The sequence below is a fragment of the Manacus candei genome, unplaced genomic scaffold (assembly GCF_025592945.1).
Source record: "Manacus candei isolate 608988 ecotype Guabito, Panama unplaced genomic scaffold, ASM2559294v1 h1tg000011l, whole genome shotgun sequence".
In the NCBI taxonomy this organism is placed as follows: Eukaryota; Metazoa; Chordata; class Aves; order Passeriformes; family Pipridae; genus Manacus; species Manacus candei.
The window spans coordinates 22,845,527-22,962,278 of record NW_026138059.1 but is presented as its reverse complement, the minus strand read 5'-3'; the positions used below and the strand labels follow the sequence as shown (position 1 = coordinate 22,962,278).

Below are 116,752 nucleotides of genomic sequence, written 5' to 3'. Positions count from 1 at the left end.
GCCAAGAGGCAATTAGTAGTAGTCAAACTTGATGTTGAAAGATCGAGTTCAATTCCTTTTTTATTCAATTGTGAAAGTTTAATCTTTAATAAAATTCATATGTGCAGAAACTAGCAGTGTGCTAATGCTCCAGAGCTTGTTGCAAGAACACTCATCAGTGATGAAGTGAGAATGTATATGACAGTCTAACTATAAAATAATCTTTACATTATTTTACCATTCAAAAGGTAGATACTTAATTCTTCAACAGTAAAAGTTTGAGTGTCTAAAAGACTTCTCAGTGTGCCCAACACTGCCTGTTCCAGCTAGCTCATGATCCACAAATCTTCTGCTTGTCTTGCTTGTGCACCCTATTCATGATCATTTTCAGAGCATGCTTACAAAACTAGGTCCTAACCGAAGTGGGGTTGTGCAGTTTTAATCTACTTTGGTGTGCAGGAGGATCCAACTTCAGTTCTATTTATTTCAGGGAAGAGAAATCAGTATTTTTTACCTCAGAAGAGACTGAGCTAGCCACCTGGGTAAATATCCTCGAAGGAGGGTTCTTCTTAGCCTCTGTTAAACAAGCTGCTCCACTCCAAATGAGAAAACTACTCATTAGTTGATCTAGAATGATCGCAATCTTTTAATGTTGTGGTAGGGCCTCACCTGGGAAAAGGGAGTCATATGTGCCAGTCTCCATCTTATATTAGTATTAGGCTAAAAGCAAGGAAACAAACAAAAAACATAACCAGCATCATGTATATACAAGGATCATTTGTGGTCTAGTCACCCTTCTTGTCTGTGGTACTATAAACCCTGTAAAATCAAGAGATTGTTTCAATTATCAGCAGTCATCTTACATAATTTGAATCTCAATTAGTACACAATGCCTACCTGGCACACCAAAACCCTTCTACAGTTTACTGGGCAAACTGAAAAATATAAAGGAATCCTTTAAAGGCACCAAGTAGATGCTATAGAGGAATACAAAATATTGAGAAATCTGGATCAGCAGACCAGTATTTTCTCAGAAGACTGAACAATAAATGGAGATTGGAATCTCGGTGATGTGTATTTCATGGATGACTGACAAATCACATATGCTACACAAAGTAGGCACTGTCAGCCAAATGGCTCAATGCTAACAGCACTAAATCTTTACTGTAAGTGCAAATATTGGTACTACTTGCACTACATCGTTGCTATTTTAGGGAAAGCAGATACTTCAACTGCATAAAAATACTTTATAGCTTAAACTAAATCAAACAACACTAGGAAGAAACACTCAGGAAAAAATAAGGATTGCCTTAAAGCCTGCAACATAGCACGGCTGCATTGGATCAGATTAATGATCTTTTACAATTATGCATATGTACTGTCACTGGCTGTTCTTACCTATAGAAGTATCAGTTCTTCCGAAGACTGCTAAAATCCCTCCTATTGAGATTTCTGAGGCAAAAGTAAAGCCAGGATGGCTATATTTTATTATATGGAAAACCAGTTTTTAATTTGAAATCTTTCGAGTGTTTCAGTTCCTGAACTATGCTCTAGAGTTTATAAAAGATCCTGCTTTATCTTCTCTGAAATAGAGAAATTTTGTATGCCCTAATTAAGCATTACACTCCATACACTGTGTTCCTTTTGCTTGGTCTTGAATCCTCTTCCCAGAGTATTTTTTTCTTGATCCTAGCTATTTTCCTCCTGAACTCTAATTTCCTTCTGAACTCTAATTTTTTGGAGATGAGGTGAAAGACTTAATGCAGCACTACAGCAGATGATGTGTTATTGTTTTCTTCATTGGCTTCATATTAGAGTTCTAGGAAAAAAATTACCATAATCTCATGTTGAATACATAATAAATAGAATGCTCTTTTAAAAAGATTTACTAATGGCTATCAAATAGAGCTTTTTTTTCCCCCTTTTTCCTTATGTTGTTTTAGAAGCCCATAAGGAGCATGATTGACTCATATTATTTCTTCAATAGATTATTTTGAATGTAATGTCATGAAATTTTACCTACCTGATCGTCTCTTCTCTGGGCAGAACTCTCTGATATTTCTTATGGTCTCCTCTACTTTTATCTAAATTGCATTGCACATTAGCAAGCTTATCACATTGTATCTCTGATAACAGTATGACAGAATCTCACAAGTTATTACATAGATGTAAATCTTTACTAGTCTACTGTATTAACTTCAAGGAAAATTCCAAGTCTATACCAAAGCTACTGATAGCCAGCACCATTTTGAAAAATCAGGCAAATAACCCCTCATCTGTATTTTAAAAAGGTGCATTTCTAACAGGTTACTAATGTAACTGGAAAAAATCAAATCCAAACCCCTAATCGGAAATGGCCCTCAAACTTGGTTAAACAGAAATCTAAATTTTCATTTAGAGAAATGGAAATAGAGTCACTGAGAAATAGAGAGAAAGAGAGAAATAGAGTCACTGAAGGACACTATTAAATTGTGTCTTAATAAGCTTTAAAATTTACAATATAAATAAAATTTGTCACTTAAGACTTAAAATAAGTCTTTTAAACTCAGAATGCTAATATAAAACTAGAGAAACAAATGAACGATACACCTTATTTTGAGAATCTTCTGCTCAACAAAAATTGCCTTAGCATATTGGAATACCTTACTACACAGTGTAGTAATAGCACACATTTTCAATTTTTTTGTAGAAGTAATAATCTAAGGAAATAATTGTCAACATACAAAGCAACATAGCTCCTATTTTCATTATGGAGTAGTTGTCCTCTAAGATATACCATATATATTAATTTTTTGAAAGCTTCACTTAAAAAACACCCCACATAATCCTTAGGATACTCAGAAAACTTTGGAGACATCAAACAGACGTGAAAATGAACGTGGCAAGTATCCAAGATTCTCTGTGAAGAAAAGTCCAATAGCAAACAATCAAGTACAGCAGTTTAATAATTTTCTCAATATCCTCTGGTTAATTAGGGAATATATTCAGCATAGAAAGTTGTACTGTCAAACTGATCCAGGAAACTTAATTGAAAGTTGTTTACAAAATACAGGAGCAAAAATAAAATTGCTTTAAAACAAAAAAACCCCAAACAAAATCCCCACCATAAACCAGTAGAATTCCTCTATTCAGTAGGAATTACGCAGGCCTTATTCTTAGTTTCTCTTTGTAAGGAAGGTTTTTTTGTACTCAAAGATATAACAGTGAAACCGAAAGAACGTCACGGCTGGTGCAATTCATGTTTATTTGGGTAACAACATACTAAAGAGGTTTTTATGGTCATTGGATGAACTTCAACCAGGCTCATTTACTGCTCAAAATACAAATGACATATAGAGCTACTTTCAGAAGCTCGATAGTAGATTTTCAGTTTATTATTTGTTTTTATACAAAAATTTGGCTTCATAAGTGACTTGATTTTACTTTACACTTCTAGCTGCACAGGAGGAGAACACCTAGAAAATGTTTGTCAGAGGTTAACCTGTTTGTGTGCTTTTGTAAAATGTTAATTTGTCTGTCCCGATGGTGGCTTGGGTAGTACAAATGCCTAATTCTATGCTACTCATCACCACTGGGGAGAAGCAAGCAAAAGCAGGAGTAACAGCAAACATTTTCAGAAGAAGTGCAGTGGGAAGACATCCACATTCTATGGTAACAAGTGCATTGAAAAGGGAAATAAAGGTAAAAAATAGAAGCATAAAGTTCCCTATTTAATACACAGCAGCTAAGGATGCTGTAAGGAACTTTGCAGTAGAAAGTTCAGGTAGGTTACCAATGCAGGGTGCAGAAAGGATGGATTCTTGGCATGAAGCATGAACTAGTGAGTATTTAAATGATTTTTTATGTGAAGATACTTAGTTAAGATGTAAGTTATTGTTTGAAACTGCAGAAGGAATTCACTCCTAGTAGTATTGTATTTTGGCACGTTCGATTCTTTCTGCATGAAGTTAACATACACAATAATAATAAAAAAAGTTGGCTGGCCTCGGAGGCACCATCACTCACTTCTTGCCCTTGTAAGGGTAATGGCTGGTTTCAAGAGTAAAAATCAACAGTCAAGCAAGGCAAGCAGCTGGTGGTGATGATTCTCATTTGAGGTGAAAAAAACTCACCAAAAAAACCCCTGACCAACTACTCAACCAAACATCCAAACCCGAGGAAAGCTTAGTCACTGCTTTATGTTGCTCTCAACCACCCCCTGCCAATATCATGCTTCAAATATTTAGCTACATTGTTCAGCTTGACAATTTACAAACCCTAAATACTTTTCTTTGTCTCCAAAGAAAAGGAGAAGAGCAAATTTCACAAGAAACAGAAAGGCTTCTCATGTCAAGAACTGCCACCACTAGGTTTTAAGTAATGCACTTTTTGGGCATAAGCTATTATACCATACTGATATAAAAGTGCTTGGGTAAAATATATCAGTAAAAGAAAAAAGAAAAATTTGAAAACTAGCAACATGAAGAAAAACCAAGAAGAAACCAATGATACTCCATTCTTTTCTGTCAAAAGTAACCAGTAATTCAAGAGAATTCTAATATATCTGTATTTGGATACCCAGAAGGCTTATAGTGCTTTTTTGGGGGGAATAGGATAGAAGAAAAAAAAAAAAAGGCCAGATAATTTAGGGGGGAAAAAATACCCCAAAACAACCTTTGGGATCAGTCCATAATAATAAAGTTGATGTGTAAAATTTACAATAACAGCAAAATCTATTAAACTTTATTATTGCTTTTTTGTAAAATTAATTTTGTGAAGATGTGTGAATATTCAAACTTGAAAGTCACAAAATAAAATGACATAACATTTGCAAAAAGAGTATGTAAAGCTATCCGACGTTAAAACAGCAAAATTACTAGATTAAAATAATCTGAGATTTTCTTTTTAACTCTAACAATCATTATAGATGAGAAAGGAAAATAATTCCATTACTACTTTTTCCTTTTTATTTTTTTAATGCAGACCTTTCAGAGCAGAAATCTCTCTTAAAAACATTCAGTCTCACTGACAAAACAGGACTGATGTATTTTATTTAAGAGTAATGTAGGGTGACAATATCACATGAAAGGGATTATTTGAAAGCCAAACAATAAAGATAGTAAAAATTCACAGATTATATTTTTCTTCACTGACGTACATAACAAAAAAATCCTCAATTTAACTGCAACAGGAAAAAAAACCTTCAAAAATAACTCTGAAAAATTAATGGAATATTTGTTAGTGCTGTAGGAATTCTTAAGACTCATTCATCCCTCACCAAACAATAACAATTCTGCATTTTCTCTTGTGGCCTGTGCAACTCTCATGTTATGCCACAAATAAACACCCCCCACGCCCCCCCACCGGTCAGATTTCATATGTAAAAATAAATGGAATTTATGTTTGTGTATTAAATATTATTTGTAGTACTGCAGTGCTCAGGCTCAAGTCAGGGACTAGGATTCCATTTTGCTTGGTGGTCTACAAAAATTAAATAAAAGACACAATCCTTATTTTATTGTCAAAACACCAAGAACTTTTGGATTCTGTGGGCTGTATTTTAAACTGCATTAGGAAAAGTTACGAGTTGCCAAAAGAACAAGGAAGCTCAATACATCCAGGATAGTTTTCCTCCACTTTCAGACTCCTTAACTGTTAAAATTTCTCTAGTCCTTGGTTTACAGATTTAGTAATGTCATACATAAGTATTCTTTCTTTTGTGTAAACATCAAGGGAAATTAAAATGTTAATCACATTATTCATTTAGCCCTTTGTTGTGAGAACCACAGATGAGAGATATTGCAATGCATATTTTACATCGCTAAGAAGACTCAAGTCACTTTATTTTTAAAATCTTTATTAGATGTTAAATATGATTTCATTGCCACTTCAGTTATTTAAAGTGGGGATTTAAAACGAGGCTGAAACACAGAGTGGTTATTGTTACAAAAACTGGGAAAAGGGAGATACATGTAAATTTTTAAATATAAAGTGCTTATAGCTACAGATACAGTGATCAAATCTAGTATGCACAGTTTGGCTTTTTTTTTTTTTTTAAAAATCTATCCTGCAAAATTAATTTACCCTAATGATAACCAAACCGCATGCTAGATTAGGATTTTAATAATTTTCTAGGACATGTGATAATCATATGCCAAAAATACACAACATCTAGGCATCTCCTATATACATCTAATTTTTATAATAAGACTTAATGGACATATGTGACATTTTAGCATCCTTTCTCTACCCTTTCACGGTTATGTTTGTTCAATAAAGCAGAAGGGTTGTTGCAGCAAAGCTTTCTCACCGTGCCAAGCACAAAGCTCAAGCTCGTACACTGAGCTCGCCGGCCTTGGAAACATACGTGTTAAAATGCTCAACTCAGCTTACCCTCAGTTGCACAGAAATGTAGTTTAAATTTCATTTTGTTGAAAGTTAGATAGCTGAGAATTTCAGGGGCTTTATGCACGCAAAAAATATTTCTTTGTCTAGTTTCTATATAATTTCCAATATACTTTTGTCTTTGCTTCACAAGTTACATTAGTTAAAAACTACGACTAAAGGAATAGTAACAAATGACAGCTTTCCCTTTTTAACACTGATCCCTGCTAATTTAATTCTTATTGTCCACAAACACATTTGATCTTGCAAGGCCCCAGCTCTACCTGAAAAAGCACAGGCACATTGCAAACCATAAAGACAAGCAATTATGCTCCTTTAAATCCCATCCTCATCAGATATGGATTTTTTTTTTAAAGCTAATTATCAGCGGACATCTGCTTTGTTTTTATTCTCTTTTTGACTGTAGTCAGCAAATAAACAGTTACAGCACAAATCAGAACGTTTATTCGGTATCCTCAAGCTACCAAACATTAAATAAACAAATAATTTAACAGCTAACCACGCTCCATGCAATGTTGCAGCCTTTCAGGAACCTTCGGTAGGTTATTGATCCGCTCGTGAATTACCTCCAGCTCAGCCATAGGTTGCAGGCATCACCATCCCTTGCTCGTCCTCGCGGTGACAACACTCCTCCCCTTGCCCATCGCTCCAGGAAGGCAGAAGATTCGTCAGTCCCGGTTGTCCGCTGTGGTTGGCGGCAAGAGCAAAGAATAAAATCGTTATCAGCTGTTGGGGTTTGTTTGGGGGGTTTTTTTGTTTGTTTTTAAAGGGAAGTTCTCAAACGAGCACTCCGCGAGCTCTTCACCCCAGGCGGAGTCGCATGGGTAGCTCTGACGAACAACGGAGAAAAGCGCCTTTCTGGCTCTTTGGGGCTAGATGGGGTTCCCCCCCTTCGCTGCAAACTCGCTGCAAGAACGCAGGCCGGGTGTTGCAAGAATAAGAACTAACACCACGGAGTAAGAACCAACGACGCGTGACTCTGTGGAACTTACGCGCAGATGCCAAAGCCCCCGGCTGCGCCTCGAGGTCGCTGGCAGGCTCCGAGGGACCGCGCTGGGCTACGGGGGAGCCGCGGCGAGCGCAGCGCGGGTGGGAGGGCCAGGCCTCCCCAGTGGGGCCGCGCTCCCCGGGGGCATTTTGGCTTTGCTGGCTTCCCATTCCTGCGACGCTGGAACTCGGGAACTTCCAGCGCCGCCGCCGCGAGCCGCCGCTTTCCCCGCCGCAGCCCCGCCTCCTGCCCGTGCGTCGTATCCCTCCGCGCGCCGGCACCTCGCACAGAAAGCGCCTTTCAGCCGCCCGCCTGCCGCCACCGCCTTCCCGCCCACCCCGCCGACATCTTCTGCCACAGCCCGCCCGCCTTTCCGATAATAAACGCGTACCGCTCGCCCCTTCTCCCCTCCAGCGCCGGGCAGCGCCAGGGGCCGCCGAGGCGGTGGGGCGGGAGCGGGGGCAGAAGAGCGCGGCTCCCCCCTTCCTTGCCCGCTTGGCCACCCCCTCCGGGCAGCGCCGGGAACTGAGGGGGGCGCGGGGGGAAGGGGCGGCGCGCGGGGCCGAGGGGGCTGAGGAGGGGGCGCGCAGGAGGAGGAGGGGACTCTTTCTCCGGGCGGAAGGATCGCGCTCGCTCGCGCTGGCTGTCGGCGGCGGCGTTGGCGGCGGGCGGCGGGCGGCTGCGAGTTGTTGTTTCCTCCTCCTCCTCCTCCTGCTGCTGCCCGTGGGTTGAATGGTGGAGCCGAGACTCTCCCCGGTGAACGAGCAGTGACAGCGACCGGGCGGGTGCCTTTCGCTGGGACCCGACGCTGCCGCGGGAGCGCGGCCCGAGCACCCCCCCTTCCCCCCCTTTCCCCCCCTCCCCTCCCCGGTTTTCGCTTCGCCATGTCCGGGGACGGCGGCAGCCGGCACACGGCGGAGCTGCGAGCGGGTGAGTGGTGGCCAGGGGAGCCGAAGAGGGTCGGCGGGCAGGGGGGAGAAAGGGGAGCCCGCGGGGAAGGGGCGAGCGCCAGCCCTGACGGCCTCTCCTCTCCCCGCAGAGCTCTACTTCCTCATCGCTCGCTTTTTGGAGGACGGACCCTGCCAGCAAGCGGCTCAGGTAGGGGATGGATGGATGGAGGGATGGATGGAGGGATGGATGGATGGCGCCGCCGGGCCTGGCGGGGAGGGGGCGGCCGGGTAGGGCGGCTGATCGGGCGGCGCGCTCGCCGCCTCGTCCTCCTTCTCCTTTTTTCTCTCTTTTTAAAACCTTGTCTCACACCCCGCTTTTGTTGTTACTGCAGGTCCTGATCCGAGAAGTGGCGGAGAAAGAGGTAAGAGCGGCGCCGCGCACCCGGCGCTCGCCCCGCCTGCGGCCTCCCTCCCCCTTCCCTCGCTCTCCCGCTTCCCCCGCCCCATCCCGGGCGCAGCCGGGGGGCTCCTCGGGGGAGGGGGAGCCGCTCACGGGGCGCCCTCTTTTCTCTCCGTCAGCTGCTGCCCAAGCGCACGGACTGGACGGGCAAGGAGCATCCTCGGAGCTACGAGAACCTGGTAAGAGGAGCGGGCGCTGGTGAGAGGAGAGAGCGCTGCGACGGGCAAAGTTGTTTTTTCCCCCTCCCTCACTCTCCCTGAGCAGCCCGGCAAAAAAATTGAATTTCCCGCAAAAAAAAAAAAAAAAAGAAAGGCAACTTAAAAAAAAAGAACCAAACCCAACAACTTTGGAATTTATTTATTTTTTTTTTTAATTTTTATAACGACCTCTGCCCGGCCCTCGATCCCCGCTCGGTGTCCCGGGAGGACGCGGGCGGGGGTCCGGCCTGTGCCCACCCGCCCGAGCGGGGTCAATAACGACGCGCGCGCCGGGCCCGGCCGCGCTCGCTCCGCGACGTCACGGCCGCGGTGCGGGCGGGCGCCACAGCCGCGCGCGCGGCGCCGCGCAGGGCGGGGCGGGGCCAGCGGCGGCGGGTGCCGGTGCACGCGCGGCCGGGCGGGGGCGCTCGCGGCCGCCCGCGCGCACACAATGGGCCGGGCCGGCTGCCCCCGCCGCGCGCCCGCCGCGCGCTGCCCGACCCCGGGATCTGCCGCGGGAGGGGCCCCTCCGGGTGCACCCCCGGCCTGGCCGCTGGTCCGGTGCGTCTTTGTGTGCCGTGGAGCTAGTGCGTGGGAATAACCGGGCTCGTCATGGTCACATCGCGAATTTGACTGGTGGAGTTTCGATTTGTTGTTGTTTTTTTTTTTTTTTTTTTTTAAATTCCCTGATGCGTGCTTTTCATCTCGGGTGTAGATAAAACTAAGTGTTAGTTGTAGTGATGCAGCTCCTGCTAGCAAAGAGGGGCCTGAATATTTTTTTTCCCCTGTAATATGTTGTGAACTACAGTAGTTAGGAAAACAGCAATTAAGGTGTCTGAATTGTGGCTGTTAGCTACTTGTTGCTAGTATTGTTTTCATTGCATATGCACTGTTGTATAATTTAGTCTCTGAATTTCTGAATACAGTTTAAGAGGAAGACTGAGCCCTGCTTGTGATGTTCATCAAAGACAGATTTCCCTTCGGGCTTGCTGGTTGCTTATAGTAGTTCTGAACTCCAGTACTTCTGAGACACAGACATGTGGAGAACTTTTGAGCTGACATAAAAGGAGGCAGAACAGTTTCCATCTGTAATGCATCTGATAAAGACTGTTGGCATATACGTTATTTTAGTTATATAACAAATGTTACAGTATGAATCGTAGATATTTACTGTAGCTGGAACAGGTTTACTTACAGCGTTGGATTTTTTCAGTAGCAAGAGGTGTATTGGCACAGGCATTTTCATGCATGTGGTGTCGAAGAATTGATAGTGATTAACTTGTTGAATACATATAGATACAGACCAATACTTTTGAATTTTCCTGAAATCAAGTATCATCAAGAAATTCAACTGGGAATTTCAAAGTGCATATTATGCCATTCTTATTTACTTATTTATTTGTAAGACTGGGAGGCCATGTTACTCATTTCGAATGATGGTCAGAAGTTGATTGGTAAAACTTATCATGAATCTTCCTCTTTTATCCTATAGATTATAAAGAATTGGAAGTGCAGTCTTAGTGTAGTATGGATTTGGGGTTTTTGTATATATTCAGGATATAAAGGGATGTGAAGAAGGAGATAGTGAGGAAAAAGATATTTTAAGGGTTGAAGTAAGAACACTTGGTGAGAGACAAGTTCATTCACGCCCTTTCTGAGAAACTTCTTTTGTTTGCGGAATGCAGGTAAATACCAACTTATTTAGAATACGTATCTAGTGACATAAGATGTACTTCCTCAAAACTTGGACTTGATGCTGGATACTTATATTTGAAGAGATGATGCTGACCAGGTCATTTTTCTTTTCCTAGTCTTCTGTTCATAACAAAGTTTTCTTAGACTTCCTAATAAATGTTTGTATGGCCTTTTCTACCTTGTCCCTACCTAGATGTTGGGATGTGTGTGTGTGAAATAGATTACTTTGGTTTTGATGCTTCTCTCCATTCTTTGTATTTGTTCTTGCTTCAATTGTCAAAAATATGTGAACTTTGTGTGACTTGACACTTTAGGCTTGTGAAAGCTGGCCCAGAAGTGTGTTTGCAGTGTGACAGTTACATTTTGTACAAAAGCAGTGTTTTTCACTGTCTTGTTCATTAAACAAAAACTTATTTATCTCAAACCAAAGGATTTTAGCTTTAAGATAGAGGCTGATGATGAGCTAGCGTTCTGTTTCTTCATATTTTTTTTTCATTTAAAATTTTTCCAGCTTTAAGATGGTGACTCTTTCTGAAGACAGCATATTTAGTCATGTTTGGGTACCACTTCTCAGAAATGAATGTCATGAGCTTTCACTAAACTTCGTAGAAAGGTCTGAGGGGAGAAAAGCTAGGAAATAAAATTACCAGTAAATGTAGTGTTAGATGTCTCACTTTTACTCTAGGAGGGAATAAGGGCTCTGTGTAACACAGGTGGATTTAATCCCGGGCTCTTTTGTTGTGCATGAAATCATGCCTTTTATTATACGTATATATACAATAAATCATTCCTTTAATATATGTGTGGATATCTTTTCAAGAGACTATGATGTTCCTGATTTTGTCCTTATTTTAAAAACATTTATTTAAGAATTCTTATTAGAGTTAATCTTCCGTTCTTAGACTGAAATTCACAGCCTTAGATGTTTCATTTCTTTAACCTAATTTGTGTTAAATTTGATCCAATTTCCATCTTGTATGTTACTTGTACATTTTTCTGTTTGGCCAGTGAAAGTAAATGTTTCATTTTCTTCTATAAGCTAATACCATGCTGTGCATCCTTGTAATGCTACAGGAAAATACATGAGTTCAGAAATACTATTTTACTTATTTTATATTCTTAAGTGATTTTTCTTCAGTTTAAATATTTGTATATTATATTTTCCTGCAGTCACACTGCGTGGTATAAATTACTTGATCTGGTTTTGATAGTATAGGCTCTTATTTCAGAGTGTCAATCTTGTTCTAATATTGCCAGTATTAAGATTTCTGTTTGTGCTATAACTTAAAACCTTTTGAGAATTGAGTCCCTGGCAGGCCACTTTCAGTGTAGGTGTATTGAGGATGATGGGACTCCTCAGTAACAGATCTCAGGATGCTTTGTGTTCTCTCGCATTTGTTGTGAAAACTTATTAATTATAAGCCAGCTATTTTTCCCTCCTTTTTTTTTCTAAAAAAAGGAGTGAGGATTTCTCATTTTGGGGGGCAGACTTTGAGGAGTTTTGTCTAAGTGTTGTATTGCACTTTTAGGCTTCAAAACACCTTTTTAGGGCCTTTGTTAGGACACATGAGCAAGCTTTGGTGCATCATTTCACTCCAGGGTAATTGTTTTTTTTCACGTTGTAGTTTCCCTGCGGGTGTAGCTGCTCTAATTGTGTGCTGTGGATGAAAGCTGTGCATTTCTGTTGCATCCTTTGTGTAGGCACGAGTGCTCATCCAGATGTGTGGTTAGTCGGATAAGGGAGCTGAACTATCGGAAAAATGAACAGTACAAGAATAACTTTCAGATGGTTCAGCTCTCTTTTGGTGTGCAGCAACACGGAGCTTACCACCATCATGAGATGATAGGAGTGGGTGTGCAGGGCTTGGACAATGTGGTGGGGTGGCTTCCTTTGGGATCAGAGTAGACTTCTGCTGGATGAAGCCAACTGTTAAAATTCACTGCAACAACTTAGAGCTACCATAGGGAGTGGTTGGGGTTTTGTTGGTCTTTTTTTTTTTTTTTTTCTGAGAGAGAGGTCTTCTATGGTACAAGCATTGTGGTGTATATGATCAGAACTACTGTGTAAACTTTCTTGTCCAGAATATTCTTGTAATTGTCATTTTCTCTGTTGAATTAGAATTATATTCACGATGGTGGTGGTTGAAGAGGGAGAAGACAGGGACTTCATGTCAAATAGGAGGATGGTGCAGTGGGTTCAGTAGGCAGTATGCCTGTTGGGTGACTATTTTGCTAACATTTGTCCCTTTTGCTTCCCTGGCCCACAGTTATTAAATGTGATTTCAAGTGAAAATTACAAAATGTTCTTTTCATGCCATTCTACTTTCCTTTCAAGTTGTGCAAACCTACACGAAGTTACAAATCGTATCTGTGGGACTGGGACACTACGTACATTGATACTGTGTTTCTTTGTTCATGTAATACCCAAGGCTTCTAGTCAGCATTGTGGTTACTGTTTAGAAATTCTGTTTCTTAATAAGTAACCAGATAATAAGTGGTTTGTTTCTTCAGGAAATGTTGTACTCTAAAGGTATTCGAAGAAATAAGGAGCAAAATTAAAGCTGATGTTGAATCAGAGAGCTGCATCATCACCTAGTTTTTATTAACAGTTTTTGGGGGAAAGTCTTTATGGTATTTTGGAAGGTGTTCTGAAAGACTTGGCACTGGGGCTAAGAAAACCTGTGAAATGATTGTGATCCCTAGCCAGATTTTTGGTCTCATTATCAGTGCTTTTGTTGGACGTGTATCAACTTAAATGCTTTTCTCTTAGTTCTAAAAGACAAGCATTTCTGTTTTACAGACTGTTCCCATAATTGAGAATTTAGGTGATGTTTAAAGCTCTCTGTTTAAACGATTATATTTTGATGAGAGGAACTCTTGTTCATTGTGAGAAGTACCACACATTTGTTTCTTCCACAGATAATCAGGAGGTTTGGCCAAATCAACTGTTCTGTGTAGTTCTTTCAAACTGAGACTGAGAAATACAGATGAGAGATGGGCTAAAGGGGAATATCAAGTTTCTAAGATGTACCTTTTATGAAAAAAAAAAAAAAAAAAACAGACCAATGAAACCCACAAAACATTGAGTGAATTTAAGAAAGGCAAACAGATGCAGATAATCTAACAGTAACAGGTATAGTTGAACCTCTTAGCCCATAAAGCTGAAAATGCTGCTTTCTGTTTGTACCTTCTCATGTGGTAAGCTTACAGCAGTCTGTTTATACTAAGGTTTGAGTTTATCTACTCTGACCTCACACCTATTAAAAGCATTAAAAAGTTGGAAAAATAATATGTTCTTGAGGTGGTTGGTTTCATGTGGATCTATTTATTTAGAGAAAAAGTAATCTCACAGTAAAATAGCAGGCATTCTGATAAGACATAGTGGCTAACTATCTATATAGTTTTAGCCCAAGCATAATTAAAAAGTACATGAGAAATAAATATGTTTTGGGGAAAATGTTTAGTTCTCCAATTCTCCCCTCCCTGTACTTTTTTGCCCCTGCCCCATCCGCCCCAAAAAGAAAAACGGGAATGAGAATTCTTCAGAGACAAGTACTTGCATTTCATCGTAATTCCTAATTTTACAGTGATAAGGCAGTGGCTGGTGGTACCCAGTGCTCTGTTAGATTGATGATCTGATATAGTATAGCAATTACTGTAATTCAATTTGGAGCTTGTTTTGGGCAATATCTTACATAGCAGAATAGTTAAAGCTGGGACAGCTGCTGGTGTTAGTAAGATTGAGCTCTCTCATCTTGAAATATAGCTAGCTGACTGACTAGATTTTTTTTGTTAAATGTCCTTGTGTGGAAATGTGTTTTTCTTAAAGATATTTACAGTCAACCTTGTAGTTAAGCCTGTCAACTGTTAGCATGGTGGTGGTGGGAACCAACAATTCTGCAGGGAACGTTTCGGTGTGCAGAGCGTTTGGAACAATAGAATAAGGTTGTATTTTGCTTGATGTCTAAAACACGCATAGTGAGTAACTGCATCATGTACTGCAAATCTAAGTGAAGAGTCTAGGTCAAATCATGATTCTTTTGATGCATTTGTTGTGATTCTGATGCTGAATTATTCTGCAGTCGTGCAGAATGAAAATATAAGCACTTAGGTCTATTTCAAAGGTAATAAAGATTTGAATGTTAGTCCAGATAGCTGTGAAGCTGCGTTTTGTGTATTCCCATGCTGCTTGTTTGGAATAAGTGAAGTTGGCAGTAGTAGGTAAAGGGTGAGGTGGAGGGCAATACTGCTTCTTGTTTTCTAGAAAATATTGTTTGTACCGAAGATCTGAAAAATTTGTACTTGCTAACAGAGTTTTAATTTTTGTTATGGTAATGTTTAGGAAGTGTTATTAACTTTAGTAAAAAGACTATGAGAACAAAAAGAGAGTTTATTATTTTATTTTAAAAGCACGTTTTCTGTGCATTTCTTTTGGAAGAACAGAGCAGAATGAGATATTGCAGAAAACCTAATAGGGTGAGGAAGGAAAACAGCTAGAATTTCAGCTAGGTGGGATGGCAGAGGAGGAAAAAAAACGCTGTGCTTTTTATATGCTGTTTGACATCACAGTTTTGGCATAAAATTTTGAAATTCCTGTTTGTAGAGTCCAGTTTTCACTTTCATTTAAGGCTGTATGAATTTTAAATGAGTGTACATCTGTTATTTTTTTCCTTTAGCTTTACTTTCTTCTCTTGGAATCAGAGAATGATATCAAAACAAATTTCTGTAATTCTATTGAGTTGTCATGAGCTTTTCAATTTCTGACAAAGCTTGTAAAGTTACTATTAAAACAAAAATTTATTTATCTCTTTTTGGTCACAGAAATCTGACTTGAAAGTACTCTGACAGTAGTTTTGGGTTTTTTTGGTGTTATCTGTTTTTTGGTGGGTTTTTTATTATTTATTTTAGGAGGAGGACATAGGTTATAGGTATATTTTTGTTGGTTCTATCTCCTTTTTACAATTTGTCAATGCAAGAATTGTCTCCTGGTAGTCTGCACTGCAGAACAATCTGATTGTAGTTTTCTTTGTCATTTAATGTATTAAATAAACTTACCTTGTCCTGTCTTGAGTTGTTGCTACCATGTTGTGGTTATCTTTTCTGCATTTTTTTTTTCCTTTTTCAGAAAGAAGGAATTGGGACTAAGGTGAATTTCTGTTATACACTTTTTAACATTTGTGGCTTCTGCTGTAGTGCCAATAGTCACACATACAAATCCGCACTGGAACAGGCTTCCTAGAGAGGCGGTTGCAGCCCCAAGCCTGTTGGTGTTTGAGACATTTGGATAATGCCCTTAACACTGTGCTTTAAGTTTTGGTCAGCCCTGCAGTGGTCAGGCAGTTGGACTAAATGATGATTGTAGGTTCCTTTTAATTGGAACTATTGTATTAGTACTGTTAAAACAATTTTTATGAAAAGAAATTATTTCATCTGGAGAAAACTTAATAGCTTGTTTTTAATAGGCTATTTAAGTTTCATCTTTTACTTGTTTATAGAAGTAGAAAAAGGGAAAGAAAGCTGTTGAAATAAAACCTGTAATGAATTAAGAGTTTTCTTTCCCTATGAGATTTTACGGGGAAATGAAACCTACTTTTTTATTTAATTTTCTTGTGTGCATTTTAGTCTTATATAGGAATGGTTCATGAAATAGCTCTATAAACTTTCTGGAACTCGGAAGTGTTTAAATGGGCAGTGCCACTGTTTTTTTGTAAAGCATACAGCTCACTTAGCATTGTTGAATCAGTTTGTAAATGAACTGGTTGGGAATGCTGCTAAGTAGTGAACTATGATTATTCAGAAAAATACTGTGGAGAAACATCACAAAACTACTGTGGAACTTGGCATAAATAGCTCTTTTCACATAAATGGACTTAAATGAGAAGAGGCTGTAGTGTGGGTGTAAGGTATATATTAAGATCTTTAATACAGATGAACAAGAATAATACAAATAGATCCCTCTTTTCAAAACATTTGCTTTAAAAAGTGCAAGAGGAATTGACTGTATCCAGTTTCTGCTAAAATAAAAAGTGAACACATGGCTTATGACAAACCCTGAGAAGTATGACTCAAGATGTCAGCTTGCTGTAGTTTCGGAATGTGTCAAAGCCGATTTGCTTTATTTACTTCAGATTTTGTGCATTTGTGAGGATGTGTAAAACTGTGGAGTTTTGAGCGTATTGCATATTTAGCTGTATTATTTGTGGATAAACAAAAAAAATTACTCTTTGAGAGGCAAGTTCGGATTTTGCAGACGTAAATTCTGCTTTCAGATGGAATTATATGAAGAGCAGTGTTTCTTAAGTTTTTGTGCTCCTTTTGATAGGAACAGAGGAGAACAAAAGCTGAGGAAATGTATCGGGGCTGTTGCTGGCAAAAGCTGTACTTAGCTTCTTTACTTGTTGTGGGTGGCTATTTGGGTATTTCAGAGCTCTCAAGCATGTGTTTTGACTGTGATTCTCCTTTACGCAGAAAAAAAAGCATGTTTGATTTGCTATTCTGGTTCATTTTTCTTATCAGTAATATGCAAATTCTGAATTCTGGCTTACTTTTTGCCACTCTTCTAACAGGGTGCCTGTCTGACGTTGAATTTAGCGATTTTAAATTAACTGATCTGTACGATCAACTGCAACTTGATTGAAGTAAAATATAATTTTTAATGTTTTTTAAAGAAAAACCTTTTTTTTTTTTTAACTTTTGTAAATTTTGTAAGTCATTTAACTTTTAGGCAGTCAAATTTAGACATCTTGCAAGGCCTACTACAAATGTGATATAATCCACAGAAGGAAAGCCCTGCTTTACAGGTAGCAGCTAAACGTTTACCCACCAATGGGAAGGAGTGAATGAATTCTTATTTTGCTTTGCCATGCAGCTTTTGCTGTATCTATTAAACTGTATTTATCTCAAACCACAAGTTTTTACTCTTTTACCCACCTGATTTTCTCCCCCATTTCACTGTGGTGGGAATGAGCAAGTGGCTTCGTGGGGCTGAGCTGTGGGTTAGACCACAACAGGAGAGAGAAAACTTTCCCTCCTTCACCATAAGGTTGTGGTGGTGCTGGTGGTGGGAATTACTAGTGTAAGCAAGGCTTTTCCAGAGCCTCAGTTTCAGAGATCAGCACTCTTTATATTAACAAACTGCTAGAATACTCGAGACCGTTGTGGTGTGTCAGGAAGATAGGAGCACATTTGAGGAAGAATGAGGTATATACCTGGGAATTCAGTGTAATACAGAAGCATCGTTTTGCCCAAATGTCTGTCACACCCTCTTCTAGTTGCAGGATAACGAAACATCATAAGCTTTTACTGCAGTGCTTGTTTTTTTTTTTTTTTCTGTGAAGTAAAGCTGTGAAGATGTATTTCAGGCTGTGTGAAGGACAAAACTATTGCATGCCAGATCTTGCACAAGAACTGAAGAAAACTGTATTCTCCCTCTTAATTTATTATTTAAAATTTTTTTTTGTTATAGTCTGAGCTGACAATAGCTATGCATTTAAAAAATGCTATTTCTTCAGCAAAAGCCTTATGTTAGTAGAATTTTATTGTTGTCACATAAAATTCAAAACTTTTTTCCCCTTGTTATATAAGACAGTTTTCTGATTTAGAATTCTAGTAGTTCAAAAGAATGGACTGGTTTTGTCTGGAAGGTCATCAATACTGGTTATAATCAAGTACTGAGAAGTTCTGTTGCTGATAATAGGAACTTGTTTTGGTACTTTGCAGTTTAAAATTATGAACTGTTACAAAAGTTCGTAATCTTTGTAGTATAGTAGGGACCACATAAAGAATTTTAGAGTTGAATTACTTAAGCCAACATTTTTGTTAAAAAGTTTTAGATGTAAAATAAATAAAATAAATAATTAAATCCAGTTGTGGAGCTTCAACAAGATGTTGTAACTTAGGTGAATTGAGGCAGGGTGGTTTTGCATTTTCTTCTACAAAGCTCTGTTATTTATTTGGTATTTGTGAATCTTGTAAGAATTCTGTAAATGTTACTGTTTTTACAATCTTTGTCCCATCTTTATCTTACAGTAATTTAAATTGAACAGACCACTGCTTAAATATAATATTGCATATATACTCTTTTTGTGATTATATGGGAGCTTATTCGTGTATGAGCAACTGTGATTTAAAGTCAGAAAGTAGTAAATACCAACAGTTCTCTGTACAAAGTGACATGTGCTGAATAGAAGTATTAATTAGGACCAGCTGGAATGAATTATTATACTTAAAGGTCATAATTTGTTTTTATCCCTAATATCCTATAATTTTCTTACAAATTTGTGTAACAGTTTGGGGAAAAAAGATTAAACTAGTAATGCATCAAAAATATTGTTTTGTTTATCAAATGTTTTGTTTGCTCTTTGATACAATAGGTGAAATATTACAGACACTTGGCACCTGATCACTTGCTTCAAATATGCCATCGACTTGGACCACTTCTAGAGCAAGAAATTCCACAAAGTGTCCCTGGAGTGCAGACGTTATTAGGAGCTGGCAGACAGTCTTTGCTTCGTACAAACAAAAGTATGAAATTTTTATGGGAACTTTGAGAGTTCTTGGTACTTCATGGGTTTCCTGTGGTTTTCTTTAAAAAAAAAAAAAAAAGGCATTTACCTAAATCTTTTTTTGTTGCAAACAGGTTGCAAACATGTTGTATGGAAGGGATCTGCTCTTGCTGCTCTACATTGTGGAAGGCCTCCAGAGTCCCCTGTAAATTATGGCAGTCCACCTAGTATAGGTAAGTTCACTTTTATTCTGGCATTGCCATTATAATACCTAACTCCCAGGGTGATTGAGGATTGTGATGATGAGAGCCAAGTAATAGTTCTGTCCTTATTTGTGTCACATACTTTACTTTTAGTGTTTTTATTGTGTTGCCATATTTATTGTAAATTCATATACTAGTTCTGCTCTAAAGCTAATTTTTTCTTTGAAGTATAAAATTGAATAAAATACATTCAAACAGTGAATACATAAAAATAAAACTCTCTTTCTTAAAGATGTAATAAAGCTGCCAGTAGATAAATAATTAGTACTGTAGGACAGCAAGGCCTCCCATTGTTAGGAAGAGAAAGTCATGTCAACTGGTTTCCTTTGAGTCTTGCAGAAGTTATTCTTTTTGTTCTCTGGTCCATTCAGTAATTTTGTAGCTGTGCTTCAGTTTGCTTTGCTGTGCTGTATGGTGAAGTGTGCGTGTGCTGTCTGTACTGTTGAAAAACTGAAAGCTGAAGGTCAGTGGTATTATGGTTATTTTTAAGCTCTCATATGGTCCCTAAAACATGTTTGTTAGCTTTTAACCTTTTAAGAACCAAGATACATGTTTGTTTAGTTGCTAGAAGGATCAAGACTTGTGATATTTTAGGAGATTTAAAGACCACCCCATTTCTCTTAATCATGAATAGAAAAGTGTGCAAAATCACTTGTCTTTTCATCTTTCTCTGTTGATGTCCAGGGAAGGGAGAAAATCTGATTAAGACCAAATTGTTAGTGTGGATTACACCAAAACGGGAGTGTTTTTTACCAAAATGGCAGTTGCAGATAGATGTGCAGTGGTGGATGAAAGTGGACAGAGAATATCCAATTGATTCGCTTTGGATGAGGTGCAGCAGCTTCTGCAAAGACAAAGGTTTCTGTCTTGGCAAAAAAGATAAGACTCTGGTTATAATGGGGAACTACTATATAACTATGTAACAATGCATACAAGGTGTATATATACTATATAGTAACAAGGTATAAATAGATAGCCAAGTGCTATGAGGAGCAGAGACATTTTTAATGTGGTAACTTGCCATTACAATTTTTCAATCTCTAAACTCCTTTTGGAGGCTGTTGGTATAAGTTTTTAATGAATTTAGATAGATATATAAAACATAAAATATCTAATTGAGGGAGCTTACTTTGTGCTATTTATATTTTTTTCTAATGTTGAAGGAACTCAAAATGAAATCTCAAAATACTCACCATTACACTTTATTCAGAGAATTATAGTTCTGTCCTAACAGCTGAAGCAGAACCGTGCTACAGCTACGCTCTTAAGTTGAGCACAGCCAATTTTGCTTTGGTCAGATGGCAGAGTATTTAGTGTCCTAGTAGTATTGCCATTTTAAAGCACAAGTTGTGTGCTTTCCATGATATTTTGTAGATGCTTGGAATATAGGAAGAGAACCATGGTTTTGCTTGGTCTTTAGAGCTGAGTTTTCAGAACCTCTTCACCTGGTACATACATTGGTCAGAAGTGGTTCCCTCTAATGTAGTTCAATGTGGTTTTGTTTAGAGCTGCTATTTTGGTATTCATGTAGAGAGCTTTTTCTGCGTTGTGCTCTAGATGTGTGGGAGAAAATGCTTGTTGCCGAATTGAATAATCCCCCTCTTGAGTGGTTGTGCAATGGCATGATGATTGTAAACTTGAAAAATCTTGAACTGAAATAGCAGCTATTTCTGCAAGATGACTGTAGGACTGAGCTTTCTCATAGCTAAGATTCCTTTAGTGGTTGTTTAGCTTTTCTTTTACTTGCAAATACATTTTAAAATATGTTGTAGGAATCAGAATTGATAAGGACTGTTTTGCATTTTACTGTAACTTGCAGTATGTAGCAGCTGGTGTGTACTTTTTAAAGGGAAAAAGACCAGTGTATGAGGTCCATGGTAGCTGGAGTTCAAAAAAAGGTAGAGTTGCTGTGGTAGTGAAATTAAATGTTAAGAAAAATAACTTTCAGACTGTTTTTTGAGAAGAACAAGTCAGGCTTTTAAAATAAGTGTTATTTTTATTGAATCCTTTGCAGAGCACTGAATATTTGCAAAATTACAGTTATTTCAACATACCACTTTTTTCATGACCAGTAATTTCCTTTTCCAAACATTGAGATAAGTGCTGGTAACTGAATGTTTTCAACTGAAGTGTATTTGGATTTTTGGGATATTTGGTTCAGAGCTGCGTGTTAAAGCATTTGAGTTTGATTTGTCGTATTCTACTCTGATCTGTCAATGAAATGAGGAACTAGAATGGCACTTCTTCTATAAATTAAATTAGACATTTTTTCTGTTTCTTTAAATAACTTCCAGTGTTCCCATAGTGTGGGCAATATGATGGGAAGTCTGTTCTTTATGTATTTGCTCAACAGAAAGAAAAAAAATAATTGGAACATATTATTTTTCAGGCTGTATGTATTTCAGGTGGATAACCTACTAATGTTTGAGGAGCAGAAAAGACACTGAAATCCTTTTACGTTGTGCAGGAAAACTTAATGCACATTTCAGTCAACATACAGAAATATTCATTTAGTTTTGTCTTCTTGGATGCAGAAAGGGAAAAAGAACTCTTTTTCCCTTTAATTTTCCCAGTAATTTTCCCAGTAATCTTCAGGAACTGCTGAAAAAGAAAAGAACCTAAGCATAAACCCTGAAGAGCTTTGAGCTCAGAACTCAGTTGTCAAGTGCGAGGACCTGAATGAGACTGGCTTTTTGCCACAGACAGTGAAGAATATTTTTCCTGACCAGTGAAAATATCTGCCTTTCAAAAACAGTATTTCATGGTTTTGCAGAGTAATCCACCTCAAGAAAGGTTCTGAGGCATTTTACACTTTTTTCTGTTTTTTTTAAATGACGCTACTGTTTTGACTGTAAAGAGAATGCAAGGTTCTGAAAGCAGTGTGGATGTCTATTTTTACAAAAATAGTAAATACTTTAGACCTAAAAGCTAATCTAAGAGTACTTTGTGTAACTGTATTATTCTGTTAACTACGGTAAAAAAAATTAAGGAAAAGACTGCCTTTATGTTAAAAGATCTGTGTAAGAGTAACATCTTGTTATATATGTTTATTCAAGTCTAAAGTCAATTATACTTAAATAGATGGCATGTTGTTATGCAAGAAAAAATGAGCTGTAGAAGGCTTATGGAACTTTGAGTAAAATACCAATGGAATAAATATATAGTAAAAGCAAGTGGAATTTCATTGAAGTCTGGGAAGTTTAGAAATGCTTGAGACTGTATTGCTTTAATTTGTTTTTGCCTTCTGCCTTTTGAAATATCTTAACTCTTACCATTCTGAATTAGTAAGGGTTGGCAGTTACTTTCATCAAGCAAATTAATATTATATATGAAGTTTGAGATGTATATAGGATTTTTTGTATTTTCAGAAATACTCTGTTTTCGAGTCTGTATACTTTTACCTTCATGATATGCCCAGGGACAAGTTCTGGCTTGATGGAATAACTAGCTTAACTACATTACTTGGTTGACAGTCATCTATAAGCCGAGAGGCTTAGAGTGCTGCATAGAGTTCAGAAGCTAAACAGAGGAATGGGAGGAAGGTAAAGTCAATTCAAACTGATTTTTTTTGGGTCTTGGACATCTTTGAAGAAGGGGAGGAAAAAAAACTTCTCAACAGCCCAGAACTGAATGCTTGATATGTTCAGTCTTACTATCTTGGAGAGTGAAAGGAGTTGTCTAGCAGTCTCTTCTTTACTATTATTTTTAACAGCTCTAAATCCCTCAGTATTCTCTAGCCTCTTAAGTTAATGAAACTTGATTCAATAAGGGTAAGAGTTGTAAGTGAGGTATATTTTTTGGGTGTCCTTCCAGGATTCTTCTGAATCTTGTTCTATATTAGTGTGAATGAAAGGAGAATGGAAGTGGACTCTGGTCTTCAGAACAGAACCTCCATTATTTAATACAACTCAAGAAAGGAAGAAAATGAAAGACTGTGTATGCTTTTTAAAAATGTAACTTATACTTGGCACAAACTGACTAGTGGATAAGGAAGATTACTATCCTCCATCTTTAAGGCATTTCACATTCAAGGATAAGACCATGTAAATAAAGTGATAGAATCAGTCACTTTAGTAAAATTAAAATAAGAAAACCAAGGGGAAAAAATAAGCATGGATAATACTGCCATATCTTTCAGACCCCCAAATTCATTTTCCTTTTAACAGATTGCTGTTTTTCTTTGAGCTGCTTGTTCTATTTTGGGTGGGGAGTGAGTTAGAGACTGTTTTGAAGAAACTTTGAAGGCATTCAGTTGGTGCCTGTTGCATGCCTTTTGAGTGGGAGAAAATCTACAGTCTTTTGTAAGTTCCACTGAAAACTCCCACTGCTTCACTTTTGAGTTTTACATTCTTCCTAGAGGTGAGTTTTACATTCTTCCTAGAGAAGCCAAACAAATAAGCTGCTTTTAACTCTTTGACATGTGGTTTTCAGATTAAGGTTGGCAGCAGTGAATTGTGACAGTAGAAGAAAGATTTTAAAAAACAGAGTACTGTTTTATTAAGTTTTAAGAGCCAAGCTCTTCATTCACAGTTTGGGTCCCTGAGTTGCCTTTATAAAAAAAAGAATCTACGCTCTTAGCTTTAGAGCTTAAGGTTAGAGCCTTTGGGTCAAGAATGACATGTTTCTTACTCTACCCCACTTACTTTTTTTTTTTTTTTTAACTCTAGTAAAAGATCCTGAGCAATTTTTATTTGACCTGTCTTTCAAAGAAGGGTTAGACTAGATTTTCAGAGGTCCCTTCCAACTTCAAGCATTCTGTGTTTCTGCAGTAACAGAAGTTGGAGTTCTTCTGGCTTTAAATCTGGTGAGTGGGTGTGAAGAGGGTTTTTACAGGTCTTTCAGCAGTAGAAGGAGCAGTAGGTCCTGCTGCAGAATGGGGCAGGAGACCTGAAGTGGGACAAGAAGGAATCTCTGTGGAACTAAAGGTAGATCCTCCTCATCTCAGTCCTTGGGCAAGTGATGAAGCAAATATTCCTGGAAGCCAAAGTACAAAAAAAAAAAAAAGAAAAAAAAAGTAAACCAGTACACATTTAAGAGTTGTTGGCATTGATCTGTGGAGAAGTCATGCTTGACTAGCCCAATATCCTTTTAAATGAGATCAGTGGCTTGGAGGATGAGGGGACATTAATGAATGTTATTTATCCTGACTTCAACAAGGCTTTCTGAACCGACTCCCATAACATTCTCACTGACAAACTGAAAAGATCCGGGCAGAAGTGCTAGGATCAAAGGGCTGTGATCAGCAGGATGAATTCCAGCAACCGACATGAGAGCCAGTCACTCCAGAGGTTGGTACTAGAGCCAGTATTGTTCAGCAGCTTCATTGGATGATGAAACACTGAGTTTTGCTAACAATGCAAAACTAGGAGGAGTGACTGATTGAGGAGGACCTTGACAGGGTGGAGAAATGGGTCAACAGGAATCTGATGAAGTTTTACAAAGGGAAGAGCAAAGGTTCTGCCCTTATAGAGGAATAACCTCATGCACCAGTGAACACTGGGGGTTGACCGACTGGAAAGCAGCTTTGTAGAGAACTGTCTGGCTGTCCTGGTGTTGAACATGTCAGACACCATGTGCCCTTGCACAAAACTCAAGCAGCATCCTGGGCTGCTGGAGGCAGTACATTGCCATTAGGTCTGGGATGTTCCTTCCCCTCTACTCATTTGATCACACCTGGAATGTGGGGTCCAGCTCCTCAGGAAAAGACAGATGTGGGCAGACTGTAGCTAGTCTAGCAAAGGACCAGGAAGATGATGAAGGGGGATTGAGGTATCTGTCATACAGGGAGAAGCCAAAGACCTGGGATTGTTTAGCCTTGAGAAGAGAAAGCGTGTTGGGGGCGGGGTGGCGGTGGGTCTTATCAATGGTTATAAATACTTGAAAGGGAGCATGTGATGAAGGTGGAGCCAGACTCTTCTCATTGGTGCATCCTGACAGGACAGAGGTCATGAACCAAAGCTGAAATAGAGGAACTTCAATTTAAACATAAGAAAACAGGTTTTGGGGGTGATCAGAGCTCTGATACAGGCTTCCCAGAGAGAAGTGTCCATCCTTGGAGGTATTCAAAACTGGACTGGACACAGCACTGCTCTCACTGACCCTAATCTTAGAAAAAATGATCTCTATAGCCTCCTTCCCTCCTCAGCCATTCAGTGCTTTGGTGATAGTAGACAATTTCAGTCTTTGAGACTGGTCATGTTGTATGAAGATGAGCCCAAAACGAGAAGCCACTACGTTTTATTTGGAACCAGTTGGTAAAAAATTGATAGCATCTTAAAATAATATAACTTGTGGCAAAGTTTTCTTTATATGTTCAAAATGTCAACAAATTTGCATCTTTCTCAGACATTGGTTTTTACTGATAAGTTACCTTCATTATTAAATATGAAGAATCCTGATTTTGAAACCAAAATATCATTTGGAAGTAAGTGGTGGTTTATTGTACTGTGTTGTGCAACAACCACTTAATAACATCAGCTTTTTTGTTTGTTTTCAATTTTATGTATTTATTTTTAAAGCAGAGTCATGGGTAAGCAGTAGGTGGGCATGTAAAACTAGGTTAATATTAATTTCCTTGGTCAGCCAGGCCTTGGATAGGAATTTTTTCAATGCAGTGTCCACTCCTCAATACCTTTCCAACAAGGAGCAAGCGATTTCTGTTCTGTTATTTTCTTCATTCTCCAGCACTTCCCTTTTTGTTGGTTGACTCACTGTAAGGCCCAACCAGCATTCTCTAACCCCTCCTGGGATCAAGTATCATTTTCCTTCTCTCCCTGATGTATAGTTTGTGGCAACTATTTAACTGCTTATACCTTTTCACTCTTCCTGTGATTAACACTGTGTTCATACTCATTTGTGCGAGGCCAAGTAAAGACAGAAAAGTGTTAATATGGCTAAAACAAGAGAGATATATTAGATTTCCTGTCACAGAGGCTTCTGAATTTACTTATTGTCCAAATGCAGTTAAAATCAAGCTAAATAGATTGGAGACTGTGTAAGACCTGATAAACATTGATGCTAGATATGTGTAACAATTGTTATACAACCAAGGCCTGTAGTTTGTACAAAGGCGTTATTAACAGTTAATAACCTTTCTCATCTTAGCTTGCACCAGAAAAATCAATTTTATTGTTTGGCTGCAGGAAATTTTGACACAGCTATTTTTAATTTTTACCTGTACTCTGGAGGAAAAAAAAGCTTATTCTGTTTGTTTATGTGTATTTGGGTTTTTTTGGAGGAATGTGTTTTGGATTTTGTTTGTTGGTTTTGGTTTGTTGGTGTTTGGTTTGTTGTTTTGTTTTTTGTTTTGTTTTTTTTTTTTTGAGGGGGGGTGTTTCTTATTTGGTTTTGTGTTTTTTGGTGGTTTTTTTTTTTTTAAACTGTTGAGTGATTTGTCACATTCCAAAACTGAATTTATCTTGTGCCTGAACTAATTTTGGTTTCCTGCTGTTCTGAAGTAGACTGTTGTCAAGGAAAAACTGTCATAAACCAAATGCAATTGCATCTTTTCCTAGTATGAGGGGAAGGTGAAGATGTAATAGAGCCTTAAGATGTAGTGTGTCATTGACTAAAAGTGCTTTGCTCTACAACTAATGATTCCACTCCTTCACATAGCTTCTTGAACTAGGAAAACTTCCTTAAATCCTTGGGCTACGCTGGCAGTTAACTGAAATGCTTCAGGGATGTTCTTTTGACCTGAGGCTAATGGATTTGACACTTGGCCATACCACAAGAAGCTTTTGGTTCTTATAGAGTAGCTACAATCCAGCTATAAAAATTTGCATATTTCATGTAGTTTCATCTGTGCTGGTTCATGAACCACTGCTGTGTTGATCTGGGCCAAACCTAGGTGATGCAGGAGGTTCGTAGCTGTTTCGCAGTTGATACTAGGGAGCAAGTTGTCCATGAGCCAGCAGTGTGCCCTTGTGACCAAGAAGGCCAGTGGTATCCTAGGGTACATTAGGAAGAGCATTGCCAGCAGGTTGAGGGAGATGATCCTGCCCCTCTACTCAGCCAGAGTGAGGTCTCGTCTTGAGTGCTGTGTCTGTTTTTGGGCTCCTCAGTACAAGAGAGACATGGAGCTCCTGGAGCTGGTCCAGCAGAGGGCTATGAAGATGGTTTTTAAGGATCTAGAGCATCTCTCTTATGAGGAAAGGCTGAGAGAGTCGGGCCTGTTCATCCTTAAGAAGAGACAACTGAGAGGGGGACCTTATCAATGTATATGAGTATCTGAAGGGAGGGTGTAAAGAGGATGGAGCCAGGCTCTTCTTGGTGATGCCAAGGAATAAGATATGAAGCAATGGGCAGAAGCTGATGTACAGAAAGTTCCACCTGAACACGAGGAAGGACTTCTTTACTGTGTGAGTGACTGCACACTGGAACAGCTTGCCTAGAGAGGTTGTAGTGTCTCCCTCACTGGAGCTATTGAAGAACCATCATGATGCAATCCTGTGCCATGTGCTCTAGGATGACCATGCTTGAGCAGGGAGGTTGGACTGGATGACCCACTGTGATCTCTTCCACTCTTGCTTCCAACCTTCCAACACCATTCTTGTGTTTGAATGTTATATTACCTGCCTTGTCGTAGTTCTGTAGAGTATAACAGGTATTACCATTGCCATTCTTTGATCAAATGACGATATGGGGTGTGACTAATGTCTAGGTATCCATGCACAGAAGTATTATACTTTGTTCCTTTATCATTGCATGAGTAACAGTTTAAAATTATTTACACTGAACTTTATTTTTTTCGCTGAATTTCTTGATGGAAGATTTTCATTTATTTAAAGTGAGTTCTTGTTCCTGGACCTTGTTAACTTTTAAACTTGAAAAAAATCCCAAGCTCTTTGAACAAGGTTTTGTTACTCAAAATCAGAAATTTCTGTAAGATTTGATATATTCATATGTAAATTTTTGTTTGGGTATTGTTTTGTGTATGTGTGTTTGTTTAGCTGTAGTGGGTAGCAGGATTCTTAAAAAAATCTACTGATTGTCTTAAAAGTGGTGGATAAATGATTGAGTAGATCTCAATAAGAAGGTCGCCTTGGAGAAGATTTGAATTTGTGCTGACCTTCAGTTAATAGCTACATGTAAGCTTTTATGCTTGTTACATTTGAGGTAGGTTACTCCTTCATGGAAGCTGCCTCAGTCCTTCTAAATTTCTTAACATGAGGTATAGAGTGAGAAGCATATGTTTTGGGCACTTGAAAGTTGTACTGCATCTTTACACTCTGCCTTGCAGTTTGGTACTTTTGTCATGTCTGTGTCATAGGCTACTTTGGTATGTATTTTTCTCTTAACTAGGGCAAAAGGAGAGAATTACTATAGTAAGCTGTTCATATGGCAAGTGGTCCAATGTTGAAATAAACTTTCCATCCTGTTCAAATATTTTAGTTTATGAGCGCAATATAAATGCTGTCTCTTTTTTCTTTACCCATTTGGTAGTGGATACCCTGTTTTCAAGAAAACTAAATGGAAAATACAGACTTGAACGCCTTGTGCCAACTGCAGTCTATCAGCATATGAAGATGCACAAACGAATCTTAGGACACTTATCTTCTGTATACTGTGTAACTTTTGATCGGACTGGCAGGCGAATATTTACTGTGAGTACAAAATCTTTATTTTGTAAATTTTTTTTAAGTGCACATAGTATGTCACCTAATTGTTTCCAAAAAATGAATATAGTATAGATACTGATTATGTATGAAGAGCAGATAAATGGTTTACTACTATTGCTCTCATTCTTGCTTTTTAGTAAACATACTGGTTTGCATGCATTTTAACCATTTTATTGGTTAAAATAGTTTTGACATAGGTTTCTTAAGACTAGATGTGATTGTGATTGCTGATCTGTGTAGTTCAGTGGGAAAACTGTTCTTTTTCAGTGGAAAGAATTTATCCTATGTAACTTCTTTTTTCTGGACTCATTTTCTCTATCAAAAACATAAACAAAACAATGGATCACCATCACAATTTGATTAGGAAGTCAGAACAATCAGTCTGTAAATACCGATTATTTTGACTCCTTTCTATAACTTTGTTAAATTTAAAGCATGGCTATTATGTTTACAGTCTGGTGATACACTTGCATTTGGTACAGCATGTTGAAGAAAACTAGAAAGCTGAAAATTCAGCTGAAAATTCACTGGTATATTGTAAAAACGTTGGTTCACAAACAAATTGTCTTTATGAGATCCTAGGATTTTTTTAAAAATACTAGTATTTTTAGTATTTTTAACTATTTACCTTTTTTTGTTGTTGTTCTTAAGACGTAAATATTAGACAGATGTCTGAAATCAGTACTGAATTGTGGGTTTCCCAAGGAATGGGGTTTATAAAACCAGACAGGTGTTAGTATAATTTGGATTTCTTGGTAAGTAGTCAATTTCACTAGAGACAAAGATATCATAAACACACACTTCATGCCAGTTGGTGATGCTTTGGCTGCATTTTTTGCCTTTCCACAAACATTGGATGTAATTGATACCTGTGTGGATTCAGGAGCTTAATTGTGTCCCTTTTAACGACTTGGCAGATAACTGAACAATGCAGGTAAAACTACAGTTCAGGTTTCCTGTGTCATGTATTGCAGTCCTAACTTCTACAATTCTTTCAAGGTGGTTGTAAATATAATTTGCCCTTTTACCCACATACATTTTGCTTTATTGCATGGAGGGTTGTGTGGTTGCAGGGACGGACACTTGAAGCGTTTTAAACAGGCCTGTTTATTTGTTCATTTGTTACTCGAGGCATAGCAGAGACTCTTTTTCATATTTCTTTAGCTTTCATTGGCAAGCTAAGTCATAGGCATTAAAATCTTATGTCCTGTAGTTTATGCATGGTTAACCTGTCAGGAAAAGGACTCTCTGTTGTGGGTTTATTTTTTATGTGACATGGTAGAATGCGTTGAAGATTTTATGTGTACCAGGTATAAAAAACGCACATGCTGACACTATTCACCTTAAAATAAAACCTTCTCTTTGTGCTTCCCAGATGAAGTGAATAAAACTCCTTCTTAAGGTCTTCTAATTCTTAATTTTTCTGCAACTTTCCCATGTTCCTAAAATCATTATTTCCAGAGATATACAAAACTTGTGTTTGTGTATGGTGATCATTCCTTGTTGCACATTCCCTTGCTTTTTGCAGTCTGATTTAAAAGTGGCTAAAGAGAGAGAATTCTCTTGACTGTAATAGCAGTTTGTTTCCAAGAGAGAAGTAGAAGAACCTGAAATGAAAAAGGGGAGGGAGGAGGGGTAGTGCAGGGGGCAGGGCTCAACCTCAGAGCTTTGCTGGCAGTCCTTTGCTGACTGGTGTCCTTGAAAAAAAGTTCCCAGTTTAGATCATGATTACTTCAATCTGGTGTTAAACAAAGTCACTATAGAAATGAATTTTGGCTGCTGAATTTTTCATTTTGGAGGGCTTGGGACAGAACCTCTGCATTTTTAGGTAAATCTTTTTTGTGTAGATGTTTAAGTGGTTGTTGGCAAATGGAAAACCAATGGATTGTATTCCACATTTCGGTAACATCCGAGTTGCTGTATCTGGCCTGTTGTAGTTGGTAGATGGATAAACAGTCATGAAACTGTTGTGTTGTAATTGCATCTATATAATGAAATGGTGCCAATTCTTTTCAATTTATACCACTATGACTTCTAAAGTCTCTAGTGTAGCATGTAAATTTGCAGGCATCAGTAGGGAATTCTTCCTGCCTTCCTGCAACCTTCAGTGTGATGTTAGCTAGATAAGTTGTTTTAGATTTATAATTGTTTCTAGAAGATGCATCATAATTGTTTCCTGTTCTACCTGACCTCTGAGGGATTGAAAGCCTCTAAATTCAAGCTTTGTTCATGTTCTGTTTCAAATTAAAAGGAAAGAAAGTGATCTCAGCACATTTTTGAGTCATGCTCATCTGGGAGATGTTTTCTTTGCTAGAAAAATGATGCTTTTATTTTGCCTAAAGACAGTGGAAACAGGACATTATGCATTTTCCCTACTAGCTTAGTAGATCTTTATTGTGTTCGCTTAGTAAGGATTTGGTAGCAGAGGAGCTGCAGTGGTGGCTTCTGTGAGAAGTTACCAGAAACTTCCCCCATGTTCAACAGAGTAAATGCCAGCCAGCTCCAAGATGGACCCACTGCTGGCCAGGGCCAAGCCCATCAGTGATGGTGGTAGTGCCTCTGGGATAATGTATTTAAGAAGGAGGAAAAAAATCCCAGGGCAACTGCATTCTGGAGAGAGGAGTGAAATTATGTGAGAGAAACAGCCCTGCAGACTCGAATGTGAGTGGAGGAGGAGGAGGTGCTTCAGTCTCTGGAGCAGAGATTCCCCTGCAGACTGTGGGGAAGACCTTGGTGAGGCAGGCTGTGCCCCTGCAGCCCATGGAGGTAGACACTTTATATTTCAGGTCTCTTGAAAAGTATGACTTGCAGAACCCCTGCAGGGTAATAGAAACAAGCATTGTCTTCTCTAGTTCCTGCACTACTTAACTTTCTGACTCCAAAGAGGGATGGCTGTCTCCTTTTTTCCCTACCTTTATCTTCCTGTCTCCTCTGAGATTACTCTTTCTAGGGAATAATAAAGATTGTGTAATAGTCTGTGTAAGATTTCCAACTCAAGATTAATTTGTGTGTTTCTTGGCAGTTTCACTTCAGCCCACAAGTGTGTGTAATGGTAGGAAAATGAACCGACTTTACTCCATACCTTGGCAATGCGGTCACCAATTCTCTCTTGGTGTTGAACTTGTTCTAGGATTCACTTTTGACAGATGCTTTTTAATAGGCACATAATTCCTAGCAGTTGTAGATATAACCTTGGAAACGTGAGCTATGGTGTAAGCCAGTGCTCTTACTAGTAGAACTGCAACAGTATTTTAAGAGTTGTGGATTGTTCCGCTCAGTTCAGATGTAATCACATGAATTTATTTGAACTCCAATATTGTTATCTTGCCAAGATGCTGCAGAATTTACAATTTTGCCTTGTTTTTTTAATTTTTTTTTTCACTTTTCCTTCTCTCTCTTCCTCCTCCTCTCCCCCTCCCCTTTTTTTCTTGTTGAGATTTGGCTGACAGTCATTTTTCTCTGCAATAGAGATGTATAACACATACCTCTATAGCCAGCTGGAAGGGAGCAGGCTTGTTTTATGCTGATCTTCTTTTCTTGGTTTGCTGTTATTAAATAGACCTCTGGGGACCCTCCAGGTGTCATTAGATCCCAGAAATTTATTTTTTCTTGCTGATCATTTTACATCTTTACATTGTCAGTGAGTGATTTCCACCTTTTAAAGTATTTTGGCAGTTTTGGTTTCACCATTCCCTACTACTTTCAGGTCTCTCTTTTGAGCAGTGAGACTGTTATTTGCAGTGTTACACACATGCAAGCATGTGTAGGCTTTTGTCTCTGCTTGTTGGGTTTCTTGATGTTGACTGCATTTTCGAGAAGAATATACAACCTTCTTCATACTCTAAAGTCTTACATCATGATAACAGAACAACAGGAGCTGATACTATCATTCAGATAATTATTTCATCAAGTAGGTGGACAGTTTGAAGCTTTAGATATAGAAGTGCTAATTTGAATAGAAACAGGAACATTTATGGAAACTTATTAGTTGAGGAGCATGGGGGGGGAAACCAAATCTAAGTGCTTTATAGGTGCTTGTATTTTTGTTTTAAGGGAGCAAAGGGGTGAAAACTGAATCTGCTTAGAGCTTTATAAGGAGAATTTAGAGAAAAAAGGGGCCCTTTTTCCTGTAAACTGCTTTTAAAGCTCTGTGCAGCACGTTTGCTAGTTCTGTTATAAATCCTATCTAAGATGGTACTTTGGTAGTCATTTTACCACAGAAATGAAAGTATATCATAATACAATTATTTGGCGTGAACCTCAAAAGTCACAGATTACAGAATGATTGGCTTTGGAAGGGACCTCTAGAGATCACCTAGTCCAATCCCACACTGCTAAAGCAGGTAAAGCCAAAAGACTCACTCAATGAACCCACTCCTTGTCATCCTGGCCTGCCCCTGTATCCATCCACAGCAGCAACTACCTGAAAGGAGATGGGTGTCAGTCTCTTCTCCCAGGCAACTAGCAGTAGGACTTAAGTAGGTCTTAAGCTCTGCCAGGGGAGGTTTAGTTTGGATATTAGGAAAAAAGTTTTTACAGACAGAGTAATCAGACACTGGAATGGGCTGCCCAGGGAGGTGGTGGATTCACTGTCCCTGAAAGTTTTTAGGATGAGACTGGATGTGGCACTTAGTGCCACGGTCTAGTGACCACGGCAGTGTCGGACCTAGGGTTGGATTTGGTCTCAGAGGTCTTTTCCAACCCATAGTTGATTCTATGATTCTAAGAGAAATTACAGAATTTATGTTGTTCTTACTCCTAGGCGGCTCTATTTTTTTTTTTTATTTTTTTCTTAGATAATGTCCTAAGTATATTGGAAAAATTGAAGATTAGGTCTTTGGCACTGTCCAAAACTTTGGAAAACTATGCCTATTAGTAAGGTGCTCTAGCATGCTTGAGGTGTAGAACTCAAATGTAAAAGCAATGGGGTGGTTTGATTATTGTGCAGTTTTGTCTATGGGATATTTTTTTCTTTGGATCCTATTATAACTGCATTAACAGAGTAACTTATCGTTAGAACAAAAATCAAGGGCTTTGGTGATTTCTAATTTGTGGAAGTGCTGCAGATGTGCAGGGGAGAGAAAGCTTTTTGTTTGGATACTGAAGGATGTGAAATGGTGCATAAGAGGCAAATATGGGGCAAAAACATTGTTTTCAGCAGAATGGCCAATCTGTTGATGAGAGGAAACTGTTAGAATACGAAAGATGTGGGAGGGAGGCAACAAACCACAGTCACATGAGCATGTGATAGACCAGGTGGGTAAGCAAAGAATGTGAGGTGATGTAGACAGGAGAAACCTGGAAAACAACAAAACTGAAGAGGGCCCACCCCAAGTATGCACACAGATCAAGAAACAAATTATGGAGAAAGCTTTCATGCTTGGAGAAATCATCCTGACTACGCACTTACCTGAATTGCCTGTACATTAGTGCATGCACTCTGGAGAAATGTAGGAGGATTTGGAATTACATATGTAGTTGCTGGGCTACGATCTCTTCAGGACCAAAGAGCTGGAGTGGAGTTGGGTAGCTCACAGAACTGGGTTGCTGCTGTGGATGGATACAGGCTCTTCAGAAGGGGCAGGCCAGGATGACAACAAGTGGGAGTTTTCATGGAGCTTTGCCTGGGGACAGGTGATGAGTCAGCTGAGAGGTCGTGGATGAGGGTTAAAGACAGACCAGTGTGGGTGACATTGGGGTATGTATCTGCTACAGGCTACTTGATCAGGAAGAAGTAGATGAGGCTGCAAATGTTACTCCTGTTTTCAGGAAGGGCAAGAAGGTTGTTCCAGGCAACTACAGACCATTGATATTTGTCTTTATCACCTGAGAAAGTAATGAAGCAAATCCTTCTGAAAGCCACTTCCAAACATATCAACAATAAGAAGGTGATCAGTGTAGATCTATGAAGCAGAAATTATTCCTGTCCAACTTGATAACCTTATATGATGAAAGAACTAAGTTGGAAGGGGAACAGAGTGGATCTTGTTTTTCCTGACTGAAGCAAGGCTTTCAATGCTGTCTCCCATAACATCCTTACCAACAAACTAATGAGGTACAGGCTTGATGTACACTTGACAGTGAGACTGGAAATTCCCTGAACTGCCAGGTTCAAAGGGTTGTGATTAGTGGTACGAGGTCCAGCTGGAGGGCAGTCAATATGGGTGTACCACAGGGTTTGGTACTGAGACCAGTACTCTTTTAATATTTCCCTTAAAGACCTGGGTGATGGAACAAGAGGGTGCCTACAGTAAATTTGCAGAAGATACACATGAGTGGTGGATACATCATCCTGGGCAGCTGCTCTAACTGACCCTACTTGAACAGGGATTTTGGACTAGACCAAAGTATCTTCCCACCTCAGTGATATTATGGTTCTACTTGTCCATTACTGTTAACTCTACAGACTGTAGTTTTGTTTCCTGGGCTGGCGCCATAGCAGTCAGATGAGGGAAATGTGTTCTGCAGAGTCTGCGTATGGAAGTTTTATGCATAGATGGAGCTAGTATAGGCTGTACCATTGCTCTCCTTACCCAAAAGGCAGAAAATTTAATTATAAACAAGCTTCCCTTACTATCTCCTTTGTCTAGGAGACCTGGCCCTTTTTTATAAAAGGTGAATGATAGTATTGCCCTGCCTTCTGGCTTCTGTAAAGTATAAATGCTAGATAAACTTTTTCAGAGGCACTGTAAGTAGATGCAATAGGAAAAACTTGGGTGAAATTTTATAATGATGGTGTCACATTGTAGCTTGCTCTAGCACCTGCATGTGTCCAGTTGCAGATCAGTGCTCCAGATGTTAAAACCCAGGTTTGTATTGCTTCTGAATTTGACTAAATGTATTAAATGTTTACAGTAAATTTCGTCTGTCAGTGTGTCTGTGCAGTGTTCAAATATCATTGTATTAAGGTGCAAAGATACTTAGACTTTCAGGAAGGCATGAAAATGCGAAGATAAATGGAGGAATGAATTCTTAATTTTTTTTCCTGGGCTCTGAATTCATTGTATACAGGCAAGCAGCTGTTAGAATTGTGGGAAGACCAGCAAAACTTGAGTTTCAAATATGAATATGTAGATGAAGCCTCTGAAGTTTGTTGAGAAAGTGGTCATTTCAGTGTTTGTTTATGTGAATATCAAAGGAGATTTATATTATTTAGACTTAATAATGGAATAGCTGTTCACACACACTCTTTACCTCTGTTACTGTGGTAAGTATACTACTAATGCTGGTAGGGCATGATGATCAAACTAGGAAGATAAGGAACATAAGTGGGTGTAATACTGAATGACAAACGCTGAACCAATTCCTAATTCACTGTCACGTTTAATGTAAATTTTTATTTTAATGTATTGCAACAACTTCTTCAGTTTGTGCTGGATTTTTGGAAAAAGTGTCTTACTGAAGCATAAACCAATTTGCTGTGGGATTTGTGATCTATATTATATATGCATCATGCTTTGCATATACTCTTGAGAATCAATGTAAACTTGTGTTTTGAATGCGGTATGGAAAACTGTGGGGAATATCTGTATGTCATTAGTTTTGTCTTTCACTTCATTGTGTTAGTTAACTCTAACATCAAAACAGCCAATGGTATGGTTGAAATTATTTCTACCTTACTTTTAGGGATCAGATGATTGCCTTGTAAAAATCTGGGCAACTGATGATGGAAGGTTGTTGGCTACCCTGAGAGGGCATGCAGCTGAAATATCTGATATGGCAGTAAACTATGAAAACACCATGATAGCTGCTGGAAGCTGTGATAAAATGATCAGAGTTTGGTGCCTTCGAACTTGTGCACCCCTAGCAGTTCTGCAGGGCCACAGTGCATCTATAACATCATTGCAGGTAGGTTTTTGCTGTGCAAAAATACGTCATTTGATTGAGAAAAGAACCACCTGAGAATGTGCAGTGTAATAAAATTGCGTGCCTGGTAACTAAGCCCTGAAGTAAGAAGGAATTTTCATGGTATGCATTGTGAAATAACACATTTACTGTCAAAATACCTGACCTTGAAGAACACCAGACATAATCCTTGTTCAAAAAAAATGCATGACGCATGTGGGCAGTTCTGTTTTGAAGTATCATTCCTTTGCAGGCTTGTGATTCTGGGCACAGGTGCATTGAGTAAGAACTGCAGTCACTGCAGTACTTTGGTTTGCTTTTGTTTAGAGTTGCATGCTGTTGTGCAACTTGGATGGTGGGGAGGGAGGGAGAACCCAGAGTGCTTTGGCAAGTAACCCAGAAGGTTGTTCTGAAGGAATAGCGACTCTGGACAGCACTGTGTTATTCTGGTGTTCATTGCAATTTGTTTTCCTTAAGTATGGTTTGGTATTTGATTTTGTTTAAATTTTTTTTTTGGTGAGAAGTCAATGACTTACAGAACTTCTTAGCACATCTGGAACAGATTAACAGGAGAACTTTTCTTTTTTTCTTCTCCCTTCCCCCAGTTCTCTCCACTGTGCAGTGGCTCAAAGAGATACTTATCTTCAACCGGGGCTGATGGAACAATATGCTTTTGGCTGTGGGATGCTGGCACCCTTAAGATAAAGTTAGTTGCTATTTTATTTGTTACTATTTCTTTTTATGTAATTAAAAATGATGTAGAAATGCTGGAGAAAAATTTGACTAAAACAAAACTTGTCATTGGCTGGTTCAGTGTGTGATTGTTGGGTATGATATATTTCTGATGTAGCTATAGTGTGGGGTGATGCAGTATATCTGATAATTTAGAAAAAAATGTCTACTGTTGGGGTTTTTTTGTGTAATATAATGTCAAAGTTGACGCTTTTTTGCTCTGTTGTCATCTCTTAATTTCAAGTGAAATGAAAATTAGATTGATTATATGACTGCAATTTAGACTTCAAAATCTATTTTCTAAGGAGACAATAATGTCCTAGTATAAATTAGGATGGGATACTTTTGATGTTTATTCTTTCCTTGTCTATATTACTTTTTCACAATTTGCTTTACTGTAGCATGGCAGAAGGCAGAATTCTTGGGCAGCTGTGTATTGGTGGCTGAAGTTGAGCCTTAAGTTTCTGCCTTCAAAAATAGTAAAAATATTGTCAGGACTTTCAAATAGAGATAGTTTTTTAAAATCAGTTTGTTCAGTAGCTTTCAAATGCTTTTTGCTCTTTCTTTTCCTTTATCATAAAACACCTGTAGCTTAAAATTGGAAGTGTTTTTTTAGTAATCATTAGTGATTTAGCTTTGAGGATGGCATGTGTTCTTCTGGATGTATACTCCTGGCAGGTAGGTTCCATTTTCTTGTAGTTTTGGTAATCGCTGTACAATGTTTTTCTTGCATTGTGTGATGAGGTTATGCAGAGCTTGCAGGCACATTTGCTTAGGTCCTTTTCTAGTTGCCTGGACCCTAACTATTTTCATGTTCTCTGGATGTTTTGTCTCTTTTTTTGGTACTATAACAACCTGAGACGTGACTTCATTTAATCCACTACTGCCTAGTGCAGACTGTTATCAAAGTAAGACTCACTCCCTTACTGAGGAGTGTGAAGGAGGAGTTGCTACCTTGCCACCATTTTATTTTTCTTAAGGTTTCCTAAGTCTGAGCTCTTGTTGACAAGATATCTTGATCATTTACAAATAATTGCAAACCTTTTGAGCCCACATTTCTTTCTTTTACCTTTTTTCTTTTGTTCTTTTTTTCCTCCTTTTCCTAAGTAAAGTTTGAGTCTACTGAAATAAATTTTGAAACAAATTCTGTCTTTAGAGAGTAGTGGAATCCTTGAGAGTTAAGTAGGTTATACTATATGAACTGGCAGATGAATGCTTAGAAATTATCAATGGTTGGTTGAATCATGGAGTTGGATGGGATTTATCTTGAGGTAAAACTTAGGGAGGGAGAAAACTGGCACTAGTTATGATAGGAGATTCTCAAGGGATTCCTTTCCATGGGGATATGTAATTGTAGAATGAAAATTTTCAGTGAGATGTGCTCAGCAAATATTAAAAGAAGATATTTGAGTAATGCTTTCATGTGTAAGTAGTCAGCAGATTTGATTAGACAGTGACATAGAGAAAACAGATTAGTTCAGCTGTCTCATGCGGCACAGCAAGGAAGTGGTCTAGTAACCCATGTCACACCAATGATTCATGTTTCTTAACAACAGAGTGCAGATTAAATTCTGTGACCGGATTTTTTCTTCCCTTTTTACCTTCTGTTCTGCAAGTATTTTTATATGTGGTGTTTGAGAAGAGAGAGGAAGCCATTAGGCTGTATTTCTTCAGTCTGAAAAAAAGCAAATGGATGAAGATGAGTCATGTACAGTCATGAGTGTGTTGAGGAGGGCATGTAATGAATAATTGCTTGTTGGCCCTTGTGATTCTAGAGGATATCAAGTGAAGGTAGCAAGTTCCAAATTGCAAGGAGGTGGTTCTTTACAAAACATGAAACTACGTTACGAAACTCCTTGCCACAGGGTATTATGCATTATATGAGGATATTAAAAGGCATAACTCTGTGCTTTTTCTTTTTATAGGTCTTTGTTTGAACTTAGTAGAGCTGTTATGTATTTGAAATAATTGATGCTTTTTGATCCAAGGTAAAACTTGATAAAAATGTGGTAAAGTCTAAATAAGACACATATATGTCTTTTGGGACTGGAACATAACTGTATGTCCCTTATAATATCAAATAATTGGGCACCTCAAAAATCTTAATTTCCTGAACTGAACTAGTTCAGGGAAACTCGTTAGTTACAGGAAGGTTTTTCTAACTGTGATCATTATGCTTATTCCAGTAAACCAAAATAAAGGATACTGGAAAACTAGGAGTCCAGTGTGATTCCCCCCCGAGACTGCATTGCATGGCCAGCACATCTCAGTAATAAGTTTGTTGTTGTAACAGTTTTCAGCGAGGTGATTGCCCTTCCTTACATGTTTAGATCTGGTTCGGCTTCCAGAACTGTGGAAACATGGCTGGTTCCCTCCCCATCCATTCAGTAATATGCTGGGGGAAAAAAAGTACTAGCAATATAAGAGCATCAAAGGAAAGAAAGAGGCCTGTTAATTTTCTCATAAGGCCCTTAGGGAGGTTACTTTTTAAAAACATGATGTGTAGGCCATCTGGAAGAGAGAATCACTGGTGAAGTGGGAAGTTTGTCCTGTAAAAAATACAGACATGCTTCTGTTGAGTATCTCTAAAGAGGAGGAAAGCTGGCAAACAAGATCTGTTACCACAGTTATTCAGGCTCTGAGCTTGCTGCCCCGTATCTTGGTTCCAACACCACTCCCACCCCAGGAAGGAGAAACTGGAGCTTTCAAGCAAGACCAAGAGTTTGAGTAGTACAGGTGAAGGGTGCTGTAACAGTCTTAAGTCAGAACTTGATTTCATGCTCCTTCTGAGCTTGACTGCAGTCTGTCCTTCAAGAATGCAATTGCTATCAGTGATGTGTGTTACTAAATTATCCAATACTTCAAATGGTGACTGATGGTGAAGCTGAAATTTTAGCTACTTAAAAAAAAAAGTGCAGATATCCCACCCCCCACTTTTTGTGCTGAGCACTGCTTGAATCATATGGCAGTGGGGTAAGAGTATGAGATGTTGGGGAGCCTCATGATGATCATGTAGTTGATTGAAGTTTCAAGATGATTGACAGTGCCAACAGTACTTTGCTGAATTTTTTTGTGAAATACTGGAAAGGCAGAGTTGAGGTACGCTATTGTGTTCAGTGTGCTCTTGAATTAAAAATAATCAGTTTTGTTTTTAACTGCACTGAGAAGTGTTTCAGTGGAACCTGGCTTGGATGTTTTGGTCTACTGTATCAATTCCCTGTCTTTAACTGGAAATTGCACTTAGTTTCTCCTGGGAAGAACTCTCTGAAGGGAATCTTTGTAGCTTCTTCAGGAGATGAGGAAATTCAAAATTGTTCCTATTTCCCCACTTATTTTATAAGATCAAATATTATGGAGCAATTATTTCTCTCTAGAGATGATGAAAAATTGGAAAGCTCACTACCTTGAAAACTGTAGTATTTGCCATTAAAATAGATTTTGACATTGCTTAAGCCTTCTAATGCCTAGTGCCTTACTCCAGTTGTGTTTTCCTTTTTTTTTTTTTTTAATCTCTGCAAATGTTTGTTTCATTCTTAGATTGCAAAAATTCTTGTAATTCAGCTTTGCCAGCAACTCTGCTGCAGTTAATTAATTAACACTATCTCTGAAATTAGAGTCTTCCCATCTTGGTCTCTCAATTTTTTTTATAACCTTATTAATTGAGGCATGTTCAGTATTTGGGTCAGGCTTATAGCCCAGTCAGGGGATGTTTGGTGACAGAGCTCTGTTTTAATGAACTGCAAAAGGACACATTACAGTAGATTTGGTGTCATAGGATGAAACACAGACATTGGCACAGTTGACCACAAAATTCTCACATTGTTCAAAGGAGAGTGAGCAACTTTGTTCACATGCTTCTGTGACCAGTGTGAATGCATGTTCTTCAGTATTATAGAACCTTCTGTGTGCTGCTTTTCTTACATTGAAAAGATTTCTGACCAGGCAGTTACCATGTATGCCTAAAAGCAGTAACATTCCAAGTAGATCAATTCAGTTTCCAAAAAGAAGGATGATAAGATTGGTTGTTGCTTCAGGCAAAGAATTCAAAGGATGTGACCCAAACAAGATGGTAAAACAGTTGAAAATTTAGGCAATGGAGACTTTTCCTGGATTCAATCTTCTGTTACTATTCTGGGTGGATAGAAAACACATTAGTTAGATCCTGTGTCAGTTGACAGTAGGGAGGAAAGAAAAAAATCTGCCTTGGGTCATCAGAAATTGAAAAATAACGTGCTTCAAATTGAAGGGAGAATTATTACAACTGGTCAGTGCATCAAAATTAAATTAGTTGCAGTGCAAAATATTTGCATATGTATCTTCTCTGAGACAAGAGAGTTATTGTTCTGCTTCTGCCACCTGTTTGGATCACAAGTTTCCAGTGTTAGCCTGTTACTGACAGACCATATGAACAAGGCAGTATAACTGTCTCACAGATTTGGATAGAAGAGCTTACTGTACTGCTTTTATTCTCTTCTATATTTTTTCTCCCCTCATTTTAAAAAGAGGAAAAAAAAAACTCATGAAAAATGTGTACTGATGATTTTTGACATTCCTGTTTTTGGACAACACATTGATTTCTCAATTGTCCTCAGTGTGATGTGATACTTTCTATCTGCTTTCTTATGCAGAAGATACTTGATGTTAAAGGGGCTGGTCATACATCAGAATTCAGATATGCTGAACCTTTTTCATTAATCTATGAACGAAGTCCTAATTTGGAGATGTTATATACACATCTGTTTTCTGTGAAGAAGTCTTTCTTAAGCTACTACATGACCACAATTAGGTTAGTCTGCAGGGCTTAGATGAATGAACTAATAAAACACTTAATAAGTGCATTGAGAATATTTGTAAAGTGATACGTTACTGGGCTGCAACGAGGACAAACAATTAGCTTGGTTTCCCTGTGTTGCAAGAAATTTTACTTTTGTCCTCTTTCCTTGCTTTCCAAAAATACTGATTGCCCAACTCATTTTGAAAGACCACAGTACTGCTCTGTTGTAGAAGAATGACATAATCCTTTGTCTTCTAATGCCTAAACATGAGAGAGACATAAGTTGAACAATTTAAATTGGTTCTCCAAACTAGAATGTAAGTGCATACTTGCTCTATTTTGCAACTGCCTTAACTCCAAAGGCAGAGTTCGCAAACAACAGTGGAATAAAACAGTAGCCTATTTATCTATTTACACTTATTATGTGTTCCAAATTATGTAAGCTGCATATTGAATTGTCTGATAGTTCTTTTTATATTAGTATCTCAGTTAAGGAGGATTTCAGCTGTTTTGTAAAATAGATCATTGTCTTGTTTAGTCTGTCTTGCTGTGAAGTTTGCTTTCACAAATCTGCAGGGAGTTACCTTAAAACTCCTAAAGGAAAGGTCAAAGAAACAACCTATGCTGAATGGACAATTTGGAGAAAGATTGCTGATGTTTATTACTTTATTTTATGCATTAGAATCACTAAGGTTTAATGCTTATTGCTTTGAGATAGCTATAACTGATCAGTGGAGAAAGATCTCTTTTGCATCTGCCTTCAGCTGAAATGAATTATATAGGCCATTTTGCTTTTAAAAGAGAACATTTTGGATAAATTATGAATATGCATTGTTTTATGTTAGAAGAAATCTTTAGTGATGACAAATGTGGGTGTAGTGCTGCTGTTCTCTAGTAAGTTAATTCTTTGAGGGAAGATTGCAGATGGCATACTATGCAAGACCACCTACTGGTTTGAGGTTGCTGCAGTGCATGAACAGAATTGAAGTAATGATTGAAGAACCTGATCTGATTTGGTTTGGTTTTACACACTCCTAAAGTGCCAGATCCACTGAAGCTTTAGTTCTGCTTCCACATCAGGCTCTGAAATGCCTAGTGGAAAGCAAGAGCCATAAAGTAAAATCCCTTACAAATTTCTAACCATTGTCCTGAGAGTATTTTGAGCAGCATTTGAAACTAGCCCCCAAAGAATATATGTCCTTTGAAGAAACTCTTATGTTCTAATACTGTGAAAAACTCCAAATTTATTTAAATTTTTCTGTTATCCTTGTTTATAAAGAGCACCAAGCTCTGTTTCTCTCTTGTAAAAGCAGCCATGTGCTGCAGGAGAAAACAGATCCACTGCAGCCAGTGGTTTAAAACTGAACTTCATGGGCAACTGGCTCTGTTCTGCTTTGCTGATGACTTTAGGAGAGTGTTTTGTATAGAATTATCAGAGGAAAGAGAGGAATGGGATTTAAGTTGTGATACAACTCGCCTTGATACATTGATTACTTAGTCCATCTGGATGTCAGTTCCCTAAAGATCGGATCATGAAGCATAGTCAGACGAAATTGTTTATAGATGGGCAGCCATCTGTTCTTTCATATTTAATTTTATCCTTCTGTGCTTTATTTCTATGATACTGACTTATTTTTTGAAACCCTATTAGGAAATTATTCAACTGTTTCTTTATTTGTAGTCCAAGGCCAACGAAGTTTACAGAACGTCCTCGGCCTGGAGTCCAAATGATCTGTTCTTCTTTTAGTGCTGGTAAAAGACTTTATTTCCCCCCCCCCCCTTTTTATCAATATAAGAAGTCATTTGAAGAGTAAAATAAAGTACAGTACAGTTACTGTAGCATATTTTTTGTTAATAAGATGGATTTGAGTTAAAGTGGATGTTAGAAACCCCCAAATATTTAAAATAGAAATTTAGAATTTATGCATTAATGCTTGGTCTATGAAAATTCTTGAAAACGATTAAATATGAAATGTTGAAAGTAAGTCTCTTGTGACTGCAAATCTTTTTAAAACATGATATAAGACCTTTTTCTCAGAATGATTCTGAGAGTCAGCTTTATCTGAGGTGTAATTTATAGGGATTTGTACAAGAAGGTGTTGATTACTGAGTTCTCACGGTCTGAATTTCATTGATTCCAGAGCTGGCAACAGAAAAAGGCAACATAAATAATTGGATAAAATGTTAATATGTACTGAAGTTCTAGTTCCATTTAATTTTAGGCTTCTAAGGGCTTAGTTGCAAGCAAATTACTCTAGTTAGCTAATCTTTCATATACATCTGCTAATGCATATTTGTCTGACAGTAAATGTGAGGTAATTTAATTCCAGTTAAACTTTTGAGTTTCTAAATCTTCTTTTTACTTAAAGGTCAGTTACAGGCGTAGCTGAAATGAGATACATCTATAAATTTCAGAGAATAAGTTGAAATACTTGATGTTACATCCCTTTGAAGATGCTGTAATAACAGTAGATTTCCCTCTTTTCTTAAGTCTTATCTGTTTGTTTTTCTCAGGTGGAATGTTTTTGGCCACTGGGAGTACAGATCACATCATTAGGGTTTATTTCTTTGGATCAGGTCAGCCAGAGAAGATATCAGAGTTGGAGTTTCATACTGTAAATACTTTTTAAAAATTACATATGTATTTGATTAAAATAATAATTTGGATAAAATGGGATAAATCAGAGAAATTTGATTTTTTTCTTTTTCTACTCTTTTTTTTTTGTACAGGACAAAGTTGACAGCATTCAGTTTTCTAATAGTAGTAGCAGGTAAGCACAATATTTATCGTGATCTAGTCTTTTGACATTTGTGAATACTAGTTTCTGGAAGTAGTTATTAAAAAAAAAAAACCTTTCTATTTTGATTTTCATCCAGTAAAATCATGTATAGCTATTGGAGTCTCACTGTTTCATTTTAATAGTACTTCTTCAGTTTTGCAGTTGTTTTCATTGTAATGATTAAAGTATTTTGAATTAGCCAAAATTAAGGACTATAAAAATAGTTGAAATTTCTTCCTAAGAAATGTATGTATGTATATATATTCACATATAAAATACATGCATTTTTAGATATATTTTAATATGTAAACATTTTTTTCAGTTAAAAGACTTGTGGATACAGAAAAAACATCAAACTAGATCTAACAATATTTTGTTTAGCTAGGCTAATGTTTTTTCAATGTTTAACTAAGTTCTGGATGTTGGATATGAAGGATGCTAAAGAAAAAAAGTTCAGTTTCTTATGAAGTATCTGACACTTACATTTATTTGATGTTCTAATGTACACTTTTATCATGATATATTTTGCTCCACCCACCTCTTTCTCCTCCTCCTACCCCTGAACCTCAGGAAAAAAAGAATGGGGGAGAAACTCAAGCTAGGAAATAATAAATGTCTTCAGATAAATATCATAATAGTTATACAGTGCTAGCTTATTCTTGGCCATTGGGAGTAGAGATCACATCATTAGGGTTTATTTTTTGGATCAGGTCAGCCAGAGAAGATATCAGAGTTGGAGTTTCATACTGTAAATACATTATAGGAGCAGGTTTTGGTTTAAATCATGTCTGTACTTTTGCTGGCAGGGCTCTCCTGGCCCCTCAGCTGTTTTTACCCCTTCAGTTTCTTCCTTAGCTTTACCTAATGTAGTAGCATCAGTCTTAGGATGCTCATTGGGTTATGGTGTCCCTGTGCCAGAGCCTTGTCATAACTCAGCAAAGCACACCAAAGGTCAAAGAACAGTTACTTTGGAAGGGGTTCAGAATAGGGAAGCAGGTTTGACTTTTTGCAGGCCTTTGATTTTTTTGCTGGTATGGGAAGGGGTTTTCACCTCAAACCATCTGTACAGCATTCTGACACTCTTTGAACTTTTTACTCATAGCTTCCTTTTAAATTCTGGAACTTAATTTTCAAGTGTCTTTTCTGTACAGATCTGGCTTTGATCTCTGAGTAACTTTTTTCCCCTTTTGTTAGATTTGTGAGTGGAAGCCGTGATGGAACAGCACGAATCTGGCAATTTAAGCGAAAGGAATGGAAAAGCATTTTGTTAGATATGGCTACTCGCCCAGTGGGGTAAGTGATGTGAAATGTTCTGCTATCAGATAGATTCTGGAGGGCCATTGATATAATTTATTGACTTATTAAAAAAAATAAAATAAAAAAGACTGCAAGAGAAAAGAAGAAGTGGGGCATAAATTATTATTGGTTAAATGTGTATAGCTCTTGAAATCCAGTGAAAATAAATATTTGACTACATATTCAGCTGTGGAAGCTAGCTTGTCCTAATACAAGCTCCACTAGTATTTTTATTTGATTAAAAGAATAAAAATTATTCAAAACCCATTAAAGGTCTTATTTATATGGCTTAGACATTTATTTCTTGAGCAAGAAAACCAGGTCAGATCTGTTCTTGAGACTGAACAGAACAGGGTTCTTTTCATAGAGCATGCCAGAGCAAATAAATCACTTGCTCTTTAATGGGTTCTCATTTGTTAAAACAAATCTGAGAATTTACAAGAGGTATGAAAAACTTCTGTACACTAGAACAAGCAACAAAAGAGGCTTGAAGATGTAGAATTACTTAGTAGGATTTGTGACTTGTACCTTTTTATTTTGGCATGAAGATGTTTTCCAATTGACATATTAAAAAGATGTACAATGGATTTAAAGGATAAACCTTCTTCCCCTTACTGTTCGTATGGAGTGGTTTGAAGAACTACTGTTTAGTAGAAAAAAAAATTAAAATATTTTCAGGAGTAATCCTGTGGAAATATATATGTAAGACCAAGAGAGGGATGGAAGAGAAGGCTAAATAAGCTGTAATTTAGTTAGATGTTTAAATGGAACAGTATCTTGTTAGTTATGGACAGATGCAACAAAACACGACTATCAAACTGTTGGGCAGGAGTATATAAAATGCTGGTACTTTGATAATAGACCGAGTTACTCTCAGTAAAAATTCTTAATTTTAACTGATTCTGGGGAAAATAAGTACAGATTCTTCTTCATTGTGGTCATAAATGCTGAACTTGTCCGAGAACCTGAACTGCTCATTTCTGTAAAGCACTTTCAGCAGAATTCTGTTTTGTTCTTGTGACTAGAGGGATATGTGCAATTCCAAATTTGATCTTTTCTACACAAGCACAGTTTTATCAAAGAAAATGAAGTTGCTGCACTGAAAGGGGAAGAATGAAGTCAGCTTATAAAGCCTCCTGGGTTCTGCATCAAATCTAGAAAGGAATCTGACCATAACTGCATTTTCTATTATTGAGTTGTACAATAAATACTATTTTGTAATGTGTTGTAGTGCTTTCTATATGGAAGATTCTGTATTTGTCTGTCTACTTGGTGTTAACATGCTCTTGTTGCATTTGGCTGATAATTTCCCAGAAATAAATGTGCTTGAGAATTCAAGGGTGATTAGCCTTTAAACCACACTGACAAAAATGTAATTTTGGAGTATTCTGGTAGATTATATTACAGATGACTATTGTTTGGATTTCATGCAAGATTAAGCGCCATTATTACCAATAGTAAAGTGATACAGGGGTAGTGGTGTACTACTAAATGTAGTCTGAGAATTTAACTAATTTAAAGGTATAGAATACTTTTCTCCATGTCTCAAACTACTTACTACAAATATTCTCCAGGACAAATTAATGTTCATAAGTTGATTAGTTTGGATTTTCATTCTTTAGATGTCACAACAAATACTGTAGCTATCAAATTTAATTGAGTTAGGTCATGTGTCAGAGGGCATTTTCTGGAAAAAAACAGATCAACATATTATGTAAGATACTAAGAAGACCCTATAATTGTTTGAGTATCTATAAGTCTTTGTAATTGTATGTGCTACATAATGGAAAATATCTTTAATTTCTCCAGTTTCTTAAAGAAGTAATGCATCTGTTCTTAATAATACAGCAAAATACAGAAATACTTTTACTTGTTAGTAACATTAAACTATTTTGGCATACTGGGATTGCTTTGAATTTTTCTGCTCTTTGGTTTTAGACAAAGTTTGCAAGGAGTTGAAGATAAGATCACAAAGCTGAAAGTGACCATGGTGGCATGGGACCGCCATGACAACTCTGTTATAACTGCAGTAAATAACATGACTCTGAAAGTTTGGAATTCTTTTACTGGCCAACTCATCCACATTCTCATGGTAAAGTGTACCATCTTGATTTATCAATCCTGAATGCAAAATTTATGTGTACATCATCAACATTCTTCCTTATATGTTTTTTCCTATCTGAAAACTGCCTTGACAAATGTTTACAGATAATTGAAGTGCAATAGAGATGTCTGTGAGCTGCTTATTAGAAAATAAAGCTTTAAAGTTGCAAATAAGCACTGCTGTTCAAGATATCTGAAACTGACTTTGGACTCTTTCGTTTTGTTTTTTTTTACTGAAGTGCTATCTTGAAGGAGAGAAGGAAACAGTTGTTGGATTTTTTTTTCCTTTATTTAATGTGATAAATGTTTTGAAATACTGTTAGTGGATAAATTTGCCCTGTTTAAGCAGACACTTGTGCAATCTAGTCATTCCATGAGTCACATCATTCCACAAAAAATTAGTCTTCTAGCTAAAATAAATCAACAATTTTACTAATATGATTTTTTTTTTTTTTTTTGTAACTGAGAAAATGGTTAACTCTAGGTAACTAGATGCTCTGCTTAGAGATGAAAATACTTAATGCAAAGGTTTAAAATAAAGTATTAATTTTGGAAATGTTGTTCTCTAATTTTTGTTTGTATATTTGATTCTTTATTGGTTTAAATTAAATTCCTAACTAATGCTCTGCCTAAAAAAATGGAAATCTGTGGAATGTTAAGATCCCAAATTACCAAATGCTAAAGTGTCATCAAAATAGTTCTTTGGACATTTTCATAGTTTGATGTGGCAGTTGCTAGTGTTACCATATCAAATTCTTAGGTAAGTATTTGAGACAATACTCTTGTTCTTCTTGGTGTGTCTTTATTTTCAGGGGCATGAAGATGAAGTGTTTGTGCTTGAACCTCATCCGTTTGATCCAAGAGTTCTCTTCTCTGCTGGACATGATGGAAATGTCATAGTTTGGGATTTGGCAAGAGGGGTCAAAATCCGATCTTACTTCAACATGGTAATTACTGTGTTTTATGCAGATATGCCAAAGCAACCCTTTTGAAGTTTTTGTTTTTAGTACATTCTTATATAGACCATCTTGAAGCATGTGTATAGGGCAAGGTCCTGCATCTGGTGAAGTCAAGAGAAATTGCTGTTCAGTTTAGTGGGGCAAAGAGTAAATCTGTAATGTAAGAAGTTGTTCCTTTGGCTGTATTTTGTAGTGTTGTCTTTCTATATGCTTGATCCACATAAAATTGGAGTGTTAGCTACATTGTCAGAGATCATGCCTAAGAGACAGGGTCACGGAGACCCTCCTTTAGTGCTCTGTTTCCTGCCTGGGGAGCCAAGGTAGAACTTGGTTTATTTTTGCATTACTAATTCTTAATCTGGCTGAAGCTCTTCAGGAGTTACCTGATCTCATACAATGTTGTGTGCTGCATTGACCCACTGGACTGAGTACTTTCAGCCTTTCTGTGTAGGGCTCCTCCACATGCAGGTTTCAGATTTGGTCTGTTCTGCACTAAACTAATTCTTCTGCAAGGTGGATGCAATAGGTATTTTCATCTGTTCCATTGTACATATCTTGTTCCTCAAAGAGGTAATGATGTGTTATGCAATTAAGACTTTATCTCCTGGAGAAAATTACAGAAGTCTTTGTAGAATATGCTGAATCATTTGGAATGCTGAGAGTAGGCAAATGGGCTTCAGCCATAGTGGAATGGCAGTCTTGCAGACCAGCGTAAAGAAGATCATCTGAAGAAGAGACCTACCATAGACATACTCTCAAAAAAGGGGTGTTTAGAATGCAGTCAAGCCAGGAAGAAAAATTTTGACATGTACACTACAGTACAGTTCATAAAGTCTGAGGAAATTCAGCCAAGCTGAATCAGAGAGAGAGCAACTGAAGCTGCTTCAGCACTGGCCTAGGTTCAGTAGTGTTCCCTCTGCATTGATTTCTGTAACTGAACTTATGAAGGATCCAAGACAATCATCTTGGAGCTATGAGCACAGATCTTCATTACTGGGTGCTGATCCCTGTTACCAGTTGAGGTCTATGTTCTCACTGAATTGTTAGGTTGCCTTTCCAGTACTACTTAAAATGGATCTATGGTGGTTTTCATGAAGTTTAAGGTTAGAAGAGGCTGAGCTCATCTGTTCTTTATAAGGCAAGGCCATTTAAGAGCTATCAGGATCTAAATTACGGGTGCCTGTGATGTCAGGCAACCCCTGAAAGACTGAAATACTTGTTTTGAGAGTGCAGTGCAACACAAACACCTAAAAAGCATAGAAGTCACATATGTTTTAAGATCTTCAGAGTCAGAGAAATTTGTAGACAATCAGAAGATCTCGCCAGCTAGTAAACTGTGCTTCATGCTAGAAATTAATATGAGAAAGTCTGCCTGCTGTGTGAGAATTGAGGGGAATTGTAAATCTGGCAATCAGTTTGTCTCCAACTCGTTGATTAAGTTGTATGAGCCAGGTATGCCAGAGAGGCATCTCTCTGTGGTCTGAATATTTCTCCAGCCAGTCTTCTGTGTTCGATGCTTCAAAGGACATGGATGAAAATTAGAGGTTTTCTTAGATGACAGGGTTAGGGAGAGGACGTTGCACAATTACCTTGCAGAGCTGCAAATGTTAAGTATTCTGGTTTACTACAGGAGGGCACAAATACATACAGAGCTGCCAGTCTTCTCCATTTCTTAAATGACATACTAGCTGGGAGCATCAGTAGATTAGCCACTATTAAATTATTCTGAAAAGCACTGTTACCTTCACTGACTTGCTCAATATGTCATCTCATACTTCTGATAAACAGTATTTATATTTCTGTTAAGAGGATGGGGAATTTTTACAGATTGGGTTCTTTTGGATCGAACAGGGAACATCATCTGGAGCAACCAAACCTAAGAGTTGAATGACGTGAGATCTGCTTTACCATTCGAGAACCTCTCATTATCATTGCCTGGTCTGTGGTACCAGAACTACCGCTGGGTGACTTTATCATAGCAACAGCTCCTTAAAAAAAAAGTTGACACCTTGGGAATGTTGGCTGGATTAGCAGATTCATAAATGACTGTTGGCTTAATGTTAGTCCAGTCAGGTATTCCTATCTTAGATGCATTGCTTTTACATTGAAAGCCTTGTGGCAAATCTCTAAAGCAGAGATGGTTATTTTTAAGTTGCTTTCTATCCTATTTCAAATGCCTTCGTTGTCAGCATAAAAAAAAATAAATTAAATTTGAGGGATGCAAGCAGTGTCAATCAGTTTGAAACTTAATTCTTTTATCTAGTCAATGAATGTGAAATTGCAGAGAAAGCCGTAGTAACCAAGTATACTTTTTGTTTTGCATTTAACTTGAACTTTGATTCCTCCATTTATTTGTGCCTTACTGGTTACAAATCAGTCCCACTAGGTGACTCTGGTTATGCTACAGAACGTTCTCTCCCAGGTTTTTAAACTTAAGATTTGCTATTAAATCAATTGTTACAGTCATGGTTAATGTGAAGAATGTTTGGTCTGTTTGCCAGATTTTGGTCTTTATGATTAATAATAATCTTAGTCCCATGAATGTCACATGGGTTTACTTTCAGTAAGTATATATATTTTATCTAGTTCATGTTTTGACCTGTAGTCTTTATTTCATTTGGTCTAGTTGTGTAAGCATTCAAAACTGGTTTAATTCAGTGACCTGAGTCACCTAAACTCATGGAATGTATTTACTATGCCAGAGAGTGAAATTTGCTATAGAAATATCAAGAGTGTGAGATGGTTAAGCTTTTTAGGCAATTTTGAGATGCAACAAATAAGTCCTGAGATGGTTTTAAATTGCATGTGCGAATGCAGGTATTTGTTTTTTGGCCTATGTAATATTTGTGCCAGTCCTGAATTAAACAGTTGCTAATGAAGAATGTGTTCTTGGTGTATTTGTCATTCATTTTTCCAAGGAACCAATGAGGTTGTGGCTTTAGTGTTGTAATATTAGGCAGTTTCACATGCTGTATTTCCCAGGTACAACTGAGCATTCCAAAAAGAAAGAGCAATAAACCTTAAGTGGTTGCTGCAGCCAACTGTTCCAGACCTTATATATTTCACAAAAATAGTGTTATTGCACAGACCCTTGTAAATGTTTAAATTGTCGCTCATTTTGCTGAACAGTGTATGAGATATGGGTGTCTTAGTGGATGATCCAGGGGAAAAAATACGCTGAATGGTGGGCTGTCTAGTGAAAGCAACTGCTTGATAATGTACATAGAGATACACTTGAAATACAGCTCCTTACTAAAGCTGCAACGAGGCGTGTTTCCCTTGTGTGGTTAGGCACCTTTCCAACAACTGAGGGAGGTCCCTGCTTTCCTTAAGGAGGGCACAGGAGCAGGTGGCACTCACCTTTTGGGATTGTCTTAACCGTAGAACTGGAAAATGGAAGACCTAGATTCTGTTCTCTCCTTGGTGGTAAGGTGCTCAGTTCAACACCTGCCACTTACCTAGGAGGACATCTCGGCTATAGATGTCTAGACAGGACTTCTTCCCAATTTTCCCCTGAACTTGTGCTGCTGTGGAGAGATCATGTTCTAGGTAAATTAGAAAGTGGTAGAAATTATCTTTGGCTTCAGGCAGACTTGAATTTGTAGGATGAGTGTTCTGTTAGGTCGTAAGTAGAAGCTGCACACCATTCAGTTCTTGTCATAGCGTCTGTTTCCTTTCAGATGTTCTCACTAAGTTGCTTCTTAATAGATCTGACACTGTTGGTTTCTTAGGAATGCCAGGGTTGTCACTTGGATGGTATATGCTTCAGCTTAGCCTTAACATTTTTAGTTCCCTTAGGCCTTAGGCAGAAGTTTCTCAATTCTGAGAATGTACGAGGGGAAAAAAGAAAACTACTAGGACTTCAGAATCTTCCACATCAAAAAGATATCTAGTAATCTTAGGCAGATGCACAATTTTTGTTTGGTTCGGTGATTTAATTTTGGTTGGTGTTGCAATTTGGACATTGAGTACTGGAGTTCCTTGAGTCTGACCCTAATTAGGTTTGTGGTGTTACAGTGCTACCCTTGATTGTTATTTTTTGGACTTCTGTTGTTTCCTTTAAGCAGTATCTTTTGAGGCTGAGCTCTGCTGATTCAGACTGCTTGCAAAAAGCGTTCTGTCTGGGGCCTTTGAGTGTAGGTTTCTCCTGTGATAAAGCTGATAGTTCTTGTCCCATGAGTGAGCTACCCTGTAGAAGAATATTAAAAGAAGTTTCCTAAAAGCTTTTAGGTTCTATACAGCCCTGTAGTTCTGTTCTTTTCCTTTGGGTTTGTGTGGTGTTTTTTTTTTGTTTTTGTTTTGTTTTGTTTTTTTTTTTTTTTTTGTTAGTTTTTTTTTCTTTAAATTTTTTTTTAATAACTTGGTTTACAGCATATCTTTATGAACAGTTGCAGGAACATATGGTGACTCCTGTTACTTAAAATTATGCTGTTGAAAGTATGAAGACTATATTACAGTAGCAAGAAAGATTGGGGGAGAGCAGGCATTTTTGCAGTCTTTCTCACTGTAAAATATTGAAATTTTTGCAGCATTTTTGAATGTCATTGCTTTGCCTAAATCTGATGTATGACTTGGCGGATTCTGTAGGTAGGCATTGCAATTACTGAATCAGAAAGCTTGTGTTTTAGTTGATAAAGCCTTAGCCTTACGATGTTTAAGAAATCGTTGTGTAATGTAGAAAATAGTCAAGTAGGAGTATTGAAGCCTTTCAAGAAAAAAATTATTCTTCTGGTCAACAGATTTCCAAAAAATCTCAAACAAAACTGACAACAAAAGACCTTTAATGACTAGATGTTGCTCTTTTGTCTTACTGGATTGACTCTCATTGTGAGTTGCATCTTTGAGAAGTCAGGCTTTGCTGTAACCAGCAGTGTGCCTTCTTACGTCTGACATGATTCGTGTGCCTCAGGGGCTTCCTGTGTGCCTGAAAGCCTTTTACTTATTTGTAATCTTAATGTGTTCCTGATTGCAAAGTGTTCATTTGGACTGATTCTTATTGCATTACTGTAGCTTTAAGACAATCTTTCTGAGCATGGTCATGTATTGTGGTGTCCTTTGCAACATGCTCTGTGTGGTAGTTCTGGAGCCAGCAAAGGTGGCCTTAGTCCTTTCATCGTATTCTGAAGAATGCTTTGAAATACTGATACAAAAAGAATGTTTTTTACGATGTTGTGTTAAATTCACAGATCTGAATACTTCAAAATCCTCCTACCTTTGTGACTATCTGACTTGCTGGAAAGCTAAGCCACCTTAGCCTTTGACACTTAAAGGTCACACTATATATTTCTAACTGTTGTGAATTTGATGATGAGTCTTTTTCTAAATGCCAAAGCATTTCATCAGAGCATGTAGAAATACCAGGAGTATGTTTCAGAAATGCAGGAGAATTTTAAATATGTTAACTAGTGATTTGAAGCAACTTTCTGATTCTTTTGGAAGAGGAGGAAGAAAAAGAAATTCTTACTGAACCTGCTCTCCCCCTTTCTCAGTTTCCTTTGAAATGACAAATCACTCAGTTATATTTGTGAAAGAAAAGCTTTAATCTCTCCCAGAAACACCACTGTCTGTTATCCTCTGTGTTGCTGTATAAATGTTGCTTGCCCTGGAAACCATATTGGTAGTTCAGGAATAGTGGATGATTGTGTAACTCTTAGTACTTGAATTGGTGTTTGTTTTTCTGATGCCCTCCGTCCCACTTTTATGGAAATGGTCAGAAAAAAGAAATAAACCAAAACAAACCTTTAAAATTGCAAAGTGTGAGGGGAAGGCTGACCTACCTGTTGCATCACTATTGGAGAAAGTACAGGCCAAAGTTGCATTTCTTGGCTATTTTTGAAAAACTCTGATCCTGGAGCTAAGACATGCTGTTTCATTGAGACCTAGAAGGACAGTGTCATTGATAGCTGTAGTTCCTGTAAGGTAAAATGAGGCTTTTTACAGGTTTTCATGTGTCCGGGGGAAGAGATTTGTTTTTGGTTTTTTTTTTAACTGGGGCATATTTTCATCTAGATCTCTGTACTAGAATCCCAGCTATTTGCTTTGATTCTAGATACTCTCCTGTTGGAAGCTTATGATGAATGGTCCCACACTTTCATGTAAAATGCATTAGTTAAATTTTATGTAAACAGGCATTGTATCCAGAACTAGAAAGCCTGTGACTTGTTGTCATTTGAGTATATTATTTCTAATATATTTATTAATTATCAATAGATTATGAAACTTAGACCTTAAATATGAACATTTTTTAAATGAAGTAAGGACTTATGCACTTTTGTGTTTGTTTCACAAAGTGTTTGATAGCTTATTCAAAGATTTGGCGAGTGTGATAAACATAGTTTCTTCCATCTGTATTAAAAAACATGCTTTAAAACAGGTACTATGTAAACAGCTGAATTAAAAAGTGTTGCTTTTCTAATAAGTTCAAGTTCTGCAGTTGCAATTTTCATATTAATTTAGTAACATTATTTGGTCCAACTTCATTTTAAATTGTCAGCCCAGAAGCAAATTAGTTAGAATTTTAGGATGAAATTTGGATTTAACTGCATAAAAAAAGTTTGGTGGTGGTTTTTTTGTTGTTGTTCTTTTTTCTTCTAAGGAAATATTGTGACAACTAAAAGATAAATGGGGACAAAACTTTTTTTTCTGAAAGTATGAAAGGACATCTTACTGGAATCTCATATAAGTAGTTATGGATCCTTTCAGCAAGATTAAGTTACATGACTTGGCATTATATTGCCACATCAAAACCTAAATGTAGTCATTCTCCTTAACAGGTATATTCATAGGAAACAGCAGCTCTAAAGTTCTTGGTCCTGAAAAACTTTTTTAAGTACTTAAAAATAAACTGTTGTTGAATATAGAGTACAACAGGCATAAGCCACTTATCAGTGGCATTAACAGACTTGGAGGGTTTTTTTTGTTTATGTTCTTGGTTGTAGTTAGGAAAGTACTGCAGAAGTCAATAATCCTTGAGGGGGAAAAAAACCCCAACCCAACAAAAAAACCCCAAACCAAATCCAAAAAAACTTGTAGCCTTGCAGCAGGATAAAAATGTTAATGAGTCTGCAAACTTTTTAGCTATGGAATTGCAAAAGTTTGAATGTCTTCTACTTTCAACTATAGAATTGTAAAAATTGAATGTCTTATCCTGTCTTACCAAGTTGATTAGTAGCTTGAGTTGGCTTCTCTAATAATGTCTCAAATTTGATGGGACAGTTCTTGTTATCAGAAATATGAAAATACAGAGCTGTGGTTGAGAAACCTGGTCAGGATTTCTTAGCAAGATTAGCATGACTGACTTAATGTATTTATTTTACCACAAATTACAGAGAAAGTACCTCAAAGGGGAAAAGTTGCCACAGCTTGTTTATGTAGTTTTCAAGCAAATATGAATAATTTCTCTCTCGGCACTATTTAATTTTTAGAGAAAGGATTATATAGTGTTACTTTAAAATTCAGTTAATTTTGAATTTAATTTTTAATCTCTCTATGTGAATGTCAGGTACATGAAGTGAGACAGTTATGTAAATAAAGCTTGATAGACATTTTTGAAAAGATGTAGTGCTTATGTCTGGGTATTTCTAAAGTACTGTTTGTGAAGAACAAAGGTTTTATTTCACTGGGAGATCTCTGCGTCTGCACTTGAGAAGAGCAAGTGCTTTCCAGCATCTGCTTTCCTTCCTTAAAGGATTACAACGTGACCCTATTTCTAATACTTACCACTACAAAAGTTAGGTAGAACAGGTGTGTTGGAAGGATCTTGGAATGGTGCAGGACTGCTCATGAAAACCTTATTTACTTATTAGTCTGCTGTAATAGCTTTCATTAGACTATGTTTTAACTTTTTATGGAGTAAAGTATGTAATGCTTTCATACAATCAAGAGAATATAACTTGTTTGTGAATACTCACAAACTTATTTTTAGGTCCCTTGATTTCCTGACCCATCTTAAAGTTTAGACCCAAGCTCTTATGACTGTGCTATAGTAAAGAAAAAAAAAGTGGCTCTTATTGGTCCTTAGTTTTCTTTTTCATGTTGTTTCTTTCTTTGAGAATCCTTGGGCTGAAGAAGCAGTGGATTTGATAAGGTTGTTTTGAAGGTGATCTCGGAAATTCCTTTATTTCATTTGATCACCTTTGAAAACAATTGGAGCAATAGAATCAGCAAGCAGATACTAACCTCCCTTGTAAGATCATCCTCTTCTGGTTATGTGATGGTTATAATTGTATATCTCTTAAGTGCTGCTTTTATTTCAAATGGTGTCCTAGTGAAACAGGTTATACTTAGAAATGCTGGCACAAAATCAGGAATAATTATAATTTAATCATAATCAGGCAATAATTGTATTTAAAACATTAAACTTGTTTTCGAAACTGAAAATGTGTACTGCCATGCATCCAGTGAGAAAGCTTGGAGCAAGTGGATACATTCATGCTAATTTTGTTTTACATTTACTATGTGAAGTTACGATGGGGAATATATGCCTTTTCATAGCCACATACTAGTTAATCTGTGTAATTGCAGATAATTTTTTTATATTAAATATATATTATATATTAAAAACCAAACAAACTAAAACCAATGCACATGTTGATGTTAAGGTTGAAAGTTACAGCCACACAGACATTAAGAAATAAGAATGAGATTGCAGAAGACAATGTCTGAGTGTTTTGTCCCCAAGTCTGTAGCTGGCTGATTGTCTAATTAATGTAAAGTTGTCTGGTGCTGTTCCTGGTTCCATGCATTTCTTTCCAAGTGGGTCCTTAATTTCTTTTGTAGGATGTATGGTAGTTGCATTGCATGAGCCTTTTTTAAGCTTATACATTTTCCCCAACTTTTTAACAATGTGTCTTTTGAAAATTTTTAATAGAAACACTTTCTTAGCTTTGAGATCTTTGGCTATGTTGCATTTTTATTTAACACTGTTAGCATAAGCAGTGACTGAAATTGTCATGTACAGAACTTGATCATAAAAAGGTCAAGTTGAAGCCTGTAAGAATTTTCTGGATTTCTACAATGGAAATTGTAGAGTGTAATTTTTAACCCTACTTGAAGTTAATGGAGAGTCTACAGTATGGTTGAAGAATCAGACTATCTGGATGCACTGATGTGTTGGTTGTCTCCCTACCCAATCTCTCTGCCCTCTTCACATGTTTTATGTGTTTATATAAATCAGTCAGAAATATTGGAGACCCTCATGGAGGTCATAGTAGGAATGTATTTCATAATGGCAATGATGTCTAGTTTTTGTGAATTTAAACACACGTTCCCTGTTAATGACTGTTTGAATGTTTTAGTACAGTTTAATCCTTGTTTTGTTTAGAATTTACTGTCAGTGTTATGGCATTAACTAATTCAGGTCAAAAGGGTTTCTTCCTGCAAATTGTCAATCAAGCAGAGACTACTTAAGTTGCAGTCGGGTTTTTCTGTGTGCTCCTGCTCCTTCAGAGAGCTGGTTGTTGACTGTCCTTTATTTTTAGCTTTAAGTGGACACTTCATTACAGGCAATTCCTATGCTATACCAACTTATGTCTGTGTATCTTAATGTGACTTCCTGCCCCATCTTCTGAAGTCTAACCTTCCACTGATCTGTGTGATGTGGTTTCTTACTTTCTAATTCTGCTTCTACTTTCAATGCAATGTGGCAAACTCTAAAGCCATAACAGCATTATCATATTGCTTACATCATCATTGTTTCCTTTCCTTTAAACAGTTAACCTGCCTGGCCTAACTAGGTCTTTGTTAGCAACTACTGATTAGATTTAGGCTAAAAGACATAGGAAAAAAATGGGAGTCCCAGTCAGAAGAACTTGAAAGATGAGGTACCATCTAGGACAGCTCAGCAAAATGCTCTGTGCATGGATTTTCTGCTACACAAGGTGATTTTTGGGCTAACGTCCAAAAGGTACATGGCTTGCTCATATGGACGTCTTGTAATTTCCAGTGTGAACTAGAGATGTATAAGCAGTTATTTCTTATGTTGTGGCCTGCATGAAGTCTTCCAGTGGAATAATGTGGGATTTTTAGATGTATTTTTAGGTCAGGTTTTGTAGTCCTATGAGAAATATAGAATGGCTTAAGTGAGGTTATGGATGCATTATTTTGAATCAGTTTGCATGTAGTCCTACTGAAATAGTTTTGAAATTTTTTGAGAGGTTCCACCTTTTAGATAGTATATAAAAGCACATCTTGAGGATGCTGAAGAGCAAAACCAGCATAATGATCTAATAGTTCAAATAGAAGCTAGTACTGAGTATGCACGATGTATATTAAGAAAAATCTTCTTTAAAAAATAAAGCTGTAAATAATTTGTATGTAGCCTTTATGAAACTTCAGGCATCCATAGGGTGGGTGATCTGTAAGACCTTCCATTGAAAGATTTCATCTTTCAAGACAAATGCAGCATTCCTGAATGGATGACTGAGTTGACTGGTAGGAAGAAAGAAACATTTTTGGTAAACATTTTATTCTTAATTTAATTACTTTCAGTCCTCTTCCTACGATTTGATCCCTTGTTGCTGCTCTGGAAGACCTGCTGATTTTTTATTTTTTATTTTTTATTTTTTTAAACTGTTTTAAAAAGCAAGTCTTCTTTCCACTCCTACAAATGTGTAGCAACCTCTTCTAACTTTGCAGGAAGTCTGTAGATATTTTTTGCCTTACCATGGAAGCATGCTGTGATTGCAGATTGTTCCTTAAAGCAAAGGAGAGCACAAACCTCCAAAAGAACTTCCAAATACTTGGAGACTGATTTGACTTGAGCAGCTGTGATGTAATTTCATCACGTATGAAAGAGGCTATATGTTTTAATAACAATTAGTTAGCATTGCTTTTTTGCTAGTTTTAGAAAAATTTTCTAGCATACCATTGTTGTGATCGTTAGAATCTAAATTTCAGTTTTCCAGTTTGAATGTTGCTTGTAACTAATATTCGTTTGTTCCTATGCATTTAAGTAGAGTAGTTCTCTTCCTGTTAAGGGTGTTTTAGTAGTCATACAAAACAGTCCTCTCCTTAGTGTCCATATAAAGCTGAACTTGTAGGTTTTCCATCATCATGATGAGTGGAAATATTTCTCTGTAGCTGTTTGTCTTAGAATTTACTTACCTTGAACATGGGAAGCAAAAAATATGTGTGTTGCTTTGGAAGATTTTGTTCTTATCGTTGTCTGTTTGTCTAGCACATATGCACCTTCTCTTCTGGTCTAGCTTAGAACTACAGTTTTCTTTTTGTTGCTGCATTATATGTGATGGATTGCAATGAATACACAGTGATCTTTTTCACTGTGTTTCCAACTAATTGCCCCAGTTCCTTAACATGAAGGATGGATTCTACCTCAGGGTAGTAGAGGCTTAGTTCACTGATTTTTTTTTTTTTTTTTTTTAAAACAATGCTGGTGACTTGTGTTGGAAGACATGATAGAAATGTGTAGTGTGACTGTATGTAGACTGAGTTTCATTAAAGTGTGATAGTAAGTTATTTCTAATAATCTTACTAAGTTCATGACCTTTTGCATTTTGTCCTGTTGGCTTTTAATTGTTTCCATTGATGTGATCTGTGCTGTCCCAAATCTGTTCTCAGTGGATTATTTCCTAATGTTCATTTCATCAAAGGGCTCTTATATTTTCTAGAATCAATAACAGAGAGACCTGGCTTGAGAAACTTCAGTGATAACATCCTTTTAGCTCTGTGTGTCTTTCAAAATCAATAACTGTTATTCTTACCTTAGAAAGTTTACCTACTCTGCATTTCTCCTACTAATTACAGTCTGCTCCATTTAAGCCAAGTTTTCAGTATCTTATTATGGCTTTGAAATCTAATTAGGTTGAATTAATTATATTTTCTTGGCATTAAATAGTTAGTTATTTTATTGAAGAAAGTGTTAAGTTTCTCTAGTACTCTCTACTCTTGATTAATTTTCTTTTTACTTGATTTTTTCTTTTTTTCCCTCCATGTCTTTTACTTTTCTTGAAAACTGAGTTTTAGGTGTTTCATACTATCTATTGATAACAGTTCAGAAAGGCTTATTATTGAGTTTACTCTGTACAGTGCACTGTAGGTGGTACTATTCTCCCTTCCTACAACAAATATTTTTATACATCTAAGGCATTTCATTATAAGTTTGACAGCTCTATTCTGCCTGGTTTGGGGCAAACAATAGCTCTCCTCAAAACTGAGAGGAAGAGAGTCATCCCTTTTTCATTATCTTATGTTGTCATAATTCCTCCCTTCAGGATGTACCAATGTTCACTTGTTTCCTTGCTAGTGAAAATATGGGCAGATTGGACTCTTAATTCTTGGAGCCAAGACTACAAATTAATAATAATCTTTTCTTAGTCCTTTGTGTAACATTACTGGTTCTTCCCTGTTTGTGGCTGAAGAATCCATGCTATTACTTTGCTACCAGCAGTGTCTTATCACCTTCACTCTTCACAGCCCTTTGTTGGAACACAGCCTTTCCTGAAGCACTGGAATAGGTTGTCCAGTGAACTTATAGACTCTCTGTCCATGGAAGTGTTCAAGGCTGGGCTGGATGGGGCTCTGAGCAACTTGATCTACTGGAAGGTGCCTCTGTTCATGGCAGGGGTTTGGAGCTAGGTGATCTTTAAGGTCTCTTCCAACCCAAACCATTTTATGATTCTGTGACAGCTCTCAATTAATGATTGCTTTTTCTGTTCTTGTGAGCAATCTCTTCCCTTCACCTTCTTCATGTAGTTCTTGCATCTTTGATTTAAAAGGAGTGGAGTGGGGAAGGCAGCTTCCTTCTTGATGAAGTTCTTTATCTAACTTGCTGAAGTAACAACTTCACTGATTTACTACAGCTTCACTTTCTGCAATTTAACATTTAGTTTCTATTCCAAATGACTAGCTCATCTGTTTTAGCTTTATTATTGAAGAAATTCCATTGTAAGGTGTCATTTATTAATCCCAAAATAGTTTTGTTTAAAAAAAAAATTCTACTGGGTAGCACACTCTAGTAGGCTTTGGTTTTTAATTTATAATAATAAAAATTACATCTTGGACAGTTATCCTCAACAATAATTTTTGTTCTTATAAGGATCTTTATTTCCAAATATTTGTTCTTCAGACCTGAAGGATTGTACTTAAAGGTCTTATAGTCACCCTTTCTAAAAGCACTTTTTAAAACCAGATTCTGGACATGTTTAGAATAAAACTATTTGCACTGTACCTGTCCCTAAATAGTAGAATGCTATTCTTTTCCTTTACATAAGAAGGGAATGTTTTCCAACTAACACTCTAATCCCCAGGGGGTTCTTGAAAATGGTCCATCCAAACTATTTCTTGATGGAAAGGATTAAAAAACTGCATCATCTTAATAGTTGATTTTTTTTTCCTTCTATTTCTCATTTTTCCCTTCACCATGGTTAGCAAATAGTTCTTCCCACAACATGTCTTGTTTTCCTTGGAAAAGAAAAAAATCTTCGAAACTTAGGCTCCGGAAGAACCCTGAAATTTTATTTAGGTAGGACTTGAACGTTAGGAAGCTTGACACTTCGATGTTTCCTTTGTTGGAGGAAGGGAAAGGAAACAGAAATCTCCCTATATAAAATACTTCTTTTCCAATTTTTTACTATATTTCTGCAAAGCTTATTCTTGTGCTGAAATTCTTTCTGCTTTCCACCTGCCTTCCCCAACTGTCTCCCTTTAATACAGTGAGCTTTCTATATACAAAAAACAGCACAAAGTTGTAATTTTGTCATGGTAGTGGGATCTTGCTTAGGCTAAATTAATTCTACATACCTGACTGTTGCAATGTTATTGTTGCTTGCTTGGAGCTCTGTTTTTATTTTCCATCTCTTTCTATAAGATACTTCTGTTCATTTGTTCTGGAATTCTGGGTAAAAGGGAACATAAAACTTGCATTGGTTTATGTTCTCTTTTGCTAATTCAGAAACTCATTTGACTTTTAGGGAAATTATTTGTAGTAAGGAAGACCTTTATCAAACACCTGAAAGCACTGATAATAGGTGTAGCAGCCTCTGTCACTGGGGGATGTGCAGGGGTGTGGGTGTGTTGTAAGACCATGGGGAAAGGATTTAGAATTCTTGCCTTTGTCTCAGCCTGTAAGAGAGAACAGTACTGACCTCACAGGTTTTTCAAGGCTTAATTTGTTAACTTTTAAAAATAATGCTGGTGGCCTCTAGAAGGTGCTGCAGAAGTGCATAGTGTTACTGTCTGCAGGCTGGATATTGGGGTTTTTTTCTTTTTTTTTTTTCTTCTCTTTTCTTTTTTTTTTTTTTCTGGCAGTATATAGGCCTGCCACAGTTAGGGGAAGAATTTTGTTTGGTATCTCTTTAAAGAAACTGCAAAAGTACCTTGCTGGGGAGAATAGAAAGGGGCTTTCTGAAGAGGTGCTGAAGACATGAAAATTCAGAGTGGTGATTGGTCACCTCTGCTTGATTGACAGGTTGCAGGGAAAAACAAAAACCCATTTGTTCTGGCTTAATGGAACTGGAAAACAGAAAATGAGTATCAGGTAAAAATTCCTTTTTTAAAATCTTTGCAGTTCTCCTTTAAAAAGTGGAGTTTTTACACAAATCTACTCCTTCCCCACTCCAGTAAATTAGGAGTAGGAATTACAGAAACAGGCAGTTGCTAAGTTGTGTAATGCGGGTTGTCTATGTCAGTGCATTTTTTAGGGGTCAGGTGTTCTGAAACACCTCAGCAGCCAATGCTACTGGGCTAGCTTAGCAAAAAGGCAGAGGATGGAAAGGGTGTAGTGACTAAGCCCTGAACTGGACCCAGCTCTCTGGTTAGGCTCAATTAGCAGGACATTCAAGGGGAAGATTTTATTTTCACTTCCTATACTGTGCCTGCTTTGTGGATAAAGTCTGTCAGTTTCTACTGCTATCAATTTGGCATCTTTCATGAGCATTACAAAATTCACTGAAAAGTGAATAGCTAAAAAAAGTAAGCTTTGTTTTAAAGTAGCAGTATACTGTTGTACAGATTTTATAATAAATTTCAGCATCAGCACCACAGTTTTGTAAATCGTAATTGTAAAATTATTTACTTATGTTAATTATTTTGTATGTTGATGTATTTCAGATTGAAGGACAAGGACATGGTGCAGTTTTTGACTGCAAGTGCTCTCCTGATGGACAGCATTTTGCATGTACTGATTCTCACGGTCACCTTCTGATTTTTGGCTTTGGTTCCAGTAGCAAATATGACAAGGTACAGTGCAAAATGAAAAATCAAATGTTTGTCTGTGTTGAATGCGTTGATGCAAACTTTTCTTTAGAGCTTCATTTCAAGAGGGTGTATCTTAAGACAATTTTGAGACATTAATATGGGATGTTTTGAATTTCTGTTGTTGACATTGAGCTTTCTTTCACTGTCTTTTTTTAAATTATGGAGACATGCTGTTAAACTACTGTTTATGTGGGAAGTTCAAAATAATATTAACTTAAAAAGAGAATTTAAAATTAACCAGTCATTCTGTGTTCTCCTAAGTGACAAGGTTACAAGTGTCTACTAATGGGTCCACATGGATAATGTGAATAAACTGCAGTGGAACCGATAATAGTTAAACATTTTGCTTTAAATACTTTTCTGGTTTCTAACTAAGACAAAAAAAAGGATGTGGGTGTGTAATAGAACTAATTCCTGCTATCTCTATTTAAGCATTGCATAGCCTGGGAGAGAATTATTGACAAAAAACGTACTGTATGTTCTAGTGATGCAGTTTTATGTTTGTTATTGAAGTACTGTCATGGATGCCTTTGTGCTTACACAGCAACTTTCCATCATTAGTGTGATTAAAATATTGTGTCTTTACTCTAATGTCGTAGTCTGCATTGTGTATTCGAAATGTGGGTGTCTTGCCACAGACCCTCATGACTGTAAAAGATATGTAGTGGTTTGGTTTTTTTTTCTTCTGTAAAAAAATGAACATGCCCTATGAACCATACAGGTTACCTAGTTTGGAGCACCCACGAGGTCCTGGTTCTTCTTTTACCACCCAGGAAAGAAATGAGGTGTGTCCTTTCTCCCTCTTTCTAAGACCTAAACAGACCTATGTGCTCCAGGATTTTCATGTCTGCTTCTGGGCTGATAGTTGAATGTTGTTGTTGAAGTGCTGTTTTCTGGATCTTGTCTCCTGCTTTGGGTCTTCAGACTCAGTCTGGCCTTGAAAGCATTTTTGCAAATGGGGGCCTGAAGGAAGGAGAGCAAAAGGAATTTTAGTCTTTGTCATGTAAGCTGCATTTCTTTCTGTACTCCTACGGAACCATTTGCATATTGGGGATTTATTTTTTCTCCTTGTCTCTTTACTCTGATATGCAGACCTCAGTACTAGGCTGCTATTGCTATCCCTCAGTTATTATTAGCTGTGCGTTTCCCCTTCTATTCCAAGTAAAACAAATGAGTAGATGCACCACAAGCAAGGAAACTCAGGATTATCAGATAATTTTCTTCGTCTTTTAGAGTTCTTACTGTTCCAAACTTTAAAACCTGTTGTAATAGAAACATCTTTCTTACCATGTCCATGGATCGTTCCAGGTTTCTTTTACTCTCCAATTGTTTTCGAAGTATGTATTCCTCTGCTACTCAGAAATGCTGGAAATGAAATGAAGCTGAGAGTCTTTTTGCTGTGATAGCAAAGACAAGATTTTTCTTTACACTGCCATAGGAGAATTTACCTGTGAGAGATTAAATCTGTTTGAAGAATAAATACAATTGCTTTTTCCTGCTTGAATTCTACAGATCCTTTGTTCTCTTGGAGTTTTTGCTGCAGCCTCTGAGAAAAGATTACATTTAAAATTTTTCACTTAGTGGATGGTTTAAAGTGATCCTCCACAGCTCTTGCTGTGCCAGTGGTAATCTTGGCATTCTTGATCATAAAAAAAATTGGAGGAAATAGGACTTACATTTGTTACCTTTTTAATCTTAGTCTTCCACTCATAGAAAACTCAGCTTCTAAGTTTCTGATCTCTTCCTTGTGTGGTTCCATCGCTGCCTTTGGTTTTGTCTGACCTGATTTATGGGAAAGTGTAACTACAGGTAGGTATGTGCTGGAGATAATGTTCTTTTTTGTGTCTTCCTCCCCTCAGATACTTGGGGAGTTTTCAGACATCTTGTCAGAATATGATCTGGTAGGATCTGTGGTTTTTTGACCTTAAAGTGTTTTCCACCTGCCTTGGAAAATTAATTTTACAGAAGAAAAGAGTGTGATAACCTGTCCTGTGTTCCTGCATTTGCTCAGGACAGTGATTATAGCCGAGATAGTGTTAGCTCTGCTGAGAGAACAAGCTCTTGGTTTTCTACATGTATGTTTTTTTCATGTTATATTCAGATAGTATCTGTGTTTCCTGGTTGACTGAAACTGATATCCAGGCTCTTTCCCCCTACAGTGTGATCTTGGCCATGATGAAGGTGAATGGGGTGGGTTTTGTTTGCTTGTTTTTTGTTTGGTTTTTTTTTATGACACATGTCTTGGTGGAGTAATTCTGGTGTGGGGAAAAGAAAAGGAATACCTTCGCTGCTTGTTTGGGGTCCCTTGAGCCAATCTGAGCTGAAATTTCTGAGTGTGTGAAGATCACCAGAGTTCACTATCAACAGGGCATGTGCACTTCAGAAGTTCTTGCTTAGGTGGAAATTTGTCCAGGAATGCCTAAAGGTCCTAAAGTGTAAGGTGTCATTTAGTTGATTTTAAATCATAGACTATTCTGAGTTGGAAGGGACCCACGATGATCATTGAGTCTAACTCCTGACTCTGCACAGGACAGCCCCAAGAATTGCATCATGTGCTTGAGAGTGTTGTCCACATGCTTCTTGAACTCTGGCAGGCTTGGTGCTGTGTTCACTTTTCCTGGGAGCCTTATCTCTGAGCTTTCTAAGGCTTTGGCTCCTATAGACTGTCCAAACCACAGTACTTTGTTGCAAGTTGACAGTTTGTGTGTGCTGGATTGGTGTAGTAGTGGGGAAAACCTCTTTGTGTAGCTGTGCCCATTTGGAGAAACTGAGCATTCTGAATGTGTAGTGTAGTTACTGGAGGAGAGTCTATCTGTAGAACTCAGACCTTATGGAAAGCTTTTGTGCTCATACCCAAGCTGGGTTTATGAAATCATATGTACAGAGAACTCATGTGCAAATGGTGATGTGCTATCATCTTATTGTCATGAATTTGATCTCTAATAATCAATAAAGAAATGTCTGATTGTTAGTGCTTTTAACTGTTTGTCTGCTGATTTTTCTCAGGATAAGATTATTGTCCTGGATTCCAGTAGGGACATTCCACTTGAGAGTAGGCCTGAGCCCATGTTCTGAAAGAAATGTCATTGTTATCTCTTGTAGTAGAAAATAGTTGTTTACTCTCTCTACTATACCTGATCACAGTACAGAGTACACAGAAGAGTAATTGCAAAGAAGTCTTTCATGATCTTGTACTAGATCTTCCCTTTGCTTGAAAAACTTGGGATGCAGACAACATTGTACAACCAAATCACAACATATTAAAACTCAGTTTGTATGACCTTGCCATTGGAATCTCTTCAGTGTGGGATGTACTTCGTAGGAAAACTTACACTAGGTGTAAGTATTGGGTACTCTATTACTATGTTTTTAGGAGAAATTTTAAGTCCTCCTAGAGGATCCATGTCTCTATCATATTGAGCTATTGTGAGAAGGAACCTTTGTTCCTTCAGCCTTGGGGGGGGTAGAATCGCGGGCCTCGATTCTATCAATCAGACACATAAAAGCACTTGTATCTTTCTCATTCAGCCTCTGCTAACAAAAAATCTGGCAACAAGAGTTCATCCAGTCAGGGCTTCTTACTGCAGTGGAATATCACTTTGTCCATAAGTATTTTGAAAGGGTAACCTTTTGAATCCCTGAAGTAAATTCTTTTCCATTGCATGTTTCTACATAGCTTTCCAAATTCTTCCTATTGTTATTTTTCTGAAGTCTAGATCCCATGATTCTTATGGGGTTTTTTTTGGTTTTTGTTTGTTTTTTTTCATCCACCTCATGTGGATGCATGTAGGTACTTTCTGAATTGACAAATGTCTGTCATCTTCTCACATCCAGGACAGGAGACTCTTGTCACTGAGAGACCAGATCTCTGAGTGTCTGCTATAACCTCTGCCTTACTGATTTTTACATAACAAGTTACTGGAAACTATATTATGGATTGGTTACGATAGAGCATGCTCTTCAGAAATTAGAGTTATGTTCTATGACAACTGAGGCATTCCTCTGTCCATGCTCAAAAGACAAGATTATTTTTTTTTTTTTTTTTAGTTCTCTATGCATTGAGTCAGTCGTTAAACTGAATATATCAGCTGCCATGGGGTTCGCTTGCCAGTGGGTAGTGTTGGGATAGGTAGTAAACACATCAGCTTCTCTTCTGTTCACTTTTTCTTGTGATTCAGTATCTTTCTGATTTCGTGGTTCAGTATCTTTCTGATAATACCATACTGAGATACATGTGCCAACAAGGGATGGAGCATAAACCTTTTTTACATACTATTTGGACAAAAGAATTCCTCAGTCTTCAGGGTCTGTGAAAAGTCATCTATAATAAATTATGAGCCAGGCAGACTGAAATAAAAAATAAGACTTTGAGCCTGAAAAATTCAATTTTATCTCAGCTTTTTTATTTTATCTATTGAAACTTTTTCAGATATCTAGCATTATAATAGGATATATATGTTTTGCTGGTATTAAAATATTTGTCAGTGCCCTGATGTAATAAATATTTTTCGTATTTTTCTTCTTCCTGCACCATACCTCATAAGTCTGTGACACAATTTTTTATTATCAGAATATATATTCAGACTATAGAAGAAAATTTATAAACTAATACATCCATGCTATGTTCAGTAGAGATGTCTTCAAGTAGTTAAATATTGCCCCATTCCCCAATTCTTTAAATGCTTCCCAACATCAAACATGTGGATTGTTCTCTTTGCAGTATAAAATAGAAAAGACATACTGGGCAACAAAATAGTAATGGAGTAATGAAATTTTTCCCTTTAAACTGAAATAAACAGATCGGCTTATAAGCCTGTTTTTGCAGAAGTAACCACAAGTGTCATTGTTAAAAATACTTTTGGCAGTTATCTTCTATATGTTTTTTTAATAGGTTCTTTAAAAAAATTACAAAATGACTTTGTTTGCAGATAGCAGATCAGATGTTCTTTCATAGTGATTATCGGCCCCTTATCCGTGATGCCAACAACTTTGTCCTGGATGAACAGACACAGCAGGCTCCACACCTTATGCCTCCCCCATTTTTGGTTGATGTGGATGGCAACCCTCATCCTGCAAGGTATCAAAGACTAGTTCCTGGTCGTGAAAACTGCAGGGAGGAACAGCTTATTCCTCAGATGGGAGTGACATCTTCAGGTACGGAAAATTTCACTTTGCTTCACTAAACAATAGTCCACCTCCAGGTACTCTATGCTTTCACTGTGTTCTTTTTCTTAATTTCTGGGCATAGTAGTTCATGTAGTGTGGAAGAATTGCAATGTCTGTGGCACTGATTGCTTGTGACAGTTTTACTTACAGTATTGCCATCGATCAAGTTGGTGCTAGTTGATGCTAGAACACCAGTTAGCTTGGGGCTCATTTCATTACTGGAAGAATGTAGGATGCTGAGTGAGCTTTCAGTTATCTCTTTGGGATGAGATTTCCTACTTTAGAAAACCTAGGAAGTAGACTGATCTTCCACAGATCAGTTGGAAAAGAAACTACAGTAACTACACTACACATTTTCCTCTTCCTACAAGAAGAAGAAAATGAGAAGACACCTGAAACAAACAAAACGCTCTTCCTCTTTAGATGGAGACAGTCATTCATCTTAAGCTTTGGTGGTCTGGTTAGAGAACTCTGAAGCCTTGATAAGGATACAAAATCTAGGGAGTTCCTTAATAGTTTTGTTCTCCAACATGGGAGATGTTGGGAGGAACATGCCTATATACAGGGCCAGTGGCTGGCTGTTCAAAACTACCTAAATGTGTTTCACATGGGTGGGGATGGAAAAACAATGCCTACTCACTACGTGTCACTAGTTTAATATTAGTGTGAATGAGGAAACAGTGACTGGTGAAAGTAGCTTTAAATGTTTTCAAGATAAGCAGTTAAGTATTTGGATATTCTTGAAAATATGTGAAAACTGACTAATGTGTGCCGCTAAATAGTAGTTTCCATGTATATGACACTTAAGCCTGTGGTGTGTCAGAGATTCCAGGAAGGGTAACTGACAGTGTTTTTACCAAAGTATCTCTTTATCCTTATTTGTAGACCTTGGGATTATAAGCCACTGAATACTTGAATAATTTTAAGGAGGATTTTCATATTTCCTCCAAAATTACAGGAAGAAATGCTACCGGAGAAGCAACTGTAAGAAAGAAAAAAATCCTTTCTGGTGAATGTATGCCATAATTTACCTCTAACTTTTAAGCTAGTGGCGTTGAAACTAAATTTGATTTCTAGGGAAGGGTGCAACTTCATTGTTACAGCTACAGCGTGGATCCACTGCATTGTGAAATTCTCCAAATTTGAAAATGTCTCGGGCATATTCTCTGATATAATCTCATGACTCTGCACATAGACCCAACAAAATTAAATTTAATGGTGTGTCTGCATGATACATGAATGCCTATAGGAAGGTGATGTCCATAGCATTTTGTTTAATAGTGGGAAGTCATCAACTTTTGACAAAGAGATTATTGGGAGACACAAGACTTTTTTCTGCCTCTTTATAGTTCAGTGACAACATATTCACCCTTATGCAGAGGTAAACTGTTTATATAGTGTATATGTTCCCTTTCACTAAGGAAGCTCCTTTTCTTTCTGAAGACTTAGTGTGGGATTTGTTGAATCTCACTCAGAGCACTGACCATTTATTTCTTGTCAAGTTTTCTGTTGGGGCTTTTAAGAGTAGGGCAAATTCAGATAGTCATGCTCTGTTTACTGCTTAGATGTACCTGAAGCTCCTTTAAACCAAATGTTTTGAAAATATGAAGTGCATACCAGTATCTTGATTATTTCATTTAAAAAGAAACCACTTACTGTTTCTTGCTAAGGCATAGTCTCATAGCTGGATACATAAAAACGTTCCTTTTGTTTAGGTAGCAGTTTCCTTATTTCAGATCATTCTTGAGTTATTAGTAGTATTTCCCACTGTTCTCAGTAGACATTATGTCTGGTCACAAGATCAACAAATTAATCTGTTTCACTACATGAGTCAGAAAACATCCAGCTGTGGTTATACCAGAGCTCATTCCATGATTCCAAGGTTCTGCTGCTTTACAGAAGTTGATTTCAATAACCTTGAAAGCCTGAGAGCACTATCTTAAATATTTATGTTTTTTTCTGCATACAGTTATGAGATAGCTACTTCTGTGCAGCCACATAATCAAAGCTCTTCATTTCATAGCAGTTACTGTATCTAGTCTTTGATCTTGCAAAGTGCAGTTTATGCTGTGATATTTCTTTAGAATTGTGCTGAAAAAATAATTTCTTTAGCTTGTTTCTTTAACAGTGTTATCCCTCGTTACAAAGTTTTGCAAATTCTGCTTTCTCTTGACTAGAGCTTCCCACCACTCCGTTCCACCATCTCATTATTCTGTGTGAAGGTGTCTTGACTTCCTTTTTGAATGAGTACTGTAACCCTTGTCTTTTTCTTCATTCCTCTCTGTTTTTTGTGACCATTATGAGTATGAAAACAGGTTTTGTGTTGTTTAGGGTGTGTATTTTGCTTGCTGCACAGAAACAGTATTATCACCTTGTAATCACTTCTGTGAGAACTGTTTCCCTGTTCTATTCAAGAGATCTACCCAAAAGGAGGTTTCTTGGCTGTTTTACATACCAAAGAAAATTAACATTACTTATTCTGTGTGGTCATTATGCCTATGTGGAGCTCAATCAAGCATTTTTACTGCTTGGTGTTATACAGTATAGATAATTGTTTTCTAATTCAGTTGGACCTCCTTGATATAGTTCTTTCATTGAAGCTTATAAGGTGTTTTATAATGCATTTGAGGCAGTCTAATGTTGGATTTGAACAATTTACATTGACTGAGCTGGCAAACAACAATTGTATTAAGCTTCTGTGGCTTGCTGGCACTTGATCAAATTTAAACTTTTATTAGGAATCATGAGTGGTCATCTTTACCCTACTCCAGGAAATATAATGCTCTCAAATATTATATTAAGAAAAAAGTTGTCCTGTTTTAAAAAATGACTTTTAGAAAAATAAGCATTAGCCTATACTTATACATGTGATAATTTATTCTACTTTTAACTTTCAAAGCTAGAACTCAGATGAGCTATCTGTAACATTTCAAATTAACATTTATGTATTGTTCTCCTGTATATTTTACTTCGCAGGATTGAATCAAGTTCTTAGCCAGCAAGCAAATCAAGAAGTTAGTCCGTTGGATAGCATGATTCAAAGACTTCAGCAAGAGCAGGACCAGAGACGTTCTGGGGAGGCAGGAACCAGCAGTAGCAGCCGGATAAACAGAGGTAGATCACTGGGGGATGGGTGTTGAGACTGGGTGTTGGAAAACATAAATGCCATTATTATGCATCATTTGTGCATTTTGGTGAACTACTGGACAGGAGGTATGGAACCATAGTAAATAATACAGCTTTCCCATGTTTTTTACCTTTCTGCAAAATCCTGGGATTCTTAACATTATAAATTTATCTTTGTTATTGTCTGCTCACTCAGAGGATTGCAGCAGCTGTGTTCCCTTAGAAGTAACTAGTCTGTTTAATCTGGAATTGGCCATCTACTTGTTTGAAACCTGACTTCTCTCAAATAAGGACACAGGAGGGAGAAAAGTGGAAGGAGCTGCTTGTTTTTCTGTAAAACTAGAGTACACAATAGTTTTCAACACTTAAAAAGTCACGGTTAGCAGTCCAGTAGAGTAGGCAAGAATAGCTTGTGTGGGGAAGAATATGGAAAAATGTTTAAATTTTGCTACTGTGTAGGTGTTTGAAACCTCTTCCATGTGTATGGTTTTGGTTTGGGTTTTATTGGTGCGGTTATTTTTAACCTCTTGACCATTTCAGTTTTTTGTCTGTAAATTTTACGGCTTGATTCCTAATTTCCAGTGTTGTGGCTTCATTTTTTTAAAGGTAGAAGACTGTTTAAGGAACACACCGATTCAGTGAGATAGCTCACTGTTTTATAATACAGATCTAGGCTGCAGCAGCGATAGTCAGCTTTGCATAAATGTTTTCAAAAGCATTTTTAAAGAAAAGCAAACGTTTGCTGCACTTCAGATTGGTGATACGTCTGCTCCTTTTCAATGTGAATTTTTAAACAGAATGCTGGAGCCCAGAAGCTGTTTGTGTGTGTGTAGTCGTGACTATAGAATCTGCTGAAATAGTTATATTGAGTTAATATAATTTCTTTTAAAGTAATAGATAAAATTATTTTTTCCCTTTCATTTTGAGATTTTCTTTTAAATGCTACCCTGAGAATTTCAGATCAAGTACAACTATTGCTTTTTGATTTTTTTTTTAGGGTCTGTAAGTTCTACCTCAGAAGTACATTCACCACCAAATATAGGATTAAGACGTAGCGGACAGATTGAAGGTGTGCGTCAGATGCACAGCAATGCACCAAGAAGTGAAATAGCCACTGAGCGGGACCTTGTGGCTTGGAGTCGCAGGGTTGTAGTGCCTGAACTATCTTCTGGTGTGGCCAGGTAAACACAGGCCAAGGTTGCAAAGAATTTTAGTCTGGTGAACCTAATTAAATTGAACAGTTTTGGAATTCACATCATCATAGAACCATTTGTGAGGGGGGTTTATTTTTTATTTTGTCGTCTCAAATTTCTTATAAAATCAGTTTCAGTTTGAAATTACTTGTTTGTATAACACTTGAAAAATCTTGGAATTCTAGAAGGATTGGGAACAAAAATTGACCACTTATTGAATTACAGAGGCAATGGAATCTACTTGCCTCAATATTTTCTGACTTGTAGCATAAGATTACATGTTTTAACTTCTTTTATTGCCGCTATATGGCATTTTATGCCTGGAATACTGACGTAATCCATCAGGTGCCTGAAATAAATTTTGATTTCCAAACTGGAACTTTATTTGTTCAGTAATTAACTCTTATGATGAATACTTTAATGATCAAGTCAAAAACCTACTTGCCACAGTCAAATATAAACTGCTCTAGTTCAGTGAAATGAGATGGAGATCTTACTTTGTTCATAAAAGCTAATTTTGAAGCCATATGCTAACTGTAAAGAGAAGAGCTACGGTTCAAAGAATCTTATAAATGTTGAATGTTTATTTCTTGGTTTGGAATAGGTCCTCTCAGTTGTAGTAATTGCCCTTAGAGTTAACATCTCAGTTTTCTTTTTTCAGTAGGCAAGAAGAATGGAGAACAGCAAAGGGAGAAGAAGAAATAAGGGTGTATCGGTCAGAAGAGAAAAGAAAACACATAATGAGTCACATTCAAAGAGAAAACAAAATACCTACTTTCTCTAAAGTAAGTAGTCACCTGTACCTTATCACAGAAAGAATCATAAAATTTAACTCAATGCATTAGGTCACATAAATCTACATTCCTCTTCTCAGTTTTAAATTTAAAAAACAGGGTACAGGGGTTTGTTTACCTCCCCAGAATGAGGAAGCGTGCCTGTACTGATGTTTCACTATGTTCTGAATAACAAACAACAGGGATTGCTTTTAGAACCCTCTGAGAAGGGGGAGAATCCCTGCAAATCTGCTGTTAGGGACATGATTTGCTGTAGGGAGTCTGTCAGTATTAATCAATACATCCTGCTGCTGTTGTCTACTGTTTGATAGACTCTCTTCATTTTCCATCTCACATTCTGTAAGCCATTTTTACTTTTCAGTGGATAATTTGCAGGCATCCTTGAAGGCCCGTATTTTACTAAGCTTTTGATTAAGAGTGAAAACAGTCTCCTGTATAGTAAATGTATTACAAAACACAAAGCATGGGTTCTCCTCTACTGTTACTTAAAATTTACTTCCTTTATTACAAAAATATAGTTGGTTATTTAGCTAGAAAAGCACAGATAGCCATGTGCAATGCACAGATAAAACTAATTTCAAACAAACAAGACAGAAGTCTTTCTGTAAACATATCCTTTAATTTTTTTTATCAGCAAAAAGACATAAGATTAAATTTTTTTTGCAAGTTATATTAAAAAAATCAAGTCACGACTCTGATAAAGTTAAGAGCTGCACAGCCTTTTGCATACTTGTGCTATCTTAAAAAATGGTACTGATGTGCTGTCTTCAATGCTGCGGTCACCAACATTGTGTGCCCGAGATACACTGAGAAAAATATTTGTTCACTTCTATCTTCAGTTTTTGTATATGAAGGAAGAAGCTCTATGCTACATGGCAGGATTCAATAATGAAATACCAGGACATCAGAAATCTTTGTAACTCTTATTTTTCTCTTGGGAGTAATAGAAAACGGACCTCACAAATTCAGATTTTAACGAAGTTGTTTCTTGTCTTAAGGGGATGTATTTTGGTGCTGAATTACAGACTTTCTTTTAGTTTAATGAAACAGTTGCACTTCTCTAGGGCTTCTATTTTTTTTACTTATCTTCAACTACAGCCTGGTCAAAAGATCCTTCCTGATAACGTAAGTTCCTACCAACTTATCCTTAAGTTTCTAATTGGGTTACAGTTTTACTAAAATATCACTAGGACATAGAAGTTAACAGAGTAGGCTAATTGGTCCAGCATTTTGGTTTCAGCAATTATTTTTGTTGCATCTTTGAAGCAAAGAAACAATACAAATGTTTTTTTAAATCTTCTTTCAGAGAAACTTTTTAGTCTCCAAACTATAAAAGTATCACTGGGTCTTTTGAGCCCCATATTTTCATTGCAGATATTTATGCCCTTAAAATCCTTCATAGCAATTGTTACTTAAGAATACTTCAGTTTCATGTATTTACCCCTGGAGGGTCTGTGATCTGGATTCTAGATGCTCAGAAGGTGAGGGAGAGAGAACTTAGTAAATCCTTTGGTCACTTCCCATCTTTGTTCTGAGGAAATACAAAAAATCCCCAGGCAGTCATGATCTTTCCATTTATATCAGTAAATTTTCTATATAGGAATTACTGCTTAATTCAGTAACACTTTCAGAACATTTAAATAAATCCTTCTTAGACCCTACTGGATACTTTTTTATGGCATCTCAGGATAAAAAGGTTGATTTTTCTTTCGTAATTGATTCTTCGTTAAATATGTCTCTTTTTGGAGGACTCTGACTGTTAAGAAGTACACTAGTTCAAATCCCTTGAAAAAAATTTGAGAGGAATTCAGCAATGAGTAGATATCACATGGGCTTTAAATAAGCAAGTTTGCAAGAAGAAAAAGGGTGTCTGATCTCAAGTGATTGAGTCTCCCAGTTAAATAAACTGCTCAGATTTTAGTGATTTTTATTGTTGCTTGTGGTTAGCACTAGCAAAAAACTGTTCTGTGATATTTTTAGGGTTGTTTTAAATAGAAATTAATAACTTAATTATAGCTGCTCTTCTGCTGCTGTGACTGTGTGTCTTTAAATACAAACTATGTTAGGTTGAAGATAGAACTGGAAAGTATGGTGTAATCTTCCTTTTGCTTGAGAACACCCAGTAGGTTTGGATACTGATACCTTATATATATATACACCTTATAACTTATATTACAGTACTGTTGTGAACTACAGACCTTTTTATTGCATAATGAATTCTTAAGGGTTTAATGAGAGGATTTATGATCTAAAGGAGATGGGGAAAACCTGCAACAAAATACAGGGCAAAACATTATCTTCTAGTAATCTCTAGACCTACGAATTACAGCAAGAATTCTGTATAGTGTCTCATTCTACAGTACTGTCAGCTGCTCTGGGAACAGAGTAAACAAAGCTCGTACTAAAACGTTGTTCTCATATTGAAATTCAATTGTATTCATACTGGTACGAAATACTGGGGTTTATATCAATTTTTGAAATTTATCAGATGTATTCATATAATAATGATAAAATAATATTTTCTTCTCTTCCCTTCTAACTGAAATAAGTAAAAAATACAGAAGTAAAATGAAAAGGAGGGCAGGCGTGAATGTCAGCATTTTGGATTACATGCTAAATTGTAGGTCAATAAGGAAGAGCACAGAGCAGCTGTAATTACATTTTGAGGAGATTCCAAAGTCCTATTGCTAACTTTTAGTCCAGGGTCATTGTAGGGTGTGATAAAAGTAGTACAAAATTATACTTCAATCCTTTTTCTTTAACAGTATCTGCAGTTTAGATGGAAGTCACATAAACATTCTGGTATTGAAAGCCCACATTTCTTTGACACAGGTCGCACTGAGAAGTGTTTATACGTCATTGCTTAAGGGACTAATGGAATTGTGGGGGAGAACTTAACAGCTGGGTGTTTTGACCTGAGTAGTGTTTAGTAAATAGTATTTAATATCACTGACCTGCTGGCTGAATAAAGAACTCAGTTTGACTTTAAAAGTCATTGGTGAGGAATAGGGTTTTCTCTGATTATTGCTAGACAAAAACACTTAAGAAAAGAAACAGAAAAAACTTGAACCCCAAAACTTTAATGAAAAAGGATAGAATGGAATTTTTGCATTTTCAAAATGGAACTATATTTCAAATTATTTGTTTTTAGGAGCAGAGGAGAAGTGAGATAAAATGCTTAGGTAAATGTTCCCAGTCCAAGTAATTAAGAGTATTAGTTTAGTTAAACTACTAGGATTAGAGCATTTTAATAAATATTTAAGAGCATGAAATTTCTGTGTGCTAGAGGGTTGATGTGATGTTTGTCCTAGTAAAATGTGACAAAAATGGATATATTTCTCATTAAGTGGAAATTTTATGCTGAAATTTCTAGAAATTAAGGTGGGAGATGATTATGGATGGACAAAAGTAGGCCTCTGTTGTGATGGGAGCAAGTGACTATTGTAAACTAACAGAACATGGGGACGACAAATGTGTGCTTTGTTTTGCTGAAAGGGGCTTAGTTGTGTTTGTCAGAAATAGTAGTTTTTCTACTTACCTAGAAAAAGGAAAGGAGGAAAATAATCTAAAACTCCAGAGACAAGCACTTAGTGCTTAGTGTTCGTTATCTTCACTGCTTGCAGAGCAACTCTTACCAATTTCTTACATACATGTGATGTGGTAAGAGTAAAAACTAATTACAACCACTGATACAAATGTGAGGAGAATATGAAAGGATGCTCTTTAGCCAAAGTGAAAATATCAGGACAAGAGGCTGTTGGGGTTCTGATATTGGACATATGCTTTGCCTTGCACCTTTCTAGTAGAGGTTAATTCCTGTTGTCTTAAAGAAGGAGGAACCATTTTCAGATAAAAAATAGATACTGCTGGTTAAAATATACTATGAAATTACTACAACCAAAGATGCCCAGAATTACTCCAGCCCTGTATGGAAGTACAGCAGAGCTGTGCTTCCTGGTGCTGTCAGTGTCATAAGGACAATAGAATTCAATGGTCTGATGTTACCAAGACCCCCAGCAGTGTCCAGTATCCCTTTCAAATATAGGAAATGCCATCACTTGTATTTTGAGACAAACTGTTCTGACAGCAGCTGTAATTTCTTATGTATCAATATACGTGCTCTGATATTGACTGGAAGCCTTGGACAAGATACAAGGTACTTGTCAGCATATGTGACTGTTCATCAAAGTGTGTTGAGAGAGATAGAAAGTGATGATTGAATCTCAAATCATAGGTAATCTTGGCGTTATTTCCCAGCCTACCCTTAGAGTTGAGAGTCCAATTTCAAGCTCTTTCTTTAGTTTATATATCAGGGAAGGGGAGGCATCAGCTGTGTTTCCTTAGTCGTTGTTGAACATGCTGGTGATAGATTCCATTTTGTCAGAAAAAAACCAACATTGGAACACTTTATAGTCAAACCTTCACATTGGACCCCACCCCTCCCCTAAATAAAGTTCTGCCTGACCTGCAGCTTCTCATCATATTTGCAAAGCTGTGTTGAATAGGAGTGATGTTAAAATACATTTTTTTGGCAAGATGATGCAGTTTTATACCTTATGGCTCCTTTTATCATCCCTGCTTGAGCAGTAGAATTAGACAGGGTGAGATCTAGAGATCCTTTCCATCGTCAGTCATTCTATCATTCTGTTACTTATGGATAAGTACTTGTACTTTGGCTTTCCTGTTGTTTTTCTGTTCTTATTTTCTGCATCTCTTCCAAAGTGGTTTGTTACCCTTTAGTATCACTAAGACCCAATATTTATACAGTGATATTATTTTCTTCCAGGAAGGAATTATTGGGGGGGGGGACACGACTGGGACTGGAGTGTTGTTTTTTTTTTCTTTCCTCAAGCTTTGAACTACCAAAAGAAAAGGACTTTTCAAAGGCGAAGAGTAGTGCAAAGTGCTTCAGGATCCACAGTTGTATTTAATTAGGGAAAAGCTATATTTGTAATAACCATTTGAGAAAGAAATGGTTTCTTTCATTCTCGAAAGAAAAAATAGGGAGATAAAGTTTTAGGACTTTACTTTCTAGACAGAAGACAGGAGCACTGCAGTCAAGCTGTAATGTAGCTTCTGCAAAATGTGTCCTCATTATTATAAAGGATACCTGACTAGTTTGTTTCATTGGGGGTTAAGTGACTCCATGCTGTTGTACATGCTTCCTCGACTATGTTTCACAATGCTAAGAGGCAGATGGACTTAATCAAAAAGTCACAATTCAGTTATAACGTTGGCTTTTGTGACCCCTCTGTGCTTCAGTAATGCATCTTGAGAGCTTGATGAGAAGTGGGCAGCCCCAGAAGGCTGAGAGACAGAAGACTGTGTGATGGGCTCAGCCACTGGGCTTAGGGCTGCATGGGAGCCATTCTGGGTCAGGTCAGAGCAGCTTGAGGAGATCTGATATGTACTGGCAGTTTGAATCTAGAAGGAGGAGTGCCCCAGGTCTCAGAACTCCTGGGCAATGTTAAAATGCTGAGCAGTCCCATAGATAAGTCTGATAGCTGTGCTGTTAGTGATAGCTTCCCCAACTAGACAGAAAAACAGAAGCACAGTGCTCACTGAAACAGCATAGAGCAAGTTGTGTTGGTCCTCTGTGCTTTGATGAAAACTGGAATACACTTGTACAGAATGGCATGCTGGCCTACCCTACTGAACTGCTACAATCATGCTTGCAAAAAGTGTTTATCATCTAACAAGGAGGGTAGGAGAAAAACTAAGTAGTAGAGTTCTGCATTTTAATGAGAATTGTTGTGGCTAAGGAAAACCAAATCCTAACTACTGTTGATTAGTCAAGTTTTAGTACACTGTAAAAAGTGGGGGTTATTTTCGTCAACAAGAAATTTAACTTCACGAACCAGCTTTCGTCATACATGACAAAAAAGATCTTCTCTTTCCTACAAATTAAAAAAAAAATCCAAGAGGACTAGGTACAAGCAGTCTACCCTGCTTAGAATGGGTAATATTGGGTCTTTCTGTGTCTTGCTCTGGTTCTGCTTTCTTCATCTCTGTGACCATATTTTTAACCATATCAGCACCTAATAGATATTTGAGGTTTCCCTTGTGGCAGAAGGAGCAGTGGGGAAGTGTATCTCCTTTTGTGGCATCTAGGAATTTGCCCAGAAGCTATTTCATTGGATCTGAGCTAGGATGAAGTTCAAATATGCATGCCAAAAAAAAATTAGCACAAAACTCTTGAAATTGAGATCATAGCTCTTGCTTTTTTTCCAGTGGTTGGGGACTAACACAAGATTGCACGCTTGGTGTTGAGAGCAAGTGTTCACATTACAAATATCCTACAGAAGGACAAAGTCTCTTAATGTTGGAGCATGAAGTGTTTCTAAATTACAGCCCTATTTCATTCTTTTAAGCTTCAAAAGAGCTTGTATTCTTTCCAACTGACTCATTCATTTGAACTCTTCCATGCATCATCATACCACTTAAAAGCCTTCACTTGCTAACAGTCTTCTCTGTATGCTAAGGGATGTATTACTGTATGGGTCTCTCTTCTGACAGATCTGATCCTTTGTTTACTTCTCAGTAAGAGTCTCCTTTCCTGGGCCATTTTTAGTGTAATTCTGAGCTGTTACAAGCTCTCAGCAGTAGTTATGTATATGTTATATGTACCTTGAAGAGAATGAAGTTTTTTTTAATAATTAAAGATTAAAAAATTGTGTTGTGTCTGGGAAATGTTAATTATTTCCAGAATACACTGTACTGCTTGGTGCTTATATTCAGCGATGCATGTGAAGTGTTTTCTTCAGCAGCTCTTTATTTTTGGACTTTTATCTTTTTGCTACTGCAAAAATTGCTTCTTGGAATACTATTATAGAAAATACTGTGTATTAATAAAATGTATATTCAAAAATTATGTATTTTGACTCTTGTGTCTTCACAGAACCATTCTCATGATAATTTACTAGACACCAGTGACTCAAGAAAACAAGCAACTAATCAGCATAACTACCGTACAAGATATGCAGTAGAAGAAACTACAAGGCCTGCTGAAGAGTTGGAAAATGGACACAGTTCTTCAGATGTAAGATCTGTATTCATGAGGCAATCTTACATATTCCATTTCTACTCATTAAGCTCCTGCTTCATCTAATTAAACATTATTTCTAGTGGAAACTCAAGTTACATTTTCCATTGTGCATTTCCCTTCACCTGTTTAAAAAATGATGTTGAATTAGATTTTCACATGCTGTTGTATGTTTAGTTTTGACTAAAAGATAGTTGACAAAGGGGAGAAATGCTCATTTGTAAGGGCATTTTGCAAAGTGTGTGTGTGCAATGTTAAACCTTCCTTATGTTTGTAAGCCTAGTCAGTGTGACCCATATGACCTGGCAGTGTGGTCACCAACTCTAGGTGACACTGCTTGAGCAGAGGTTGGATAATAAGACTTCCAGAAGTCCCTTCCAGCCTCAACCATTCTGTGCTTCCGTAGCTATGGTAGAGAATGAGTTAAGAATACAAGAAGTTCTTGTTTGAGTTGGGTTGAGTTTTTGTTTGATATTGATAAAGTGTGGAAATGCTACATTAAAAGACTTGAAATTATTTTCAAAAAGGTAAGCTTGCCTTTTTAAATGGAGGCTGAGAAGCACTCAGATCTCTGTTAAAGAAATGTTGCTCTACATTGTGTCTGTCCAGGCATAGATATTTTCATACTCCTTTCCATTTAAGTAAGTCCACTAAAGTAAAGGAACTATCTGCAAACTAAATCCCTTTAGCAATGTAAAGCTTCTATAATGCTGTATGTTTAGAACACGTATAAAGCCTAGAAAAGTTTTTTGTCATATTGTCACTTATTATAATTTACTTGAGTTCCAAAGAAAATGCTTTCTTTTTCTCTGCCTCTCCCTCTACCCCTCCCCAACACCCTCTGCCCCCCTTATTAGGAAGGGGAAGTAGTTGTTGCCAGTGGTGGAACATCCGAAGATGATGAAAGAGCATGGCACAGTGATGGCAGTTCTAGGTAAGTGAGAGAAAATTCCTGCCAATAAATCTTAAATAATTTTCTCTGTAAACAGTTAATGAGTAATAACTAAAACTTTTACAGATTTAGAAGAAAAGATGAACAAGAACTTAAAAGTTTCAAGGTTTAATTGTCAGTCATATTACTAACTAAAATTTAGAGAAGGTTTTGTCCTTGTTTGCTGGAACAAAAATTGTTTTCAATTGGGTTTGCAGGAGGTTAATTCTTTTCAGGGACACACACACTTCATGCATGTGGTAGCAGTTTCCTATGACTGTCAGGCTGAGCTGTGTGATACTTGGTCGGAAATTAGAGAGCAGAGATTGAGGTAGCTTCACCCATCTTTTTTATTGTTGTTGTTCGGAGCTGTTCAGAACCAGAAGTCCTTAAAGCGATATCCAGACTTCAGTGTGTATCATCTTGAATTGACCATGTAACCAGTGACCTGAGGATGCTATAAGTTAAGCTTCTGGCAAGACCGAATGATGTCAAGGCTTTTGGTTTACTACCATTTAAATTGTAGATGGAATATAGGGGTTTTAAGCATTAAGGTTTTAACTATTGAAATATTGTAGTTACCTAGACTGTTACCTGTAAGCTTGTATTGGGTTATATTGTGTAATCCAATGCACTCTGAATTGCTTTTTAACTTTTGGTTTTTAATTTCTTTTTTTCTTTGGCATGCCATACATAGTGACTATTCTAGTGATTATTCTGACTGGACAGCAGATGCGGGAATCAATTTGCAACCACCAAAGAAAATTCCTAAAATTAAAACAAAGAAAGCAGAAAGTAGTTCAGAGGATGAAGAAGGACCTGAAAAGCAGAGGAAGCAAATTAAAAAGGAAAGGAAGAAAGGTATTGAGGAGAAAGATGGACCATCAACATCACCAAAGAAGAGGAAACCCAAAGAGAGAAAACAAAAGGTTAGATGTTCTTTGTGTATTACAGGTTGCTCATTCCTGCTGATTTAGAAATAATTGGGTGAATAATTCAGTTACATATACAACTTAATATTGTCTTATTTTAAAATACATCATGACTTTTACTTGTAACATGATAATTACCAACTCTTGTAGGTCAAATGATAGATGGCTGTAATGATATGCTTTCTAAATACATTTCACTTCAGGAACACTTCCAATATCCTTATCACCATCCTTTGTCACACCAGAAACTTCCTTCCTGTGGGTATATTGAGTCTTGGTATAACATGCTGGTATTTTTTCAGCTGTGCTGACTTGTCTCCCTCTATAATTGCAATTCCTTTTAGATCTGTGCTACCATGTAATTTTTTTTTCAGTTTCTTGATCTATGATATTTGCATTATGCTTGATACTGTACCCCCATCAAGTGGAATATCACTTGATCAGGGGTTTGTTGTTGTCTGTGTTTTGTTTGCTTTCTAATATAATCACGTCATTTCAGTTCAGATGGAAATTTTCAGTGACTTTGGCTATTTTCAGTGTGTTTTTTTAGGGATTGTTTTGTTTTTGTTAGTTCTGAAAACTTCATTCTTCGTTCTTTCTTTACAGAGACCAGAAGTGATCTATCTGGTAGATCCTATTTGCTTTTGTAAACTCATAGCTTCTATTTTTGCAGTGTCAAAGGAAACTAACTGGTTTTTGGTTTATTTGTAAGATTAGGAGTCCTGGGCATTCCTTAAGATCATTATTTCAATATGTTGGCCCTCATTGAAAGGTAGACTGACAAAACCAGCTGTTCTAACATGCAGGTTGGCATAGTGTCAGATTGACTGTGAATCCGTGTTACGGCATGCAGGATGTTAGGTGGTAGTCTTTAGTCTTTGTTTAGGCTACTTTTTGTTTATTGTGCAGTCATTGGTTGTACTGTCAATACTAGTGGTATATTAGTATTTACACAGCCTGAAACCAAAAGAAGGTATCGAAAGAAGAAACCCAGGGAAGATCAGAAAAATAGATGATGGGGCGCTTTTTTAGTGATTGAAGCCTCCAGTTTAGCTCTTTATTATGAAAGACTGGTTGACAGCCTAGTATTTCCACTTAGATTAAAGCTGAACTGAGTGTTTTGGGAACCTTGCATCCATTTTTGTCCCAGTTATTGAGATGCAGATCTCTAACTCAAAAAGTATCAGGCTTAGATATTTTAGATTTTTAAAGATGAGCTGCTTCTTTCTTGAGTCACAAGAAAGTATTAGGCTGGAAAGAATTGCAGAAAATCATCTCCTTCCTCTGCCGCTAGGCTGGATTAATTATACCTGTAATTCCTAGCAGATGTTCGTCTTTGAAGCTTCCTGTGGTACATTTGACCTCCTTCCTGGGCAGAGAGCTCACAGTTGTTTCTGATAGAAAGTTTTCCTGATCCAAAATTTGGGCTTTTCATTGAGGAAAGAAGTTTTAACTATCTTTGTAGCCAGACACAAAATCTTAGGAATTAAGAAAAGAGTAGAGAAAGATTGACATTCATCTGTATTAATGCATAGGCTTCATGATCTTGAATGGTGCTTACATTTCTAATCCCCCTCCACCAAAAATCAATCTAAAAAATGATACAGCAGTGAAGAAGGGCAAGAAAGGAGCACCGAGGAAGACCAAAGGGTACAGAATATTTTTTCCTTATGTGCAGATGCAAAGAGACCAACTCTTAAAAGGGCAAGAGTTTGGATGAGATATGATTAAAAAGCTTGTATAAAACTGTCATGGTTTAGAAATTAATAAATTCAGAATTATTTCCTTCCTTCTTTTGTTACACTGAGAGGTAGCACCCAATGACACAGACATGAAGCTCAAAAAAAGAGTTATCCCATTTCACCCCTACCCTCTACAAGTAGACAAAACCCCCTAACCCACCTGGGCATGTAGTCAGGCTGTGGAAATAATTACCAAAGGACTTAGTAGAGTTTCAGAAGCTATTAGATAAAGTTACTGGGAATAGTCTCTTCCTGATGATTAATTGAGATCAGGCTTGGCTTCCAGAAGGTCCTAAACTGATGATTAATGTGTAAAGTTATAACAAGGAAAGATTTTTCTGGGTAAATGCTATTTCTTATTAACTTCCCATAATCTACCTACGAGCTAGACACTTTTCTCTGACACAGTGTAATCAGGTTTTCCCAAGATAAACCTGCTTAAACCTCAGAATTCACAAGGTGCTTCTGTGTTATTGATTTATTACAATGGAGAGGTTCTGGTTTGGGTTTTTATTGTGGGTTTTTGTTTTGTTTTGTTTTACCTATATATATGTTTTTTTCCTGTGACACACAATGGTGCACTCAAAGTACTTATCATCATTTGAAACCACATTTGAATTTATGCAATGGAATTACACTTGGAGCATCCTATTTGCAGTCTGGGAATGCGGAGTCTTCCATCAGTGGCTATATGGAGTGGTTTTCTATACCACTGTCCTAGATTGCTTTCTGTACACACACAAGATTCTGTCAGTAATTTCAAAGCAGCTTTGCATGAATGGTTGCACAACCCCCTGTTTTATCTGGCCTATTAGATACAGATGTGCAGTGTTCACAGAGAACCAGTGACTGCAGTGATCTTCATTGCATACAAGTATGTGACATGGAAATATATTCTGAAAATGCAGTTCCACAGCACTTCATAGTAAATATACAAGTGGGTAATGTGACTGTACCCAATCCAGGTCATTTTCACATGATTTACTTCTGTTTATGTGCATTAATCACTCCCTCCTTTTATGCAAGGTTACTTAATTAAAGACAGCTGTATAGTTTGGCCAAGGCAAATGTGTGAATTTGTTTAAAGAGAATTACATGTTTCAGTTTTATCTTTTTGGGCATGAGACATAGTTACTGGACTGTTACTAAATTCAGTTTTTATTAGATGAGCTCATCCCACTGCCACCCCCCCAAAAAAACCTCCAAAAGGCAGTTAAAATTTATCCTCACACTGCAATAATTTCCTTTTTACGTTAAATATACTTTAAGAAATACAGATTTTAATAGGCACTTCTCAAAATACAAGGCTTCCCCAAATGTACACAGAAAATTAATATGAATGAACTAACATTTTCTTCAGAGGCTGGCTGTGGGAGTTCTAGCAGAAAATGGCTTGACACTGGAAGAATGGCTGCCTTCAGCGTGGATTACAGACACTGTTCCTCGGCGGTGCCCATTTGTGCCACAGATGGGGGATGAGGTATTGTACTTTTTCACTCTGTATCCTTGCTTCTTTCAGCTTGTTTTTGTCCTTTTTTTTTTATCTGCGAATTTTTTCCCAGAGACATACAATCAAAATATTTTGGATTTTCTTAAAAATGTTCTTCAATCTGGCTAAAATTTGCTTTTGCTTCCTATACTTAAAAATATTCTGCATGTATTGCTTTGACTTTTTTTAAAAATTATTATTCCATGCTGTTGCAGTAGCATTCCTTCTTATACAGTCTTCAGTGTGTTAATTTCCTTATGACACCTATATACAAGTTGTGTGAGATGCTTTATGTAGTGAAAATATTCCTTAATTGTGGAGCATCTTGTATACTGAAGAATAGGTAAGAAATAATATGAAATTAAGTTTGGAACACTTACTTCAGTTTGGGACTTCAAGTAAAAGAGGAATTAAACCTCTGTAGGGAGGTTGTGGGGTTTTTGCTTGGTTTTGGGTGTGGGGTGTTATTTGGATTTTTTAAAATTCATTTATTCTGAAGAAAAACTCTGTCCTTTTCGACTTGTGTTTCTGATATCAGAAAACTGCTGGTATCTTACAGTAGAAAACCACAAGAGAAGTTTGGTATATATGTATTTTATACAAACCAGACTGTAAACACTTTGTAAACATGACCCAGATATCTCAAAATACAGTAGCAAAAGGACACCCACCAATTTCTACTTTGGAATATGTAGCAAGTGAACATTTACAGAGAATTGTATGAATAAGTAGTATCAGATGGAATGCAGTCTTGAAAGCCAGAGTCTGTGCATGTTTCTTAAAATCCCCTCAGGTTAAAATATGAGGAAATAGCTGGCTTATACTGTAATGGGTACTTTGTCTCTTTGGGGAGCACCACATTTTCTGAGGTAGTAAACAGAGTTGTTGTATAGCTCACACCTTCAGAATGCTGTTGGAGAAATACTTGACATGGTGGCAAAGTTACTTAACTTTAATCTTGAGCTAAAGCTTTTTGTAGGCGCCACCTTAAACTGAGTCAGGAGCAGAGGCTGCATGTGCAAGCAGTTTTGTTTTTACTGGATCACTTCCCTGATGCAGTTGACAGCTATATCGGCATTGCTAGTGAGGGAGGGAAGGAGCATTTCAAGTTGAGAGTTGTAAATGGAGAAAATTCTTATGGATTTATACCCTCCAACAAGCATGTTTTGGAGACAGTGCTGTTCAAAAGATCAAGTCCAAATAAATGTATTTTGTGCCTGATACTATCTGGATACAGTGAAGCAGCCAAAGATTTATCTTTACCTTACCTTACAAAGATTGATCTGACCTTACCTTTACCTTTTAGCATCGCATCGATTTAGTAACATGAACTGGTGTGTTTGGGTTGGAACCTGCTGAATAGCATGTACAGTGAGTGTGTACTAGGAATATCTAAGTAGGGTGCATCCTTTTGCTGAAAATGCTTTATATTGGCAAACAGGAAATTTCCTGTCCTGTGCCTAGAAAGTAGGAATAGTTGCTCCAACAGAGAATATGTTTGTAATCAAGCTGCTCTGTGTGAAATCCCATCTCTGATACTTGTCTTCCCCAGACTTACTTCAGATTTTACTTCAGAAAAGAAATTATTAATTTAGAAAGTTACTTTTGAGATTCACAGAAAATAAAAGGTTGGTTTAATTAGAGTAATGTGGTGAGAAGAGGTCTCGTGTGTCCTTCCAACATTTTAGTGGATGGTTGGTATGTTTTTAAGATTTGGGAGGAGGAGAGATATTTCAAATTTGTTCTCTTAAGCTGTACAAAAAAGTAAGAAAAAACAGTAGTGCTACTGTTTGTTTTTTTTTAATTTTCCTCCACTTAATTTTTTGGGAACCTGCAACTTTTGCAGGAAAACAGACTGAAAAGAAGTTGATAGAATTAGAAAGTACACACGTTGTATGGCAGTAATATGTTAGCATTTCAGCTCCTCAAAGTCTTTTTAGGGTAACTGTCACATTTCACTTCTAGGTCTACTATTTCCGACAAGGTCATGAAGCATATGTTGTAATGGCCAAGAAGAACAAAATATATAACATTAATCCCAAGAAACAACCATGGCATAAAATGGAATTGCGAGTATGACTTCTTTTTCTTTTTTTTGTTTGTATTTTAATATTGAAAAATCTAACTAACCAGAAGTAAGTTCTTGATACAGATAATTCTATTGTGCACTTAATGTTGCAAGATAAGGGGGAAAAAATTAACTTAATAGTCAAATGAAATCAGGCCTTAAACTGTACTACTTTTTCATCTGCTTGAGCAGATAAGATAGTTACACTGCTTAGCAAAATATTTCTCAAACATATTCCATTGTAAAATAATAGCTTGTTGTGGAAGACTGAATTTACATTCTTGATTTTTACATGATCTGGCAGAAATATAGTATAATCAGTATACCCATATTTTCATGTTTCAGAAAGCTATTATAGTTATCTTAACTTCAGTGGTAGTACATACTATTTTGTTTATTCCAGGAGCAAGAGCTGATGAAAATAGTTGGGATTAAGTATGAAGTGGGATTGCCTACTCTCTGCTGTCTTAAACTAGCTTTTCTTGACCCTGATACGGGTAAATTGACTGGAGGAGCATTCACCATGAAGTAAGGAAAGCAATATTATATTCAAATTGGGAGTTTTCTTGTGGTAGAGGGGGAGGAGGAAGCATGTGTGAGTTTGAAAGTTAAAAGATAACATTAATGTTAACCTTATGCTTTTGAAGTGTTGAATTTTAAGTGTTAATTTTTTTATGTAAGTGGTTATGTAAGTGGTTTATGTTCTGCTTTTGCTTTTTTATCGCTTAATAGTTGTGTGTTCTGTTGTAATTAGGTACCATGATATGCCAGATGTCATAGATTTCCTAGTTTTGAGGCAACAGTTTGATGATGCAAAGCATAGGCGATGGAATATAGGTGAGTTGTGTGGGGAGGTTTGTTTTGTGGTTTTGTTGGGTTTTTTTAAGTGTCTAGCTATTTTCATGATAACTTTTTTAAAAGTAGGTTATGGTAAATAAGTCCTAATACTGTGCTGAAGTCAGAGAATAAGCTCTGCTTGTATTTAGATCGGGAGTCCTACTTTGTCCTTCCTACTGAAGGGGCAGCAAGCCAACAAAATACTGAAGGTCATTGTAAAAGCAAGTGCAAAGAAAATGTCATTTGTGTGTTTGTAGAGAGGAATTAAGGGTACTTTTCACGAATACGGTGTTTATTGCTAACTGATAATTTATTGTAGCCTATATATTGTTTTTGTCTTTTTTTTTTTAATTGAAAGCCCTCTTAAAACTGCATTGCTGCTAGAATTATTTTTTTTTTTCAATTCCTGAAGTTTCTACTGGAAATATGGAACACCTTCTCCAAAATTTGAAATTGATCTCTAGATTGTACAAAGAGAATGCTCTTTCCATCTCTTTATACTTCTTTAATTCCATTTTAAACCTTGTAGTTTAGTGTCATTGAAGCATATATAGTTGTAATTCACTACCATGTGATATGGGAATTACTTTGATTCTTTTTACTTTGCCTGTGCATAGTTATTTTGAAGTCTTGGATACTGGAAGAATGTCCATGATTAGGTCCTCCAATCAGCTCTATTTCCTAGTCATCTTTTCCATATGATGACAAAGATTACCTTTCAGTAATGAAGTCTAACTAGAGGTAGAGAAAGCTGCATTATGACAAAATGATCCTTTGAAGTGATGTTTTTTTTTTTTCAGGAGATCAGGTAATATGTAAATTCTGATTCATTAAAACAGCCTTAGATTGTCCCTGAAACATAAAAGGTTAAGCAAGTATTACTGATTCTCCAGAGTACAGGATTGAATCTATTCGCCTAAGAGAAATCTGTATATGAAACAATATGTTCAGAATTATTGGCACTGTTAAGTCCTTTCCAGTATTTCAGTATATTCTATGGTGTGATATTCTCCCAAAAGTAAAACAGTGATAGCCTTCCTTTTTGTTTTTTATTTGAAGTAGATCTCAGTGCTGTTTTTGAAGTGCTGTCCTCTCCAAAGTTCATTGGTTCATTGTAGCTAAGTAACCTGAAGAAATTACATAGATGGATGTTAAAAGCTATTTTTTTGTTTGTTGTGGGTTTTGTTTGGTTTTTTTGTGGGTGTTTGTTTGTTTGTTTCTTACCTGACTTTTCTGCCAGGAAACAGGAAGTGATCTCCCGTCCTTTGATATCCTTGCTTAGGTTGTTTGCCTTAGCAGTAGATGTATAAATTACATGATACCATAGGAATAAGTTCATCTCATTATCTCATATTTACAGTATGTTGTCCAAAAAGACAGCTAGTCTTCAGTTCTATAAGGAATTTGGTGAAGACCATAGGCTTCTGATCCAGTAGGAACTGTAAACCTTGTTTTCTTCTTTAAAGATCATTTCAGTTTAATGATCTCTTAAGAGACAAGGTTGATCAACATTGACTGTCACCATGCTTTGCTGTTTCCTGATCCATGGTCTTGTTCTCTGTCATGCAATACATGTTTTCCCACATGATCACAGCAGCATAAGAAGAATTATGGCTATACTTGAACAGTCTAGCCAGCAGTCATCTGTCAGCTGTTGTGATAGAAATCCAGGAGTAGAGGAGGGGTAGCATCTCCTTCCTGGGCTGGCAACTGTGTTTTGAGAAACTTGCACTGTGGGAAAAATCGGAGCTACACAAAAAGTATTGAAAGTGTCAGAACCTTCTATAAACCTTTATTCAACGTAAATAATATGAGTTTCAGGCCAATAATGTCTCATACCAGCTTGTAACTCTGACAAGTGCATGTTAGAGTTCATTCTTCAATTTGTCTTTTGGGTGGTAAAAATAGTGGTAAAATCATCTCCTTTGTAACGTATGAAATGGTAAAGCAGAGCTTGCAAAGACACCGCTGTTAAAGCTGTTACTGCTCTTCCAGGAGCCTTCCAGAGCATTACCCTGCTCTCTGTATATGTATTTTACCAAGTGTCTGCTTGTGTACTTGACAAAAATCATGCACTGCTTTGTTGCACTGTGGAACACAGTATAATAAATGTTTCTTGAAAGTAGATCATATTTTCTTCCAGGATAAGGAGAAATGCCTTAGAAGTATGTATGAAACTCTGTTCCTAACTGTTTAACCACAGAAATCTGAAATCCCCAAGACTGATCTGACATGCTCAGGTTTCTTGAACTTTTACCACAGCTTTTTATCAACAAACTGGTTTTTTATTTTGTTTTGATTTTGGGTTTTTGTTTGTTTGTTTGTTTTGTTTTCATGTTTATGCAGTTTTTGGTTTGTCTTCACGAAAAGACTACTGTTACTATCTTTTCTTATTCATCTATAATTTCTAGCACTTAGCCTAAAAATCAGTATTTTTATAGGTACTACTTGGAGAGTCACTGGATATAAAATTTATTCATTTAAAATAAAGGATCAGCCCTTATTTACATTTTTGATCTTTCATTTCACATATTTTCTGGTATACTTGGTACAGTTCAGCACAATTAGGACTATTAATGGAAGCTTTATAATTGTCCTGGAATTACTTGCAATTCAATTTAAAATTTTAAAAAAAGTGCAGTAAAGAAAGCAAACCATTTTTGAAACAATATTTATTTCCTATTAATTCAGACAACTGCAGCAAGCATTTGGGCACAGGGTGGATGTATTGAAATGGAATAAATACTGCAGCAGTTAAGAAAGTGTGTATATATTCAAATCTCATTAAGACAAAATGTGCAGTTCTTGGGATCACAGACTTAAATTACATTTGTTCTTGTATTGAGCGGACTGAACACTACATTAAAAATTGTTTCTAAATTTTGTGGCATGTGTTATAGAAAATGTTAGCATTTACGATGGTGTGTAATACATGCATTCTCATGTGTAATTTTTTTAACAATGCTTCTGACATTTTTTCTCAGCTAGGTGAATGCTTTGCAGTAGTAAAACCATTTAAAGTCATAGTAAATTACTTTGCTAACCTTTTGAGCAAGCTTTAATGAATTTTATTCTATTATCAGTCAGATTGCCTGCATAGTAAAGGAACGAACTTATTGGATTACATTTGGGTCGCAGAAACTAAGGAGGAGGAGCTCAGCAGCATGTAAAATATTCCCTGTACAGAAGTGTCATAGTGCTCAGTTATTTCAAGATAGCATGTAATGTTTAATGAAAGTAGATTTGAGTCTTAAAGGTATAGCATGTAAACTGTGTGTGAAATTAGGAAATAAATTCATATGTAAAGAGTATGTAGATAAATTTGCAAATTGTTATTTTTCTAAAATTTTGTATTAACTTTTGGTTAAAAAACAATCTTCAGAAAGAATTTAATAATTTTTTTAAACTGAGCTATGACTCATGTTTGCCTGTTGATCGTGTAAGTGTTCAAATGGATTTCTGTATTCAAGATCAAACCAGAGATACCTAAATATTGCTTTTCTTGGAGGGTAAGGTGCCTTGTATTGATGAAATTATTTTATGTTTTTACCTAGGTGATCGTTTCAGGTCAGTGATAGATGATGCTTGGTGGTTTGGAACAATTGAAAGCCAGGAACCTCTTCAACCTGATTATCCTGATAGCTTATTTCAGTGCTACAATGTCTGGTTAGCAAATTTATCTTCAGTCTTTTATTTTAATTAGTTACTTCATTTGAAGTACTGACTGAGTAGCTTGCTTTCATTAAACTCAGTCATGCATCTCACTGTACCAGTTTATTATAGTATTCTGTGGTGTATAGATAAATTATGTTACAAACATTAAATAATTTCAATGTTGAAGCAATATTAGTAGGTAATTTAAGTGTGGTTATTTTCAAGCTGGGACAATGGTGACACTGAGAAGATGAGCCCCTGGGACATGGAGCTGATACCAAGTAATGGTATGGTACCTTAATATAATTTGCTTTACAAGTGCATTTAAAGTAAAAAAAATGTTATATGGTTTTACATAAACAATCCTGTTTCTCTTGGAGTGTGACGAAGTGCCACAAACCAATTGCATTTAAAGAAAATCTTTAAATCAACTATTAAACTGAAAGTGGATTGAGATAAAAGAACTGGGAAAATACACAGCCATACTTAGACAAACTAACTGTATATTAAAAATAAAAATATTACAAAAATTATAATAGATAGTGTAACAAACAGTTAAAGTTAACTGTAATGTAAAGTTAACTGTTAATGTAACAAACAGTTGAAGTTAACTGTGTGTACAGTGAGGGAGGATTGGAGATAAACCAATGCCCAGTGTCAGCTTGAGGAAGCTGCCTTCTCTAAGACATGTCACTGTGCCTGCAGACATCCAGTGCAGTGCAGATGCAACATGTACCTGTGAGACACTTTAGTAATAGTAAGATTTGCTTCCTGTCTGGTCCAGCACGTGTGGCAGATACACATGCTGCAGAGTGGACAGCATAGCATGGGCACTGTTCACAGACAAAAATGTAGTATTTCTTCTTTTCTCACATAGGATATTGTTATTGATGGGGTTTTTTTTAAGACTTCATAGAACTGATTAAAAACCAAAGTAGAATCTGCATTTTTTACTTGTGTTTTCCATGATACGTTTGATAACATTGTCACTCATAAGTAATCATAAATAATTCTTAATTATTTTAAGTTGTAAATGTGTTCATTTCAACTTTTCACTTTAGTTCAACTCTTCTTTTAGTGGGTACCTCTGTCATAAATAAAATACAGGCATTGGAGTAATAACATGACTAAAATAAATAATCAAAATAGGCAATTAGCCCCTGTTTACTTTCTATTAGAAGCTAATTCATGTTGTCTTAAGGAAGGAGAAAACGTTTTCAGGTAAAGGATAGATACTTATTAAGATAGCTAAACGTGCACCTGATTTTTGGCTATATGTACAAATATTACCAATTGTTACACCTTCTATAAAAATATAAAAAATGTAAGAGGAACACTTTACATCATACTTTAAAAATCTTCTCTTACTTTATAAATTGTCAAAGTTGGTAAGTCCTCAAGGGTGTCAGGGTGATAACACTGTTAATTTGCGTGCTCTGGTTTTTAGCATTTTAACTCACAAAACTCTGACAAGGTGGAACCATTACCTGGAGAATTTTTTAGCATCAATGTCAAAGTTGTTATCTTAAACTTCATCTGAAAACCATGTGCCATTCCTTACTAGAATAACTTATTACCAAGAATATTGGGGTTTAACTCAAAATAACTCCAAAACCAAAGACAAGTTTTAACTGTGTTAAAGGAGTGTCTTAGTTCCAAAATGAATTTTACATTTAGCTATTCAGAAGAGGATAAATCTTGTTTGAAGGAACTCTTGTACACCAAACTGTGTTGTAAGGATTTAAATTTATCACACAGTAATATACAGGAAGGATACTGGATGCATCCAGAATGTTTTTGAGCAAATCAAGAAGTATGCATTTGTTTTAGTTAGTAAAAATTATTATATGATATCTTTGATTTACAGGTATATGTATTACACAAGGTACAAATATTTACGTCTTATTTAGTTTTCATATTACATTCCAGCTGTATTTCCAGAAGAACTGGGAACTAGTGTTCCTTTAACAGATGATGAACGTAGAACACTGCTCTACAAACCTCTGGATGGAGAGTGGGGTTCCAGGACCCGAGATGAGGAGTGTGACCGAATTATTGCAGGGATAAACCAACTGATGACTCTAGGTAAATTCTGAATGATATGGGAAGCGTTTTTGGTTTATATTTTTGCTCATGTGCACTTCTGAAATTACCAAACGAATGTGATAAAATACACCTTTAACCTCTTGATTAACTGGAACAAAACTTTCTCATTTCCTTAGTTATGCAAAATGCTGAGGAAAACATAACTGATTAACTTGGGAAAAACCACTTGCTTTTGGTTGTAGAGCAATTGCTGTTTACAGGCAGTTTCTGAAAAGGTAATTGTTAAAATGTTTAACACATCACTGCAACGTTTACCTTAATCAAAGATGGGTGTCTCAGTGGAGATCCATCAGTGAAATACAGGCTGAATCATAAGTCTTCTGTATGTCTTTGTGGTGAACAATTGGTGTTAAGTCAGCAGTCATAGCTTTTGTGCTAACAATGGTCATAAATTAAACATATAAATAGTCACAGATACTTTTTTTTTAAATGATTTTTTTGAAATACTTGATGCAAACCAGAAAACTCAATTCTTGAAATAATTCAGATTACCTGTATATCCCACATGGCTTCTCTGATGACATACTGCATAAGAAGCTTCCCTTTCCTTCCAAAAGAAAGGAATTACCTGTACAGCGTAGTAAAACAAGTTAGAGATTTATGTTCAAAGAAATTGTGAGGAAATGAAATTTGAGTTATTTTCACTGTACCTTCTGAGAGTACTGGTTTTACATTTTGCATTATGTTGTATGATGTACTGCTTAGTTTGAGATTTAGTTATAGTATGTGTGGTGCATATTGGTACGAAGCAGCAGTTTCTAGAACATTCAAAAAAGTAAACAGCTCCTAGTAGAAGAGCAGTCTGTTTAGCAACAACATATTTTCTGTTTTTAAAGACTTTTGAAAGAGACTTTAAAGGTGGTTTTATGGGTTTGTATTGCAGTATTTTTCCTTGAGTATAAAATATTAGAATGATGTGTGTCTAAATGCTCGTGATGGTTCTAAGCATAGGAGGGAAAAAAACAACTCTGTTTAGGTGCACAGACTTAAATTGCTCAGCGGTCCAATAGCATTATGGTAGATTGATTTTTAGGCTTCCTTTCTGTTAGGTAGGGACAGGATATTGTCTTTCTGTTTTATTTTGAGCATGGATTTTACCCACCTCTTATGGAGGTTGAAATAGCTCTGTAATTTTTATGGTAAGAATTTAATGTGTTGCTTTGTTTAAAGTTGCTAGAGTGGCAATATAAAATAAAATGCAACAAGCCTGTGTTTTAAATAGCGATACTGAATTGCAAGCCTTCCAATGTGTATAATTTGTATATTCAAACCTACTTTTCAAATTTGTATATTATACAAGAGCTTGACCTATCTCTGGGGAGTGTGGTGCTTCATGCCCAACAGAATGGGTAGTCACTGCAGTGACTGTACTTACAGCACACACCTCAGCAAGCACTCTTTTAAGTAGAATATCAGAATATATTTGGAATATCTAGGGTAGTTACTGTTACTTTTGGGAAACTGCTACACATTTCAAACGTGAGGAAATAGCATATGTTGCCTGGGGGTGAATCTTGAAACTGCCATGGGACTTTTGTGGTATATAACTGTGGTTTTTTTTTTCATTGCATCTAGATATTGCTTCTGCATTTGTGGCACCTGTGGATCTTCAAGCTTACCCAATGTATTGCACTGTTGTGGCATATCCCACAGACCTCAGTACCATTAAGCAGAGACTGGAAAGCAGATTTTACAGGTTAGATCCAAGTCTCAGTTCCTTCTGTGGTATACTGCCAGCTGTATTTTTGGTAGCTCTTTGTCTTGTAACACCAAACTCTAGGAGATGGGTGCAGGTGTGCGCTTTTAATTTTTTCCATCTTCTATCCTTGATCTATGTTTCCATTTTCTGAAACTCTAAAAAGGATTGAACGTCTGTTCCAAAAATGTATTTTAAAATTAAATAGCATTTAAATTCCTCCTTATCCAAAAGACTTGTTCCATGTGAGATTCAAATTGCAAGGTTAGTAAAATGACTTTTAGTCCAAAGGATTAAGTTTCCACTTCATAGTTAAAAAAAAGAAATCTTAAAGATATCACAGGTGGGTTTTTTTGTCCTAATGTGCTTTAAAAAAAAATAAATCTTGCATTATCACTTAAGCAGCTACACAGAATCTGGCTTCTTAAATTATTGGTGTTGAATTACTGGAATTGTTGCACAGCACCGAAAATAAGTCTAGTCTTTTTGACACTGTTTTGATGTTTTCCTAAACTGTGATTGCAATTGCTGTTGGGGTTTTTGTTTATTTTTTTTTGGAAATAGTTTGGTTTTTATTTGGGTTGGGTTTTTTTCAGTAAGTATTATCTATGTAGCAGTATAGTCCTTTAAATTACTTCTGTTTCTTTGAGTTCTTGGGCTATTTCTAATTTGAAAATCAGTGTTCCTCTAATAGTTCTTTTGAATAAATATGGCTAGCATTTTGTTTTGGCACAAATTTCAAAGTCCATTTGTAGTGATTTATATATGCTAAATGAAGATTGAATTCTAAATTAAATTTGCTTTTTCATTTTCAAAAAAGCACCTGTTTTTTATCATTATAATGAATATTGAACTTAGGTTGTTCCATGTTTATTATGTGATGTGAGTCAATCCAGCTTTTTGCCTCTATAATGCACTGCTTTGCCATCAGGTGGAGAGGACTTTTTGCTGGATTTTGTTTCCATTTTCAAAAGAGTAAGCAGTTATTTTTCATAATCAACACACCATCAATAAATTAAGTTTTATTAGTTTGTAGTATTGCCATGACCTGGTTAAATAATAAGCAGTCACCCTGTGTTGTGGTTTCACGTTAATTTTTTTTCTTTTACTTTGTGTGGGCTTTTCAGATCACTTGTGGTTTTGGTAGCTTTTCATGAGGCTTACCTTAAAACTTATTTGTCTTTCCTGAACCAGGAGTCCTAGCATGCCTGTGTGTTTCAAAATGATGCAAAACAAAACAGAAAAAAATTATCTTTCCTAGTGACTGCTGGCATTGTATAAAACTAAATGCTGGACCCAAGATCATTATTAAATTGCATCTAAATGCTCATGCTACGCTAAACATGTTAAATGATCCTCCACCTAACTCTACAAAACCTTTGCGCAGCATTTCTTTTCATTTTGGGCTTTTTTAGTATGAAAATACAAGATTGTATGTGTTTGTAACTTTTATGCTGTCAGAGTTTTTTGGTTTTTTTTTTAGATTTGGATCTATTTTTTCCAGTTATTTTGTGCATCATTTTTTATAATGTGGCTATTCTATAGTTAGGTCATCAAATAAGAGTGGTGTGAGGATCTGATTGTTGTCTATTCGTCAGAAAAATGTATAGTTTAAAAACATTTTTATTACTGTTTTTAATCCTTAGCTGTGAGTTCAGAGCTGATACAGGATGGGTTTTGTGTATCTTAAAGGAATAATAAAAGGTGAGATGTCACAGCTGAATTTTCCTAAGGGCTGTCAGCTGTATATTCTTAAAGCCATTTGTATAGATTGCACAGAACTATAGCATGAGAACTGGAAGCCTGAGGAAGCTGCCTTCTGCTTCTGCTGGTCACATAGGGCAGCATATGGCAATGTGCACACTGATGTAATGGAAAACAGTGGTGGATGGGAAGAAGGATGTAATGTTTTCTCCCCCTGTTCATATACATTGCTAGAAATGAAGTCTTTATTTTTTTCCTTGTCTTTTCCCCCGACTGTTCACGTCCAGGCGCCTTTCTTCATTAATGTGGGAAGTCCGGTACATTGAACATAACACTCGCACATTTAATGAACCTGGAAGTCCTATTGTCAAATCTGCCAAATTTGTTACAGATCTTCTGCTACACTTCATAAAGTGAGTTGCTTAGTAGGTTGGTTGTTATTCCTATCTCTTACCCTGAGATATTTAGCCTTTTCAGATCTGTATCTTAAAGTAAGGTGGTTCTGCAGCTTGAATAAGCCTGTTGTCTGCTGTTGGGGCAGAAAAGAATAAAGCTTGTCTTGACACAGAATTCATAAGTTTGCAAAACAAGATAAAGTTCTATAATACACTGATTGGCATAGATTGGCATAGCATTTTATTTCAAGAGACTTTCTCCTAAATGATAAGAATGGAGTTATACATATACTCATTGGTAAGTTATGAGTTCTGATTTTGTCTACATGAACATAATTATGGGCATTTAATTCCAAAGTCTAGATTACAATTGATAATGTGATTGAAGATGGTGTTTAATATGTATGCAAGGTAAAAATTGGAGGCTTTGTAGTTGACAGAAGCAGTAGTTGTCTTTCAAATGTTCTTTTTTTATTATTGTCTATAGAAAAACTTAATGAGAAATGTTTAAGATTTTTCAGTCAGTTGACACATCTACAGATCTAAAGTTTGTAAGAAGAACTTACTGTGTCCACTGCCTTGATTTGCTTGTACACAGTGAGGACTGTTATTCCCACCTTATAGAAACAGCAAAATACTTCATTAGTTTAACAAAAAATCATGACATTTTCAGTGATTTACTTTCTTAGTTACATTGAAATTGTTAAATTGAATCGTGTTCTTTTCTATTTCACGTGTTCTTAAAAAACATCAGAACTGCGTTATGTATTTGGAAATCTAGGACTGTGACTCCATACAAAAATTTTTGATATATTCAGTGCCTGTGATTTCTGATATTGTCTGGAGAATGAAAAAGAGTGAAATACTTCAGATGTTAAAAGTTTTGGTGAAATATACGCCATTAGGAAAAGATATGTATCTAAAGAGTTTGTCTATTACTGATTTTGTTCTTTAACATCTGATCATTCTACATGATTTTTTTCTGATTAATTAAGCAGCTCAGGGTTTTTCAAAGTGTATGTTTTTAATTGGTTTAGCTAAATTAATGCAACACATAGATATTCTTATTTAATAATGGCCTATAGCTTGAGTCTATTAATATACTAATTTAAGTGAACTAGCAATTGATATAAAGTCCAGACTTTTCTTTGTTTCTATGGTTCTAACTGTGAGGTAGAAGGCCTAGACCATGGAAAGCAAAGCCCATGGTTCTAATGAGAGTGCATCTGAGAACCTAAGGCTTAGTCTCTTAAGTTACTTAAGTCTCTTGAAAAACCGAAAAGGGGGAGGAGAGGGTGTTGATGTTGCTTTATCTTTTTTCACCTTCTCTCCCAGCTTTTATAGGTAATTGCAATAGCCTGTATTATGGTGTTAAGAGTTACTGAGTGTTTACAGTTAAAAGTGGTAGAAGTGTCATAAACCACTTTTTTCCCAGTGGTTTAGATTGCTACATAGTAGAACACCTTGAGGCTTTCCTTTGTATAGGAGCTTTTTATATTAAACAGGAATTGAAAATTACTGTGTTTTAATGAATTAATTATGCAGGTTTATGCAATAACAGTGTTAGTCCTTACACAAATGAACATTGCATTTCAAATGTCTTACATTGTGGGTGCTAATGTATTAAATTGCACTTTTGTACAATAAATTCACTGTAACGCTTCTTAAAAAGCTAGATGGTCCCCAAAGCCCTTTATGTGGCATAGTATTAGATTTTTCTAATGCCGATAAGTTTATGGTAAAGGGTTATAATTTTTAATTTTAAAACGTTGACACTGTTAAGTGATCTATATTTGACAGAGTGCAGATAATATTTTACAACTTTTGAGCAGATGACTAGCTTGACTTATTACTGCAGTTGTCTTAGTATTTGTATAGCAGTAAACACATTCTTATTTGGGAATGATTGCATATATATTTTCCATATCCTGGGAAAATTACAACTGATTCCTTAGGTGAAGATGGAAGATAAATATTAGCTTATATTTCTTTTTACACAGAGACCAGAGTTGCTATGACATAATTCCATTATACAATGCAATGAAGAAGAAAGTGTTGTCTGACTCTGATGAGGTAAGTGGTTGTGTCTTAGACATTGGCATTGATACGCTGGAGAAATGGGATCACTGTCTCTGTCCTATGGAAGACCAAAGTACTGGTTTCAGTCACTGTAAGGGAGTGGGGTGTACTTCTCTGTCAAAATGTTTCTTTTTGTCAGCTGGGAAACTGGGTGAAAATCCAGCCTCCTGTCCTCCTTTAGTGCAGAGAACTTTAATGGATTGCTGAAGAATTTAGATGCTGCTTAGATTTCTGAGAGGTTCTCAAAACTGACAGTCACATGAAATGCTTCTCAAAGGGACAGGAGTAGGACTATAAAGACTCAAATTATAAATTAAGTATAAAAGAATTCATCTACTCATATATGCTTATATTTTTTAACCTTTTTGTGCGACTCATTATCTTGCTCAAAGGAAGAAGAGAAAGATACAAATGTGCCTGGCACTTCCACTAGAAAAAGAAAGGTAAATATTCTTAAGACTTTTTTATTTGTATTTTGTAGTCCTATAAATAACTATAAATGTATTTGTAAACCATGAAATGTAAAACTGAAAATGTTTTTATTATTGTGTAATATCAGCATTTTGAAAGTTTTAAACTTAGTGATGTGTTGCTCTACTGAGCTGTTCAATGTAAAAGCATTTCTGTCTGTGCTGCTGCATGTTGTGAATTTATTTATATCCTTGGAAACCTTTTTTGTTAGATTTTGTAAATGCAGCTAGTTTATTTAATGTACACCAGACAACATTGTCATTTCAGGATCATCAGCCAAAGCGGCGGCTACGTAATAGAGCTCAGTCATATGACATTCAGTCATGGAAGAAGCAATGCCAGGAGCTGCTGAATCTCATTTTTCAGTGTGAAGACTCTGAACCATTTCGACAACCAGTGGATCTTCTTGAGTATCCAGTGAGTATTTTAGAGCAAGAAAGCTGGCTACAATCCAGTTCTTAGGTGGTAGGTTGTGTTTTTTCTGGCTTTGACCATATTTCCATCTCTTTCAATTGGATCTTCAGGCAGCTGCAGTAACAGAATTTTTTTTCAGTGCTTCACTGTCACTTGATAATAATTTATATCATCTTTTTAAAGTAATTTCAAAATAAGTTATACTTCTCTGCTCTCTCAGATACTTAACTTGCAAAATGTTTTATATTCAGAGATACCTATGTTGTTAAGTAAATTACAACTTCTAAAGTAAATTACAGTTTTTGCAATTAAGATGTCTTTCATTTTCTGAGTGAAAAATAGTCATATATGAAACCCATATGTTTGGTTGTTGAATGTGACGTGTCAGGGATCATTGTTTTTTATTCAGAAGTATAAAAACTAAAGGTAATTTTATGTGACAACTTTCAGTAACAAAGCAAAGGTTTTGCTTACTTTCTAGCATAAGTTTTTCTTTAATATCACTCGAAGGTGGTTGACTTCAGGGAAATTAATTTTCTCAGAGAAAAGATATGTTTCTGTTTTGGAAGTCACTAGTAGGTCTGTTTTGATGCTTCTGCAGCCATTATTTTTGAAGTACCCTGAACTTTATGCCATGGCCAACTACAGATGGGCTGCTGTGTTTGAGATCCTCAAATGAGCTGATGGAGAGCACTATAGTAGGCTTAGACATGAAACACACTGCTCCCTGGTGTCACAAACCTGTTTAACATTCATAGGCACTCCTGCAGGTTCTATTTGCCCTGATGGATTAAGTTAACTTTTTGGTTAATTTTGGTATTTAAGGGTTTTATTGTATGGATATTGCTCTGTTTTTTCCATAGCCTAGAAAAATGATCCTGTCATTGGCTTGATCTGGCTCCTATTTAAGCCCACGGAGTTTTCAGTATTTTAATATTACTTTCCTAAATTGTCAGGTCTCCATTTGGGAAGCTACTCAGGTTTCAGAAGGATGTGATAAGCCTCTGATCAGATTCAAGTATTCAAACTTCATATTTTAAAGCTAATATGTAAGAACATCATTAGTCTTAGTCCCAAGTTTGAGCTTTTAAGCCATCCAGAAAGCTTGTAGTGACACTTTTTGTATCACTGGTACCTTCATGTCAGTGTGTTAGTAATGTAATCCTTAGGACACGAAATTCTGAGCTCTGCATTTCAGTATATCTGTTTAGAAAATGAATTAAATCATCTATTGGTTAACTTCTAATGTTGGTCCTGTTGATTATATCTGTGAGGACTTATGTTGTGTATGAGTGGAAAGGGGCAAAACGTCTTTAGCAGTCTTCCACAGCTATTTAAATAGGACATTTGTGTTAAACAGGTTTATCAAATGCATCTGAAAGAAAATGATATATTAGGGCTTGGAAAAAAATTGTAATAAACTGCTTTGGTATTTCTTAACAGGATTATAGGGATATTATTGATACTCCTATGGACTTTGCTACTGTTAGAGAAACACTGGAAGCTGGCAACTATGAATCACCGATGGAGTTATGTAAAGATGTGAGACTTATTTTCAGCAATTCCAAGGCCTATACACCAAGTAAAAGATCAAGGGTAAGGCTTTATTATTTTCTATTGTTGTTGTTTAAAAAAGACCACTTATATCTGAAAAAATATAGAACAGAAAAAGCAACTGTAATTTGATTACTTTTAAAAACAAGTTTAATTATTTCTGATATTCAAACTTGAATATTTCTGAGACACTATTACAGCTTTGTATTTTAAAGGAAAGGAATATGTGCTGTTTAAATGCCATAAGTTCTGATGTTCTGCATGTGTGTTTCAAAAGTGTATATTAGAAAGTGGATCTAAAGGGAGAGCCACATTGAAGGAAAGATCTGTAGAAACATGACTATGGGTAGAATAGTGGAATTTAACTGTTATTTTGGGAAGAAACTTGATTTTCAAAACAAAAAAACACAGAGCCCCTCCACCTTGGAGGTTGCCCCAAACTAAAATATCCAGGTAGAGACAGTAGAGGATGTTGAAATTCAGTGTTGTTCACCAATATGCAGTGCAATTGTAATGAAGCCCTTAGGATTTCTGGGAAACAGGACTGTCTTTACATAGTATCAGCCTACTCTTGGATGCCCTGCTTTTAGTAGGTGCAGTATCTGAGCAGTTAATTTATAAATGCATACTTACACGTGTTCAAGGCTTTTGTGTAGCTTTTCTTCTACTAATATGTGTTAGATGTTCAGACTAGAATTATTAACAGCTTTTATGTTTGGCTGTTCTAAATAGCAAATTAATTATTAGGACTTCACTGTTTTAAAACTTGGGGACAAATTTCTTGGCAGATGACTAGAAAGACGGACTGATCAGCGATTACTCTCTCTTCAGTCAGTAGCAGACAAACCCACTCACTATTGAGGCTGCCTAAAAATCAGTCTCTTGGTTGCATTAAATGGGATGGATTTGGGGGAAAGTCCGGATTCTTTTGTGGTTTTTCTCTCTCTCCTCGATCTCATCACACCTGTCGTCTTAGCTCTGTGTGATTTCACAGGTCCTTCTGACATTTTCATACTTTTTTGTGTTTCTTCCAAACAGACTGGTATAGTAATAAATGTCTACATCTTTTTTTATTTTACTTAGAACTAGAAGTGGAAGGCTCTGATGTTAAGAATTTTAATATTCTGGAACCTATGTGCTTTCAAGTGCATGCAACACATAGTTTTTGAATGGTGGTCTTTACTCTTAATTTGTCATGCACATGCTAAAAATACCACTTAACTTTACATCACTTATGCTTACTTGAATGGTAAACCTAAACTCATCAGCTTTTTCTTTTTCTCTTGGCACATTAGACACATATTTCTTTGCATGCTATCTCCAGTAACACATACATAATAATCTGTCAAACCTATTGTTGAGTCTGGTACTCTTATAGTTTGGTGTGTCATTAGGTAGGCAACTGTTCAATATTCTGATATGGTGTTTCATATTCTAAAAAGGTGCTGTGTCTCAAAGTACCTAGGCAGGTCACTTTGGTGGGATTTTTTTGGTTTTTTTTTTTCATTTCCAGAATTAATAGCAACTGTGCTCAAATAATTAGTTGTGATCTTAACTGAGTTTGGGAGTCACTATAAATCATTCAAAGCTAGAGATGGGTAAAAAAAATGTGCACCTACATAATTTCAATACATTTATTGTACCTGTTGAAACCAACTTATTGGTAGAATCAATTCATCCATAAAAGGAATAGATTGATGTTCAAATATAGGATATAAGGATGAAACTTAATGCAGCAGAAAATAAGATTTCTTGACCCTAGGTATGATACAGTAAAATTACATTAAGGATCTTTTTGTAATTTCTGTTGAAGCTAGAAAGGGGTAGTACGTTCTGGAAAGGCAGTTGAAAAAATGACTTTTCTAATTTTTTCTTTTGTGTGTCATCTTCAGTTGTAATATACTTTTCAAAACCATGAAAACAGTTTAAAGCAAACCTACACATGGGTTAATGTAAATTTGTTGAGACAGACTGTAAATTTCCCTAAAACATTTCCATATTGATTACTTTACTTTTCTAGCTATTGTTCAATGATAAATAAGTAAAATGGTGCTTTGGAAAAGTATAAAACTTGTTTACTGGCTTTTCTTTTTTAGATCTACAGCATGAGCTTGCGCCTTTCTGCTTTCTTTGAAGAACACATAAGTTCGATTTTATCGGATTATAAATCTGCCCTACGCTTTCATAAAAGAAATACAATAAAGAAACGAAGGAAAAAAAGAAGTAGAAGCAGCTCAGTTTCCAGTAGTGTTGCATCCAGGTACATTAATTCTTTTACAGCATTCATGAAATGTTATGCAAGTTTGACATACCTAAACAATAGAACCTAGTGTGGTTTTTTTCTTAATCCTTCCTTTACTATTCCCTATATTACAGAATGGTAGCTTTGACATGCAAGTCCCTATGACGTGGAAGAGTTTTAAACTTTACTTAGAGCTATCCTAGTGTAAGTGCTTAAAATTCAAATACCTGCTAAACATACAGTAAAACAGCATTGTTAGGATAGCGGTGGCATCATGCTTTGTCATATAACTATAGTATTTATTGTAAAGATTCACTTTTCAGAAGCTCACAACTTACATGAATTTCCACAGTAAATGTCATGTTTTTAACATACTTCATACAGAGGTGATTGTTTTACTCCCACGATCTCAGACACTAGCATTTAATTTTCTTTATTCCTGTAAAATGAAAAAGGGGTCATCCAGGATACAAATTGTTCCTCCTTTTGCAGTCCTGAAAGGAAGAGGAGATTAATAAAACCTCAGCTGAAGGCGGAAACTTCCACCACTTCGTCATCTTCTGCACCTACACGGTCGACAGCACTGCGACATGCTCCGCCTCAGATGAATGGAAAAGCGGCTGAAGCCTCTTCCCTTGTGCGGACTAGAAGCAATAGGGGGATAACAGATGTGGCTGTTACAGAGCAACCATCTACTTCTTCAGGAGCAAAGCCTTTAACTATAAAGCCTTTAATTACAAAGCCTAATACTACTGCAGGGTCAGGAAAGTCAGGCAAGTTGGATTTTTTTTTAATTAAGCAGGGAATGTTTTCAAAGATAAAACTGGCTTTTTGGTAATCTGTTATATTTCTCTCAATTAAGACTAGTTCTGTATTCAAGCTGATGGGCCTTTGAGGCTCTTCAGAGGAAAACTGAACAAGTTAGGCTGTGTTATCTAGGAAGCTTTCTTCCTTCTGGATCACTGACTCAAATTGTTTGTTTGTAGTAGAACATGAGTTCCATTTTAGTCCAACAAGATTGAATGTGGTATAAACTGCTGGACTTACATAGTTTTTTTTTCTTTTTGTCCTTCTAGTACTGGAGAATTCAGCCAAACATTCCAAGAACCAGAATATTGTATCAAACCCTACCCCATCGGATTACAGTCATAACACTAGGAATAACTCCACTAGAGAAAATCCCGAGAAAGAGAAGCAAATCAAGCGCAAAGTAAAATCTTCCACCCTTAATCAACAAGGTACCAAATTTCTCTGGAACTTCTCCCTGCCCCATCCCAGTTATTGATGTACTGACTGTAGTGTTGTTCTTTAGTTGTGGTAATTTGGAGGTGGGGAAATTAGGATGCATTATGATTTAGCAGAATGGGGAAGTCTAATGGAACAACTCCGACACAGTTTCCTTCTTGATGAATTAGCACAGTTTTGACTATTCTTAACACCATTTCCATGATGTGATCACTGTTGTTTAGCTTATTTTGATATGTTAACATATCTCTGCCTTCATTTAAAATATTACAAAGATCATGTTAGGAGTTCTGAAATTCCAAAGCAGACTTCTGCAGGGTCATGCTTTAAACCCTGTGTGTTTAACCTCATAACATTTATGTGGGTTACATTTGATTCAGTTACGCTGAGTGTGGTGACATGCTGTGCAGCCACGAGCGTAAAGGTCAGAGCATCCCAGCTGCAAATTAGTTCTTTCACTTTTTTCCACAGAAAATTGAACTATGCAGTATTTACTGCTTCTGTTTAGTACGTTTGAATGGACTGCTCAGACCTACGTTTCATGAAATCTCTCAAGTGAACTTGCTCGGTCTTTTGATGTCTGAATACCTTAAAACTCAAAACTTCTGTGGAGACTGAAATAAGATCTTCTAGTCAAAAAGCTTTCCTGTTTATGGAGGAGCTTTGAACTGTTATGAAGATGCTTGAAGCATCTAGATCCATGAAGCATCTTTTCTCTGAAGATGGGAGACTTAGTAGTCTTAGTCTGCAAATTGGGCGCCCCCTAATTAATCTGCTTACTCCTTGTAGTCCTTCTTTCCCCAAGGATTATCTGTTCTTTCTTAGTCTTCCATGCTTCTGAAAAAGTAGCTTGTGGTCTGATAAGTTAAATCATCTGTCTATTCCTTGTAATCTTTCTCACAAAGGCCCCAGCTTGTTACCATGTTGCATGGCTAAGTATGCACCTTTTATAGGACTGGGTGTTTGGTTGGATCAGAGGTATCTGAATGTTGTTGACAATGTCCCTCCTGCACATCCACTCATATGACAGAGGAGGCCTGTGCATTCAGTGCATGATGGTGCACATTTGAACACAGCAGGAGCTGTGCATGGGTGTTCCATCGAAGGACTGAGGAACTATCATGCTGACTATGAGCCTGTTCTTGGCCATGTTTTAGGCAAGGGCTGTGGTATCAGAACATCTCCCTAAGAGGTCCTGTGACATGCCCTGCTAAGGCGAGTACCCCTCACTTAATGAAAACACACCCTATAAAATGTCAAAGCAAGTACATCTGCTGTCAGTCTGTTAATGTGAGAAATCTGTGCAAGTTGCACATAAAAGATGCTACATCAGGCTGAAAGAAACTGTTTTATTTCTCCAGAGATTACCTGCTGTGAAGCATTCCTGATCCTTACAGTAATGCTTCCTGAGCAACTTTTTGCTGTTGTGGATACAAAATAGGAGTTTTGTCCACTGGTGTTGTATCAGCCAAGAAAAACACCTTAGGCGTTCCCCTTTTTCCCTCTTTTTCCCCCCTGGGTTTTTCCTGGTTTTTTTGTTTGTTGTTTCCCCCCACCCCCCAGCTACTGTGTACTAAACTCAACTAGAAATTAGTTCTCCTTGCATATGAGAATGAAACTCTTTGAGCTCTACTTTGGGTTTCTCAGATTTTGACAGATTGGCAATCACTGTGAATCCTTTCAGATATTTTAGTAGGGCCTTATTAAGGCAGTGTGAAAATGAATGTAAACGCAAATCTGTTATGTGACATGTACTTGCATTTCTTTACAGCGGATTGCAAAAATAATGCTTTGGCATCAGGAAGCATTCAGGTGAATGGACATGGAGGACAGCCTTTGAAACCTCCAGTTAAAAGAGGTCCCGGACGGAAACCGAAGGTGGAGACTAATAACAGTAGCTGTGAGGTGGTGGTGCACAAGAAAAGAGGCAGGAAACCAAAAAAGCTACAAATCGTTGAACAGCAAAAGGTTGCAGAGCAGAATACAATCCAGACCACAAGGGATATACCAGAAGAAGCCTCTGTTTCTACTGCATGCAACTCTCTTTCTGAAAATAATGTGAAGGAAGACTTGTTACAAAAAAAAGGCCGTGGGGGTAGAAAGCCAAAAAGGAAGATAAAGACCCGTCAGCCAGGCTCGGACCTCTTAGTTCCTGCGAATGTTAAAATGCAAACAAGAAGCAGGAGGAAAAAGACACATGAGCCCATGGAGGAGGGGTCTGAAGAGCTTAAAGATTCTGAACCTCACATGAGAACTAGAAACCAGGGTAGGAGGACAGCCTTTTACAATGAAGATGACTCTGAGGAGGAGCAAAGGCAGCTATTGTTTGAAGACACCTCCTTAACTTTCGGAACATCAAGCAGAGGCAGAGTCCGAAAGCTGACTGAAAAAGCAAAAGCTAATTTAATTGGTTGGTAATTTTTACCAAGGGTTCTACTTCAGAATGCTATGAAGCAGGTACAGTTAAGGAACAGCAGAACAGACTTCTTCTTCCCTGCTGCTATTATGGGTTAGAAGAGTATGTTCTGATGTGGGGAGAAAGATCTAGCAAAAAGATAAACTGAAAGAACATTCTTTGAAAGAAATATATATTTTAAACTTTTGCTATTTATTGCCCTCCAAATAGGTTATACATTTCAACAGTCATTTTGTTCACAATTGAGAATAATTGAAGCAATTTCTGACTGACGTACAGAGTTGATAACTACTCTGCTGGAGTAGTACATAATATCTCTACACAATTGAAAAAAGGTGATGGTACTTTTAATTGCCACAAACTGAAAACAGAAGTCTATTTTTGACCAAGCAAGGTACGCTTTGATTGTAAAGTCAAGTCGCCTAGAAAGGTAGACTTTGACAAAAAGTGGCAGTAAATTCACTTGCATTTCTATTAAATACAAAATACCAAACTTTGCTAATCTGAAAATGTTTAATTTCAGTTGTGATGGAACGTTCAGCTGCAAAAGAAGCCTAGCACAGGCCATTGGTTTATCCAAGTTCTGCCAAACATAGCAAAAATGTAATCACAAGTATATATATATATCCACATTGGAAAAAGTTTGACTAATGTCTAATTTTTCAGACCTTGATTCTTGTATCAGTCACTAAATCTCTGTTTATTGTGCCAAAGACTGAGAATCAGTGCAGTGGAAAGCCTTTTTTTCTTTGAGTGTCAGTACAGCATACCATTTGCAGTGATAAAAGCTGTGTCTTGTTTTAAATAGTAAATTGTTAACATTGTTCTGAAATGTATCCTTTTTGGTACTTCTGGTAGAAAATAATGCACTGGTGGGGTCCTTTGACAGAGATGTTTTAGTCTAAATGTATAATTGGTTAAAGGATTCAAGGAAATTACAGGACAAGTATGGAATTATGATGTTTACTTTCTGATCCAGATTGATAGTTGTTTCTACAACTTAAGACATGCTTAAGAGGCTGAAATGACCTACAAAGAAGAGTGTATGTGTATATATTAATATATACATAAACACATACATCTAAAATATTACCCAGGTATAAATTTTTTTCAGGATTTTTTAGATAGCACTAGAATTGAAAATTTTAAAATGTCATACTTTATAGTTTAATTTTAAGGGGAAGATTGGTTATTTTCAATTATTAGGGTTAAAAGGCCAAATCACTTTTTATGCAATCATGTTTTATACAGTGGTCTCATTGCACATTGTGTTTTTCTGCACTTTTTATGGTATATCACGCTGACATAAGTCAATATACACCCTAAAGAAAAATTCCATTTAATGATTGTGCCTTGTATTCTATTATTTCTTGCATCCTTACTAAAATTAAGTTGTCTATTGTAAATGATAACTATATGACTTAGGGGAATGTATTGTTATATGTACTGCTCTGGAAAAGAAAAGCAGTTATTTATTTGTTTATGGTACATTTAGTTATTTTATACCTTTACAAACAAATAATACCATTTTGTATCACTTAAAAAAAGTATTGTCCAGTTCAAAGTTAAAAATACATAAGTAGTCATATTTACTGAGATCTGGTATGGTACAAAAATGTAACCAAAATTTTCTGGTTATACTTTTTTTTTTTTTTTTACACAAACATCATCTGCAATGTCTAGAAGGGAGGGCATGCAGAATTAAGACCTTAAATTTGCACAGCTTCTGTATTTGTATTTGAGGCCTGATTCTTCACTCTTTATTTTCTTACTGAAAAAAGGTTCTAAGTTTGAACAAAGAATATTGGTATTTGCCACCAAGAGAAATAGAAATATGTTACTGTGGATAGCAAATTAGTATCCACCATACCTAGTTTAAGGTAGTTCATTTTACTACAAAAAGTGGCTAAGTAAGATATTTTCCAGATCTTCTTTGAATTGTTATGGATTTGAACTTGGGGAGCAGGGATTAGTTTTTATTTCATTTGTTGGCATATTTATTTTTTCTAACCAGTATTTCTTTATCATTCAATTAAAATGGAGTTGCTAAACATGTGGTAAGATAACAAGCTACAGTTGTACAATTGCAATACAGCTTCACAATTCAAAACTGATTGATTCTACTTGTTAATTTTGTCAGATCTCACTGATGAAGGCAATCATTTGAAAATGTGTAATTTCCTGATGTTATCTGCATTGTAATATATAAAACAGATTATATCTAAAATTCATCTTCTGTATTTACTCTGTTTGTAATGATGTTTTATATGGCATGTCTATGTATATATTTATATATCAAAAATACCTTGTAAGTAAGTTTTGGAGATTGAGATAATATACGTTCCCTTAATAGTAGGTAGAAGATTAAACATCTTAATTTTGCGAGGATAGAAAGCCTTACCTGCAGAACATGGGTACTGCTTCCCACCCAGTAATATCGGTGACTTTAGCCAGTAAGTTTTTAATTTGTATTAGACACATTAATGTTTTTCCTTTTAAAATAAATTGTGGATAATTTGGGTCAAATTTTTTTATAGAAGCAACACTAGAAGTTTATTAGAAATTAATACCAGATTTATTTAAAAGTTATATTTTTATAATTTAATTCACTAGGTTGCAAACTTTATTTATGAGACTTTAGTCACCATCAGACTGTATTTTGGTTGGGGAAAAATTTATTATTTGAAGTATTGTGAGATACTGTATCAACACAGAAAAAGAGCTTTTGATTACATAGTCTTAAGTTTTTAAATGTGAGCAATAAACTTATTGGTCAGTGTTGAAATAATTTAAGAACTATAATTATATGCATGTTTTATAATGCCATCTCAAGTACCTAACAACTGGTTCAGAAAATGGACTATCAAAATCTCATGTGCTTGTTTCACATTTGCATTGTAAGTAACATACAGCTTCATAGTCACATACACATAAATGATCTGGCAGCAATTAACTCAGTTTTATTCATTAAATTTGTTTATATTTGACATGGATATGAGGATACTGTTCTGGTATTTCTGTGCTATACTGGGAGACGTTAAAATTGGTATTTACTGCTGAGTGGTATCATAACAACAGTGTGTTCTCTAACTACCAATGAGGAAATAACTTCTGCTTCTGTCATAACAGTGGGCTCTAAATGTTTAACAGGAATCATTGTACCTGGGCCTACATACCTAACAACTCTTTATCCACTTTGTTTCTGTTGTTAGTGTGTTCTCTGGGAACTGAACTGAAATTTTACCACTGTAGTGTTCATTATTATTATTCTCAATATTGAACTAGAGCTCTTCGTCACTCGGCAATGACCAGTGATACAACTTTACAGAGAAATGTCTTCCTCCAGTGATTAGACTGCTGTGATAAAGATTTACAGATGTTTATTTGTACAGTGTCTGGTTTGTACCTGTGATTGGTTTGTTGATAGACTTGTAAGATTGAGTTGGTTGAGTTAAATATTACTATGGCTTAATATTTGTGAAACTATTAATTGATAAAGGACCCTGATGCAGCACGTAGGATATATTAATATCTATTAAAAAATAAATTGTAGTGTAGAGACAGCTTATTCACTGTATTGCTGTACAAATATTTTTAAGCATCAGTTCTGTGCCAGAGGCTTTTGTCTTACCAAAGAAGGACTACATGCAACACAAAAAATACTCTGTCCATTCAGTAATCTCAAGCTTGTTACAATTTTTACATCACATTGTTAAATATTTTGCTCACATTTGTTGGATTGTGGACTATAAGTAAATGCTTTAGCGTGTCATTTGAATTTAGGCACATGTTAAATGGTTGACTGGTTCTATAAAAGCAATAGGTGTAACTGGATGGGACTGTTTCACCCTGTACTTACATAGTAGATAAGAGGTTAGAGATTTTTAATCTCACTTTCATCAACATTCACATTCAATTTTGTAGCATGTGAATCTTGCTGAGGTAATTTTAACATTGCTGGTCAATCAAGATGCAGCCATACCACAGTTGTGTCCTGAGTCCTTACCTTATTCTGAAGTAGTATATTTTGCCCACACTAGTTTTTCAAAGGTTTTACTTTTTGCCTTTTTTTAACAGAGTGTTTAAAAATAATTTAATTCTCCTACAGTGCTGTGATACAGAAGGTCGAGGGTCTTAAAACCTCACCTAGAAACAGCAAAAGCTCATTTTCTGTTTACTACCTAAATGAAGACAAATTAACTGTGTAAAATTAGTATATATTTTCTTTTATCCCTGAAGCTCTTGTAACAGACTGGTTTCCAAGGGGACCTAGATATTCAACTGATAAAAGGGCTGTTAGTTTTCTGCTGTAAATTATTGTATATACCTGTTTGTTTGTATGCAGAGGAAAGCGTATTACATTTCATAAAATTGGCCAAGGCTTAACAATGTGTTTCCAATAACAAGTCTGGCATTGACAGCTTACGTAGCTTCCTGTTTTTGAATCATGAGTACAGCTTGTTCACTTTCTGCTGTCTGGGGAAAATAGCAGGTAGCTTTTAAACCAGAGCTAACCTCTAGGTGCTCTTGTGTTTCTGCTAATTTTAATGCAGGAATTCACCATGTCATTTTTACAGTGCGTTGGATGAGGAAACATGCCAGGAAGCTAGATTAAAAGACATCTTAAATTGCAGAAAAAAAGGCGATTGGCTGCTTCCCCCCCCTCCCTGCCCCTTTTCCCAAGGTTATAAGGGCCTCAAGGCACTCCACCTTATATGCTGCAATAAAATAAGGGTGAAGAAATTTAGCTTTTAGGAGGTACGTAGTCAAACAAGTAGTCATTTGGATCCTTTTTAATGCAGATAAATACATCAGGAAATTCACTTCAAATAATTCAAATAATACATTTTAGGGAGGGAAAGTAGTACTATACTATGAATTCCTACACTGAAAAAACAAAGAATGAAGTCATTCAAAATAGGGGTAGAAAGAAATAGAAGTACCTGTCATGTACTGTGTGATGTACATGTGCTGTTTTGTGCTTACAACTGCACGTGTTGGTTTGCTAATGCATTGAGACCATACAGAAGTTACATTTTTGGACCATACTAAAACTGCAGAAGTGTGGTGGACAACTGGATAATGATCTTGCGTGAACTAAATTCTGTCATAATGTTTCAATATGTATAGAATGGAGCTCAACTTCAAGTAAATTACCTAGAAAGGTTAATTTTAAAACTGACACATTTTCAGATTAAAAATTACGCTTATTTTGTACAGAATTATGTAAAACAAAAATCTGTTGTATGTAATGAGTAACAGTTTTGAAAACTATAATTCTTTAGCTTTATCAAGGCTTTTTTCCTTCCAGAAATCTAGATTATCATGTTATAACCTGAAGTATCTCACCAGGATAACAGTGCCCTTTCTTTTTGTACATATGGATTGGAAATTTCTTTACTGTTATGTGGACACTTTCTATGTTAGTTTTGATGCATAATACTTTGAATCCTTTTATACAAACTAGAATGTATGTGTAAGAATTACTGTCACTGCAATGTAGTAACTACAAACTTATTTTTAAATAAATAGAAAACATGTTTTTCTAAGCTGTCCAACAGTGTTTGTTTCTATCTAGTAATTTACTGTATTATGGGACAGTTGCTTATGTGTTTCTCAAAACTGCCTTAACTCAGCTTGTTTTGATTCCTTATGGAATATGGTATAGTGGTATATGGCAATATGGTATAGCGTATGTGTGGGAACAGACAAAATTACAACTGGAGCGTGCTCTGATAGAGATCAAAGTTTGCTATTTTGTAGGGGGTTTCACTAAACCCTGCAGTTCTGGAGGCCATATAAAAGCAGTAGCATCTGGCACTGAAGACACCATGTTGCCACTCCTCTTAGCTCACTTTCAGATGTGCAGCAGGGTACCCACCCCTAATCCTCCAGAAAGCCTTCCTTGTTCAAATAACAAAGGTTTGTGCCAGAGCTATGTCCAGTCTATGGATATCTGTGCTTCCCAACAACTCTAGAAGAAGCTAAAAACACCTAAGCAGAGAGAAGTTCCCTCCTCCCTGTCCGTAGAGTACTGGTCTTCAGTCTAGTTGCTCTGAGTGGGTGGTGCAAGGAAGAGGCAATACAGGATGTATTTGCACAAAGCTGCAGGGTTGGTTTGTTGATATCTACGTGTTTCTGCCCGATAGATGCAAGACAAAAGAAATGTTTAGCATTTCAAATACTGCCACTACATGGATTCTGTTTAATTTCATGTGTTACTTACTTCCTCCTTATGTACCTTACGTCAAAACACAAGGAAGTGACGGAAGAGATCTTTACCTCACAGATGGGGGTATGTGTGCTGCTGGGTGATGGGAATGGGGAATGGTCACAGCAGAATGAACTCCCTATTGCTTTCCAGACTCCACGTTGAGTCTAGCAAAAGCAAAACGTGTTTTAGCAGATGAGAAACCCGTTGTCTCAATCATCCATGTGAGTTTTAGTAATTGGCCTGTTCTACTTGGAGAAAATAAATTTAGAATACTGAAAATGTAACACATTTTCTTCTGTGCTTCTGGTACGTACTGGAGCTGGTAGTTCTATTGTATGTGCATTTTCAGTATGGCAGCATTATTATAATAGTGGTGTGCTCATCCAAGCACAAGCCACCCCAGGTCCACGGGGCTTTTTACTCAGTTTTGTTACTGAGAATAGTCTTAAGCAGTTAATAATTTTTTCTCTATTTTGAAAATATTTTTCTGCATAACTCTGTACAAAATCCTTAAAATACAATTGTATCCCACTTCTCATTCCTGTGACAAGTATCTTTAT

At 36.7% G+C, this 116,752-nt stretch overlaps 1 protein-coding gene across 1 annotated transcript; it reads left to right on the top strand.

The window, feature by feature from the left end:
- Positions 1 to 7,898: 7,898 nt before the first annotated feature.
- On the top strand, positions 7,899 to 115,527 carry PHIP (pleckstrin homology domain interacting protein). The gene is made up of 40 exons (XM_051778004.1): positions 7,899 to 8,281; positions 8,391 to 8,449; positions 8,634 to 8,663; positions 8,821 to 8,880; positions 18,966 to 19,116; positions 19,232 to 19,330; positions 28,805 to 28,965; positions 36,607 to 36,828; positions 37,431 to 37,531; positions 44,013 to 44,083; positions 44,846 to 44,946; positions 45,062 to 45,102; positions 46,306 to 46,404; positions 48,346 to 48,499; positions 49,323 to 49,457; positions 64,536 to 64,664; positions 69,611 to 69,836; positions 72,825 to 72,962; positions 73,972 to 74,155; positions 74,829 to 74,952; positions 81,860 to 82,000; positions 82,861 to 82,937; positions 83,632 to 83,863; positions 86,969 to 87,088; positions 89,063 to 89,170; positions 89,569 to 89,693; positions 89,920 to 90,002; positions 93,557 to 93,668; positions 93,882 to 93,943; positions 95,586 to 95,741; positions 97,338 to 97,458; positions 99,450 to 99,575; positions 101,558 to 101,630; positions 102,029 to 102,079; positions 102,375 to 102,524; positions 103,965 to 104,117; positions 106,172 to 106,335; positions 106,810 to 107,090; positions 107,394 to 107,555; positions 109,334 to 115,527. Exons 1-40 carry the CDS (start codon positions 8,236 to 8,238, stop codon positions 109,978 to 109,980), a joined length of 5,475 nt encoding a protein of 1,824 aa, XP_051633964.1. The 5' UTR covers positions 7,899 to 8,235; the 3' UTR covers positions 109,981 to 115,527.
- The last annotated feature ends 1,225 nt before the right edge of the window (positions 115,528 to 116,752 follow it).

Bases quoted from the DNA above. Each gene is read 5' to 3' on its own strand.
- PHIP (XM_051778004.1), top strand. From the start codon at position 8,236: ATGTCCGGGGACGGCGGCAGCCGGCACACGGCGGAGCTGCGAGCGG. The intron at 48,500-49,322 runs GTAAAGTGTACC...CTTTATTTTCAG, and splicing joins AACTCATCCACATTCTCATG to GGGCATGAAGATGAAGTGTT. The intron at 87,089-89,062 runs GTATTGTACTTT...TTTCACTTCTAG, and splicing joins TGCCACAGATGGGGGATGAG to GTCTACTATTTCCGACAAGG.